This window comes from Mytilus galloprovincialis, chromosome 1 (genome assembly GCF_965363235.1).
Source record: "Mytilus galloprovincialis chromosome 1, xbMytGall1.hap1.1, whole genome shotgun sequence".
Taxonomy (NCBI): domain Eukaryota; kingdom Metazoa; phylum Mollusca; class Bivalvia; order Mytilida; family Mytilidae; genus Mytilus; species Mytilus galloprovincialis.
The window spans coordinates 40126581-40270759 of NC_134838.1; the positions used below are offsets into that span (position 1 = coordinate 40126581).

The 144179-nt window shown below is 32.5% G+C and overlaps 3 protein-coding genes and 2 long non-coding RNA genes across 9 annotated transcripts; 2 read left to right on the forward strand and 3 right to left on the reverse strand.

Annotated features, from left to right (window-relative positions):
* Window positions 1-9104: 9104 nt before the first annotated feature.
* Window positions 9105-13767, reverse strand: LOC143077612 (uncharacterized). Its single transcript, XR_012978953.1, has 4 exons — window positions 13641-13767; window positions 11752-11813; window positions 10708-10777; window positions 9105-9500 (listed from the first exon to the last, which is right to left on the reverse strand). It is a non-coding gene; the product is annotated as an uncharacterized LOC143077612 (long non-coding RNA).
* Window positions 13768-23755: 9988 nt separating this feature from the next.
* On the reverse strand, window positions 23756-58043 carry LOC143074271 (tryptophan--tRNA ligase, cytoplasmic-like). 3 transcript variants are annotated; one of them, XM_076249815.1, is made up of 10 exons: window positions 57887-58010; window positions 36310-36442; window positions 30879-31011; window positions 30071-30179; window positions 29396-29515; window positions 28464-28646; window positions 27098-27311; window positions 26367-26540; window positions 25649-25789; window positions 23756-24301 (listed from the first exon to the last, which is right to left on the reverse strand). In XM_076249815.1, exons 3-10 carry the CDS (start codon window positions 31006-31008, stop codon window positions 24143-24145), a joined length of 1230 nt encoding a protein of 409 aa, XP_076105930.1. In that variant the 5' UTR covers window positions 31009-31011; window positions 36310-36442; window positions 57887-58010; the 3' UTR covers window positions 23756-24142. The 3 variants fall into 3 exon arrangements, with proteins under 3 accessions (XP_076105930.1, XP_076105926.1, XP_076105935.1); XM_076249811.1 differs by lacking the exon at window positions 36310-36442 and having other exon boundaries at window positions 57887-58043; XM_076249820.1 differs by lacking the exons at window positions 36310-36442; window positions 57887-58010 and adding an exon at window positions 56313-56366.
* A 31-nt stretch (window positions 58044-58074) lies between these two features.
* LOC143074299 (tryptophan 2,3-dioxygenase-like) lies at window positions 58075-77129 on the forward strand. Of its 3 annotated transcripts, none has more exons than XM_076249827.1 (13): window positions 58075-58211; window positions 58379-58473; window positions 61253-61343; window positions 65864-65934; window positions 66168-66233; window positions 66758-66819; window positions 67423-67498; window positions 68137-68250; window positions 71378-71458; window positions 71680-71719; window positions 73580-73732; window positions 74908-74998; window positions 75712-77129. In XM_076249827.1, the coding sequence occupies exons 2-13, from the start codon at window positions 58414-58416 to the stop codon at window positions 75794-75796; spliced, it is 990 nt and encodes a 329-aa protein (XP_076105942.1). In that variant the 5' UTR covers window positions 58075-58211; window positions 58379-58413; the 3' UTR covers window positions 75797-77129. The 3 variants fall into 3 exon arrangements, with proteins under 3 accessions (XP_076105942.1, XP_076105939.1, XP_076105944.1); XM_076249824.1 differs by lacking the exon at window positions 66758-66819 and adding an exon at window positions 66946-67007; XM_076249829.1 differs by lacking the exon at window positions 66758-66819 and adding an exon at window positions 66946-67007 and having other exon boundaries at window positions 58151-58218.
* A 7154-nt stretch (window positions 77130-84283) lies between these two features.
* Window positions 84284-88962, reverse strand: LOC143074329 (uncharacterized). Its single transcript, XM_076249837.1, has 2 exons — window positions 86214-88962; window positions 84284-85669 (listed from the first exon to the last, which is right to left on the reverse strand). The coding sequence occupies exons 1-2, from the start codon at window positions 88635-88637 to the stop codon at window positions 85202-85204; spliced, it is 2892 nt and encodes a 963-aa protein (XP_076105952.1). The 5' UTR covers window positions 88638-88962; the 3' UTR covers window positions 84284-85201.
* Window positions 88963-121993: 33031 nt separating this feature from the next.
* Window positions 121994-128789, forward strand: LOC143074343 (uncharacterized). The gene is made up of 3 exons (XR_012977812.1): window positions 121994-123139; window positions 126787-126880; window positions 128194-128789. It is a non-coding gene; the product is annotated as an uncharacterized LOC143074343 (long non-coding RNA).
* Window positions 128790-144179: the final 15390 nt, after the last annotated feature.

Here is a 144179-nt window from a genome sequence, read left to right on the forward strand (position 1 = left end):
CTGCAACACGCAAAATCTCGGCAACAGAAAAATTGAGGAAAAAGCTATTATCCCCCCTTACCGTTGATTGCGATAACCGGATATCCGATATAGAATCACTAATGAGGACTAGCGGATGTATATACCTGAAACATTTTTTTCACGCAACCATCTTGAATAAAAAGAAATATTGAATATGCATATAAGAGACAGCATCATAAAAGAAACAAATAAAGGAACTTTGGGGTTAACATTAGTCATTAAAATAGACAGGTGTCTTTACAATCGGCGTTTTACGTTTCCGCAAATTGGCATTACTTTTCCGCGAAAAAAAGATGACGTTTCCGGAAAAAAAAGTTTACGTTTCCGCAAATAAATATCTTACTTTTCCGGAAAAAAAGTCACTATTCCGGAAAAAATAAATTATTACTTTTCCGCAAATAATTCAGGAATACCTATTGTTCGAAAGCAAAGCTATAATAAAAAAGTGAAAGTCCATCTTCTCCTTTTCATATTTCCTAACGGGTGCTTTTACAGTTAGAGTTCTCATCTTTATGTAAGGTGTTGTCTTCAGTTTCAATAAAACATCGACAACGACAAATGTGGTAGGATGGCTAGCGTGAAACTGCTCGTTCAGATAGGCACGAAAAGACTCGACACCATTCGTTGTTCTCTTTTCCTCGGGGTCAGGAGGTGATGCCTAAATGGTTGGTGGAAACACAGGCACTTGTCTCAGAAAAAAAATCCTATATACGGTATATAAAATTCCAGCATATAATCGGCAGACCTCATGCATTTATCGTCAGATGGAGCATCGGCAACTAATTCAACAAAGCATTCTTCAATCATGTTAGTTGGCAACTAAGCCAAACCAAAGATCTCTAAATGAAGTTTAACTCACCCTTACTCGAGTCAACTAGTTATATCTAGTAAATTTTAGCTATACTGAGATCAGAACATTTTCTTTATTAAAAAAAAAATTAAAAAATATCATATATGTACATTCAAATCTTTATAATTAACCAGGTAAATTTGCGGAAAAGTAATAAATACAAATTGCGGAAACGTATACTTTAAATTTGCGGAAACGTAGTATTAGGACTTTGAAAAATTAGCGGAAATGCAATACGCCCTTTACAATAGGCATAATTACCGAGATTCTTAAACAATATGTATCTAAACTATCAATGATTGTCATCAACACCAGATCTTCCACCAAATATGAGATAAGACAACCATCAACGAGGTTAATGAATTAGGATAGAAACACGAAAATGTAGTAGGGGTAGTTTTAATGTGCAACTTTTAAACCACGAAAAATGTCGTTGAAACATTAGAAAAGCTAGAAGAGCGTATAAAAAATTCGAAAAAATGAATTTAAAAATAGCGGTTAATTTTGTGTATTTTTCTTCGTTGCCAAAAACATTCTTTGAACAATCGAAATGCCTAAATTTATATTTAAAGATTGCAGTTAATTTTTGTGCATTTTTCTTTATTGATTAAAAAAAATATACTTGAACAAACGAACTGCCAATCGTTTCTTGCATGCAATTAAAAACTTGTTGATTACTTGATGCAGTTCTCGTAAGAATTAAATTACTTGATCAGGCTGTTGCTGTTTCAAATTGTACAATTATGCATAGAAAACTATTTCAGAGAATTGATGTACTACATTAGTGCTAAAAGTTCATGTAGCTGACAACAGTGATTAACGTTTGTGCAGTAAAGAACACAAACGAAAACATTGCAAGTCATATGGTACAGTTTTATTTGTTTAATCATCAAATATATATATATATATATATATATACACATTTAAATTAAAAAGTTCCATCGAATAAAATTAACAAAAAAAAAACGAAAAAAAAAGTAAAATAATATTGAAAATAAGATTTTCTACATTTGATGACAGTTCTTGTCCATTCGTTTTTGACGTGTTTTGTCATTTGATTTTGCCATGTGATTATGGACTTTCCGATTAGATTTTCCTCTGAGTTCAGTATTTTTGTTATTTTACTTTTTAATAGGAAAATACAAGATCATACAATTATTGGAATTTTCTAGAATTTCTAATCTTTAAAATATTAAGATTCTACAAATCAACTCGATCATTTTTAATAATGCATCAAGTAAATTAATGCGTTTAATAATATTGTACTGAAGCTTGCTTCGTGTCTGGCAACCATTACTTTAAATAATGAACGTCATCAATCTTTGACAGAACATATTCAAAGACAGATTAAGATTTGATAAACCATAGCTAGCTATTTTATTGTATCTTCTAGTAATGACGGATCACAGACGTCAGATCTTTCATGTATCTCATCGTGATTTCCAGAACATAGATTTGATATTTAGCGATTACTGACCGCAATGACAAAAGTGAATAAGATAACAACTAATGACGTTACTTCCAGTTCAAAGTTCATACGAACTGTTAGCTGTTGACTATACAAAAGATTTTTTCATTGGTTATTTCACACAACTTGAGTTTCAATGTATATTACACAAATCATAGAAAAAACCATTATCAATTCCTCTTCAATTCTTCTGAAGATTTATTTTCATGGTCCATTGGTCAATGTTTAGTATTCTTGGTTAACCCTCTCACATCTGTCTACACCGACTGTGCCGGAGGGACACATATGTCCATGTTTTAATTTTTGCAAGTTTCTGCTAAGTGCTGAATCTTTTTCATATGAAACACTAAAGATCAAACTTGGTTTAATGTTTCATCAATGGGTCCCAAATGTAACGGTCATTATGGCATGACGTCATTGTTTGACAGTCGGAAAGCAAGCCCTTCAATCGACTGTGGAATCGACCGTTGTTGATAATTCGCCATTCTGAAATTGCGTCAATTTCGCGGAAAAAATATTTTTTCTGTTCCTTACTTGCCATTAGGGTCAGGAATACATTTCTTTCGATCTTTTAAGCATGTGTCTTATTATTAAAGTTTATAATACTTAAATTGGCCGTCTTTTAACAATTACGTATATAAATATAAATTATGCGAAATTGTCTGCCTTTTTTTCTTCTTTTATTCACAGATAAACAAAAGATTACAATACTTTATAAAAAAATAATAAAACGTATCTCTAGACTCACAGTTAAAAAAATCAAGTCTAATATTAAGTTACGTTCTATCACCCCTTAGGAAACCCCACTTGAACCAAATTCCAAAAGTAAGACATCTTTTGACATTGTAGTTTTTGGTCTTACACATCGATGTCAACATGCATATGAACATAATGTACATTATACAGTACATACATTTAGTGTGTTTGTTTGAAAAAAAAAAACCACTCGCGAGTTCAGCTGTGAACTTGATTAATTATTCTCTTTTAAGTCAGTGAAATGTTTGACGTTAACTAAAACAATAAGGTAAGGCAATCTTTATATAGGATCCCGTGCACAACTTTAAGACGACTAAAAAAACTATTTCATTGTTAATATATTTTTTTTGTGTTGAAGGCATCCTGCAAAAGTGAATCAAATGCAAAAGTCTTGTCCTTTGAACTTAAAACAATCCCTTTCAGACTTGCATTTTAATTACTCTTATTCAAAGCATTTTTATGAAGTGTGACTTACTTATGACTTGTGATCTAAAACATAATTGTTGACTGACCACTCAAAAATATGAGACTGAGTCTATCTCGTTCTTATTTATATTCAAGTTCATGATTATAAATCATTCAAATGATTAATTGTTGGTTTAGGTTTTTTTTATAATTTGAGTCCATTCTGGCATTCGTTTACTTATTTAGAACTTGCATGGCATCAATGAGACAACATTTATATATATTTAGTTGTATCATACAAGGATTGCAAACCAAATTCCTTTTATTTAAAACAATGAAGAATTTACATTGAGAATACTTTGATTATAACCTATTTAAAAAAAAAATGTAAATGAAAAAGATAGGACCAGGTATCAGTAATAAAAAGGAATTCCTGTTCGTGACCATTTTAAGCCTGTCTAGATCCAGTATGATATTCATGCATATTTTGGCTACCCCTTGTATTTATGTAGTAGAAATTTATTTCTGTGTTGATATAATTTGTTGACAGCAGTAAAAATATTTAACAAAATATAAATATTAAAGATTACTCTTGAAATAATATAATATGGCACAAAGGGCCTATTTCATTGAGTTCTGCAAAGTGAAAATGTGTTTCTAATTGTTTTACATACGGTCTTAAGTATCAAAATATATTTAGTAAACTATTTTTAATAATATCCACATGTAAATAACAGCATATGGTGTTTAATATATAATATATATAGATATATGATAGTACTACTAAGTTTGTTCATGAAAAGTGTCAACAAAAGGGACGTAACTCGTAAACTACTATCGACAACGCTTCGTCAGAAATATCGTCACATCGAAGTGGCACATTTGCGTATTACAGCGTATTAAGTGGCACAAATTTGACACGGGCCAGTTTATAAAAAGCCTGATCACATATTTTAAATTCAGCATTGGTTTCCCAGAAGTTAAGAAAGAAATTTGAACTGATGTGTTGAAAAAACTTGACGCGACGAGTGACGACCTTTGGTTTGAAGTCTTTCGTGTTCTAATTCAGTACGTTTAATCAAAACAATTTGTATGTGAGAACTTCTAAAAAGTATACACAATTGGCATTTGTAACGTACAGCTTGCTATGATTTCTTTTAATATGATTTTTTGGAGGAAATAGAGTCGTTTCAGTTGACGAAAAAATTACAAAAACAAAATGTCCAAATATGGTAGTTACATGACTTCCATTGTTAATGGGGTCAAACCGGGGTTAGCTATCCGACTGTTGACATCTTACGTCACAGACGTCAAGCTGTCGTGTTTTCCAGCACACGAAATGCAACCTTGAAAATTAACCGACAGCAAGAGGGTTAAGTCATTTTCTTAAAAACTATAAGCAATAGGTCAATTATATGTGGTGTATTGATTCCTATTGAATGATTGTAAGGTGCACATGTATTTCTTATTTGGTTTCTATTACCTTGACTTTGTTTTCTTGGATCATGTTAAGTTTATGCGATAGTTGTAGTAAAGCTTTATATTGAGGACTATCAAGATGATATCAATGGTTAGTAAAGAAGGCGAGACATTTCAGCGTGTGCACTCTTGTTATTCATTCTTCAAAAGTTGCAAAAAAAAAGCACTCTATAATTTTTGAATTTACAGTAATTGAAAGTAGCAATTCCAGCTGATATGTTTGGGTTGTGTTTTTGAATGTGAGGAGAAGGTGATATTGCCAAAATTCTGTACTATAAATAAGTGACCAGAAAATGTTACTGTTGAATATTGTTGAAGACATAGTAAACACACATTATATATATATATATATTAGGAGCTACCCCTTACAACAATACAAAACAATAACAATCATTAGGGTACATTGTATTCATAAACTCGATCGTGAGAATATGGGTCATCCTTTAGCTAGCTCACTTTAATTCCATGTAAAATTGTTATATAAAAGTAAAAAACATGCTATATTCTAAAACATCCTCTAATATATTTACTCCTTATACCTGTACTTAAAATTATTGGGTTTTTTCATACATAAAGATGGACCTTGGTGGGCAATTAATTGCTTCAAGTAGTCATATTAGTGTTATCACTAGCTCGTCAACACTGAGGTTGTGAGTAGAAAATTTGCATGTGGGAGATGAGCTAGACTAATCTTAATTAACCAGTATCGTCAGTTTTCCTACAGAGGGAAGGTAGTTCTCTCTGGGCTCTCTGACCTCCTCCACCAATAAAAACTGACTGCCACAATATAGCACAAAACTGCTGATAGGACACCAATCAATCAATCTGGACCTCATACAATGTAAGTTTTAATGTTAGTGGCTCATAAATGCTTCATTATTTCGTAATTTTTCCTAATGTTAGATGTCTAATGAAATATTAGATATTAAGGTTGTGCAATGGAGTGTGACACATTGATAAAAATAAAATTGTTTTTTTAATTTATTTTATTTACAAAAATAGGTATGTACATATATGCAATATGAATGTCTTTCTATTGTTGCTATTGCTATTTTATATATATTCAATTTGCTGTTTTTTACTGGATATTTCATTATATTCTCGCCACTCAGTGGTCCTGGAACAATGTTTCAGACCTCTTTTGCCATTGCTGCTAAAAACAGACTAGGACATTGTACATTTACAGCGCAAGCTGAGGCCTAGTTTAACAAATGAATTACCCGAGTATATTAACTATATATGTGTTAACATATATGCTCTAAAGATAGTCTTTTGAAAATATGAATTGTGAATGTATCACACAATCAGATTTTATTTTATAAGTTTTCAACATTTTCCTGCAATATCTCTAACAACTGGAGGTATCCACTAAAGATGTTCTTTTGAAAATATGAAGCGTAAATGTATCAAACAATCTGAATATTAATGCTTTTAAGATTCTAGATTGTTATTTTCATCCTTTTTTCGGCCATATCGTTTATGTCTGACGTTTGATGTTTTTGGTTTTGGTGAATTGGGTGGAATAGGAATACATTGTGCGGATGGCATAGGAATATATTGTGTCTTGATATTCGTTCCAGAGAGAATTTTTATAATTTGCCAATCTGAAGAAAGAGTTTCTGTTGGTTGACATTGGTTTCCGTTCGTTATGCAACCTGGAATAAGTTTTTTAACAAATGTTTTCATTGTTGATTTCAATGTACCACCATTTTCTCCTGCATCTTGAATATCATCTATTGTACTACCTGAGCTCGAGCTCTGAATGTCATCTACGGTATTATTTTGAATGACTGCAATATGCTGGTCGTGCAGTTTCTTGAATATGTCTATCACTTTGCTGTCACTCATATTTTCGATGACAGGAAACAGATCATTTTCTTGCACCTGATAAAACCCTATCAGTTCGTTATCACCCAGCTTGTGAAAGATGTCTTCAGTTGGATATTTATCATCCACTGCAATTTTCATCATAGTATGATATTGGTCTAAATTGTTGACCGATTTTTCTCTTTCTGTCTGCTCTCTAACATTCCTGTTTTGTTTTCTTGTGGTATCATTTGAAGCTGTTGTCCTATCGGCATGCTGTTGTGTTGATGTAGACATTTTATTGGAAGCTGTTGTCTCAACAGTCTGCTTTGGTGCTGGTATGGACATTTTATTGAAACCTGTTGTCTCAACAGTCTGCTCTGGTCCCGGTTTGGACATTTTATTGAAAGCTGTTGTCATATTAGTCTGCTTTTGTGCTGGGTCTGATATTTCATTGGAATCTGTTGTCTCATCAGCCTGCTGTTGTGTTGATTTAGACATTTTACTGGAAGCTTTTGTCCCATCAGTCTGCTCTGGTGCTGATCTAGACATTTTATTGGAAGTTGTTGACGCATCAGCCATCTGTTGTGTTGATTTAGACATTTTATTGGAATATGTTGTCTTATCAGTCTGCTCTGGTACTGATCTAGACATTTTATGGGAAGCTTTTGTCTCATCAGTCTGCTCTTGTGCTGATTTAGATATTGTATTGGCGGCTTTTGTCGCAATTGCCTGCTCTTGTGCTGATCTAAACATTTTATTGGCGGCTTTTGTCTCATCTGCCTGCTGTTGTGCTGGTTTAGACATTTTATTGGAAGCTTTTGTCTCATCAACCTCTTGTTGTGTTGATTTATACATTTCATTGAAAGCAGTTGTCTCACCAGTCTGCTCTTGTGTTGGTTTAGATTTTTTTTTGGAAGTTTTTGTCTCATCGGCCTTCTGTGTAGCTGATAAAGGCATTGATTTCACGACTTCCCTTTCACATTTCTTTTCCTTGCTCATCTTTTTTAAAATCAATATGTTTTTTAAATTATCTTGCCAATTATGAATTTGATCTGGTGCTGGGTACCTGTCCGGTCTTTCCATTTCTGTTTGCTTTTTGACATTCCTTTTTTGTGTTCTTGTGGTACAATATTTTTTAGTAACGATTTTGCTTACTTTATCACTTTTGCTTTTTGGTATATAACAATTTTTACCAGATGACTTATGCAGCCTGGAAAATCGGTACTTTCTCTCAGAGATGTGGTAATCTTTACCAGATGCCTTTTGCAACCTAAAACTTTGAAACTTGTTTTCCCATTTTACCCTTCTCAAAGCAAATTCTGAGTTCATATTTAAAGTTCCACCGTTTGCTGTTATAGACTTTGATTGCGTTGGAATAGCTCTACTTTTCTCTTTCTTTTCATTACTGATCTTATTAATAATATATCTCTCTTTCATATTTTGTGTCAATGCATGAATTTGATCTGGTTTTGGGTATCTGTCTGTTTTTTCTCTGTCTGTTTGATTTCCTATATTCATGTTTTGTTTTCTTGTGGTGCAGTATCTTTTATCAACCATTTTGCTTACTTTATCACTTTTACTTTTAGGGATATAGCATTTTTTACCAGATGAAAGATGCAGCCTAGAAAATCGGTACTTTCTATCACTGCTGTAGTTATTTTTACGAGATGCGTTTTGCAGCCTTAAAGTTCGGTACTTACTTTTCCAGTTTACCCTTTTAGAACTTATTTCTGCGCTCATGTCTAAATTTTCATTGGAAGAATTTGTCGCAGCTAGCTGCTGTGTTGCTGGTTTAGACGTTGACTCTGTTGACATATTAACTTTACTTTTATCTTTATTTTCATCCCTGATCTTGTTTACAATTAATGTCTTTTTTATGTTTTGTGGCAATATCTGTAATGGTGGATGCAATTTTGGAGTGCCAGGACGATAAGTGAAAGGGTGTTCTTGCATGCATGTTTTCTCTTTGTCAGGTAATAATGCTGGTAGTTTAAGAGTAGTGTCAGAGCGTTCTTTCGCGTATAGTATGTTCTTGTTTGGTAACAATGGTTGGCGTTTTAGAGACTCGGAGTTCGAATCTTCCACGTATTTCATCTTCTTGTTTGGTAGCAGTAGTGGTAGTTTTACTGGAGTAGAGGACGACTTTACCTCGTATTTTAATATTGAAAACAACACGTTATTAATTTCTTGCGTCCGAAGCGCTTTTCTGGATTTACCTTCATCAGGAACGCTCAAAGCCAAACATTTGAAATCCGAAGATGTATAAGTACCGAAACCGTTGAAGAGCTGTATCTCAAAAAACACCTAAAATAATTTAAGCTACCATTGGATGAAATCAGAAGTTCCTCGTTAAAAAATTGGTAATGTTCGCGTTTGACGTCAAGAATAAATTGTAGAAAAGGATTTGGAATTCTTGAGCGGTTGCTCTTTTCAATTGTTTTGTAAACATTTTTCAGGGTTTTCTGTTTATCAAGAAGAAAGTGTTTCTGTTTCCTTAAGTAATGCAGCTTATCTTTCATAGAAGTTTGTAGATTGTGCATGCATCGCTTCATGACGTGTCTGTCAGCCTTTTTAAAATCGATCCATTGTTCTATTTCTTGTCTAAGCCTATTCTCGGAAAGTTTGTTTGGTTGCATGTTTTGTAGTTTGGTTGAGGTTGTTTGGATTGCTTCCTCTTTTTCTTGAATTAAGCACTTCCAGTTGGCAAACAATCTGAAACAGTTATTTTTGTTCTTAATGTAATTTATAGCGACTCGCTACATGATACTAGTACATTGCGTCATTTTAGCACAGAAATCAGTTGTATAGTAGAACTGGACTCTTATCACAAAACCAGAAAGTAGTGGCTACATTTACTAACCCTTTAAAACATAAAGTATGGCCATTCCTAATTTATGACCCTGAAGGGGTGACAATACGAATACGAATGCAAAACCATGTATAATTTTAAGAGGATAATCTAATATGTTACCCTGTGTAACATGACTTCATGTCGAATTACAATGTAGTATACCATTATTACCAGGCTTTTCCGATTTTCTTATATTTCTATAATTAAGTTATTTGACATCTATCAATATGTACTCTACGGCATTGTTCGTTTGTCTGATTCTTTTGTCTGTATCATTGTCTCTTGCTTAAAGTCATATGAAACCTCAAATTAAAAAAAAAATGATGCATGTGTTTTTATAACTAAATGGATAGTTTTCATTATGAAACTTATGTATATATACTTTTTTTCTGAAGGAAACTCTTTGATTTGTCCACATTTAGATAAAGTTTACTTTTTTTTAATTGCTTACTTCCAGGAAGCAATAAGCCGACATATTTTCCGTATGCAAAGTGACCTCAGCGTGACTCGTCTCGTAAAAATCCGGTGATCGCAATACGCATGGTTCTCTCATTGAAATAATATATTGTCTGATTGTACATGTTATACACGTGCTCAATATCCATGATTCTTTGTTGATTGTTTACTATAAGGAGACAATCCGTAAATTTCAAAACACGATAGCCACCATATTTTCACATCATAACAGACAGAGAGAAAAAAAAATTGACGATTAAACGATATGTTTGCGTAAAAAATGATAAAATCGTGCACAGCAGACCAAGTTTATGATCAATACATGATTTGGTTCAAGAATTGAATAAACATTATTTTTCACCAGTCACTCGTTTCATATGACTAAGTTTTTGTAAATTTCATTAAGTTTGAAATTTCATATCCGGTTTGGGAGGTTTTATTTTGTCGAAGATATACCATTGTCGTAAGGATACGGCAAGGTAATTATTATACGGTATGTTTTGCTGTACTTTATGGTTTTGGGACTTTTTTTTTTTTTTTTTTTACAGAGAATTGAATTTGATATGGTCTCATATTCTATATTTGTACAGAGAAAAACTAGAGAAAACTTACTCATTTCCATTCCTGTCCACATTTTCCACTGTATCATACTCTATCTTGAATTTCTGGCTTCTTGATCCGACTACAAAATACACAAAGATTTGTATTAGTTAATGATGTGGTATTAATGAGTTGGAAATATATGTTAATAAAATGATGAAATAGCACCATAAAGAATACTAGTACTAGTAAATGAAGAAAGAAAAGACATATAGAAGTCAATATACAGGTTAAAATATATCTGTACAATGCCGAGTTAAGAAAAGTTGTTCACTAAAAAGATACACTATTTTAGAACCGTCATCAACACTTTACCGAAAGGACAAAAACATGAAATATAACTGAGCATTGCATATGGCTAGGTTCTAGACATAGCACAGGCATATCAGTGGGGGATTGACAAAAAAAGGGTGGTTGGAACCCTATTCAAAGGCATTGGTCGTCAAACAAAATGGGGTTCCAAACCCCGGACCACTGGAGGTTAAAGAAAGAGGGATGAAACCATGCTGTGCCATACTGTAATACTTGCCGCTGTATTTCGGTATCGATTTTATACATCAACGAATGAAGTGAGATAATACGTTTATCAGAAGTTGCATGTCACTTATGCCTAGAAAATGTGTTTATGATCCTTACATTGTTGCAGACATTTTATTTGGCCGGTTTGTGTGTGTGTGTGTGTGGGGGGGGGGGGGGGGGGTAGAAACTGCACACTGATCGAACCAAAGAGATTATATGTAGAATCTGAACTATACACACGGAACGTCTGGTAAAGCCGCTCCATCAATCATTACCTTATTTCCAAGTTTATATACCTATCTATCGAAAAATTGTGGACCTTTCCCCAGCAAAACAATTCTGACGAAATGAATTTTTGTTACCGTTTTCGGGAAAGTCAGATTTAAACTACTACACCGAAATAAAAAAAAAAAAAAACATAAAAAAGGCATAGGAGTCCCGTTCTAATCAAGCTCTCAATTAAAACAATTAGTCCATCGGGTGAGCAAACAAACCGACGAAGGAATAACGCGCGATGAAGTGGCTCCTTAAACTTACTTCTTTCTGTCGACTTCTTGTGCACAGCCTGCTTTGTATGTGCCATATTTTCGACTTTATCACTGCAAAAGAGAAAAAAAAGTTTTTGTTTTCGTATTTCCTCAGCTTAAAATGGTAAGGAATCATTACTTGAATAAAACCGTATAAAACAATGATGTGTTGTATTATGGAGGTATATATCTGTGGTACTTTATGCTCTTTACAAGAAGATACAAAATATCTCACTCCCGATTGATTTACAGTTAAAATTATTTGATGCATTGGTGGTTCCTATTTTGACATATTCCTCGGAAATATGAGGGTTTGAAAATAAAAATAATACTGAAAAAATTTTATGGTGCATGGAGAACTTGGAAGATTTCCACTTGAACTGCAGATCAACTTAAAAATGGCATGTTTTTGGCACAAGCTTTCAACAAGTGATTAAAATTATCGGATAACCTGTATTTAAGTTACTTTGGTACATCCATGAGCATGAAGGTTATAATTTCAAATGGTTTAACTATGTAAAACCTGTTTTTAATGACTGTGGCTTTTGTGAAATATATAATATTCCGGAGCAAGTTGATTATAATCATATTAAAATTAATGTACGGCAGCGTCTCCAGGACCAGTTTATTAAAAAATGGTTCTCCACTTTAAAGAAGAGTTTTGCTTAGAACCATATATCTGTTAAAATTAAGGCGGGGTCATAGAGTAAATATATGTAAATTAAGGGTACGTAATACAAAGTTTCCCATTGAAACAGGAAGATGGAGAAATGTACCACGAAATGAGAGAATTTGTCCACTTTGTAAAGCTGGTCTTGGGGATGTGTACCACTATATATATATATATATGTACAAATTGTGAAGTTAAATATTTAAGGGGAAAGTTTATACCTCCATATTATTTAGAATATCCAAATGTTAAAAAGGTACTGGGCATGCTTAAATATTGTGATAATAATGTGCTGTCTAAGCTGTCTGTTTTTATTCAAAAGGTAGAAAGGATGCTTGTCTGATTTAAAATTGCAATAAACAAAGATTTATCTCTGAAGATGTATAATTTAAAAATGTATACTGTATGCATCATGAACTATGTATACTGTATGTATTATGAACTATTTATTCTGTAGGTATTATGAACTATGTATACTGTATGTATTATGAACTATGCATACTGTATGTATTATGAACTATGTATACTGTATATATTATGAACTATGTTGTAATTTATATTGTGTATAATATGCTCCTGTTACGCAGTCTTCTGCGGCTGAGTTTTCTTTAATAAACTAAACTATCTAAAGGTATTACATATTGCGTTTATATTTTAGTTTGGGATCAAAAGAGACTGTTTGCTAGACAAATATAGACATGTTATCAAGTTGACCAATAATTCAAGATATAAATACAAGACTATTTTGCTAATTAGTCATTATATTTACCATTATGTTTTCATAAAACTACCGCACAGTTTTATAATGAAGCAAATAACTTGTTTACTTTTGACATCAGTTTTTTAAATAACCGACAATTTGTTTTACTTGTTTCTGGTCAAATCATAAAAAAACTAGTCTCGTCATTATATGTAGACCCAGTAGTAGTAGCATATTTTTTTTTTTATACTATTCTTATTATATTATCTTGCTATCTACATTTTTCACTTTGATTTAGTTGCAGTCAAAGTTTAAAGCGCTGATTTTCTTTTTTCTTTTTCTTTTAACTGGAGGAGCATCCTTTCGGTGCTGTTATTTAATTCGCGTTCTTGTAAGGCTGCATGTGGTTCTACTTACACTATTAATAATAGTAATAAAGTAATATTATGAAACATTAGGTATAGTTCTCTTTTTCTTTAATATACATACATTATTAAAATTAGCATAAATTAATTTAAACTATGCTTACCGATCCTTTTTCATTCTTTCTTCCACAACTTTACGTATACACGGATTGAAATAATCTAATATATGTTTGCTTCTTTTATAATCAATCCTTACTGCGACAGATGAAACTGTGTAGTGAGGAATAGGAGGTGCCGTCACTTTGACAACGTTTCTTCTATTATGACGTCACGCTACCGTGACCTTTACCATACAGGCGCTGACAAATCTTTTATCTTGTTATATATTGCAACGCACACATTTAGGTTTTACGTGTGTCAAGTTAGTATTGTAAATTTTGTGTAGTACTGCAAAAAAGTTTTTATCCGCGGAAAATTCACCTACCAGTAATTTGCAGAAGATATCAAAATCGATTCAGACAATTAGAAAATAGGGAATCCATTCCACGGACCCCCTATTCATCCGCCAATAAAAATTGAACACTCGAAAATCATAAGTCGATTATAACAGACAATACCATGAACAAAAAGAAAAATGATTTAAAAGACAAACAAAAGTTAGCAAACATTACAAAGAATGCTAAAGTAGCAGCCCGAATTCCACAAAAAACAAATTGATGCCGTGGTATGACTGTTATTCTTAATGAATCCGAAAAATAATTTTTGTTGCTGCTTTTTATTATTTATTTTGCATGCTGCATGCCTTGTTTTATTTGCTAATGCATATGTTTTTATATTCGGTGAAAAGCTCATTTAAAGCTTATGTTTTTACTGTTTGTCAATATCCCGAATCAAAATAAAGTTTTACTTACTTAATCCGAAGTTTTGAAAGAAAAGTTCATGTACTGCAAAAAATAATAATACAAAAACATTATTTATTGGTTTGTTTTCCAATCAATTAATTCGTTCTTTCGTTCCTTAAAAAATATACACCTGATTTGTACCACTCATAATCAGCATGCGTCTAATTGGCGAATCTAGAACTTTTCATAAAAGGGGGGGGGGGGGTGGGGTGGGGGGTTAAGGGGGGGGCGCTGACTGACCTAGAAAGGGGGTCCAGTCATGCTTCAGTGATTCCATTTTTTTTACGAAAAGGGGTGGGCCCACCTGGATCCGGCAAATTAATATGCATTCAGGACGAGAACATGCTAATGGAATTGAATATTAACCCTGATTTGTACTAGACCGACACCCATAGCCGGATGTTTAACGTGCTAGTTTACAAAGTAACTGTCCGCAGGACGACATTACTACCACCTTACCCAAACACATTATTTGACTCCGAGCCGAACAGTCTTTGTTCTTACTCCTTAATACCACCTGCTTAGTGGAGAAGCAGTAAATATCAATTATAAAGTCTTTGGTTTGACACGGTCAGGGTTCAAACCAACGGCCTCCTGCATTACACGCTACCACGAGACAATGGAGGCGGTGTTTTAATTGAGAATATATAGTCTAAAGTATTTATTTCAATTCTCCTCTTTTATGTAGTATATATTTTTAAATACTAGTATAACGTGAAAAAGATGAAAAATAAGTGTAAACAGTAGCAGCCCTCTTGGCAATTCAAGAAGTGTGTTATGCATTTCTTGTTTCTGCCTCTCTCTCTTTTCCATCCACTAGTTTAGAAACAAAAATATTGCATATGTTTGCACCCCCCACCCCCAACACAAAACACATTTAAGTCTACTCCTGCGCCACTGTCCGTACCTCCTTTAATTTATGATTATAACAAAATTAGGAAATATTAGGAATGAAGGTTTTAAAGTAACGGGAGCTAGATTATGCAAAAGTGTAAAGTTAGTCAAATCGACTTTAAACTAAGTACACGTACACGTTCTTTATTAAAGATTACTAGGTTTGATCATGATTATTTAAGTACGGTTTTGACCCAAAATTTACCTATCATTATTAATATAAGACATTGTGATCAGTCGAAGAACTTTTTTTCAGCAAAGCCTTGTCTAATCAGAGAACACTAAAAACAGAAAAGATTAGATTAAAGGAATTTTAGATGTCCGGCTTAATGAAACGTTGCATTAGATACACGAATAACTAATATCTGTGTTAAAATGAAATTGCATTTAGTCTTCCTACTCACTGGAAATGATTGTCATTTTCAAAGGACGTTTTGTGTTATCGCAGGTCTTCAATTTTTTTATGCATGATTAGGTTGGCATGTTTTCTTATTGTTTGCTAGCTTGCTGCATCTTATTGTTTGCTGGCTTATTGTTCGCTAGCTTGATGGATCTTATTATTGGCTTGCTTATCATCTTTCCCATCGAACTAGAGATAAAGGATACAATAGACACAGTTAAGTCTGCCTCATATCTTGACTTACATCTAGAAAATGACAATGAGGGTCGCTTGAAAACAAACCTTTACGACAAAAGAGATGATTTCAGCTTCTCAACTGTGAACTTTCCATTTCTATGTAGCAACATTCTAGCAGCGCCTGCATACGGAGTAGATATCTCCCACTTGATACGATATTCCAGGGCTTGTATTTCCTATCAATTAAGATTGAATGTTCAATGTACATGATCTCACAGGTGTAAATCCTGTCAGACAGCAATCATTGCGAACAACAAATTTTTTAACCATTGCTTAAAGCATCTACGAAACAAACCTAATGCGACATATGCGCCTTATAATTATTTCATATATAAACAAGTGTGGACACAGATCAGTGTGAATATTATGTATGAATGTTTGACAGTGTTTCATATTGACATAGACTTCTATATATATTAAACTGTGTTTCACAATGACAGCTTTACTGAGCCAAACACTTAACGTTAGCAGTATTGTTTTTCTAATTCTTTGTTTTAATGTTCAAGACTTTCATGGAGACACAAATTGCATTGATTACCAAATGATTATGATAAAATATGTTCTACACCTTTGATTCTGGATACATTTGTAACTAGAAAAGAAACACAAAGTTCAATTCTTCATAATGTGATATTTTATATGAGAGATGGTATTGGAGGACATGCATGCATGTACTATTAGACGTTTTCAACAATTGTCTACACCTACAGTTGAGCACGATTACGACAGGTAATTTGTAATGGGTCGTCTCAAAAATGAAAACTGAAAATAACACTATTGACCACTATTCGATTAATTGCTTGAAATTTATTTGATTAGCAATGATACATCTTTCTACCAAATGGTCCAAGTGACATGGATTTTTTTTAAAATTTAGAATAAAGAAGAGGATTAACTTTACGGAGAAAAAAAGAAGAGGAAAAAAAAAACAGCGATCTCAACTAAAAGGGAATCAAATATGAAGACGAAGCATAATAAAAATATCACATCATTAACTAAAATTTCTTTTGTGTGAAGGCCGTACAAATTACCAACATTTTCAGGACTTGGTTAAGGCGCACAAAACATGCGACGGGATTTTACTAGTATAGAAAAGATTATAAAACCGACAAAGCTTTTTCAAAGAAAAGAGAAACAGAGAAACAATTTCTGACCCGTTGACAACAAAATAAAATATAGCAATGACAGTATAAAATTGAGAATGGAAATGGGGAATGTGCCAAAGAGACAACAGCCCGACCATAGAGCAGACAACAGCAGAAGGTCTTCAATGCAACGAGAAATTCCCGCACCCGGAGGCGTCCTTCAGCTGGCCCCTAAACAAATATATACTAGTTCAGTGATAATGAACGCCATACTAAACTCCAAATTGTACACAAGAAACTAAAAGTTAAAATAATACAAGACTAACAAGGGCCAGAGACTCCTGGCTTGGGACAGGCGCAAAAATGCGGCGGGGTTAAACATGTTTGTGAGATCTCAACCCTCCCCCTAACATATAAAACCAACGAGACTTGATCAACATGGACCCCATTAAACTCCATAATGCATTGCTATGCGATATCCGCTTCTTGTAAGAAACTCTGAGATCATTTTCGAAAACTTGGGAATTGCTCTACTATAAAGGGAACACGGGCAATTATATGGGCAAATCAGTTCGTGAGGACGCCCATAACATAAAATGAGGGATAACCTAAGTCATTGGAATCCCAACCCCTTCTTATCACTGCCCAAAAAGAATTTGCAGTGACAAAGCTCTATAGTTACAAGGATATTGAATTATAAATTATAAATTCAATAGGCAGGTATGCGTATGTACTGCTTAAATGTTGATACATTGGAACGAGAAGTCAATTACATTCCCCCTATTCACGAAGGAAACACATCAACTTTAACTAGGTATCTTGCAGCGACGTAGTCGTTCGTTGATAAAAATGGCGATGTGATATTTTCCTTCAACTTTTGAAATCAATATGTTTTCACCCCTCCCGAAATTGAATATGTACAACGGGAAAGATAAGCTCGTTTGTAAAACACAAACTCGTCATGCGGCATAATCATAAAATGAAGAGAAAGCTGATCATGAAGGGTGCGGAATGATTGCAGTAATTTTAAAATCAATTCTACGTTTTATATCGTGTAAATACATGTACATTGTAATATCAATATTATATAATAGAGAAATACATTTATTTACTTTTTATATATATATATATATATATATATATATATCTTCTGTAGCTATATATAACCGCCAAATCGAATTTATATACGTAATGATAATCAGACGTTTTTGTAATTTGAGACGACCCCTTCATTTTACCTGTAAACTGTAGGTGTCATTAGTCGGTGTCTAGAGTTGTTGAAAAGGTCTATTTGTATGGTTATATTCATGTTTATTTGCGGTGGATCTTCCAAGTTCCATCAACTGACATCGACATGGCTAAAAACTAATAAACAGACGAAAAAAAGCACACAAAGCGTAACAAACACGGAACATCACAAACCCCACTAAAACCGAATTTGATATCAGGTACTCCGTAAGGGTATGCAGATCCTGCTTCACATGTGGAACCCGTTGTGTTGCTCATATAAGTTAAACCTGGTCATAAGTCCAATTTGATAGGTCCCATTCAGGGAAAAGTAACTGGTCCTTATATGGCTACTGATGTAAGGATGTTTATGGGGTTTTGTTGTATTAATCAGTTTTTGTTGAAACAAATCAATGTACACTTTTTATTTTTACAATTCACAAGTGAACTCAGTTTCTACTGTAAATGATGGATAGCCTTTGGTTCCAAATACAGTTTAGTGGCAGTTACAACTCGTTCCTGTTTGATATCTTATCCCACTCCTTTTCTGTTTCATTTTATTTCATGTTTATTTCATAATAAAATTCCATGCTGAAAGCCTTGATATTGTCTTGTTCGTGCTGGTGGGGCATAAGTATCTCTGACATTAAATAATAATGTTTTAACCTTCTAATGATATCTTAATTCTATTTCAATGATGTCTTGAAAATAAAACTCTGAAATGTCGACTGTTTCAATCATAAAAGTGTCATTTTTATATAGAAAGAATTCACTTGTGTTAATGAAAAACAGCTAGATCATGCAATAATTCATAAATCCCACATAAAGTTAATTCAACTATAACATTTTCGAATCAATTTAGAAGAAGAACAAGAAGTTATAAAGTATATTCACGGAAACCATACATTAATATCCTACTGTTCAGGGGGGAAATAAAATAAAAGAATATGCTACACACTGACTTTTTCCAAAAACGTCGATATTCACCACAGTCTATAAGTTATGGACCACGTTACATTATTAATTGCCACCTTAATTACACATTTATTTTACAAACGGGTTTATTTTTCGGGATTGCTTCCTGATGATATTTGTCAGTGTTATGGTTCAAAATTATAACCTTTTCTAATAGAGCTCAAAGCTTGTGAATTCCCATAAAAACAGATTAATTAAATTATTTCCTTAGCGGCGTTTCTTAGAATATTGTTTAGGATTTGCAAAGACTGGTTCCAATTTCGCCTAAGTGACGATATCAACACACTATTGTTTCTGTTGTTTCCCAAACCCTGTGTCTTCGATGTGCAGACGAAGTTTTTTCTACATCTTATAAAGGATTTTGCTGGAAACGGTTCTAAAGACCGACTTGAAATTATGGCGGGTTGTGTTAACTTTTATTTGTAAAAGGTCAATCTAAGACTTAAAAAAAAAATAACAGAAGGGTTGTTCTTTGACTTTAGGATTCGCAAGTTCGGGTTAGACGATTGCTCTGTGGTTTTAAAGTTCTTGTATTCATTTATATAGAGAATTAAGACATATGTTTTTCTTTTTCTTATGCCTCAGTTAAGGTAAAAAGCAAACTTAAGTTAACAAAAGTTTTATTAATAAGCTTCTTTGGGGTGAATTTTGTATACAGTACAATGAACATGTATAAACAGTTGTATAGTGCAGAAGTAGAGACATTTTCATTGTATGACCGAAAGGGGTTGGAAGAAAAGAAAAGACAATTTAGATCACGATAAAGCAAAAAGAGTGAAAAAATACCGAATCCAAACCAAATACAAAACAGACAAAGTCAAACGTTATAAACTAAAGGAACGAGTGAAACACAATTGTCATATTCGTGACTTGGAACTTTCCTGATTTTATAGCTAACTGTAGCTAAGACTCCCACTTGTAATGTAGTAACTATCGGAATAATAGTTTCTTCAACCTGAATGTCATCTTTTATTTCATTCCTACAAACAAATGATTAGAAAATGTTTAATACCCAATATACACTATTTATATAAAAAAAAAAAAACCATTGATCAACGTAATATTTATGAACCTGCCAGTTTCTTCACGAAACTTCTTTCCTAAATAATTAACTTTTTTGTTTTAACAGCAACCAAACATAGAGTTATAAGTAGTACGATGACAACTCATTGTTCTTATCGTCAGGATTTTGTCTTTTATTTACAGTTGTTACATTAAAAATTATAACAAATCTCCTTATTTGTTATTGTTGACACATTGAAAGCATAAGTACAGCATTGTTGTATTAAAAAGAACGACAATCATTTTGTAAAAAAAAAAACTCTATCTGATTCTCCGAATGTGACATCATCAATATGTCAGATTTTTGTTTATTGGATTAAAATTTATTAGTTTGATAAGACCTAAGATACAATCAAAGTTTGTTTTCATGTCTTTATACGCTATAGACTGACTCCATACAGGAGCGTTTCTAGAATGACAAAAAGTAGCTATCATTTTTTTGTAATTTTAGTGGTATTTTTTAAAATTACCATATAAGTGGGAGGTTTGGCTTGCATTAAACCAGGTTCAACTCACCATATTTTCTAAAAATGTCCTGTACTAAGTGATGAATATGACAGTTGTTATAACAAAGTACGTTTTTATGTATGTTGGCGTTTGTTTTTGTTGCAGTTCAGTGTTTCTGTTGTTTCGTTATTTTCCTCTCATAGTTGATGTGTTTCCCTCAGATTTAGTTTGTAACCCAGATTTGTTTTCTCTTAATCTATTTATTTCTTTTAAACAGCAGTAAAGTACTGCTGCTTTTAGCGACAAACCTGTTCGATTCAATTCAAAAATATACCCCCCTAATTTTGTAAAACTATCATTTGCTTGTATTTTAATGCTAAAATAATTATAATTATAAAATATTTAAATGGTGTAATGCCAGTTTATTGTATATATCAGTCTTGGTACTGTTTAACTATCACTTGGATATTTTGAATCGTTCAATTCAAGAAAAAATAGGCTTCTGCAAATGTTTTGCATTTCTCATGTTTTTGGTGTCAGTGTAAGTTCAATGATTAAGTTTATATTGACATTGATAGACCTCCTTACAAAAAAGGCTTTTAAAATCAACTCGCTTTCGGGCTCAGAAATCTCGCATTCCCTTTTTGTTCGAAGATCTTTTAGTATCAATATTATCTTATTGTTGAACTTTTAATATTGCTTATCCTTCAAATTCACGTTTCATTGCATACATCTACGTATTCCTCTCACTGAACAGGTAAAAATATTTGAATATGTTGAAAGTATTCACATATTGAACTTAAAAAAAAGTTAATACAGTTAATCCTGCTTTATATATTGACTTACATCTAGAACCTGCTAGAAGGCAGTACAAATCAAAAACTTTACGACTTAAGAGATTCAATTTCAAAGCAGCATCAGGCAGACATTGCCTGCATATGTAGTACATATCTTCAAGTTGATACGATATTTAAGGGTTTTCGTTTTCTATTTTAGTTGTCTTGGCAGTAGGTTGCTGCTTACGCGTTATGTATGGTACCAAGACTACTAGTACTAACAAAAAGGTTCCTTGTTCGATTCCCGTTTGGGATAAAAATTTCAGGGACTGAATTTTCGGCGCTCCCTTGACACCATTTGCGAGTATGGTCTTGAGGAAACGATGATAGTCCGTCGGAAGGAGACGATAAATGGCTGACCCGTGTTAAGAGAGAGCCATATCTCTTGCACGTTAAAGACACCCTTGTAGATTTCGAAAAAGAGCAGGCTAATGCCGCTACAAGGCAGCACTCGCACCCGCAAAGTGGAAAGGGATTAAGATAAGTTGAAAAAATTGTTTCCCAATCCACTATAATTAAATATATTTAAACTATAACTACTAGTACTGATTTAAGTTTTGTGGTCACCGTCATATATTAATTATTTTTAAAGGAATATCTCGGTCAATTTTTTAAATTGTTATTAAAAATATACTGACAATAATAAGTCTAGGAACTAAGTGTTGATTCTGCCACCAAAAGATACAAAATAAAGCCCAGCATTTGTATAGAATCAAAACAAAATTTATCAATCAATAACAAATTCTAATTATAATTGTATAACAAGAAACAGATTTCTGCTTAATTAGTTTATACAAGTTTTCTGATTTACTTTAGTTCAATCCTTCATTGCTGTGCTTTATGAGGAAACCAATAAAAGAGAATTAACATTTGCATATATCAACGCTACCTTCTTTAAATATATTAAATACTTGTAACGATATCATACGATTGGAAAGTATAATAATGCGTGGTTGGTATTGCAGCTGATAGAATGATAGTTCTTTTGATAATATACTAGTATAGTAAGGCAACAGTTCGAAGTTCATATATCATAAACCTATTACAATAACAAATTACGTTAAAAAAAAACCGTAAGGAAACTCCCACAGGAACAGGCTAGTCGCAAAGACAGGATGTATCTTCCGGCATGCAAATTTCACTCCGAAAACAGGTCTCTAATGAATTGGCTCACAGACATATCTTTTCGGTCAACCAATTTATGAGCGTTATTGTAAAACTTTTGTAGATTGATTTCAGTCGTTTCGTCGCTGAAGTAGTGTTTGCGTGATGTTCAACATCTACAAACGTAAGGTATCAGTTGAGGTACTGTGGTTCATCCTTTTTTTTTTAAATTCATATAAAATGTATATCAAAAATGCACAGACACATTATATGGGTCAGAAATTGACAACTGTCGTCACTGTACTGCAACATGAAAGTGACCACTAGTTTTAAACAATGCAATTGCTGAACAAAGATAACTGAAAGTAATATATCAACACTAAAAAAAAATGTCGGCAATCTGTAATAAGGCTGCTGAGTTGAAATTCCATTAGTAAGGAATTAAAGAAAAGAGAAACGCCTAAAGAGTTATCAAAGGTACCAGGGTATCTGAATCTGAAATCTACAATGTCGTAGGCTTAGTATTGATACCACTACTGATTATGTTATGCTCCGGAATTTAACATTAACTTCCGGATATGTTTTAGGAATCAGTGATGGATCGTGTGTGTATACTTGAGGTACACGATGCCTACTCTGTCTACGCCCTGACCTAACTACGTTTGCAAGTTAGGATGTTACATTCATTTCCCTACAATGCTTATCTTTTTCTATCTTTTTCAATATCGGATATATTTGAAGATCAATACATACATTTTTACATCATCTAAATATGATTGCAGTATAAAGATTTTAGTGAAAAAAGTAACCATCAAGTAACAAACAACAAACATAGATAGAAAAATAGTGACAATCATATGAGTTCCAATCGGAAAATCTTACCAGATATCTTAATTATGCAAGGTTCTAATGTTTAACTTATATTGTCCGATCATATCAATTAAATAAAAAAATCTGGGTAGATTGTGTTATCGGATAAAAGGAATTGTTTCCGTTTGTACCAACATAGTTATCCGATGTAAAGTACAAGTAATATGTACCTCATACGGAGTAAACAGCTGTTCTTAACAAACAAATTTAATAATTGCATACTATGAGAAATAAATTAACTAAGAAAAATGATTTAATTATATAGATTACATATACATCATATACTGCATTCAATTATTGTTTAGCATATAAAGTTCAGAGGAAATAATTATGAAAGCAGTTTATTAAAATCTTAATCTATACCAGAAAAAAGTCAAATATTAGAAAAGAGAGACAACCAGAACAACATTTTACTATACCGATGTAAATTCAAATATGGTATATTTAAATATAATACAACATTCATCTCACCGTTTCAATGTATTAAATGTAGATTGATTAATTTTGGCTGTGGTCTAAACAAATGTCTTTTTATTTTAATAACAATATACAATAATCATATTAACCAGTGTTCTGTTAAAACAAGAGTTCTGTTAATTTGATGAAAATTGATCATTAAATATATGTTTAATAGTCAAATTTCAATTTCCTTGATTTCATGTATTCATTCACTAAGGTATCAGTGACGTCTGCTCGTCTCTTCCTGTGCTCCCCAACAAGCTTTTGCAGAACGGTAATTAATTCCTGTTTCAACTCTCCTGTTAACATCTTACCACTTGAATACCTCTGAAAGAAAATAGAAATAAAATATATAATTGGTACAAATTGACTTTTAAATCTTATGTAACCAATAAATTGTTAGCATAGATGACAAATCAAATTTGTTCAATAAATATACAATATTAGGTCAATGCCAGAACCGAGCCCTTCTCCAGTTTCACAGCCTCATACAAAAAAGTTTATATTTTTTTGACATTGACATAATATTGTTTTTATACTGCAAATCAATACATTGATAGCTATTCAAATTGTAGAAAAAAAGGATCCATGATGAAATTGGTATTGCATAAAATGTAGCTGTGTTACTTTATTTAAGAGATAAACACAACTAGTTGCAGTAGAAAAGTAATGAAGAAATTGGAAGAAGCCAAAAGTCCTCCACGGAAAGCAAAAACGTCCTACTAGTTATCAAAGGTACAAGGCGTTTAATTTAATACGCCAGGGTCGCGTTTCGTCTACATAACACTCATCAGTGACGCTCAGATCAAAATAGTTAGAAAGCTAAACAAATACAAAATGGATGAGCATTGATGACCTAAAATTCCCAAAAAGTTGTGCCAAATACGGCTGAGGTTTTTTACATGGGAAAAGAAAATCTAAGTACGACTTTGTCTTGTAAAGTCTGCCTCCTTTTGTCAAAACTTCAACATTCTCAACTTCTGAATAGAGGACATACAGAACCTGTCACTAAACGGGTATCTTAAATCGTAAAATCAATATCGATGTTTCAGACTTGTGTTATTACACATAATAAAAAGATGTTTGATTATAACCAATATGCTTCATAAAATCAAAAGAGATCAAAAAGAGGTCAATAAAGGGTCTGTATTGATTGACAATAACAATACATAGGTTGTTATAAAAATAACATAATATCTACGCTAGGTATAAATGAACTCCGTAATATTTACATACTATGAAGAGATTATTGGACAAGATTCTTCTCCAGTTGGATGTTAATTTGTACTATGACGCTTATGTGTACATGACATGAGACATATATTCAAAGTAGGATTGAAAATGTAAACCTTGAAAATTAAGAATGTTCATTGTATATATATTTCAAATGCAAAAAACCTTAACTTTGCTTATTTTGACAATGTTCATTCGAATGATATTTGAAACTGTCATCAATAACAATTACGGTACAACTGTTATTGCACCATACACTCATTCCGACAATAACATTCTCTTCGGTGAAGATCGGGGCAAAAATATTTGAAAATCAAACACTTCTTAAAAAACGAACCGCTTATAAATCAGAAAGGACAAAAACTATTGCTTAAAGTATAGTTAAATGGCAACCACCTTGTACTAAAATTTAACGGTAGTAAATTCTGTTATTTTTTTTACCGATTTGATATCTGCCAATTTATCATCATCTTCCATAAAGAATGTCAAATATTGGTAAGACACATCAGTGTCGCAGTCGCCGCCATGCTGTCTATGCTCCTCTTCGGTTGTTTTTCCTCCAGAAAAAGCATATTTGTTGATCTTTGAATAAAAAGAAAAAAAAATGACAAAAAAACAAATTTATTAAAGCATTACATATGTAGTAGTATAAACTGTTAATTTTATAATCCATTCTCATCATATATTCTTCGTTAGCTATAAAAAAAAATTAGATAAAACATAATTTGGATAAACAATAAACATAACGAAGGAAGATATTTTCCTCATTTTAAGCACAATAGGAAAATTTTTAAACTACTAAATTGCAAATGTTTAAATCGTGTCAAAACTGCACTTCCTCGAGTAGTCAACCATACATAGATGAATAAATAAGTATTCTGTAAAACATTAAAACGTAATTATTTAACGTAATAATGATTATATATTTTTTTTATTTATCAAAGTTAACCCCTTAATGCTCTCGATTTTTTTTTTTTAAATCTTTGGTAAATTTTACATTTTATATCAAATTGAGCAAACGATCACATATATCTGGTTAGAATATCTATAAAGTATAATTGGTATGAGCATGTATACAATTTATTTTTAAAGTATAAAAACGATTTTTACAAATAAGAACCAATCTATTGCTGTTGATTTTAAGGAATTACTATTTTACCTTTGCTTTTATTTGTTCATCCGAATCTGTTAGAAATATAGACGAATTTGGATCACTTGCGCTCATTTTACCATGGGCTCCTTGTAATGCAGGGAAGAAAGTTGAATGAAGCAATGCTGGTTTGAGAAGTCCCAGCCTTGGTGCCACATCACGTGTCATGCGGAAATATGGATCCTATGATATAATGTATAAACTAATGTAATAATGTCGTGTAATTACCTTAATTATGAAATTTCTGACAGCGTTTTCATGTGTAGACATATTGAAGATTTGCAATCCACGCTATACATTTGTACATGCTTACAGACATTTCCGATTGTATGTACTTTTAATGAAATAAGTTATGGATAATTTATTTTTCTCCAATGTCTTCTATATAAGATTTATAAAATTTTATAATGCAGATTTGAAAATAACGACATATGATAAACCTTAAAACAAAATCATTTGTCAAATGTTAAAACGATTTAAAAAAATATTCTTATAATTTAACAACTATAATATGAATAGATAAATCACGAATGTTAAAAATAATAATAAGTAAAAGAAAATCAACATTTAATTACTGCGTATGCACTTACAAATAGGTTCTCCATTTTCTGGAGGAATTTGCTTACCAACGGAATATAAATATTTACATTTGTTTTAAACTGAAAAGTCAATATCTAACAACAAGTTATATACCACATTTAAGGAAATAGACTAATAATGCATTACATAAAAAATAATACCTGATCAATTGCACACGGAATAAGACAAGGTACGTCTTTCTTTCCATTGAAGATCTGAGGAAACGCTGAACTGAAACTTGGTGTGGCTTGAATGGCAGGAAAACTAATTTTCCCAATGCTGTCACTATCTGTAAATCCAAAGATTCCCTTCACCTGATTGAACGTGACGAGTTTCTGTATTTTACACATCATTTTATAAAATTCTGTACTTTCTCTACAACAACAACAAAGATTCCAGATTGATTTCAAATTTCAGTTTATATAATGTAAGCATAATATGAATTTCAAGTGAAGCATAAGTTGTTCTTAGACTTATTTTTCAATGACGTTTATCTAAATACCCCTATTTAATTATAATTCCCCCCATTAAAATTCCTTATTTCATTGCTAAACCTTGTATGAAATCGCATTTTTTTTTCGAACAGCAGTATACTTCTGTTACCTTTATATCGACTAAATACATAGTCCGGATAATGTGAGATCTTATGGGTTGTCACACACATCCTATATTAATATATTTATATGATTGTGGACATCGAAATTAAATGAGTTAGAGCGACTGTGAGTGGATTTGAAAAACAACAACAAAAAAAAAAAAAAAACAAATGATATACCATACATATAAAAATGCAATTCATACAAAATGTATTGAAGAGAAAACGAAGTTCAAGCACTCAAATTGAAAAAAAAAAAATTGAAAAAAATCAGTGCTTTCATAAAACTCTGTGTAGATAATGTAGAAGAGACACAATCCCTAAGTTTTTGAAAAATTCAAAGCTTAAAAACAATGCATATTTAAGAGCTATTCTTCATCTCAGAGTAAGATGGAAGTCTTCAAGACGGATCATACTAAAAAGACAACAACTAATAAATGTTTTAGCATAAGTAATTTATATATCTTTCATTCGAGGAATGGCTGTAATATTTCTTCTGTCTATGGAAAAATAAATTTAAAAATGTTGTGAATACTGAATAATCCGCTTCGTGTGTTATTTAAAAGTGTGCACCTTATCATTGAGATAATATCGAATAGGCAGAAAAAACACCATTTGAGTCATTCCCTATAATTGAATTAAATTTTATTCATAAATCATAACTATTGATGACCTCACATTCACATAACAAACTTATGTCTATGAGCCAATATAAAAGAAACCTTTAGCAAATCAGAAGACGTGTTTACATTCAATTCAAATTATTATAATTTGACACAGACAAATGGCAGATGTAGTGCTATATCAACAAACTATGATATATATAAATATGGATTTCACACAATTTTCATTTTTTAGAATTATCAAACACGTGTTCTGTCGAATGCTACAAATTTGCGTTTGTATAAATAAAAAAAGTTAAAGACGATTACGAAATATATTCTACATCGCTGAAGATAAATGTCTTGTCCTTGTCAAAGCCACAAGCAATGATGTCTTTTGCATTCTCATGAGCAAGTTTGTTTGTCTCTTCAATGGTCAGATCTTTCCATAGAAACTTCTCATCATCGGTCATTTGGATCACAAGAGGAACATCGAAGGTGTCTTGAAGCCATCTGTAACAATAATCAGGAAAGGAATCAGAAACCGTGTATTTTGAATTTTAGTATTTTAATTATAAAAAAAATATTAAAAAAAATATAGTTAGTGATATACAAAATGTACATTAATGTATAAAACATAGTTTTATTAAATGAAACATTAGATAATTGACAAATCTGTCTTGTAAACCATGCATTTGCTAACTAATATATACTTATTTAATGTATGGGCAAACACTATGCCTTGACGCTAAGATTACAGTTAAATATGCAGTTATAACATAATCCAACAAAGTTCATATAAAAATCTGTGATTTGGTTATTAATTGCGTTAATAAACAAATAAAGGTCTATGTACACAGTACACATTTTTGCACTCTCTACCGTATAGGTAACATTATTTGAAAATGTTTGAACTGTCCGAAATATATAAGATTGAAACATATTCAGGTAAGAAGTGTCTGATAAATTAATGAATTATTGTTTGTCAAAGCGTTTGAATAATATGATTTTTTAAGTCGTGTTGTGTTCATTAAAAATCTCCACGTAATTATACATACCTAGCTTTCAACTATTTTTTAATGGGTTTGTGAATTGAGTATTGAATTTTATAAAACATTTCGTTTAAAAAGAAACTTTAATATTCCAATGTTTGAAGGAAAACAATCAAATAATACATTGCATTGAAATGAAGAAAAAAAAAACACCAACTAAAGAAAAAAAAACACCAAAAAAAACCCACAAAAAATACAACCCCAATTTACTTTGTGAATATGAACGGAATCAAGTGACCTAGGTGCATAGATTCTGAAGATGGTCCTCTCCCTGTGTACAAATAAAATCCTGTCTTCTTTTCAACAAGGTCAAGTATCTGATGCATATCTCTGTTAAAAAAGAGGATAAGTATTAAAATATTTATAATATAAGACACAACAAGGTATTACTATTTTATGCTAAAAAAGGGACCAAAATCCAAAAGGTTATTTTTACATTTTTGCAGTTTCCATGGTCACAGCGGCCATATGGAACATTCTAACAACAAATGTTGAAACACATTACGGTATAGTTCTTACTAACATCACATGTCTAATAATTCCATAACTGGCATAAACAAAATATGAGGAATATTAAAAATAAGTAAATAGAATAATAATATTTGAACCAACCTCCATTCGTCCTTACACAATTAAGGATTGAGACCCATAACATTAATTTAAACGCCTTTCAATGTCTATCAGACAGTAAAATCATAATAGAGTTAGCTACCATTGTTTAGTTAATTTAATCAATGTGCATTTCAAATCTAGTTTTGTTTCATAAGCACGAACATTTCTTTCCTTGAAAGTTACCTGGCTTAATTTATTACAGGTCTATTAAATATTGTCTGCATGTAATGGCAGTAGTGCTTTTACCAAAAAAGGTATTATTTGATACAGAACCTGTGAGAGAAGAAGATACTCCTTCGCAGGAAGTGATGAGGCGGTTTTCCTGTTAGCTTGACCATCCTGTCTATCAACTCTTTATCTATTTCAGTACTTCCAAACCTTTCTGTGAAAGATATTGTTTATATATATTTAGTTTGTAGAATAAATATGATCAAATTTATTATAATTCATGTCAACACACCAGTGATGACGATTAGGCTGATGATTTCATCGGCAGGCATAAACTCATCATATATACCTGGTGAAAATTTAATTCCCTAGTTACTCTTTCCGTTTACAGCAAGACACATTAGTGACGCTAGAATAAAAAAAAAAAACTACAAATGATTTACGAAGTTAAAGAGCACTGAGAACCCAAAAGTCTGAACGATTTTGTTTAATACGGCTTCGGTAATCGATTTCTTGGGTAGACCATTCTTAGTATTTCGAAAATGTTGTACGTTTGTAAACGTTAAATTTATAATAATGGCCATATCAATGCTAATACATATCAATACAGAATGTACTGGATTGTAGATAACCTCGGATTGAAATCACCACCATCAGTAACATCGAACCAGTGGTTGTAAATAAAGTCATAATATATACCAGGCATACATTTTAAACGTCAAACGCGCATTTCGTCTGCAACAGACACATGATTGATAATCTACTACAAATGTTTAAAAGGCCAAATAAAGTACGAATTCGTAGGGCATTGAGAACCAAAAGATTTTACAGTAGATGCGATTTAAAAAAGCGAAAATCGAGCAATTCGCTATCATTTTGTATAATATTTACAATGGATCCAGATTATACCTACTGATAAGTTTACTATAGTCTACTCCTTTTTCAGAAGAACTAACAACAGTCCACGGATCAACAATGTCTTCATCGTCTTCATTTGTTGACCTTTTAACGTCCTCAGACTCCTTTTCAGCATTTGATGCCATCTACTGCAATTGATCAATACTTCTATTAATAAAAAAATTAAATATATAAATATACTAAATAAATAAATGATTAGGAAAATACGTTGAAGGTATAAAAAGTCATGAAAATTCCGAATGCAATTAGGTTATATCCGGGCACTCTGGTTCTAAACCTTGGTTCCATCTGGGTTTTCTGGTTCTGAACCTTGGTTTTTTGGTTCGAAACCATGGTAACTGGTTCAACATCCGGGTTGTTTGGTTAAGGCAACCCAACTTCTTGGTTCCATCTGGGTTCTATTCTAGATCATTCTAATATTCCAATTGAACATAACAGAAGATAACCGCAAGTCTCCGAATAAAAAGGTAAAGTAGGTCAGAAACGCTAAAATTGTTTTATAACATTAAACATTTTAGCATCGACGGTAAAGGCAGCTATAAGGTATTTATCTTCTCATTTTAATTATTTTTGATAAGGAAACTAGATAAAAATAAAGCATCGTATAGATTTTTAAAATGAACCGAAGTATACAGTACATCGAACATCCTTTTATTTAATTCAGTCGTTCTGTTTTCATTTTTTCCCTTTACTCATCCCTTATTTACGTTAATATTTCTAGAAGTTTTAAAACAACAAAATTAGGACCTGTCGTTCAATTGGCCAACGATATATGCATCTAGCCACTTGACCAGTTGACCACTAACTTGCATATATATTTGATTGCACATTTAAAGTTCGAATGAATTTTATTTAATAGCTGCTTTGTAATTATGTCAGATTTGATAGAAATACGTGTGAAGTATATGTAACAAATCGTTTTGTTCAAAACGGAATGTTAAAGTCATATGAAACGAGTGAGTGGTGAAAAATAATGTTTTTCCAATTCTCGAACCAATGCATGTATATATCACAAACTAAGTCCTCTGTGCACGATTTTATCATTATTTACGCAAATATATCGTATAATCGTCAATTTTTTTCTTTCTCTCTGTCTGTTATGATTTAACAAATATGGCTGCTCATTAAATGCCGTGTTTTGAAGCCGAAGTTTACCGATTGTCACCTTATAGTAAATAAATAACAAAAAGCATGGGTATTGAGCACGTGTTTAACATGTACAATCAGATAATTGTTTATTTTAATGACAGATTCATGCGTATTGCGATCACCGGATCTTTACGAGGAGGATTACGCTCAGGTCACTATGCATACGGAAAATATGTCGGCGAATTGCTTCCTGGAAGCAAGCAATTAAAAATAAGTAAACTTCTTCTAAATGTGGACAAATTAAAGAATTTTCCTCAGAAAAAAGTATATGTACAAAAGTTTTATAATGAAAACTATCCATTTAGTTATAAAAAACAGATGCATATTTTTTTTTTAATTTGAGGTTTCATATGACTTTAAAAGACATATAAAAAGAAAGTGATGATCTGTTTGTCACGGTTGAAAAATAAGTTATAAAATATTTAAAAAATGTATATATTATGTACAATAAATTTGTCAAATTTGATACTACTTGTGTAGCGTGAAAGGCATGCTTATAATCATTATACATGTTATAGGCCCAAAATAATCAAATCAAAATTTAGATTGAATATTATATAATAAAATTGTGTGTGTGTTAATGACGATGCTAGTGGGATGAGTAGCACCAGGACAATAGTTAGAACTTCTGTGTTTGTACAATAGTAAAGGGGTATAAAGAGTTACTCTAGTCCGTTCGTCCCGAACGTCCAAAAAAAAAGGGTTCCGTTCTCTTAATTTTAGTTGCCTCAACAAAATACTACAAAACTTATACACAAAATAAAAAAGAAAATGTGGCATGAGTGCCAATAAGAACTCTCCACAAAAGACTAGATGACACAGAAATTAACAGCTATAAGTCATCCTACGACCTTCAACAGTGAGCAAAGTTCATACCGCATAGTCATCTATAAAAGGCACCGAAATGACAATGTAAAACAATTCAAACGAGAAAAGAAACGGACAAATTTGTGTACAAAAAATGAACAAAAAAATAATATGTAACACTTAAACAAACGAAAATTCATGAATTACAGTCTCCTGACTTGGGACAGGCACATAAAAACAGAATGAGGCGGATTAAACATGCCAGCGGAATCCCCACCCTCCACCTAATGTGGCATGAGTGCCAAAGAAGAACTCTCCACAAGAGACCAGATGACACATACATTAACAACTATATGTCACCATACGGCCTTCAACAATGAGTAAATAGATATAGAAGATTCGGTGATTGCCAATGAGACAACTCTCCATCCAAATAACAATTTATAAAAGTAAAGCAATATACATGTAGGTCAAGGTACGGCCTCCAACGCGGAGCCTTGGGTCACACCGAACCACAAGCTATAAAGGGCCCCAAAATTACTAGTGTAAAACCATTCTAACGGGAAAACCAACAGTCTAATCTATATAAATAACGAGAAACGAGAAACACATTAGATTACATAAACAAACGACAACTAATGTACATCAGATTCCTGACTTAGGACAGGTGCAAACATTTGCAGCGGGATGAAACAATATTATAACATCACAACATAGAAAAACACACGATAAAACGAAAATCAATCGAGAAAAAAACCCCGGACAAATGTATAGGCCCCTGACTTGCGACAGGCACAAGCATACTGAATAAGGCGGGGTTCAACATGTTAGTGGGGTCTCTACCATCTCCTTAACCTGGGACAATGCTTATTTCCACATAAAAATAAATAAATGTGGTAGCGTCACTTTTACCGTTCATAAGTTATCATGTTCCTTTAAAAACATAGAAAATGCTGAATTTTTCGTTTTCGTTCTTTTTAATAAGTTTGACTCAATCAAATGTTATAAACCTTATACGTAGTGCTGAATTACCCCATTACACAGATATATCAAGTTCGATATTGGGTGGTGTTACTGTTCATGAGTTATTAGATATAAGAAGTTGGTACGATTACTAATGATACAAATATCAACACGTAGCATTAAGATAGGAAAAATGCTAAATCTGTTGTTTCTGTTATTTAACTTTAGTTTGCCTCAACCAAATGTTTTGAAACTTATACACAATGCTTATGATCACAAAACAGTCAAAATTTCGTGAATCCTGCATCTATATGTGGAAGTTTACTTGTGGTTTTTTTTCACAAGCAGGGGCATCTGTGGCCGATAGACATATTGTACATTTTTTTTTAGTAAACAGTTTATTTACTTCCTTTGGATTCTACTTCTATTAGAATTAACTTGCATATTTTTTTTAAGGATTGCGGTGCAGTTTGATTACAGACAGTGACCAGCATAAAAAAGTGTTTCACTAGATTAAGCTCTATGTCTAAGTGTACTTTAAAGGTTCTTCGCACTGAGTTCAGTTTATTGATATGCGTATACCTTCTGTGTGATTTTTCAAGATGCTTAAACAGACTATCCATATCTACATGTCCATGAAATGAAATTCAAGGTAAAATAATTGAAACAGTTTGAATTATCTACCACAACTGGCAGCACATGGTGCTACTGAAGCAGTGAATGTTCTCTCTAATTTTTCACGGCAATTAAAAGATTTAGTTTTTATTTGATCAAAACATTCTTCAATTCAAAAATTGAGAATGGAAATGTGAAATGTGCTTCAGAGACAGTAACATGTCAAAAGAGAAAAAAGCAGTGGAAGGTCACCAATGGGTTTTTAACAAAGTGAGAAAATCCCTCGTCCGGCGACAAACTTCAGATGGCCCCTAAACAAAATGTGTACTAGTTCAAACTCCTATACATAAAACCGAACTTACAATTAAAAACATACAAGACTAACAAAAACCAGAGACTCCTGACTTTGTCAAGGTAATCATACCAAGAGGCACACCCAATATGCATAGGTCAAGAGTCAAAAAGGCCTATTATAGCTGACTATGCGGTATGGGCTTTGCTCATTGTTGAAGGCCGTACGGTGACCTATAGTTGTTAATGTCTGTGTCATTTTGGTCTTTTGTGGATAGTTGTCTCATTGGCAATCATACCACATCTTCTTTTTATATATAGACTGGTCAAGAGTTCCATGACAAAAAAAAAAACACAAAGCAGATTTTGAGGAAAGGGTCATCGTGGTACACAAAACTAACAAATATATCTATATATCTATTATAGATTGCCTAACAATGTAATTTTAACACACTATTTAGTATGTAAATATAAGAATGTTTAAAATATTTACTAGTTGGTCTTATATTCATCATTTTGTAAATATTTTAAACATTCTTATATTTACATACAAAATAGTGTGTTAAAATTACATTGTTAGGCAATCTATAATTTTATTTGTGTAATTGAATTAATCTCTGTACTAATTAATCCACACTCCCATAGATGTGTATGTCATGTGCTGCTATTTATAGGCACTTATACATGTTATATATCTATTATATATATAAGAAGATGTGGTATGAGTGCAATCAGACAATTCTCCATATAATTCAAACAAAATATACAAGTTGTACAATGAGGGCAAAGGTCAAGCTAATATGAAGTTTCTCGTGCCACAGGACTCACCATCTTATGACAATACATCTGCAAGCTACATATTCAGATGCAAGGTCAATTTAGAATTATACTTTTAGGTCAGGGTAATATACAAAGGAACCCACTGTATTATGATGACACACCCAAAGTGCATAGGTCATGAGTCAAAAAGTCATAGTCTGGTCAGTAGTTCCATGTAAAAAATACACAAAGCAGTCCTGCACTAAAGTTCATCTCGGTACACGTAACAATGTCTTATGTCATGATGCACTACACATACCAAGTACAGAAAACATGGGTCCGGAACAGAAACAGAAGACATATAACTAAACTCAATGGAACAGTACTTGTATTTCAGGTCACTATATACAAGTGCCTTCAACATAGAAGATAAACTCCCGCAACACTTCAAAGTTAAAACCGTCTTTCACAAAACTTTGAGCAGGATTCTTTACAACGATTATCTTACCACTGTTAATTGAAAATCGGGGCGTGCAGTTATGTCAATAAATCAAAACGGTAAGTTAAGACATTAAAACACATAAAACTAGGGTTTACCATCAATTTCTAACCTTACCATGTGATAACACTATGGTAAACTGATAGAAATACATGATGCAGTCATGAAATTGAATATTTGCAATAGTACGACCAGAACAATACAAGACAGAGTTGGAAACAAATGAAAGTAATTATATATACGAATTTTTAATAACAATGCACAAATAAGGAACCGTAGTTTTCATTCAATTTATTCATTTAAAATGTATGCTCTCGTTAAAAAAATGGAAATTAACACTTACATATTATTATTTAATGTAACAGGTGACATTAACTATGAAATAAAATTGGCCGATACAGTTCAAAATGGCGTCTTTGACGAGTTCTTATTTTTCACAGTTACAGGTAATGACCTTAGAAAATTTCACAATTTTCCTGAAATGAAAAAAAAAAACAAAAACATATGCAGTATTGAATCAGTGCAAAGAGTATTTCTTTTTTAGAAATGAGATAAAACATAAAAAAAACCTCACAAGTAACTATTTAACATAACAACTGATTAAAATTATAATTAAAATATGATACAAATGTAGGAAAATCAAAAGAAAGCACAGTTACAATCAGTTTCTATTATAGTCCGGTGAGCAGTTGCATAATAGTGCTGCTTTCAAGAATTTACATGCTCCTCGACATCCTTTCTTACATCCAGACCACAGTGGATGAGCTCTTGGCATGACATTGAAGCTTCAGTAAGCACAGACCAGAATGGTACCCAAGTACCATCAAGTTTTTGCTAACCAAATAATTCTGGTGATGGCATACTTGAATTTGCAACTAAACAATTGCCCCAAATAACACTACCTTGGTAAGCTGCACGTTTCGTATATTTAATGAAGAAGTGCATCTCGTGTTGGAGGAATATTGTCAATTGCTCTTGTCTTCTGCGTGAATAACTGTTTTCTTAACTCATTCACCATATTAGCTGTACTAGACCGATCATACAAAAGCACAACATATCGTTCTATTACTTTTAACACTTTTAAAATTTCCACTTCATTGGGATTTTCAATAACCTGCAGAAATGCTTGTGACAACTCCTCATATACGGACCATTTGTCCTAAGCTGTACCTTTCCCAGAAAAAGCTGAGACTGTGTCACAACCGATAAATGAATGGGACAGTGGAAAGACTTTCAATTTTAATGGTCCTAGAGCAAGGCACAATCCATGAATTGAAATATATAGGAAGTTCTTTCCAGTGCCAAAACCTATCCACAGCTGTTCAGCCATTTGAATTCCCCTTTTAATGCAGCTGGGAATGAGGACATATCAATTGAAAGTTCTCCTTCAACTAATGGGATATCTGGTTCGCTGAATCTTAGTACAGCTGGTGGAAGATTTGAATAACTCTCTGGTAAAAGAGACACTCTTTTTGACTGGCATTTCAACCTAGGTTCAGATTGGTCAAATGTTTGAACAACGCCTTGAACATCCTCTGAAATATGTTTGAATAAAGATATACATGTACCATGGAATGAATCTTTTAACGAGATACTGCTTGTATTGTGGACAATGTTGTCTACAGCAGATGAAGTAAATACATTTTGAAGTGGATTGGTAGGGCAAACAATACCTCTTGGACGGACATAACGACGACAAGCAACATTGGCCATTGAAGTAGAAATTTCTAACACTCGGTCGTAGGAGACACAGTCCAAGTTTTGAAAGTATCTACTAGATCACGTTTGCTAGTCTTACATGGATCATGATTCCCAAATAAGCACAAACTGGAGGTTCATGATCTTTCATGTGACGGTTGGATAGTTTCTTTGTACAACTATACATCAGAAGATGTGCTATTGTTAATGTCGACTGAGAATATGAACGATCCTGAATGTTGGGTCCAAACTGAATCATGCTGACCAAAGTAAGCAATGACTTGGGTACAGAAGCTTCCTGATATCCCTTTGGGAAGGTTCCTTTAAATTCTGAATTTGATGCGAAAATATTTTTACGAACAAACGTAGCTGCTTTTGATATGTTGACAAACTCATTATCAAAGTCTTCTAAGCAGACTCTCTTCAATGCAAGCCCAATGTCATCTTTGAAAGCAAGAATGTTTACAAGACCGTGTTTGTAAGCATCTAAGTTAGGGAAATTACAATTCTGTGTTTTAGTCGTGTACTATTAACTCGTTAACATGTTATTTTTTCCGTATAAAGTTTACATAGATCTGACAACTTGTTAATACGTATGGTCTCATCGCATGACCTTGTTTCATTTATATAAGAGACTAGTTCTGAAAATGCATACCATGGATTTGCCTTTCCTTCTTAGATTCGACATTATCATTTTTCATTTCAATTCGAGATGCACGATTATATAAGGAAACAAAACATTTAGAGTGGTACTTTGCTTCCTGTGCAATTAGATCACCAGCACTTAACTTTGCAAGTAACAACGTGTCATTTAATTTTACTGCACATTCTCTCACACGTGTATCTTGTCCAAACGTTGAGGACTCATGAAGGGTTTCTTGGCCATTTTCATAACAGAAAAAGCACACAGACGGGTTACTGGTGGACTGAAAGGAAAAGCTATGTCTAGTTTTCTTTTTTTAGATGTGGTTGCTTTATTATCTATTCTCTCATGTGAGGTTGTTTTTTCTGCTCTTTCCAACTTTGTCCTGTTCAGTTTTAAGTTGCAAGATTTGTGCCAACATGCTTTTTGGTCAATGAAAGACTGTGCTATTCCAGATCCCTCATCTAAGTTTTCAATGCACACATTAATGCCTTCAGGCATCAATCGTAATTCATGAAACTTCTTAATATTGTCAGCTAAAGATTGATAACCAGCACCAACATTAAGACGTTTAGAATCAAATGGGCATATACGTTTTTCATCATTAATTCTTGGCATAGGATGCAATTTGCCCAATCAATATTATTTAATTTAGTCGGTTTGTCATATTCTACACTTGATACCCTGAACGTCTTTTCAGTAGCCATGTTGTAAGAAATATGATCGTAAATTAGTTTATATATTCCTTGTGGATAACTTCTGTATGCCAGACGCGTGTTTCGTCTACAAATGACGTATCAGTGACGTTTGAATCGAAAAAGTTAAAAAGACAAACAGAAAGTATGTAATTCAATATTTTATGACCTGAAATCCTGAAAGTTTTGCAAAGCACAAATATTTGTTGATTATAAATAGCTTTCTAGATATACACGATAATTTTTCTGATAATAAGACTTTTGACGGCCATTTTGAATTTGTCGGCCATTAAGGAATTATTTTTGATTGTTCCATATTCAGAAAAGATTAATTAGCATCATAACTAGCAATATGCAAAGTTTTGTGCTTTTATTATCAAATGATCATTTATACCATTTTTTTTGGACTCTGCCTCATGACTGTAGGCGGCCATTTTGAAATTGGCGGCCATTATGGAATTTTTTTTGATTGTTTCATTTTCAGAAAAGATTAATAATCATCACAACTAGCAATATGCAAAGTTTTGTGCTTTTATTTTCAAATCTTAAATTATACTATATTTTATGACTCTCCTTCATGACTGTAGGCGACCATTTTGCAATTGGCGGCCATTATGGAATTTTTTTTGATTGTCCCATATTCAGAAAAAATTAATAATCATCATAACTAGCAATATGCAAAGTTGTGTGCTTTTATTTTCAAATCTTAAATTATACTATATTTTTGGACTCCCCTTCATGACTGTTGGCGGCCATTTTGAAATTGGCGGCCATTGTGGATTTTTTTGTTGATGGCTCCATATCCAAAAATGTTTATAAACATCATAACTAACACTGTGCAAAGTTTCATGCTTTTACCATAAAGTGATCAATTGTCCCAAAATATTGGACTTAGCTGCTGGACTAACTGTATATTTGTATAAACGATCAATCTTGTTATATATAAATATACTAGATAAATAAATGATTTGGAAAAAACATTGAAGGGATAAAAAGTCATGAGCATTCCGAATGCAATGAGGTTATATCCAGGCACTCTTGGTTCCGTCTGGGTTTTCTGGTTCTGAACCTTGGTTCTTTGGTTCGAAACCATGGTAACTGGTTCAACATCCGGGTTGTTTGGTTAAGAACATAACAGAAGATAACCGCAAGTCTCCGAATAAAAAGGTAAAGTAGGTCAAAGACGTTAAAATTATTTTATAACATTACACATTTTAGCATCGACGATAAAGGAAGCTATATATATCTTCTCATTTTAATTATTTTGATAAGGAAACTAGATAAAAATAAAGAATCGTATAGACTTTTAAAACAAACCGAAGTATACAGTACATCGAACATACTTTTATTTAATTCAGTCGTTTTGTTTTGTTATTTTTCCTTTACTCATCTCTTATTTACGTAAATATGTCTAGACAGTGGCGGATCCAGAACTTTTCCTAAGGGAGGCCCGCTCCAGTCATGCTTCAATGATTACCTATATAATCAATCAAAATTTTCCCACGAAAGGGACAAGGCAGCCCCCCCTCCTGGATCCGCCTTTGCTAGAAGTTTTAAAACCACCCAATTAGGACATATTGTTTATATGGCTAACGATATGTGCATCTAGCCACTTGACCAGTTGACGAATTGCATATATATTTGATTGCACATTTATTATCAAGTTCGACAGAATTTAATTTAATGGCTTTTTAATAATGTCAGATTTGAAAGAAATACAATGTACATGTGAAGTATATGTAACAACTCTTTTTGTTCAAAACAGAATGTTAAAAGACATATAAAGGAAAGTGATGATCAATAAGCTGGTGAGCTTTAATTAGTTGGAAAAAAAGTTATAAAATATAATAAAATGTATAATTATGTACAATAATTTGTCAAATTTGATACTCATTCAGTCATAAAATTTGTGAAGGGCATGCATATAATCATTCGGCCAAAAATAAAAAAATCAAAATTAAGATTAATTATTTTTATAATAAAATTATGTGTACATGTGTTAATGACAGTGCTAGTGGGATGTGTATCACCAGCACAATAGTCAGAACTTCTGTGTTGGCGCCATGATTTAGGGGCATAAAGAGTTACACTAGTCCGTCTGTCCCGAACGTCCCATAAAAACGGGTTCCGCTCTCTTAACTTTAGTTTGCCTCAACCAAATACTACAAAACTTATACACACTATATAAAAGAAGCTGGTGCATGAGTGCCAATGAGTACTCTCCACAAGAGACTAGATGACACAGAAATTAACAATTATACAATGTAGCCTAGGTCACCACACGGTCTTCAACAATGAGCAAGGTTCATACCGCAAAGTCAGCTATTAAAGGCCCCGACATGACAATGTAAAACAATTCAAACGAGAAAACAAACGGTAAAATTTATGTACAAAAAATAAACGAAAAACAAAATAAGCACGTGCATATAAAATAAGGCGGGGTTAAACATGTTAGCGGGATCCCAACCCTCCCTCTTATGTGGCATGAGTGCCAATGAGAACTCTCCACAAAAGACCAGATGACACAAACACTATAAGCAACTATAGGTCATATACAGCTTTCAACAATGAGCAAAGTCAATACCGCATAAAGTCAGCAATAAAAGGCACTGAAATGACATTGTAAAACAATATTCAAACGAGAAAATAAACGAACAAATTTATGTACAAAAAATGAACGAAAAACAAGTATGTAACAAATAAAAAACGACATTCATTGAATTACAGGCTCCTGACTTACCAGACACATACATACCGAATAAGGCGGGGTTGAACATGTAAGCGGGATCTCCACCTCAACACAAAATCAAATTTAAAATTTTTAAGTGTCACTTTTACCGTTCAAGAGTTATCATGTCCCTTTAAGGTTCATCATAACAAACGGACAAATATGGCTGTATTTACATGCTAAAAATTACTCTGAGTACAGACTTACCTGTAAAGTTGGAAAAGTTTAAATGCCTAGCATCCACTAGATATATAAAAGTAAAATGCATTTTGTGTTTCAGAAAGATAAAATCTCTTTTGGATTTTGATGCGCATTTTTTTTCCTTCATGCAAAAGGTGTGAAAATTGACTAAGTTGTGGTACAACTATGAGATACTCCCTCAGGTAAAAAACCGGTTTGTATTGTTTTCATTGTCCTTAATTGACATGGACACCAGGTATCTTCACAACTACAGGTGAGTTAAAGAGTTTATCTGAGTCAATGAGTGGACAGTACAGCCCGTAACAGAGAAGTGATCGAATTGATGTTTCTTTACCGTCAAAATTAGCTACGTTATCGACAAACTTAATTGAGTAGTGACCGAACTATTGGTACTTTAACGTTAAAAAGATTGACAATGCTGACAAACTTTCATCTGTCGATAATCAAGTTTAATACCGATAATATTGAAAATAATTCTAATAATATGAAACAAAATACATGATGTATGTCCATGCACCATTTCGATTGAGAGAAAAGTAGTCATTTCTTCAAAGTCAGAAAAGAAAAAAAAAGATTTATGGAAGGACGTCTTGATAGTATTATTTCCTTTACAATTTTACCCAAAACTAAAAGAAATATACTGGTAAACAAGTAAAAAGGTGTTTGATAGGAATGAAGTCCTTTATTTTTTCGGACTACAATGTGTCCTCGTAGTGAACGCACCCGACTACGCGTGTAGTAAAAAGATACTCTTACGTCGGATACCGGGCAGTTTCTTTGTTATATCTGTACTTTATCAAATACATGTACATGTTAATATTTACTTAATATTAAATAGGTAAAAAATATTGCTGAAAGCCTGTTCAGGGTTTCTTTCTTGTGTATGATTATATAATTTTTCACATCCCTGAACTCATTGACGATAATGTAAGGTGCTCTATTAGAAAAAAATGGATTTCTAGTTCGGGTTTGAAAAAGAAATTTCGCCTTTTCTTGAGCCTGTTTTGTACATTTAGTTTAACAGATATGATCCAATGGAAATTTTCACATGGAACCTTCGGTAAATAGGAAAATGATAAGATATGGGGTAATTTACAGAGAGACCACACTCCACCCACAAGGCTTTCAACAAGGGTGGAATTTCACTCCTTCTGAAAAGCTCTAAATCGCCCCAACGTGTACATACGTTTGGTCATCAAGAGATTCTGGTTTCTCTTTTTGTGTGTCATAAACATTCAATTCGGATTTGAATTTAATTTACCGAAACATTTCCGTACATTAAATCTTAGGTCAGAACATTTTAAGGACGCAACAGATCGAAGTACAATTTTAAGTAGTACATAGATTTGCAATAATTCATTAAATAATGTACATGTTCATGAAGTTCTAAATTTTGAATATTGATTTTTTTTTTTTAAACACCATTTTTTTACAATAATAAATCTCAAAATGTCCGTTAACAATGAAAAAGTTTGACCATGAGAAATCACATATCTAAGAAAAGAAGTCGTTTAATTGATTATAAGAAAGTTTCAGTATATCATGTCAAATGTCTTTAATTTGAGAGTTTTCCTTTAGTTACAAATGTAGCTCCATGTCTGATGGTGAAATAAAAATGAATGTCTCAGAAAGTTTAAATGACAGATGAATCGGGCTAAGCTTAGTAACTTACAGTAAAAAGACTACTGTAACATTGACACACTCGTCGAACTCTTTAAAAGAGTTGTGTTTATGACCAGAAATTTATATACAACTTCATTTATAAATTAATCTGAATTTCATAGCGCGTCGTCACAATAATGAAAGTTATAAAAAAAAATCTATAACTCTATAACCAGCAGATCTATACTTCTATAAAGAAAGTATTCTTGTACAAACGGGTATTTATTATAAAATGGTCCTAATAATAGAATAGATAGTTTACCACAGAAATCTTAAACGGAAGTTTCGACAATTTTAAACAGAAGAGATTTGAAAATAAATTTAACTTTAAATAAACACTGAAATAATTTTAATACCTCGAAGGTGAAAAGAATAAACCAACAATCTCAATCTTTAAAAGTGTCTTCATTGCACTAACCGACGAGTTCATGTTTACAGTAGAAACAGTGGATTTGACTCCAATAAATTCATTATCATTGTAGTCGTGAATATTTATCGCTTAGATTAAATTGATAAAAACCAACTGTTTTTACAGCTAAGATCAGTTACATGTAACATGATCTCGTCGATTCGCACGACGAAGCCATTCTTTATGACAGAACGCACATTCTAGATTATGTATTTTTGTTTCCGTCAGTTCGAAAGTATTTAATCATTTCAACTCCTTTGTATTTCATAATATGTGTCATGAACAAAGACATATGTTCGATTGAATAATGGTTTCCTCGTAACAAATGATAGAAATTTCGGAGATCCCATATTTGATCCTTTACCGTTAAAATGCCAATGCCAATGACAGAGGTTGATTATAGAAATTGTTTTACTGTGTTAAAAAAACTTCGATTTAAACAATGAAAACTTACACGTTGGACATGAAATATTTTGTCGATGAAGAAAATTAAATTATATCACTTCTGAAATAAGTTTGTCGATAACGTAACTTATTCTGACGGTAAAGAACCGCGAATTCGATCACTACTCTGTTACGGGCTGTATCAAAGTAATTCAGGTGTTTGTTTATTTTTGAACCTTCTGCAGAAAGGAAAAAAAATGCCCATCAAAAACCAAGAAAGATTTTATCTTTCTTAAACACAAAATGCATTTAACTTTTATATATCTAGTGGATGCTAGGCATTAAAACTTTCCAAACAGCACAGGTAAGTCTGTACACAGAGACATTTTTGAGGTGAAAATACGGCCATATTTGTCCATTAGTTATGATGAACCTTAAGGTTTATGAACCCTTCTGTGGCCATTTTTGTACGAACTTTTCAAACTTCAATTGTATCAAAACTACAGATATAATGTATAATATAGATAGGCCATGTTGTACATATACCAAGGGGAAACTTGATGCAAAGCATTATTATTTACTATGTATTTGCATTTAATAGAAAAAGAGTACTTTGTGGCGAATAAACCAAGATTTTTATAGAAAATCAACAGCCTTTAATACAGAAATTTTTGTTATAAAATTTGAAACATAGATTACTCACTTGCTTTTCTATGATGTGCTAGTGGTTGTTTTTTACAAAAAGTTCTTACTAACCTGTTAATTCCAAAATACCTCGTGCTGAGTCACTAAAGTCAAGCGCACCCTAAAAGGTGTACTTGATTAGGTCCATTTTTTAAATTTGTTTTAACCAATAACTACATTAATAAACTTGTTTTAAGGAAATCAATGCTAGCACTGCATGCAATAATCATATATCTATCAGTCATCAAATTGCCAAGTATGAGAGTACAAGGATAAAGGCTGTGGATTTTCTACAAAATTTTCATATGTTTAGCATTGAATCAACACAAGGGTGCATAATCCTTAAAAACATAAGAAGTGCTGACTTTCGTTTCCTTTCTCATACGCGATTCACATTGCCTCATACAACAGATCTATTAAGTTCGATATTGGGTCCCGATGGCGTCACTGTTCATGAGTTTTTAGATGTAAAAAGTTGAGGTACGAGTACCAATGATACAAATGTCAACCCGGAGCCTTGAGTTAGGAAAACTGCTAAATCTATTGTTTCCTTTCTTTAACTTTAATTTGCCTCAACCAAATGTTTTGAAACTTATTCACAATGCTTATAGTCACAAAACGGTCAAAATTACGCGAATCCTGCATCTATATGTGGAAGTTTACTCATTTTTTTTCACAAGCAGGGGCATCTGTGGTTAATACACATATTCTACATTTATTTCAGCTTATTTACTTCCATTGAATTCTTCTTTAAATAGACTTAACTTGCACATTTTTTTTCAGGATCTCGGTGCAGTTTGGTAACAGACAGTAAAAATTTCAAGTTAAATGTGACCAACTTAACAAAGTGTTTCACTAGATTGAGCTCTCTGTCTAAGTGTACTTTATAGGTTCTTAGCATTGAGTTCAGTTTATAGATATGCGTATACCTTCTGTGTGAATTTTTATGATGTAAAAGCAGACTATCCATACCTACATGTTCATGAAATGAAATCTAAGGTAAAATGATTGAAACATTTGGCATTATCTATCACAACTGGCAGCACACGATGCTACTGAATCAGCAACTTTTTTTACTTGATATTCACGGAAATTAAAGGATTTAGTTTCATCTGAACCAAACATTCTTAAAAATTGAGAATGGAAATGTGGAATGTGTAGAAGAGACAGTAACCATGCCAAAAGAGCAGAAAGCAGTCAAAGGCCACTAATGGGTCCTCATAGCTGACTATGCGGTATGGGCTTTGCTCATTTTTGAAGGCCGTACGGTGATCTACAGTTGTCAATGTCTGTGTCATTTTGGTCTTTTGTGGATAGTTGTCTCATTGGCAATCATACCACATCTTCTTTTTTATATCTTCAACAAAGCGAGAAAATCCCTCGCCCAGAGGCGGGCTTCAGATGGCCCTTAACAAAATGTGTACCAGTTCAAACTCTAAATCATAAAATAAACTTACAATTAAAAACATACAAGACTAACAAAAATCAGAGACTCCTGACTTGACGTCAAGGTATTCATACCAAGAGACACATCCAATATGCAAATGTCAAGAGTCAAAAAGTCATAGTCTGGTAAAAAATTTGAGAAAAGGGTCATCGTGGTACACAAAACTAACAATATATCTATATATCTAAGAAGATGTGGTACGAGTGCCAATCATACAGTTAATTCTCCATTTAATTCAAACAAAATATACAAGTTTTACCTTAAGGGCAAAGGTCAAGCTCACATGAAGTTTCTCGTGCCAATAGACTCATCATTTTATGACAATACATCTGCATGCCACATATTCAGAAGCAAGGTCAATTGAAAATTATATTTTGAGGTGAAGGAAATATACAGAGGAACACACTGCAACATGATGACACACCCAACGTGCATACATGTAGGTCAGGAGTCAAAAAGTCAAAGTCTGATCAAATGTTCCATGTAAAAAAATACACACAGCAGTCTTGCACGAAAGCTCATCATGGTACACGTAGCAATGTCTTATGTCATGATGCACTACACATGCAAAATATAGAAAACCTAGGGCTGAGACAGAAACACAAGACATTTAACTAAACTCAATTGAATGGCACTTGTATTGCAGGTCACTACAATTGCCTTCAACAAAGAATATATACTCTCGCAACAATGCAAAGTTAAACCCGTCTTTCACTAAAGTTTGAGCAGGATTCCTTGCAACGATTATCTTACCACATATAATTGAGAATCGAGTCGTGCAGTTATGTTAATAAATTAAAACGGTAAGATTAGACATTAAAACACTAAAAAATAGGGTTTACCATTAATTTTTAACCCAACCATATGATAGTACTATGGTAAACTTATGGAAACACATGATACAGTCATGAAATTGAATATTTGAAATAGTACGACCAGAACAATACAAGCAGAGTTGTAAACAAAAGAAAGTAATGATACATATCGAATTTTTAATCCCAATGCACAAATTAGGCACCGTAGTTTTCATTCAATTTATTTATCTAAAATGTATGCTTGGGTTAAACAATGGAAATTAACACTGTATATTTATATAAACGATCAATCTTGTAATAAAAAAAAATAAAATAAATGGAAACGCGTGCAAAGAAGACCTATACTTTTGTGGCAGTTTAGTTTGCTTTTGATACTCCCGATAACTGATTAGTCGATCAAATGCAAACCGGACAAATTTTCTACAAATGATTGTTGGTTGTTACATGAAATCATGACCGATTGCCAGTAAAAATACATGTATGGAAAAACTTTTTTTTTGCGTCAGAAGCGATACATATATTTTGTGTAATTTTTACAAAGATTTGATTTAATCTTTTTCCAAATCTGCATTTATCCGTGGAAAGGTTTGAAGAAAAAAGTATCTTGTTAGATTTTGAATTGTTAATCTCAGCTTAGGTTTTTGTAGATTTGTTTCCGGTATATGTCGATATGCGTAAATTACTTTAAAATCATAACAGATTATATCAAATCGTATAGTGGCCGGTTAAGGCTCTTTCGCGTTTTCGCCTTTCTTATTTTATAAGGCGGAAATGCGATCGCGAAGTCGAAAACGCGAAAATTGCGAAGTCGAAAACGCGAAAACGCGAAGTCGAAAAGTCGAAAACGCGGAAAGGCGAAGTCGAAAACGCGAAATTGATTTCGCGTTTTTACGATATACATGTTATGGTAACATAACATTTTAAAATATAATTGTAGACAAGACTACAAAGTATAAGTCATTCAATGATTGTCATATAAATTTCATATCTGTGACGTATTTTAAATATTTCCATGAATTAGACAATTTTTTTACATTCATTGTTAACAATTACTGAACAAATTTAAAAACAGATGCATTTGTATAAAATACCTTTGCATATACAATTTGCCTGAAGTTATAGTTTTAAAATAAATGAAATGTATCATTATTATCGCCATGGTTACTTAAAATACATGATATTTCATTTAATGCTCTTGATGTGAATCTAAAATTCTTAATATTTAAAATAGCTTGTATGAAAAAAGTTTAAAATTTAATACATTGTGGAGATAAGATTTTTGTCAAATAAAACTTGGGACGGTTTCGCAAAGCTATCATAAGACCTGTTATAAGATACTACAATATGTTATGACATGTCTTTTGATCCTCTTAGGACTATACAAGACCTCGCCTCAAAACTGTCGTAGGTTGATCTTAGCAAAGATATCTTAAACCTGTCGCATGTTCTTTTCATTTAAACAAAAAGTAACCTGGATTTACGGAAAGTTTATATAAATGTAGAATGTGTTTCCCATATATTACGAAACGCATTAATTAATATTTCAAATTTTCAGATTAGCAAAATAAATAGAGAAACTGAATCTGGTCAATTAACAAATATATTTTGAAATGTCAAAAATATGATTTCAAGCAAATTGTGTACTCAAAGGCATTTTATACAAAATGAAAATGAAACAAGATCAGATAACTCCGATAATCATTTAGACTTTCCCATAAAATTGACCAATCGGAAACTGAGATATATAAGGAGACGTAACGCATTTATTGCCAATTCTTCAGCGGTTGGCAAAACTATTACGATTGACATACTTTGGTAGGATTGCTACGGATGATTCCGACAACAAATGTAGGCATGTTATACACCTTTGTAAAGATAAATCAATTAAGATTTACGACATAAAAAGTTTTAATGGGGTTGACGGACTAGAAAGCGGCATATAACGGAATATCGTCACCGCCTGACATTTTCCTAAAATGCAAGTTAAGTACCTTGTGTTATCTAAAGGTATATAGGAGAAAAAAAATCTGAGACAAGTGCCTGTGGTTATATTGCTTGCAACCTATTGCAAAAAGTCCCATGTCTTTATCTTTTATACACATGAGATAAAAGCAAGGGTCAAAATCTAGAACGTTAAATTCACCTATGACCTTGAGCTCAATTTCAAGGTCATCAACCAAGGACATCAAATAAAAAAACTCTAGTCGTCTACTTTATATTATCGATGAGTTATATAATAAAATTGAGAATGGAAATGGGGAATGTGTCAAAGAGACAACAACCCGACCATTGAAAAAAAAAAAAAAAAAAAGACAGCAGAAGGTCACCAACAGGTCTTCAATGTAGCGAGAAATTCCCGCACTCAGAGGCGTCCCTCAGCCGGCCCCTAAACAAATATATACCAGTTCAGTGATAATGAACACCATACTAATTTCCAAATTGTACACAAGAAACTAAAATTAAAATAATACAAGACTAACAAAGGCCAGAGGCTCCTGACTTGGGACAGGCGCAAAAATGATGCGGTGAGATCTCAATACAACCAATTTAAGATATAAAAGGGGGAAAACTCCCATTAAATGTTGCGTACCCTTTTAAATAAAATTTGCGTGTTACGACATGTCGCAACTAACAATTGTGTGAAAATATTTTGTCGATATCTTGTATGATTGACCTTGACCTTTGACCTTGACCTCATTTTAATTTTTTTGAACCAAGGGCCTTAAATCAAAAAACCCTATGCCACTATTATTTATGGTTTTTCCAGTTACAAATACATTTCATTTATTTCCATACAAAAGGGGAAATAACTCTCATATGGAGTCTTCGTAAAGCTTCGGTCAAAATAAAACCTAACATCCTGAGGATATAACGAGCAATTTGGAAAAATAAATTTGTCGCTTTCTTTTACGGTTGTGGAGGAGATCTCATAACAAGAAAAACAGTGTTTGGGGAGATAACTCTTACAAAAAAAAATTGTTCAGTTAAACAGGGTCAGTTTCAAAAGCGTATAGACTGTATGATATTATACACAAAAAAAACCTTAGCGACATCTTTCGAAAAAAAAAAATTACACCGCAAGAAAAAAATTACGCGGAAGAAAAAAAAAAATAATCAGAAGAAAACCAATAGGTCTTTCCACGGAAAGGGGGAAAGACCTAATAATAATTAATAGAGTAACTCATTTGGATTAAACCAATTCTAAATAAGGCTCCCCATATATAATATCAACTACATGACTAAAACATAATCAATTTACTAATATACACCTGTAAACAATAGATGTATATAAACAAAATATAATTTCAACAACAAAATCCTTAAAGTCATAAGAAACCTGAAATCAAAAAAAATAATGCCGGCTTCAAAACATGAACTTTAGTTACCTGCCATATTTTCACAACAACACTGACCGATTGAAAAAAAATTGACGATTATAGGAAAAAATGATAAATTCGTGCACAGACGACTAAGTTAATGATGTTCACTGGGGTAAAGCTGATGACCGTAACTGCATTCACGGTCATCCCAAGATGTCGGATGAAAAATTAGGTCAGTTTCTGTATTGTCTGTTAAAGTGTTTCTTTATCATTTTCTTTACAAATCATACATTGAAACGACGTAAATTTATAAAAGAATCACTCGGAAATCATAAATTACTGCCGAGAAATGTGCATGAAATGGGAAATTCGATTTGAAAAAATCGTTAAGATGACCGTTAATCATAATGACAAAATATTTTTAAGATGACCGTAACATATAACAAGGATGACCGTGATTGGTAAAAAGATGACCGTAACTTGTAAAGGATGACCGTAATTTGTAAAGGCTGACTGTTATTTATAAAGGACGACCGGCAATTCTAAGAAATATCCGTACTTGTATTCAAAGATTTTTGTTGAGTTTGTCAATCTAAATAGGGGCTCGGTTAGCGGATATAAATATTTTTCATAAATTTCTTTTTTTATACTATTGGCCGTATTTTGGGTTCATGACAATGATAGTAAATTGCATATTTCTCGTAAACAATGAAATATTTATTGATAACGTCACGTTAAAATTTAATACAAATTGACAGCGATACGACGAAAATTTGAAGAAACATGAATGTGTCCCTAGTACACGGATGCCTCATCTACATTATCATTTTCTATGTTTAGTGGACCGTGAAAACGGGATAGAACTGTAATTTGGCATTATAATTAAAAAGATCATACCATAGGGAAAATTTGTACTAAGTTTCAAGTTGATTTAACCTGAAGCTGGACAAACGGACAAACGCAAAGACCAGAAAAACATAACGTTCATAAATGGAGCATAAAAACATTTATAATGCATATGAATATTCGGTAATCGAGCCCATGTGTATGGTTCAAGAGGAAGCAGATTAAAATCTTAATATGTCTTGATATGTGCAGGCGGAAACCCAGTTGAAATAGAACAAAAGAATCGTAGCTCTTTGTAAGAGAAGGCGATTAATGTTTACTGTAATGTTTACTATAGTAACAAATTTTTTAAAAGTTATTAGAAACAAATATATAAAACGACAATTTTCTTCTCAATTACGAAGTGTTTAATTTTAAAAACACCATTTGCATAAGTTTTCAATTTATCTATAACATAGTAATACAGAACAATAAGACATCAAGTCGACGACATATAAAGTACTATAAATTGGATGTAGAAAATGCTTAACCTCCCTCCGATTTTTTTTTACCACGGACGGAGAACATATCAATCTATTAGTTCAGAAATTTTCGTGTCTGCCCTTCCATTATGTGAATCAAGAAAATATTCTCCAAAAAAAGTAACGATTGTATCGAAAAGAGAAAATCGAGTGCATCTTTTTTTATGTTAGGGCGTGTTTGAGGTATATATTTTGTCTTTAAAACGTACAAAGCAAGAGTATTTGATATCGCTTCAGATTCTATAATTTTTTATATATCAAAGCTACAGGTTGACTTTATAACGTAAAAAATGACAGTACGAAAAGATGAACTATAGGGGTCAAGTGAAATACCTATCTAATGAATCACAAAAACAGAATAGGTGTGTTCGAATAGCTATTTTGTTTCTTCTAAAAGTACTTGACGACAGCCTTTTAATTTGGATAATGAAAATGCAAATCTTCGAAAAAATATTTTTTTTGTGTGTGATAACTAGGGTTTATAATCTTCAACCACTGAAAATTGTTAGTCTGCCCTTCCACGAAACATTTAATCAGAATATTTTTAAAATTTTTAAGAATTTTCGAAAATTCCACCTGACATCCGATTAGACAATAGTTTTTAAGTTGAATCAATGCAGACAAGATCATTAACTGATGCTCATTAGCTAGTAGATACATTTTTCTTTTAAAATACAACTGACATATAAGGATCGTAATGTTGTTATGTGGATACATTTATTGGTTTTCAAGAGCAAAATTGGCAGCGCGTTATCCCTACAATGGCTTCCATTTCTACGATTGTGAAAATGAACTGCCTGACGTAATGGGGAGATAATTTTGACGAAGTAAAATCCTGACTGTATGAATAACATTTCTTTATATATACAAATTGACAACGTTCCCCTTGTGATACGCTATTCGTACAAGACTACTTTAAGGATCTACTTTGCTGGAGCTCACCTTCACTAGTTTAGTCGTATGATATTTTCAAAATATTTTCTGTAATTTTATTTGCACGACAAAATGGAAGACGATATAATATCTATGGGTGTACATGCATGGCATTTTTAAAAATATGTGTTTATTATACGTCATTAAAAGGAATCCCAGAAATAAAAATGTCATTTTATCGCGCTTTTGTTGCATGGTTTCCCATTTGTTCATGTGCATGTCTTGTTGCAAATTCATTTTAAAAATTCAACCCTCTACTGTAAAAAAGATACATATGGTGAACTATGCATTTGAAGCACGTCTTAGTTTCTTCTACTTATAGGATAAAACTCTCATATTAGTACGTTTATACCAACACGATTTACTTTATTGGATACAAAAAGGTAGTTATATGAATACGGATATTTCTTACAAATGACGGCCATCCTTTAAAAGTTACGATCATCATTTACAAATTACGGTCATCTTAAAACCAATTACGGTCAACCTTGTTATGAATCGCTGATTCTGTTACGGTCATCTCGATTGTGATTTACGGTCATCTGAGTGATTTTTTCAAATCGAAATTCCTGTTTCATGCACATTTCTCGGTAGTAATTAGTGATTTCCGTGTGAATCTTTTATAAATTTACATCGTTGAAATGTATGATTTGTAAAGAAAATGATATAGAAACACTTTAACAGACGATACAGATACTGACCTAATTTTTCATCCGACATCTTGGGATGACCGTGCATGCAGTTACGGTCATCGGCTTTACCCCAGTGGATGTTTGTATGCATTGGTTCAAGAATTGGAAGAACACTATTTTTCACCGGTCACTCGTTTCTTATGACTTTAACTTATAAATTTGACACTTTAAAAAGATAATGACTTATTAGAGTACTTGAAACAAGGAATGTTTTAAAGGAATTGTCTAATTTATGAAAATATTTAATGTAAACCACAGATATGAAATTTATATGACAATCATTTGAATGACTTATACTTTAAAGTCTTGTCTCCAATTATATTTAAAATGTTATGTAATAATAATATTTATATCGTAAAAACTCGAAAAGGCGAAATCGCAAAAACGCGAAAAGGCGAAGTCGAAAACGCGAAAACACGAAGTCGAAAACGTTCAATTTCGCGTTTTCGCCCTATAGAATATGAAAGGCGAAATCGCGAAAACACGAAATGGCCTTAACCGGCCACCATAAATCGTGATCACAATTGTATATCATCAGTTCAGACTCTTGTTACGTAGTTCACGTGAATCAATTAGAAATAAACAAATTCTACCACCGATGTGAGTCTTTTATAATTAGTAACTAATAAGAATGCATGATGTTTAGCTTACATTCCATTTTTATTACTAATGTGGTACCCATGCATTTGAAGTGATTTTAAGGATTTGCCTTCACCAGGAACGGTAAAAGCAAATGAGCATCAATTCGATGAGTAAAAAATAATTTATTTCAATGTAAAGGATACATAAGGAAAACGTTTACTTCAAATTTGGGTTCACGAAATGACAGTTGATGACAACCAGATTGAGTTAATAATTTTCTACATAAGGAAATGCATGTACCAAGTCAGGAATATGGCAGTTGTTTTCCATTCCTTTGATGTGTTTGAGCTTTTGATTCTTCCATTTGATAAAGGAGTTATCGTTTTGAATAGTCATTGAACATCGGTATTTTTTATATTTTATCTTTAAAACTTCACGAAAGAACGATAACTAGATTATTTTCTCTGAGACCATTTATATGTTATAAGTATTACAGCAGCACTGACACCTCCAGAAGAAACTGGTACATTATGGTATACGTTTGAAGTCCAATGTACATATAGGACATTTGTCTTTCCTTGTACGAAGGTTGTTGGCGACCAAAACAAAAATGAAAAAAACCAACTAAATTAAGGCGATAATAGGTTATTGATATTCAAAGCTCATAGATTGACGAGGAATACTAATCAAGGTGATATACAAAAAATAAAGTTATCGCATAAACTCATAAAAGAAAAAAAATCCGGGTGTGTCGACAGGCAATATCTCTTTCTCTTCACCAACAATATGTTTGTGAGCCGTCTTTTCAGAATGTTGGCTCACATCGGAGGTGTTCTTTAGCTGGCCCCTAAACAAATATGTATACTAGTTCAAAAATTATGATACGTCTTCGTCCTAGTTCACAAGTTGCAACTTCTCTATGTTATGAGAAAATATTAAAATGATTCAGTGAAAGTTTGTGATCAGTTTTTAGAAATGACGAAATACAATTAATGGTGATCAGCATTTACTTTTTTAAAGAGTACTTTCCGCTTCGGCTTTAATAACATGATTTCGTTGTTCAGTTTATTTTACAATCATGTATTTGATGATTATGAAAAAGTATGAATCATGAACATTTAATTTTTGTCAAGTATCATGTAAATAAACTCATCACAAATACCAGGATTAAAATTTTGTATTTGAATCTGAGGAGCGTTTAGTCTACAAAAAACTCACCAGTGACGCTTGGATTGAAAAAAGTTAAAAAGACCAAATAAAGTACGAAGTTGAAGGACACTAAGGACCAAACATTTCTAAATATTTCCCGAAATACAGCTATAGTTATCTTGAATTAAGATAAAAGGCTTAACTATCTGGTTAATTGTCTAATTATAAAAGATATACTTGTGACCAGCTTATCTGGATAGGCCGGCGTTTTTGACTGTTTGTCCAGGCATAAACCCTATAATAACTATGATTTATCAAGCTGCTTACTAATTGTACTTTTCTCTATTTTTGTGAATATTGAACGATATGAAGTGGAATTGAAAACATTTTCTTTCAAAAATTCGACTAACACATATTTTTTTAACATCATCTATAATGTGTCATAGAAAAACCTTCTAAAGTGTTTTTAAAAAGAAAGAGATAAAGGTGTTCTCAAAACCGATACATCGAAATGAGAAATAATTATTTTTCGGGAATTCGAATATCTTAATTGAAATTCATTTTGTTTATATTTTTGTTAAAAAAGTTTTTTTTTGGTCATTGGTACAGCCCATTTTTGTGCAATTCAGTCAGATATTTGTCGTCAAATTAAATATGTTCCAATTTTGAATTATGAATAGGACAAATACTTGAAGACTCAATTCAAAGACTATTTTATACATATTCGAAATTGTGTTTTCCGTTTGATAATACACAGGGTCGTTACATTAAAGTTTTGAAAATCAAACCAAAAAAATATATGCATTCATCTAGGATTGAAATTCTCATAGAAAAACTATTGGGATTTGAATGACAAGCAGGAGTCGATAAATTAAAGTAAGTTAATTTGACGTAATGGTTAAATATATGAAAGATGAAAACAGTAAAGCTGACCAACCTTACTTAAACCATCTTCTCTAGCGAAGGTTTACGATCCACTTCCCTCCTCTCAACCCTTGGCGGATTGAGATAGAATATCGGAGACACAAGGTAATAATTTTCATTGGTTGCAGTCGAGACTCGCTGCGTCAAATCAAAAAGCGCCTATAACATGATCACGTGTAAATTTAGAAAGTGTATGTAAACAATTACCACGTGCTTATTGTGCAACAAGTCGTTACAACCCTCAGCATACGACTATATCTTGTGACAATTTGAAGGGTTTTAATCAACTAATAGAAGCTCTTGTGTATGTTTTTTGCACAAATAAAATTGAAAATGGAAATGAGAAAATACATAAATGGCAAAGTATATTTTCGTTTCCTGCTTTACCAAGTGTGTAGAATCTAGACCCTTCCGTGCTTTTACCTCCAAATTGAAGAGTTCAAGTGCTACCAGTGGTAAAGAATAATGTATTCGGAATGGGCGTGACTTTAATGTACCGATAGATGGCGCAACATTGTTATCACAAATGTTGGCTTAATCTGCCAAGGGTTGAGATGAGGGAAGTGGATCCTAACCCTTGGCTAGCGAAGTTGTACTTAAACTAGCATAAAAAGAAAATAACAAAAATACACAACTCCAAGGAAAATTCTAAACGGACAGTCCTGAAGAAAATGGATAAATCAAAGGCCCAAACACATCAAACGAATTGATACCAACTGTCATATTCCTGACTTGGTACAGGTATTTTCTTATGTAGAAAATGGTGGATCAAATCTTGATTAAGAACTAGCCGAACGTCTCATTTGTATGACAAAAGTTGACTGAAATGTCATTTTATATGCAAAATTATTTTATTTGCATCTGAGAAAAACTTCAACTAATCATTGGGGATAGAATATTGGTTATAAAATGCTCGAAATATATATCAGGCCCCGATTCTCAATTTTATATGATTTTGTATTTTACTTGATATACACAAACATGCATGATTATCCAGCGAATAACTCTGTACCTTGACGTGAAAATATAAAGTATAAAATATTTTCACAAGACTGTTTGCGATTCTTAAGACATTAAACGAAAAACATCATGAAATGTTATGAACTTATTTAATGAGTTTTTTCGTTTTGTTGTTTCCGTACTTCCCTTTGTTAATTACATATATGAGTATTAATATGATAAAAATTTGGGTGCATGGTGTTAATGGGTAAAAGGATAATAAATTAATAAAATATTAGATTCAAATGTAAATTTAAAACAAAATTGATTTTTTTAAGTTAAATTGGCATTATACGACCAGTTAACTTCGCCAGTATTATTTAAGTGACGTTTTGACGTCAGAAAACATAAGATATACTACACGTAAATCACACCCTAGAAAACTTACAACATTTTGCAATTAAACCAACAATTGAATCTTAAATTAAAAAGAATAACAAAGTATATCTGTAGACAAGACATAAATAATGTTATAATAAATTTAACATACAAAATTTGAGTTAATATCTACCGAATAAAAGTAAATTATTTCACACTACAGTCCACTAAAGCATCTACTAAATACAAAATTCATGTTAGCTGACTTACCAGCGCTTTCTGAACAGGCTTTCAATCTGCAACAAAAACGAATCTGATAAACTACAGTTATTGCTACGCAATAAGATTTTAACTTTCAGAAAACGATTGAACAGGTGACTACTAGGAAAACGATTTAAATATAGAACACTTCTAAAATTGACGAATAGCATATAATATCAAATCGTTTACATACATATATATTGTTGTCCGTCAGGTGACCATATAAAAGAGATAACTGAGCCCAAATTACCAAAAGAACTTCGGCTACGTTCCACACTCTCATACAGCTTGTTTTACATAAACATATGTCCGAAATAAGCGATTGTAGAAAAAGGTACATTGTATGTGCTTTTATGCCACTTATAGCAAATGATAAACCATTTCCTCTGAAGGAAATGCAATTGTTCTTAATGAACCTTATATGAAAAAAAAACTGTCGAAAATTATACAATGATATCAGATATCATAAACAATTGGCACCGTATTTTTTTTCTATTGAAGGCACAGAAGAAGTATCACAAACGATTGCTGGTGGAATGGCGTCTGGTGGACCTTCTGAACCTGAAAAGGCAAAGTCGTATGAAAATTATTTACAAGTAAGCCTTATTTTTTTTCCTTTACAGGGGCACTTACTGTCAAATTCATCTGCATCGATTTGACTCAAATTCTCATTTTAGGTTTATAACAGACTCAGACATCCATTTTATTTTGAGGAAGTCTTTTTTACATCTATATGGCATAACGAAAATATTAAAATTGATAATGTCAGCGTTTACTATAAAAATTGGGAACATCATGGGATATGGACTGTAAATGACCTGTTAGATGAACATGGAAATACATTAATGTATGAAAATTTTGAAATTATGAATATTTTCAAACCCATGTTTCTACAGTTTTATGGACTTATATTAGCATTAAAAAAGTGGCTACAAGACATTGGAATCAACAAAGAAAGAGAAAAAAAAACATTAGGCTATTATACCTTTTATTATTAATATTTTCTTCAAGTCCGAAAAGGGCTCAAAGGACTTGTATACTATTTTAAATAAATGAATTTTACCTACAGATTTTGTAGCAGAAAAAAAATGGGAAGGTTTTCTTAACAAAAATGTAGAAAATTGGAAAAAAAATACACTTGTGTGTTATCAAGGTTTAAAAAAACACTAGTTTATGTTGGTTTCAATATAGAATTATTCATCATATTTAAGGGACAAATGCTTTACTTTTTAAAATGAAGCTTGTTAATTGTATTTTTGTACATTTTGCAAGGAAGAGCCTGAAACTATAGAACATTTACTTTGGGGTTGTCAAATTGTAGCCGACATTTGGCAAAATCTAAATTCATAGATTTTCGATAAGGTTCTTATCGAAATTTCACTTAATTTGAAAATTGTCATTTTTGGCCTCTATGAAAATTATAAACAGAATTTTATTAAAAATAAAGTTATCTTACTGACGAAGAACTTTATTTACAGATGTAAGATGCAAGATATAAAACCTAATATAAAAGGTCTTTAAAATTACATAAAAGAAAACTTGATTTTAGAGAAACATATTTCTTCAAAATACTTAAGTGTGGAAGAACAAAACTTGTACTGGAACCCCTGGGCTAAGGTTATTAACTAAATTTAAACTTGTATGTATATGAGCATTTGAAATTATTTGTACACTGTTATACTATACCATATGTATGCTCATATATTTCTTGCACTCCTATTACTATATTAATGAAAATGTTATTACTATACTTAATTTATAGATTTCTAAGTGTTAGTTCATAGAATGCTTATTATGCTTATTTATTTCATTTGCTTGCTTATTGTGCCACAAGATAAATATATGTTGATACTTGTAAATTCATGAAGAAAAAAAACCTCTTAAAACTCTTAAAATTAAACGTTTTAGTTAGTAGATCAAAGCAATGGAAATGAAATTTTGAAAATACCTTGCATACAATGCATACTTTTATTATTCCGTACCGAAAAATCTACAATTTATATACATTGTAATTAATAAATTATGAATTTTAGTGAAACTTATTTTTGTAAAATCAAACAGTAGTGCAACTGATTTTTTTTGGAGTTGAAAGGCTTTTTAATATTATTTCTATATTGGTTGATTGAAGAATATGAAAGTTAAAAGTAATGAAATTTGTCATTTGAAATAACTAAACAAATGCATTGATTTGAATGATTGCAGTAATTTGAATTACAAACACACAATAAAGACAATAATGAAAAATGTAGTTAAACATAGATAATTTATATTTATATGAAATTCTTTCATGCAAGTTTAGAAACTGGTCAAACTGCTAAACAGTTAGTCATGATTTTCAATAAACTTGCTTTTAATTCATTATTTGATAAAACATTGTCTACTCATTTTTATTTTTGGTATGCAAGCTTCACATTTGAGATGTTAAATTTTAACGTGTCATCTAATCATTCAGAAATTACATTTTAAAAAAAATCGTCAAATTGCTTGTATGAAAAAAACCCAAGTCACAAATGAAGGTGTAAATGTTTAATTTTGTAAACTGTTGCTTGTCTATATGTCGTTTTTTTTTTACCCTGGCGTTTTCAATTTGTCATCGACAAAGTTGTTTGAATACCCTTTTGTTATTTTCCGTCCCTCTAGAATTCATTTTGGTTATACATGTCCTTCGAAACAAAATTTTACAAAAAAGTTAATTTTGCACTATTATACATGTTATATCAATATCGTTTTTTACAGCAATAAACAACTATTCATAAGTTTTGATATTATTGATGTATGTAAAATTGTTGAGATTTTTTGTGAGTAAAGTATCCAAGTATTCAAATTGCAGGTCTCTTCCATTTATTCCATTTGTGGATAAGTTTAATTTCTCTGGTCTTAAACAAATAAATACAGCTACCTACAATGTATGAGTTTATTCTTTCACATTTTCAAATATCTTCAACCATAGGAAACATTTTTTTCTTCTAAAATCAATAAAGTTTTCTGTATTACATCATTTCATTATATATTTTCTAATTTTCGTTGTAGCTGTATTGACATATTTCATAATCTAAATTTTAGCTTGAAAAAGTTTTAGGAGGTGTAAGAATATTAGTGAAGTAAAGAAGATCCGGCTAATGATGATCATCTTTTTTCTAAAATTAATGCAATATTCTCCATCATATCATTCTATATGTCTTTTGATTTTCGGTGTATTTTCATAGCTTGAAAAATTTTAGGTGTAAGAATATTGGGAGAAGTAAACGAAGATCCGGCTCATGATGAGCATTTTTTTTCTCTAAAATGAATAAAGTATTCTGCATCATATCATTCTTTTATGTCTTCTGATTTTCGTTGTAGCTGTATTTACATATTTCGTTATCTAAATTGTAGCTTGAAAAAGTTTTAGGAGGTGTAAGACGATTGAGCGAGGTAAACAATGATCCGGCCCATGACGAACACCTCTTTATTGTCATCCATCAAGGTATGTGTAAATGATAAAACAAAAGCCCTTGAAAATTATCACGAATATTTGAATAATGCATTTGAAAAATCAGTTATCATATAATTGAAATATCATGTCTAACACGGGAAGTGAATAAAGATATAAAATGACATATTTATAGATATATTTTCAAAAAAACCAAACCATATATCATTTAGTTTGAAAAGTCATATCACTGATGTATAACATGTAGTACCTAAACAATAACTTGAAATAAAATTTATTTAGCAACATGAAATTACTTAGAGTTATTTCTATCTTTTGGATACACATTTTTTATATGTTTGAATATCGAATTTATACATGTTATATCTGCAAATGTTTTGTTCAGATGTTGAAATCAGGATTGATAACAACACAATGACACATTTACCCAGGAATATGTGGTCTTTATCAAGCCACGACCAATACATAAATTTCTTGCTTTTACACTAAATGAATTACCTATATTTCTTTTAGTAAATTAACTTTAATTTAATACATTAAAATAAATAGTAACATGTAAGTGTTTTGTTATATTATCTGTAGGTTATTGGTCCTCCGATCTTCGTCTATATTTCGGTACAAGTCAGCTAATTCAAATCTTATATAATCCTCTTTAAATATCTCCGGCGATAATTTGTTTAAAAAAATAGATTCTTAATAGTTTTGGAAAATACGAACAACAAAAAAATATAATCATAAGTTGATAATTTTTTTATTTCCGGGTTATCAAATTGACAACTTTATCAAAGGTTTTAAACTGCATTGCCGATTATAACAAGTTTTTATCGCCTTTTTCATAATAACTGATGACTTAATATATCAATCATAGACGTACAGGAAACAAATGTTCGAATTGTTCCTGTTCATTGTATGTTTTAAAAGATTTGCAGACTTGAAGCCACGTGTGAAAAGTCGATTTAAAAATTTAATTTTTGTGCGTCTATGTCCTGAAAGAATAGGAAGAACATCGAAAAGCTATCTAATGCGTTTAAGAATAAGTGATAAATTTTGCTTCCCATTGACAAAACCTCGTCAATACCTTATCAAAGTCCTCTACAAGCCGTCGAATGCATTCTGGGTAATATATTCAAAAGCGTACACCAAAACGTTGTTAAACAATTGAAATTAAACCAATGACCTAAAGTTATTTTCATTTTGCTATACGAACAATGAGATTACCCATAGTCCTCTAGTTTCTGCAAAGGCGAATTGTACGTTACTGGCTGATAAATTATCAGTTTAAATGAAAACTTGGTAAACATATCTAAAACAAAATTATATTTTCATTCCTTTTCCATTAGGTTTGCTAAACCTTGAAATTTAATTCATGTGTTATAGTTTTATGTTGGTTTATGGTCCTAACTTTTCCAACCAATTTGAAATTCATATTGATGAGAATGAACTTCTAAGATTTTGTAATGTGTGTCCAATGAAGTCCCGTGATGATAATAATTTCCAATTGCCGTATGCATATCACTTGAACACCTACTTCTGAAATTCTATACATTTTAAACAGAAATATTTCTTTTTATATCAAGCAGCAATATATATTTTAATAACATACAACTTGTATCCGTAACATAATAACAAAAAAGTCTTTTTTCCAAGGGAATTAACTGTTCTGCATTGGCTGCTATGTTTTTTTTTGTATGTTCATTAGATTATCTCCAATAAAAAGCTTTTTATTATAAGTTTCAGCAGTTAAGCTATTAAATCTTTCAATATAGTTATTAAAGGTACCAGGATTATAATTTAAAACGCCAGACGCGCGTTTCGTCTTCTTAAGACTCATCAGTGACGCACAGATCAACACATTTGTAAAGCAAAACGAGTACAAAGTTGAAGAGCATTGAGTGCCAAAAAATTCAAAAAAGTTGTGCAAAGTACGACTAAGGTAATCTATTCCTGGGATAAGAAAACCCTTAGTTTTTCGAAAAAATTTGACATCAGAAAATTTATCAACATGACAATGTAAATTGATATTCATGTCAATATATTTTTTTAATCTTCATTGTTCAATGTTGTATTATGTGTTAAGTTTATTTTTCCGGTTTTAATATGAAATAATCAAAATTGCGCAATTGCATTACAAACCATAATCAATAGAGGAAGTAATTGTTCTGCTTTTAAAAAAAACCCGCATCGATTAGGTCCGTTTTTTTATGCGAGTAATTTTTTTAATTATTTGTTTGATATATTTATTTTGATATACAATATAATGGTTGACAAATGATAAGGCAATGTTAAACAATACATTTATTTACGTATCTAAGTTAACTTATGACATTCCACGACTGTTCTTTATAAGTGTTTCCTATGAATTTCTTCAACATTTATACCAAAATCCTTATTTTAATTTATTAACCGTCTTTGTGTGCCCCTTGCACAGAATACCTTCCGAAACAACGCTTCGCCAATTACCTGTAACGCGACATAATGCAGGTAAAATTAAGGTAAAACATTTGAGCTAGTTTATTATCCCCCGTTATTGTACGTAGTAGTAGAATGGAGAATCTAAATTACGAATTATATGTGTAGGTAAACAGTCATTTTTCCAAATGTTATAAATCGGCGAATTTGGTAATGGTTTACAATGTAAAAGAGGACGAACTTTATGATCCTAGCTTTATGAACTTTATGATCCTAGCTTTATGAACTTAATGATCCTAATTTTTATACCTTCGACTGGTATTTCAAAACGATTTTGCGTAAAAATTAAATGCAAAAATAGTATACTGCTGTTCAAAAGTCATAATTCGATTAAGCAAAGTAAAATCCGGGTAGCAAACTAAAACCGAGGAAAACTCATACGAGGAACACAACAGAATAATAAAAAGACTGCACTACAACAAAATCAAACATACATAGAAACCTGATGAAGATAACAACTACGATATTCCTGATTCTGTAGAGACATTTTAAAACAAAATGGTGAGTTGAGCCTGGTTTTATGGTTAACCCAAATTCCCGTTCATATTGCAATGTTTAACGTACCTCTAAAATGACAACACTACGTAACAGGAATACAGTACAAACAATCGCAGAAACACTAACACAGAAAATACAATAATGGATAATAAAATTGTGCATTACATATAGATAATATTCAAGGATGTTCTTGGCCGTGTTTGTCACAACTTTTTGGAACCTTTGGTCCTCAGTGCTTCTTAGCTTTTCACTTGTTTTGGCTTTCAAGTTTTTTTCATCTGGGCGTCGCTGGTTATGCTTGTATGGACGTCTGGCGAATTAAACTTTCTAACTAGGTATTTTTTGTTGGCTATTAATCGTTTGTGTCTCTGTCAAATAGTTTCTCCCATTTATTTGTATTGTAGTCCTGTCATGTTATGTTTTCAAATTAAAGCGGGAGGTTTGGCATGCAATAAAACCAGGTTCAACCCACCAATTATATCTTAAAATGCCCTGTACCAAGTCAGGGAAATGGCCATTGTTATATTATATTTCGTTTCTGTGTGTGTTACATTTTAATGTTGTGTTCCCGTTGTGTCGCAGTTCTCTTATATTTGATGCGTTTCCCTCGGTTTTAATTTTTAGCTCGGATTTTTTTTCTCTATCGATTTATGAATTTTGAACAGCGGTATACTACTGTTGCCTTTATTTACAACATGTAAACCGCACGTCACACGAATTGATTAACGTCTCAAAATGTTGCGTATGTTTTATGACGTTTATTTTATCATAGGAAATATTTTTTTAAATAAAATAGATTTGTTTTATTTATAAACACGAACAAAAATGTCATAATGGGATTAAGTTTTTAATGATGTTATTTTATTATTATCTAACCAGGAATAGACTATTAAAATGGAGCCGTCATCATCAACTTGTACTTATAAAAGGCGGTTTTTTTCATAAATTATTCTGTGGGTCAATTCTTGTAAGATTTTTAATAACCTGGTACTTTAAGAAGCAGAATTTATAATGATATAACCTTACAAGTTCAGATATTGTAACAAATATCAATTTTAACAAATAGTTCATCAGCTATAAAAATCATGTTCTGATCTAGGAGGTGCAAAGTCCTACACCTAATCTCGTTCAGTTAAGTAAGAGCTAAATATTATAATTTCAACAAACCTCAATATGTTATATGTCATACGTGTCTTTTTATGTTGCGTTATTACGCTTATATTTCAGGTTAAGATAAATGTTGCCGCATGTTAAATCGTTTAAACCCGCTGCACTTGTGTGCACCTGTCAGGAACATGTCGTTCGTGGATGTGATTCACTATTTTATATTGATTAGACTGTTGGTTTTTCTGTTTCAATAGTTTTACGCCAGTAATGTTGGGAACCCTTTATAGCTAGCTATTTGATGTGAGCAAAGGCTCCGTGTTGAAGGTCGTACTTTGACCTATAATGGTTTACCTTTACAAATTGGGACTTGAAAAGAGATTTTTCATTAGCACTCATACCACATCTTCTTATATCTATTTATTAATATATCAAGTTGTTAAACATTTCAATGGTTATCCGCTATTATTGTTTATTACAAGCGTTTGAGTTATGGTTCAAGCAGATGCTATTTGATTTGGAATCTATTATAGAAATCTTTGACAGTAAGCCAGTAAGTATATACATTTTCAAAAAATAAATATTCTGTTGAATAATATTTTTAAAGTGAAATTAAAATAGTAAATAATGTAAATCAAAATACTTGTAAGTTTGATTTGCAGTTGAAGTTGAAAAAAGTGTCCATAATCAAAAGGAATCGGTTTAAACACAAGCAAAAAAAAATTAAAATAAATTACATATGTTTGGAAAATGTCTCGCAATAAAATTGTCTTATCTATGTTTCAGGGACGTGATGAGAAGCAAATGTTGACAATTACTCAGAGACTGGAAAGAATTGTTCTCATATGGAAGGTTGTCACTTTTGTCGCAGATTACGATTTATGTGTGGAGCTTATTGCAATCGCCTTGTCTATCATTTCTTTTGTCTATTCGTCCAAAATTTATTTTCGAAAACCTTTTATAGAAAGTACCTATTAGAATAACCTCGTTGGTTAGCATCTTGACAGGAAAGAGTTGTAGTGTATCAGCACTATCGGATCTGTCATCTACCTATTTCGTGTTTAAATATACTTTGAGCAGAATATTTACTACTTTCATTAGGCCAGAATTAGTGGTTCTTACCATTCGGGCGTTAACGTTTTTGTTTTACTCGTAAATGCTTCTCAGTTGATTTGTATCTTTGAAATTAGCATGCAAAAGTAATGGCAGAGTTCGACAGGATAAACAAAATTACAAAAACCGATTTGATTATTCCAGCATTTAGGCTTCAAATATTATTTAAAAATTTGTTTATTTAATATTGTTTTGTAAATTTTACTATCAAGTTTGAGGTATTTACAATGTTGTAATATATAAAAGCATCTATCTTTTTGTAGTTACTGATCGACCAGTTCTTCATAATTGAGACTATACCACCATTGAATTTCTTAGAATTCAGGTACATGATTGTAGTTGTCACTTAGACAAAAAGTAGGACACTTTACAACTAAAACCAGTACATTTTACTATTAAGTTTGAAGTATTTACAATGTTGTAATATATAAAAGCATCTATCTTTTTGTAGTTACTGATCGACCAGTTCTTCATAATTGAGACTATACCACCATTGAATTTCTTAGAATTCAGGTACATGATTGTAGTTGTCACTTAGACAAAAAGTAGGACACTTTACAACTAAAACCAATACTTTGCTTAAAATCGCAAAATATAACGAAACAACAGAAACACTAAAGTGCGACAAAAGAACTTATAAGTTGAGCGCCAAAATGATACCCTTTTCGACTTGAATGTAAAATATCCTTTCTTTGTGTGCAAGTTCTTAAACGTTATAAAAAAAACAACATAAACAATTTTTAAGATTTGAGGCCCAACATTGTACATTTATCGATAAGAAAATTAAAAATCTTTTGAATATGTATAAGTTCTTTAAAGTCAAAAAGAAAAAGAAACGAGAAAGACATCGAATTACTCATCGAATAATATGATCTAATTTACAAATTGTATAATGTTTCATTTATTCTCTATCCATTATTATTTTTAGACATCACCTTGGATCAGCATCTGGGTTTCAGAGCTTGCAATTTAGGCTGCTTGAAAATAAATTTGGAATTCGAGATGTATGTGTACTATAGGATATGTGTTGATTTGTTAATTGACTATAATAAACCAGATTTCATTTTAAATTTGCAGTTGCAAACATATAAATCTGACATCGACACATTATTTGTATTTATGTTGATAGTTAAACAGCTAAAATTCGTTTGTTTTGTACAGTTACGCAACCTGGGTCAATTAGCTCAGATTTAGCATTTGCTTGCACTCGTCGTTCATCGTGGTCCTTTAACTTAAAAAAATCCTCTTTACTAAGTAAATGAACCAAACCACATTTATTCTTTGTGTATTTAAACTCAACAAAATTCGAATGATCCTGAATGGCAAGCAACACGGCCTTCAAGGCCTCTAACAGAACATAGTTTTAAAATATTAGGTGTGCCTGTATATTATCTTGTAATCCATTATTGAAAGAGAAATTCTGACCGGACATTGCTGTCCGAAAGTCAAGATTTACCCATTGACTTTTAAACATACCTGTTAGACAATTCCTAAAAGAAGTAATTGTCCTTTTGAAATATCTAACCAATTAGAACTAAACTTTAATTCAAATAGCAAAATGACCAGCAGTTTTTAATTCATACAAAGAGCATAGTCACACTGTGGCAAATACTAATTTAATATTTCGTGTTGTATTTATAAGGAAGACAGAAAAAAATATGCCAACAAAACCTATATTGACATGCTGGATGCAGAGAGTTCAAAAGATAAACTGAGAGAATCAACAAAAGACAAAACGTTGTTAAGCGTTGTTCAGGTAGAGCAATATTAATTAGTAATTCATATGGAATAAATAATATCTTTTAAACTGCATATTGTCATTTTATATGCAAGTTGTAACGGTAAACTATATCAAGATTACATTTTGTATTTACGCCAGACGCTCATTTCGTCTACAAACGATTCGAAGTGAAGCTCGAATCCAAAACAAGAGTTTAAATGTTTTTATAAAATACACATGTTAAGGCAAATTCGTCTAAAATCAAAGAAACCAAAATGTTCAAATATATCTATAATGATAAAGGATTTTGATAAACAAAAGTAAACCCTGTATTTCAGATACCAGAGATAATTGTCAGTAGACAGAATTTTTACTGCGCACTTGTAAGATTAACCGTTTTTTTCCATGTCAATACTGTACTGATAACCCCATTCACATTCACTTTGTCATAATTTAATTATATAAAACTGTTTACTTAGACCAATCTGTGTTGCAAATTTATATCAATATTTAACCGGATAAATTCAAGGTAAATGACAGGTCCCCATTTAAATTTTGTGCGTCAGAAACTGGTTTGTTCCTGGATTAAAGTTTTGAGATTACGATTTTGATTTGACAAATAAAAAAAGAAAGATCTTCAAGGCATTAAAAAGAAGAACAAACACCATATGTATTACAGAAATCAAAACCACGTGAATTAAATTATTATGTCATTTTCAATGTTTCCGTTAGCAATGTTTATATAAAGATAAAGTTTAAAAAAAAAAAAAAACCGGCGAAGGACTTTTATCAAGTGCAATAGTATGGAACACCGTAATTGTCTTATAGTGTTAATATTTAATGTGTTGTGTCATCCTGTCATTTCTTCCGTATGGTATGTGTACGTTCATTTATGTCCTGACACTTCATCTCTGTATAATGTCAAATTAATTGTTTGCTTGGTCAAACAATTATATGATATATCATTGCTATTCTTTGCATGCAATATGCATTACATTATGTTGTATACACTGCATATTCTGTGAATACCTCTTAACGTTATGATCAACCATTTTTACATTCTTTCACATTTCCTCTACGTTGAAATGTGAAAGCACTTAAAGGTGGTATTCACAGAACATACAGTAGATACAACATAATGTAATACATATTGCACATTAAAAATGATAGCAATGCCATATCACATACTTGTTGGACCAAACAAATAATTAATTTGACATAACACAGAGATGCAGTGTCAGGAAATAAATGAACGTTCATATAACACAAAGAGGAAATGATAGGACGTAAAGGCAAAGCGACAAAACACATTTAATATTTACACTATAAGAGAGTTACGACGTTCCATACAATAGTATTTTGACGAGATTGACATGTGAACAAACTATATTTTTTATTTCCAGAATTGACATTACCCGGATTTATCTTACATTTGAATAAATGCAGCTTATTCTGAAGTTTCAACATGAAAAAATTTTGTGTTCATGTTGCTTATATGTTTTTTTTTGTCTTTTTTTTTTTTTAAACCAATGGATCGAATTATACAAATGCATTCAGGTAAAGCGTTCCTTAAAATAATTCTATCATATACTGATATAGTGGCTTAAAAATGTTTTGGTTTTTAATGATTAAAGTAAACATAGAAAAGCGTTTCACGCTCAAAGGATACATAAAGTCTTATGTGTTGATGAATAATGATAAAAAATATAGGAAAAAGTATGGTAATGTAATTACTGACGCATTCAGACATATTTAATTTTATATACATTTCGCTATTCTTTTTAAGGTCCCGTTTAGATGTTTAGGCTTGGACGTTTCCTTATTTATAAGATTAATCCAGAAACAGCGCTTGCAGCTAAATTTAAAGTAATTAATAAAAAAAAGGTGCCCAATGTCGGGGAAATATGCACCAAATGAACCTGTATCGTTTCATTATCTAGATAGACGAGGAATATTGTTTATGGAATAAAACGAACGTTTTCCGACAAGTATAGAAGCTTTAAGTTTCGGATTTATCGTACGTACAAACTGTGCTTCGTGTTTATTTCCTGACAATTTCTATATATATATAGAGAATTTAAGCTCATAATTTAATAGTGTTTAAAAAGGAGTTCTTTTTGACAAAATGGGCTAACTAGATTTGTATGGATGCATGTGTCTTGTATGCGATCTTTTAGCCTTTTTTTATTCGGGTTAGTTAGCGTTAATGTTATTAGTTTTGTGTCCTCTTAATCTAAAATATGAATAAAACTTTTGTAATTAATTGACATTTTCTACTGCTATGTAGGACACTTATTTTTTCTTCAATGGGCGAGTAAAAACAATTTGTTTAATAATAAAAACCAAAAAAGAGTTTAAAAGGTTATTGAAAATTAATGAAATCGGGATATGACATGGATACTTTATTCATAAATGTAGGCTCAGAAGGTGTTTTTGTCTAGAGTGAGCAATGAAAAAACGTCATTGAATTGGTAGAATACCTTCAATTAAGAATTTCATATAAAATGGTATATTTCATGAACTGTTTTCAGTACAACTTTATGAATAATTTGACACACAAGTGTAGTCATGGATTCACACATTGAAGATTAATAAAACATCAAATATTGTAAATAAATACGACCTAAGAAAATCCAATAAAATGATAAATGATGTAAATTTTTGCTAAACTGTTATGTGACAAAAATTTCTTAAATTAATGCAAAGCTTCAATTTAAAAGATGGTATGATTTCTTCGAAGGTGAAGTACTTTGAGCTGATCTCAAGAATTACAATAAGTCTTTTGAATGGTATGAAAGTAAATTGTGAATTGAAGCATGAATGTTTTATCTCCCTTGGTGTTCATTTTCTACATATTGTTTTGATGTTGGTGAAATTAGTCGAAACATTTGATGTTTGTACGAATATAAATGAAGACAACATAATAATTCTGTTATACGCAGGTGATATTGTTTTTCTCACCATTTGCTGTGAAAAGTACAATGTCGTGCATTTAAGACCAACATATATTGAAGAAGTTTTGTTTCGAATGAGGGGACCTTTCAACAGGAAAACTGGATATTGATTAGGTAAAAATAAATACTGTAGAGCTACGAAAATCATGATTTTGATGTTCTTAATTAATTACAACATATTATATTGTCATTTAATTCTTATTTTTCAGTTATGGCTTGAAGATATGGACGATATTGATTCTGATTTCTGGCAGCGATATAAAAAGGCAGTTGTACAAAGTGGAAACCAGGTAAGTGCAACTGAATCAGTTCGAAATTAACCTTTGCGAAACTTTTGTTGATTATATTCAGTTATAAGTTAAATAAAATAAATATTATCAACCATCCATATCCTTATCAACATTAAGTTTGCATGTCTCTTTTTGGTATGATCTTTTGCTTCACCTTCAGCAGTATACCAGTACTATTCCTTATAATCTTATACTTCGTTATTTTTCTTTTATTGTTGCAGGCTTCATTTGAAGGCGTTGTTGACAAAGACAAGTATGAAAGTAAGATATAAAGATGTATCATTTAAACGTTCGGCCTTTTAATAACCTTTCGCAGTTGATCTAAAGGGTCTTCAAAATGACATACTCATAAGATGGTTTGTGTTTGTCTTTGATCTGTACCTTAAAAATGTTTAAAGATTCAAGTATCTGTGTTAAGCGTTGTTTACATGTGTGAATTATGACAAAATGTATGATTGGTAGGTTTAGAAGTCGATGACGTTATAAATCGCCATAACCTATTAATTTTGAGGAAAACAAATTCATTATATATCATTTTTTGAGGGGTGACCATGTCTTTGTCAGAAACAAATATGGTTTATGGTTGACTTGCTGAGAAGGCCCGATACAAATGATTCTGACAACAAAGTTAGACGTGTCTAGATGAATTTTAGATAACCATTTAGATATCCATTAACGAAATAACACATTTCAGTGGGATAGGTGAACTCGGAATAAAATATATGCAATATGGGTATCTTGTGTTATATGCATTTGATAAAGGTATATAAATAAAAACAAGAATGTGTCCATAGTACACGGATGCCCCACTCCCACTATCATTTTCTATGTTCAGTGGATCGTGAAATTGGGGTCAAAACTTTAATTTGGAATTAAAATTAGAAAGATCATATCATAGGGAACATGTGTACTAAGTTTCAAGTTGATGTAAAAAGTAAAAACACAAAAATACTGAACTCCGAGGAAAATTCAAAAAGGATTAATCAAAACTCAAAAGGCAAAATCAAAAGTCCAAACACATCAAACGAATGGATAACAATTGTCATATTCCTGACTTGGTACAGGCATTTTCTAATGTAGAAAATGGTGGATTGAACCTTGTTTTATAGCTAGCTAAACCTCTCACTTGTATGACAGTCGCATCAAATTCCATTACATTGTCAACGATGCATGAACAAAACAAACATACTCAAAGAGTAAAAATGTCAAAAATAGGGGTACAACATCTTAATATCACTACATAAACAACAAATGTAACAAAGTAGCACAAAAAGGCATACATCAAATTTAACATTCTCATTTTGCTTTTCTTATACGGCTGAATTTATCTATGTAAAGTCTACCCATAAATGAAAGAAGGTTTTCATTACTGGTGTAAAATTGCGCGTTTGAAATTCGCACAGGTAGACATAAAAATAATTTTGTCGTATGACGGCATACATAAATGCAGACTCACGTAAAGTAGATATAACAAAAAACAGACTTACAGTAAAAATAATAAATAAAATAATGGTGTGGTTCAAAGTATGACGGGACACATAAGTACAGTTTCACGTCAAATACGGCTGAATTTATCTATGTAAAGTCTACCCATAAATGATAGAAGGTTTAACTTTAACTTTAACTTCACCAAAAACTACCTTGACCAAAAACTTTAACCTGAACTTTGCACTATCATTTTCTATGTTCAGTGGACCATGAAATTGGGGTCAAAACTATAATTTGGCATTAAAATTAGAAAGATCATATCATGGGGGACATGTGTATTAAGTTTCAAGTTGATTGGACTTCAGCTTCATCAAAAACTACCTCGACCAAAAACTTTAACCGGACGGACGAACGGAGGCACAGACCAGAAAACATAATGCCCCTCTACTATCGTAGGTGGGGCATAAAAACCCAATCTATTAGACAAATGCCTTTGATATTCATGAGTGTATGTTTTCCTTTCGACTCGAGGCGTTTTGTAAATCCTTTCACAAAAACTATTTATATGTCATCAGTGGTAACATTTAAACAGAGATAATTTCTGCGACTGTTTACCGATTTGTGAATTTCAGTGTTGATTTTTACTAAATTTCTCTCTAGTTGAATCAAACAGACACTTTATTTTGTTTGCAGGTGATCGTGAGCACGGAATAAGACGATTGAGTCATAAAGCCTTTAAGGGTGCCTTACGGATTTCTCTGTTGAGAGATAAACCTGGTTATTGTCTGCCGTACAAAGTTCTGAGCCTTATTACAGATGTAGATGGTTTGATCATGAAGTGGAGATGTGAGTTAACGTCTTTTAAAAATACAGTAAAACATTATTCAAATTTATAAATATGAATACGAACTGTGCTCAAAATCAAACGAGAGTTAATTAATGCATTGGCATTGTAGAGGGAACAAACAGAAAACAGGGAGAAGGTTTCAAGTTCCTTGCAAAAAAAGACGCTATTAAGTTAATAAATAAATTATACAAATCATAGTTATAAACGGACAAGACCAACACCAAAGGGAAAACCCAAGATTCACAAGCTCACATCGTTTTTAGAACAGGTGCATCTCGCCATGCATGCATCATCGCTTATACAATTCCAATCATACATATTCACTTATGAGTGTATAGCAAGCAAAACATAAAAAAAAGTAATACTTTAAGATCTTTTATAGAGATTTAGTATTGCATTACAATATTTGAAAAAAAGAATCTATATGTCATTAGTTCGTTCTGAAATCATACCGTTGCTAGACCTTTTTGTGATGCATCTTGATCTGGGGCTGATCTTTAAATTCAAAGCTTCTAAAAAAATCACATAGGAATCAACTACGTACCTTTTCATCTTAATATTGTTACTGTAACCAGAAGTGACAATATTGGCTGTGTAGGCTCACTTTTCCACTCTCTACCGTCGTGTTAAAAAAAACCCCTATTTTTGTTGGTTTTAAGTTCTACCTAATACTAGAGATTGTTCGAAGCTAGTAAGCTGTTACGATCATTTGGGCCAATGTTGATTAGCAATAGGAATAATAAAAAAAAAAAAACAACCCATAAACGATAAATCATCAGTTCAATGGAAGATTTGTTTTACCGAAAATTATTTATATTTCCAATTAAATGTAAAAAATAAAATACATTTTTCACCGCATTTCGCGTGTTTATATTTAATTAACATATTCTAGAGATAAGTAAAGACTATATGCAATGGTCTTTGATTAAGCAAATCCCTAAAAGAAACGGAAAAGGACCCATATTAACAAATTGTCTAGAACATGCATCTCATTCGTTCAAAGTTATAAATTTTTGCAACACTTATTAAATATTGTCAATATATATAATATATTTTTAAAATGTTTATTATTCTTAACAATATGTATTACATGTTGTAATAACTATATTTAAAAAACAACCACGTGACATTCTAAACAATATATATTGCATGTTGTCATAATTATATTTGAAAGATAACCACGTGTTAATGGTGCATCGAATGATAGGAAGCAAAGCCGGAACTGGAGGGTCGTCAGGTTATCAATATTTACAATCAACAGTCAGGTACTTGATTAATATTACATATAAACTCAGGGATGCCTTCAACATAATCAGAATTTACAATAGCGAAAAAGTGTACATTTTCAATAGTTAATGTCAAATATATTACAATACATAAAAGAAACAAATGAAAGCATAACGTATAACAATATCAACAGTATATATATGGCATTAGTATGTTAGCCATAAAAAAGTATGCTCCAGCTTACAAAAATACAAATTCTTCACGCTGTGTTGAAGACCCATTGGTGGCCTTCTGCTCTTTGGTCTTTGACACATTCCCCATTTTTATTTTAATTGTGACTTGGATGGAGTTTCAGAGTTGTCTCATTGGCACTCATACCATATCTTCTTATATCTATTTAGTATGTTTTAAATCAAATATGAATTTTTTTTTATTCAAATTGGTGAACATTAATTTGACAGATAATGACTCTTCAATTCACACATTTCGTTAATTTGTGTCTCTCCAGTGACGCTAGAGGCAAAATACTAGAATAAACCAAATATAATACAAATGTTGTCCATCTTCGTATAAATATTAGCTTGTATTTCAGCACCTTGTTAGTCTTGTATGTCAGTTTTCAATCTAAGTTCATTTATAGGTTTCCGATGGTCCTTTTTATGCTTCCATACTTTTTCTGTCTAAATTAAATATATTTTTTAAGTTGACACTCAATTTAGATTTTACAACTTTATTTACTGTTATTTTTCAGTGACAAGTACAGAATATTCATCGATTTTTTCAACATGTCGACTTTTCTAATCCCTCGCAGGGATTTAGAATCCGTTGAAGAATGACAGTGTGAGAACAGAAACATGAACACATATATTTGAAATACTTTACAGAAACTTATATTTGCTGTATTTATTTTTAAGTTTTTGATTTGTAGAATATTAATTTTGTTTTTCTTTGTGTAGATCATAACTGGACGTTCCGGTTAAAATATTGTATACATACATACCCAAGGTATAGATTTATTTGAGGTGTATTTGGCTAAACTTATTTTTTAAATTGTTGATCCTCAACCCATTTCAAATCTGTACCTTATTTAGCCCTCTTCACTTTTTTCATTTGAGTGTCACTGATGAGCTTTTTACAAGGACAACACACGTGTATGTTGTACAAAATTTTACGTCTTATATCTTTGATAAGATTTTTTTTTATCGTCTTAAAAAAATTATAAAAAAGTAAAGGTAATTGCTGTTGTTTGAAAACGCATAAACTGTTTGATAAATAATGCCATTTTTTTAATAGCAAAACTCAATAGACCACTTTCGAGTTCATCCGTCACCGGCAAAAACTCGTCAATTATGCGCGCCTTTATGACGTCATTTACCAGATAGAGGGGATCGCCTGTATCCCTGCACTATTTACGTTCATCAAGCGTCTTAGTGATCGTCATTGTGCAGGATAAACTAGAAATAATGGTTGTTCTGTAGGTACTTAATGACAATTCCCTAATGACAGCAGTGCTGATTGTCAATTTTGAGAATTTAATTTGGCTGAATAATTCGTACAATATAGAATTATAGTTTTCCAACCACTCGCTCAACATTGAAACGGAAGTGACGACGCCCCTAAACGCACAAATGACGTTCACTAAATAAAGGCAACAGTAGCATACCGCTGTTCAAAACTCATAAATCCAGGGACAAAAAACAAAATCGGGGTAACAAACTAAAACCGAGGGAAACGCATTAAATATAAGAAGAGAACAACGACATAACACCGAAACGTAACACACACAGAAACGGACCAAGCATCAGACAAAACACCACGAGAATAACAAATATAACATGAAAACCAAATACATGAATTAGAGATCTTATTTACTAAAACCAGAGTTTTTGACGGAAATGCATCGAACTCGAAAGTTGTCTATTGTTTAAAAGCTACAAAGAAATATTCTGAACATGTAAAACATAAAGTTGAAGGAACATTTTCTGTTTTCTTCCCTTTCAACAAAATAGATTAATCCTGTTTACAATTGGAAGTAAAACCTGACTAGGTGAGGGATTTCAAACAAATCAAACGTTTATTAAAAGTATATATCATTCTAATATGACGTGCTTCTTTCGCTTTGTGAACAAACCCATTCTATATACAATAAAATTTATTTGCACATGCTTATATTGACTTTTTCAGAATAATGAACTTTATGAAATTATTATGCACATAATATATTTCCTTAACTTTAAAACACTTTTAGACTCTTAAATGGTGCAAATGATGTTACTAATTCATTTAATATGACTGTAATGTGTTGCATTCCGAAATTGACATATTTGACCTAGATACGAAAACCGTTCATGCTGGCTGTTCAAACTCCTCCCTCTGAATTATCACAGTGCCAGTCGTTTGCTTCTTTAAAAACAAAAAAGGGAGGTTAATGAAAGAGCCTACACAAACGTTTTTACAATTTAACATGTTATACTTATCGGACATAGAAATTACCTTAATTGTCTTATTCAGAATCGAAATAATGGTCAAGCTATACTTTATTTATAACATTAGCAACACGACGGGTACCACATGTGTAACAGGATCTGCGTACCCTTCTGGGGCACATGAGATCATCCCTAGTTTTTGGTCGGGTTCGTGTTGCTTATTCTTTAGTTTTCTATCATGTGTCATGTGTTCTATTGTTTGTCTATTTGTCTTCTATCATTTTTAGCCAAGGCGTTGTCAGTTTATTTTCGATTTATGAGTTTGACTGTCCCTCTGGTAATTTTCGTCCCTCTTTTATTGTACTTTAAACATGGATAGGCATTATATTCGTGTAATTTTAGCCTTCACTTTCGCTCGAGCAAAAATAATCACGAATATAATGCCTACCAATGTTGAAACTTCAATAAAGTATAGCTTGCATCAATTATTTCTTAAATCAACTCGTTTTAATACAAATGAACTAATATGTGATCTTTATGATCTTATTTGCGTTAATCAATACATCATAAATGAAATAAAAAGAAATGAATTGAATATTAGGTATACGTCAATGAGACAGCAACTTAAGATGATCAAAAAAGAAGAAACCAGGTCAAAATTCTTTTCATGTAAAGCAAACCGACGCTAGATTAAAACTGACGAGGAAAGGGAAAACCGGGGTCACTGAAAGCTTTATTATTGTGAAGTCAAGGTGGTCGAGTGGTCTAGCGCGTCGGATACAGTGCAGGCGATTTGGTGTCACGATATCTCAGTAGCATTGGTTCGAATCCCGGCGAGGGAAGAACAAAATAATTGCGAAAGCAAATTGACAGGTCTAACATTGTTGGACTGATGTTAAGACGAGTTGTATATATACAATACAATACAATACAATAGTTTTTATTGTCAATCAAGGACGCCCTAAGAGAGCAGAATTACAAACAATTTATTACAATGATTATTATTAATTCCTTAATGATATATAATGACAAACTATAGAATAGAGAAAATAAACACAAAAGTAAAATTAAAACCGCAGATATTTATATATATTCAACATATAAAAATGTTATTAAACTGTTTATGGATACCATTAGTGCCATAAAATTTAAATTTGGTCTATAAATGATTCACTGAGTCAGTAAATTAGCATCATTTACACTTTTTTTTTTATCAAATTATCCCTCTCAGTCCAGAGACTGATTATTAAATTACATAGGTGTTTCAGAACTTCTAGATTCTCACAACCCATTAGCCATATAAACATGTTTTCATTAATACATTTCTTTAGATTAAGATAAGAAATACAAAGTTCTTCAATAAATGTTATTCTATGTTTCTTATTTTTTGCATCGTAGGAGAAAGTGAATCTCATCTTCCAGCTCCTCCTCGCAAAGTTTACAAATACGCTCATGAGCTGGGATGTTTCTGTGCCTCCCTGTTTCAATTGAAAGTTGATGGTCCCCAATTTTTAGTTTTGTTAATGCCTGCCTTTGTTTAGAGTTTAGCAGGTTTAAATAGGGTTCAAAATTTAAATTTGTTTTGAATAAACGAAATGTACGAAGTTTATTTTTTTGGTTATTAACACTTCTTACATCATTAAAAATAAAGTATTAGCTGTAAAAATGAAGATTGGTCAAACATGACAAGTGACGAAACTTGCCACAAAGTAAAAAGTCATGTAATTCATAATGAATTTAGAAGTAAGGGTCTAGATACTCCCTGTTCAGTCTAAGATAGTAAGAGTTTGTACCAGATCTAAGGATTATGGTTGCAGTCAAAATGAGGACGACCCAATGAAGAGATAAATTTTGAAAATGTTACAGAATCTAAGTTATCTGATGATGTAATCAGTATAATTATCCAATGAAAAATAGATGAAGTTAAACCAATATGGGCAGATGTATCCCACATGAGTCCTGAAGTTAAATTTTATTGGTCAAGATTAAATTCTTTAATTCTTGTCAATGGAATCTTATCAGCCGGCAAGCCAGTGACGCAGGAGAGTTCCTCTAGACGTTTTTGATCACGTGATTTAGACGTAAACAAAATGACGTTTCTGAATTGCAAAATCGGGGATGAATTTTCAGTTTTTGCTCTTTATGTGTCGATTCTATGTTGGTATTCAAGCATCATAATGTTTACTTGGAACATTGTTTATCTCCGTTTTAAGCGATTCCGCTCAGAATTCACAATGTGACGTAAAAATGATGTCCTGACAAAAGTTGAATCAGTATTTTCCGGCGTTGACACCCTAGAAAATAGTAATTTATTCCCTTAAATCGTGATATGCTGGTCGTATTCATTTATTTTCAGTAGAAAAATGATTACAGATTGTGTTTATGTTAATAAAAGAAGGATATTTGTTCAGGGATGAAAATGTGTCAGTTATCAGTGCCAGTCCTAAAGTCAGAATTTGACTCGAAGCGGTAGGAATCCCGGTCTTCGTAACACCTCTAGATTTTCCCTAATACTCACGAGAAAAATACGTTTCCCTGATGATGCCCGAAATGAAAGAATATTATTCCTCTTTCTTAAATTTCTTTCAATATAATAACCTTCTATGGTGTTTTGTTACATATTTGGCACTGAACAGTTACTCAAAATTTAATTGGGACAACTGTTGGTATTTATTTTTCCTTTTTAAGCAAGACATTAGGACACAACCAATTTTGAAAGTTATAAGAATATTATAATTTTTATGATTTCCATATTTTTAGTACAGGTACACAAATGTTTTGTTTATTGTTTATTTGTTCTTTTATCAAATTCACTATCAGTTTCAACTTTACCCAGGCTAAGAATTTGTACTCATGCATATTGATTTTCCCACTCTCTGATATTCAAGTTCTGGGTTTTTGTGTTGTCATGTTGTATATATTACTTTTGTGTGTGTGTGGTGGGAGAGGGGGGGGGGGGGGCTGTGAAATTAATCTGTCATTTGAATATTGTTTTTTTTTCTATGCTTGAATGTACAGCAATATTTGGTTAGTAAATAGAATTAATTTTATGAAGATCTAGGAAATATCTTCTCAGGAACAACCTTTTTTATTGAGGTTCTTTCCAGCAGTTCACATTCTTTTCTGTGTCTCAGCCAAAATCAACCATTAAGTAGACTTAAGAGCAAATAATAGTAGGCAGTACCTTTAGAGCTACCATGTAAATAATTACTCATAAAGCATGTCAGATTTTACAAACAACATTGACATTAACTATCTTGAATGTCATATAATATACTAGTCAACCAATAAAAACAGAAGCCAGTGAGTCTCTTGAAATCCAGTTTTGTACTGTCTAGTTATAGGCATCAATTGAATAATGTCTTGTATTATGATAAGATTTGCAAGAATTTGGTCTGTTATAGCTCATCATATGGTATGGGTTTTGCTTATTGTTGAAGGCAGTTCAGTGACCTTCCTTTTTTACTTTCTCATCCTTTGGTCTCTGGTGGACTTTTTTTTCAATGGCAACCATACCACATTCACCTATATCTATAATAATGATTGAAATGGTAAAAAGTTCTTCTTATTATAGACCAAAAATTTTTTTCTTCACAATTCCTTTAATTTCACCAAAACAGACTTAATTACCAGAAATATTTTTTTTATGGAACAAAAGTATTTCTAGGATACACAAACTTTGGTTTATGATTAAAATATATCAAATACAGCAATAGTTCACATCCATTAATGAGCAGGTTACAATTGATTTTTCCAATCTTAAGATATAGAAGCAGAAAAAAGCAGCCAATACATTTTTAAACCAATTTCAAAGTCTTAATATCTACCAGGTTGCTGAGATTAACTTCAATTGTCGTATAAAGTTGGTGTGTACTCATTTTCTAACAACTGCTGGATATTTCTTAAATATGCATGTATGTATTGATGAATACACAAAAAGAAAACAAGAATGAGAATATATGATGAACAATTTATTGAACTACAAGAAAATTGTAAATTGAAACACATGGTACTGTACACATCTTATACAACTTGCCACATTTCAGAAGATCACCTAAAAAGAGCCAAATATCTGTTGGACCAAATAAGAGGTTTATTATTTTTCAAATAAAACACAAAAAAAAAGTTATGTTTGTCCTGTCTTAGTAATCTGGTCACAAATACATGTACATGATGTATGAAAAGAAGATTATTACATCAATAAATAATGAACTGGTAATATTCACAAAAAAAGACTGAATGACCAGCATTCACAGTAGGTACTAAAGGTGCAATACCAACTTTCCCAAGACGGTAAAAAATGACCAGCATTCACAAACAGAGGTACTAAAGGTGCAATACCAACTTTCCCAAGACGATATAGAATGACCAGCATTCAAAAATAAGACAACACAAAATATTACCTGTATCATTAAAACATGAAATAAGATACCAAAGAATGACATGTAATAAGCACATCTTTCTAGGTAAACACATGTTTGTGTTAACTATACTAAACATTCAATCTTTAAAAACTTCTCTCCTTTGAACTCTCCTAAGAATATCTTGTAATGTATTAAATTTTAAAAAAATTTAGCACATTTAAACCTCTTCAGATTTTTATTAATTTAATTTTGTCTCTCATCAGAAGAAAATTATGATTTTCCAAGAATTTAAAATTTATTTTTTTAAAGTGGCAAATTACATAAACATTTAGAGAAAAATACTATGCAAGATATCATATATCTTATTTTTGATTAAAATGTTCATTCACTATCCATGGAAAGTCATTCAAAGACAGCAAACCAATATCTCTATATTCCAATTCACTTACCTAAAATAAAAAAGATAAAAGAACATTTTATAACTTTTTGCAAGGCAAGTATCAATATGCCCCTCTTATTATCATGTCATGCAGACAAATATAAGAAACTGCTTTGCTTTCATAACTTTTTCATTTTTAATCCAACAACACCATCAGTTTTTTTTATTCAGATTAGCTTGATAAAAGTACAAGTTACAAGTTGTAAAACCTAGTAACTGATATACATATTTATAAACATACAATGATATTCAATTACAAGAAATTACAATTCAATCCTTATCAATAAAAAAATAATATATATTTACAAGGCCTTATTCTTTTAACAAGTAAGAAAACTCTCAGATCTTTAGTCCATTCAAATCATATAATAAGTAAATGTGTACTTCTAATCAATATTGTTAAAAGTTTCTAGTCAAATTATTGGTGAAATTGCATTAATCTCTGTACTGATTAACAAGATTAAGTCCACATTCAAATATATTTGAATGTTATATGTTGCTATTAATAGGCAATTGTATAATTAACATTGATGATATACTTTGCCGTGAAATTAAGCGATAACATATTTTGCTGTATTTTCAAACTCATGTATCTGCCCTTTCCATTTTTATATAATATACATACCTTTATTATCTGTACATCCAACATAAAATTTTCTCTCTTTGATAAAGATTTCAATAAATCAAGCACCTAAATACCTGAAATGCACAAAAAAGATGAGGTTCAAAAGTAGAATTAACAGAAAGTGAACAGGGGAACTTGCAAATTAAGTGATAGGAATTTGAAAACAAAAAAATTGTTAAACAAGACCAAAATGACTAATGAATATTAATAAAATAAAAAAATATCAGTGAATATTATCAATTTTACATGAAAGTTATATACAAAAATGTACAAAAAACATAACTCTTTAATCCTAAACATTTATACACCACAAAGTTATCATATTATTTCATACAAATGCAGTTTATATAACTGAATCAAATAATACTGACAATCAAGATTTCAAGACGTGCACATTGTTTATCAAATTTTGGTTCAAGGCTTCTCCATTGAAACATTCTTTCAAAATAGAATTGTTATTTTCAGTAAAAGCAGAGGTTGGGTATAGATTATTATGACAGAAAGCCAACAATGCAAATTTCCAGAACATCAAAAACTAAATATGCAGAACATTAAAAGAATACCTATTACAATATTTCAAGCTTGATTCCACTTTTCATCTGAAAGCACTGTGTCTGTGATAAACTGAACCGATTTGCCATTAAAAACATTCATGAAAGTATTTTTGTCTGAAAAGGAATAAAAATTAAATCTCTTCAGTACTGAAGAGCCAATAATCATCTGTTTGATCAAGTTGCTCTACTAATCCATCTAATTCAGGTTGTTAAACTTCAACTGGATCTTCAAACTCTTCTGTGTCATCTGAAATGACATCATCAAGGTCAATAGACATATCAAGTACTTGATCTCCACTATCTGGAACATTAAAACAGTCTAAACATTTACAACCTGGACCACAAAAACCATCACAGTTTTCATTTTGTGCCTTTCTACATTTACACCTATTTGTTTTGCATCCAGTCTTACATCCACACCCTTTAGTATACCATTCTACAGTTTTCTCGACTTTCTGTAAATTTAAAACAGTGTCCCAAACAATTCCTAATCTATTATCAGTGATTTGCCATCCACATTTTGACAAATCAGATAGTGCATGGGTATTGCTGGTGCTCTGACTCCAATAATCAAACACCCAGCAACAGCGCATCCAGTGTAGTTTGTGGGCTTCATGGTTTGGCATCATTTCCACTTCAGTGACCACTCTTTCCCACAGCTTTTCTCTGATAGCTGAAATAAAACATATATGTTTTTCATGTAAGTCCCCCTCTAAAATAGAATCAAATAATGATTTAGGGATAGAATAAGGCTGAAATGCAGCACGATGTTTACTAAAATAAACAGAACATATCAACCAGTATAATGAAAAAGGCCATTATGACCATGAACATCTGAAAAGCTTCCATTTCCTACAATGAAAGAGGCATGCTTTCTAAATACATAAAAAAATGTCTTCTTACCACAACCTCTGAAATATGACACACAATCACATCCACTATAGATAAAAAGTAACTGCATACATATCAAAACACTGTCAATTCCCTGCAAAAGCGAATCATTTAAAGTAATACACTTTACAAGTTTGTCCATGGAAAGAAATGAATTGTTGTATGGTGAATCTCTCAACTGCACATATACATTTTTATTTAAATCAGATACAAGTGGCAAACCTATAAAAAATACATCAGTATCAGGGCTGTAGATTATGACTTGATCTGCTGTTGTTACTGATGCATGTAACCATACTCTAGTGTCTGCCTCTTCATGATTGCCAGATGCCAAGTCATAATCTACCACCTGACCCTTTAATATGGAAATTGCTCTGTCTTTTCTGTCATCGTCAAATCCTCCAGCTGTAACAAAACAACATTGGTTAGTAGAGAAATAAGTCAATGAAAGAGATAAAAAATATTCAGGCCTAAAAAAAAAATATTTGTGTTTCCGGTAACATCCTTTTCAAAAAAAGGGTAGGTAGGTATTTTTTTTTTTTTTTTTTTTTTTTTTTTTTTTTTTTGGGGGGGGGGGGTGCGATCGTCAATACGGATAAGCCCTAGTTGTCATAAGTGAATCAAGGTTAATCAAAGAACTATGATCTTTTACAATGACTATGTTTTATATACAATATATAGAAACAAGGAATGTAGACAGAGGGATGGACATATAGGGTTATTATACTATATAACCCTAAACAGATGACTATTGAAATTGGTGTCAGAACATTTAGAGACAAGACAATATAGACATGTGAAGCTGTTATTTCTGAAGAACAGAGAACATCTGTCAGACCTTCTGTCCAGAGATTAACTATTAAAAGAAAACAAAATACATTTTTGTAGATTTTAAAAAATAAAGAAACATTCTTAACAACACTTGTCATCTATGTAACAGTTTCATTTCCTGTTGCCATAAGGTCTCTGTACAATAGCAGTTAGTCCACGATTTTCACAATTTTCACAAATGGGTAGGACAGTTTTGTATTTTTTTCGAAGTTCAGCACTAACTTCAGCACCCTCACTGGCACAAAAGCAACAAATATCTGGCTGTCCTAACCCACTTCCATAATATGACAATTCAACAGCCACTGCACATGTAAGGCCTGGTCTGAAAAATACGTTTTTCAAGACTGACTGGTTAGGGTCAGCCAGTTCTGCCCCACACGAATAATCATATTCAGATATGTTCAGAGCTATAAGGGTTTGATGTCTCTCAGTAAGTCTTGTTTTTGAGTAATAAACTCTGGATTTTAAGCATTCAACACATTTCACAACACCACGTGCATTCTGGGAGGTAAAAATCGACGCATGATAAGTGTCTTCTGTGCATGTGGTTACTTCCTGAGTATCATCTGCATCATCATCCTGCAAAATAAAATAAATATTTTATTTTTAAAATATCAGAACATAGGGAATCTATTTATTACAAAGTTCGCCTTGTTTGCCAAGATATAAGTAAAGTGAATAAGTACCCGTTTTAAAAGTGCATATAGTTACTCAGAGTCAGATATAAACCTTTACCGGGTCAATAAACCATTAAATGTAGGTTACGACTGTCATGATGACATATTAAATTCAAACTTGATGTTGACAGACCTGTATGAAAGTTTAAATGACCCTAGTACATAAAGTTGTTGAGATATGGAAAGGTAGGACATACACATTAAAACATAGGCAAAGTCTGAATGTAAACCAAGTCACTTTATATAGGAAGATATACAAAAATAGGAGATGTGGTGTAATTGTCAATGAGACAACTCTTCACAAGAGACCAATGGACACAGAAATTAACAATTATAGGTCACCGTATAGAGTCAACACAGAAGTGTCAATAGAATAAAAGGACAATCAATGGACAAAATACAAGCCTTGCAATTACCTTTCAGTGTCAGAGAAAAGTTTTACTTACTTGTGTCTGGTCGTTTATCTCTGCCTCCACACTTCTTTTAGCCTTTTTTGTCTTAGAGGGAGCTTTATTCACAACCTTAAAGGTTGGTCTGTCACTCTCACTGGTATCTGTACCATTGACTTCTTCATAGGGTTTTAAATGTTCTTTATAATTACACAAAACTGGATCTGGCAGCCAATATAGAGCTTCATCAGATAAAATGGAAGGAATGCAACATACAGGGTTCTGACATTTCCTTATTTGAAACAGGTACTGTCTTTCACGACAATGGTTTTCTTTCCAAGTTTGGTAGGACTGAACTTTATCAGTATGGGTTTTAACAAGCTTTTTTAAGTCTAATTCAGGAAATAGTTCTCGCAAGTGTCGCTGGAGTGTATCAATCTCAATATCAGTCATTGGATCTGAAACTGCAACTGGTTGGTCCTTCAGTTTCAACCTTGAAAATCTATTTCGAATCAAAGACTGCACTGGTTCCACTGATTCCTTATAGGCTCCTTTAAGCTCTGGCTTTTTTTCTGCTTCAGTTCTTATGTCTGCCATACTTCCACATCTTTTCAGTAGTTTTTCAGTTGCATCATCAGAGCGTTCTCGTCCTAAAGCACAATTTTGCAGTCCTAAGTTGAGCAAGGACATAATTCGTTCTGCTGGATTTCGCCAACTATGGCCTGGTGCACAGCGTGCAAGGATAAGCATGTCTAGGTTGAGTTCTTTAAAGATACATATCGCTGCACATTGTACACTTTGGATTGTGTTTCTATGATCTACGCCTCCATCGGTGTATTGCATTATGATGTTCGGGTTTTCTTTGTCGGACATGGTCTTCACTAAAGATGAAGCATGACGGAATGGATTTGATGCCTGAAATATCGAGTCATTCACTGTCACCAGGACATCACCTCTAACAAATGATTCTTGAACAGTCCTAGGAATGGATGCATTTAATGTCACAGATGGAGTAAGAGAAACTTTGTTCATATCATGATCACCAGCAACAAGGGTTGTGTTAGTTGGGGCTATTGTGACTCTACCTCTTACACCTGAGCTTATTGCAAATCCAGGCTCTCCAACCTTGACCTTAGCTTTATCATCGCAAAAAAACAAGTAAATGTTTACATTCTCAGCTTTCAGATCTATAGCCCTCTGCTTAAAGTACTTCAAGAGGGCATTACAGTAGTGCTGCTCAGGATGGCTAAGCCGTAATTGTCTTCTTTGAATTTTATACTGGACGTCAATTTTTGAGGTGAAATTCCATGCTGTGCGTGCAAAAGGGTTTCTTGGCGCAAATTGTAACCTAACAAGACTTTTAGAAGGTATTTGTGTATTCTCGGGACATTTGTCTTTTGTTCTTTCCATCAAATCATTGAGTGATATCCATTCTGATAGGTGGGCATTTCCCTGTCTTCTCTCGTCAGCGGCAGTTACTTCCTCAACAATTTGTGACATATTGGTGAAAAAAACATCAAATGTGCCATTTGGACGGCCATTATTGAGTTTACGCAAGTCTGCAACCAAGCCTTTTTCACCCAAAAAAATAAGGCGTAGTCTTTCTTGTGTATCTTGATGGTTTGCTTGAGAGGCATCAAGGGTAAGTTCTTTGTAAATAAAACTGACAATCATACGTGATATGTGAGCAATATTCTCGAGTTTCTCCTTGAAAGCTCTTTTCTGTGCTCGTGTATGATATTCTTTAAATTTTTCTTGGTTTTGAAGAACTGATCGAGCTGCATCTATCAGTTTTTGAGGCTCTGATCGATTATCTTCAACCTGAGTAAAACCCACAGTTGTGATGATAGAACTGCCTGGACAAAATCTGAAGATATCAACTGGAAAGGTTAATTGAAGTTCTTCAAGAAATCTATGCCGCTGCATATTATTTTGAAATCTACTAACTACATGGACATTCTCATCAAAGAGCAGCATGGTACCAATTTCTTTTGATAGCAAGTCATCATTCAAGAGATTATACTTTTCTTTCATTCCAAAAGATACTTTCTGTCGATGTTCAACTGTAGTAAATTTACCAACAGTGCGAACAGGGTGGTCCGTCTCATTATTTCTTGTGACTACTTCCAGCTGTTCATGCAAGTGGTTTTTGTAAACGTCAAGACAGTTTGCAAGACTTTTAATATCCTCATGTGCCTTACACCATGCAGGAGTACTTTTCATAACAGGCTTCATTAATACTGAGTACAATGCTTGACTGTGGCTTTCAAGTTGATCTGCTGACAAACTAGGTGTCTTCATTTTTTTTCTTTTTGTATCGTTGATGTCTTTATACTGTTCATAGCATAAAGGGAATGAAGTAACATTACTCTTATGTCTGGATGCTGCGTTGATGGTGTCGATGTGATTTGTAACATACCACAAGGCATTGCACAGTACCTGGAAAAGAAGATTTAATAAAGATGTAAAACATGAAAGCATAATTCAGCGGTTTATATCAAAGATTATGCTGTACGGTTTTGAACTGTTTATTTCAGCTTTTTCGACAGATTTATGCCTCTCAGGTTTTTGTGACAAATATAATATCAGAAGGGTTTCATATTAAAATTGGAAGTTACTCTTTCATATAAAATTGAAAACAGAAAATAGTGAAATATATCTTGACTAGTTCAAATAAGTATTATACTATGTATATGCTTTTTATACCAGCACATTCAACAGTATTCAATTTTAGACAGTTTAAATTTGCTCTTTTATATCCCTAGACAAGGTGTGATTATTAAATGTCAGTGCTACAATTTGACAATGTTCCTTAAAGACAAAGTTTAAAATTTGCAAATATATCCTACAATATATGTATATACAGTACATGCAGTATATGAGAGAGTATTAAACCAACACCAAATATGCAAGAAGTATATTTACAGAATACACTTTTTTTAATACATTGCTATACATATTAATAAGTATTTGATAAGTATATACACACCATAGCCCTTTTTTAGAAACTGTATTAGTACAGAAGCATTAGTAAAAGCAGTGAATCTTTTTGAAAAGTTTAGTATCAGATTTCATAGACGGAAAAAGATTACAACAGATGAGATGAAAAACAATCTGTTTCTTAACAATGAAAACAGTTTCTAAACAGGAAAGACTTTTAATAAAAAGGGTTATATAGAGAAGGAGCTTGTGAAATCTACATATTAATGCAGCAGATGTTACATCATAAATAAATGAATACAATACCTCAAACTGAAAAAATATAAATTAAGGCACTCATTTCAATATTTCAACTCAAACTATTAAAGAAATAAATTCAACTCTTCAGTACAGTTATTTTTCTTGAGTAAATGTTCCTAGTTCTATTCTGACAATTTAATAGTGGAATAGTTAAACTAAAAAAAAACAAACAATGAACATGTTTTTTCAAAAAAATATGAATTATATTTTGTTTTAAATTAATATTAAATTGTACCAGCTTTCAAATGTAATTTTGTTTTCTCTACATATAAAAGTACATTCTAAATTTTATACACTTGATTTATAAAATAAATACCTTCCTCCTTTATAACACTTTTGGGAAAATCAAGTTTTTTACTTTTGAAGTCGCTCACTAAGGAATTATAGAGCACATCTTTTTGGTTCAAGGAATCCTTTTTTCCAGAGCTGAAAAATACCAGTTTGAAAGATACATATATAATTTTCGACAGTATATATATTCATAATGATTTTATTTCTAAAGAGCAATAGCAAGTTTATGTTTATCTCTTAAAATATAAATTTTATTCTCGGTTGTTTTATATGTTCAATTTTATTAGACGCCACGAAACCAAGTGTTTATTTTCCAATACACGGTCAAGGCGTAGGAATCCAATAGTAGATGAAATACATTATTAAAGTTCTATCAATGTTGACAATACGATGTGCATAAATGCATAATAATTTGGCTGCATAGAATTATATTAAAGTAGTATTAAATACTGTTTTTTCAGATGTATATTAAAACGGGGGCAATGTGCTCACAAACTTAAATTTCAAAACATGGTCTGGACGTTTATGACAGGCCCCCTTTTATATCGGAAATCTGGATTCAACACGGTTTACTCAAATTTCTGACATTCTGTATTTTTGACTTTAATATTAATATATAATTCAGGACAATTCACAAAAAAACACTTGGAACTTCATTTGATTTAGACATGTGCATATATTGCAGTTTGTAGTCTTAGAGTCAATATTGGCTTAAATTACCGAGAAACAGTAGCACTATAAAACATAATTTTGCTATGTCAGACGGTATGATGAGAAAATACTGGAGACCTGAGGTGTGCGTTTAGGTCTTGGGCATCCACGGGTGCAGATCTTGGTGTTAGTAGCAAATATTCAAACAAAGACTTTGGGAACAGAAGGGGAGAAGGGTTCCATGTGAACAGCAGTTGAACATGGGTCAGTCTAGTCCAAATAATTATGATGTCTGGCAAGGCTATTTTATTTTTTTTCCGTAGGAAGGCGTCCCTGAAAAAAAATAAAATAGCCTTGCCACACGTCATAATTATTTGGACTAGGGTCAGTCTGAGTCGGTCTTAAGATATAGGAAAACTCAGTTCCGGAGCGAGGCTAATTAATTATACCTACTGACTTTAATTAACTTTAAGCCTGTGTTGTATCGAAAGGGAATTGGGTTAATATTCCGAAACCTGGCATAAAACTTAAATAATATTTAAGTTTTATGCCAGGTTTGGGAATATTAAAAAAAGTCCTGTCCCTGCATGGTGCAGACAGTGAAATACTATAAACCCTTTTAACTGTTTTGTTTTTATTAAAAGTAGTGTGGTTGGTCAGTTCCCCTTTATATTGCCTAGCAGAAACATACCACAGCTACCAAAGAAATCTTTCATTTTCAACCTACCTTCAAGTTTTCTCCTGCACAAATAATTGCCTTCCACCTGCCATTAGGATTTGGAAGGCATTGATAGTTTTCTTTGTAGCGTCGCTAGCTGCCTGATTCAATACATTAATGGCCTGGTCAATTTCACTTTCAGTGCATTGGTAATGTAAATGCATCGTTATATCTTTGACGTCGCCGACTGTCATGTTTTGTGTAACTTGATAAACGTCTCTGCCACCGTTCAAAATGCATTCGATTTGTATTTCAGCTGTCTTTGAAGACTCCCCGTGTTCTTCTTCAAATACTTCCATCAAAGTCCATCTATGCTCTAAACATTTCAGTAGGTTTTTAGCCTCCTGGTGCTGACATTTCGCAAATTTGATTGCAAATACTGAACTCGCACTGGAGTTCGCCATAGCGTTCTTCGTGTGATAATGGGTCTCTACACCGGAGAGCGATTTAAATACAATAAAATGCAAATCGGCGACGGAAAACGCCGAAATTCCGGATTTTTTAAATTTTTTTTTTACGACGCCATAAAAAAGTTAGGGTCGGTCGGGTTACCGGAAACACATTTTTTTTTAGGCCTGACAGACAAAAAGTTAACCAAAAGTCGCTTTTGATGCCGAACTGCAATAAAATTTCTCCAGTTTGATAGCAATGGTGTGTCAGAGGAAATACATGTACGTACCACTGGTTCCTGTACAACTGTATTCCTTCGCGTTCTTTCAATGTCTTTTGGGCTCACACCATTCCTATTTGGATCATCAAACAGTAAATGAACCTCATTTGCTGTATATTGATTATAATACTTTATAATCCATCTATTAAAAAGAAAATCACCATAATCACCAAAGGTCTGGTGTGAGGCAAGTGGACTGGTATTAATTATATACATACCATCAATAATGACAGTAGTTTTACTTGATACTGGAGCCTTAGGAACCTGTAATAAAAAAGCATCAGAATAAATATTTTTAAAGACATTAGCTGCAGTGGCTTTTTGACCCTTTTCTGGAATTCCTTCTGCATCGCACAAAGCACGAGATAACTGTAAAAATTGGTCTAAATCTTTGACTGCAGTACCACTATGCTTTGAAAAAGCAATTTGTTTCCTTAAACAAGAAATCACTGTATTTTGATCTTTAATTTCTTTCTTTTGCTTGTGAATAGTTATTTTAATAGGGGCAAAAGTTTTTAAATTTCTTCTTTTTCTAGACGGAGGCTTTGCTGCTGTTTCATAAGTCCTTAATAAAAAGCATTTCAAATAGTTAGCCATGTCTTCCTCACCATACTTTCTGTAATTTATCAAACTGTCAGTTTGTTCATGATCAGTTTTAGTTCTAGTAAAAATATGGTGTAAATGTTCATTACAGTTTATGTTAAACAGAGATGATGTTTCTAAATTGGACATGTATTAACAAACTGTTTTTTCTGCATTTTTAACATAAGACATTGCACCTTCTCTCTGATATAAACCTTCTTCTCTTTCAAGTTGTAATTCTGATTTAAGGTTGTGCAATGTCTTTGCTCTGTAAGGTAAATAAAAAGTGAGGTTGGCTAAAGAAGACTGGCTGAAAGAGTTAAGGTAGATGGGGTGTCTAAATTATAATCCATAGAATTTTTTAATAATTTGCCAAAATGTAGTTTATATTATGCTTTTTAAAAAAAAGTAATAAAAAGAATGGGTCACCGGGCTTAATGTCATGCTACACGGTGTTCAAAATTGATAAATTTTGTATAGATTATGCATGGAAAACCCCATTTTCTGCAATAAAGCATAAACTACACCATAGAATTTTGTGATAACATATGAGAAGATAGCTTTAATAATATGCTTTCAGTTAAGAAAAAGAAAAATGGGGTCACCGGACCCCTTTTTTTGCTACATAACAAAATAGAGAAATTCCTAACACATTCTATTGTAAAAGTACCTTAATCTGAATTATCTGCCCTTGCATTTGAGTTGCCCCCCCCCCTTATGTGGCAAAGTTGGAAAAATTTTGATCAAACAAAATTTTTCTGTTTTTTTGTAAAATACAACCATGAATATGATAAAACATGCAATTTTCTATACAGAAGTGGAAGTTCTTACACATGAATTACCTACTACTCGAAAAATTTGCACATTCTATTAAAGATCTAGACCTTGTTATCTGGTATTTCCAAATCCAAGATGGAGGAAGACACCCTATCTACCTTAAGAGCATTTTTTGACTTTAAATTAATCTCCATTTCATGTGCTTCATCTAATGCTACAGAGTACAAATGTTTACCTGAAATTGAAACTGAGAAGCAGCCATCTGTAAAATGTTGAATAACAGGTTCTGGAAAGGTGTGGAGATCAGCAAGATGATATGGTATTAGTCTCTGATAATTTTGCCTATCAAAAGCATGAAATAGACAAGTAATTTTTTTCAGCGAAACATTGCGCAAGTGCCAGTTTCTACTACGTATGGAGAAAAAAAACCCAAGATAAGCCATAAAATCCAAATGTACAAAATTGTCCCAAAAGGCAAAGGTTTGGTTGACTGAGGAGTTCTCATGACGCCAAGTTTTATATTCTTCTAATAAATCATCTGTAAAAAAAGTAAAAATCTCCTTTTTTTTCACATACCTTCTCCCAGACATCAGTTTTACAAACCTCATCTTCTTCTTCATCTAATGACATATCTGAAATAATATTTAGTATTAAATCTGAAATTTGAATATCATAAGGTGATTCACATGATTTGTATTCAAAAAAGGATTTCACCTGATGTCTCATAACTGCTTTCCAAGCTTGTATAAAAAACCTATGAGTTACAGCAAACTTGCTACACTCAGTTAAAACTTTTAACGTAGCTCCATGATGATGTTTAGTAGCAAGTTGCCTTAATCCTGCATCAAAATAAATCTTTACAAATATGGGAAGGACATTTTTTAAAATATGCCAATCCCCAGGGTAGGCAAGTACCCAATCCATTTGTTCCCCATATTCAGATTTCAGTTTGATCAAATGATCATAACTCTTTCCATCACCTACAACAATAACATAATTTGTTAACTGACCAACTTGAAATTTATCATATAAAATATTCAAAACCTTTAATACTGTATCTTTGCTATCTGCTGTTTCGTCTAATATGGCCACTGATGAATTCAACTGGAATAGAGAAAAAGGTTTTAATACCTAGTAAAACAATATTTTCTTTTTTGAAGAAGTTTTTTGAAAACCCATACTTTGTAACACTTCTATAAAATTCATCCCATTCTGAAATCTCTGCAGATGTTTCTTTTAAATCTGATGGTGACATGTCAGAAAACTTATTCTGCTTTTTTACTTGTGGTAATCCAAATTTGTCTTCTGGATTAACAAGTTTCTGAATAATTCCTTTTTCCAGTTTACGGTCTCTGGAATTGGGAACTTCAGATATGTCATGTTCGATGCTGGTCTGATTAACATGATTAAGATTAGAAATCAGATTGGAGTCATCAAACATATTAATTTTTTGACTGGGCTTTGGAACCACAGTCTGTATTGTTGTTCCACTTCTATCTTTTCCAGCACATACTACAAAGTAAGCCTGGTTTTTATCAAGATTGTCAAATGAGGCTACAATAAAACTGTCTGAAAAAATATACCTCTGGTTTTTTTCTAACTCTCTACACCTGTTAGTGATGTACCTTCTAAGAGAGTCCTTAGAGATACCAGCCCCTAATCTAGCATTTATAGAAAGAAATGTACTTGATGAATTAGAAAACTTATCAGCTATGTCTGTACATAATAAATGCAAAGGTTGCACACACTGAGAATTCTGTAAATGAAAAATATAACTCAAAATGTACAAACGTGGCATCATTCTGAAAATATTAAAAAGAGGTTCAGAATAATGCAAATTCCAATTAAACTGTGACTTCTTCAGTACTTTCTCTTCATTATCTGTAGAACAAATTCTAAAAATAAAATTCCATAATATAGGGGGGGGATTTTCAAGATTTCATCTTTACAATTAAAATTGTCTATGTCAGGAAGTCCGTTCATCTTGATTTTATCTGAAACATATATTTTAACATAATTTTTTAAGATTTTTACAGCATCTTCTAGACTTTGCTCTTGTTTGTTTTTTCTATTTTCCTCTGATACAGTAGAAGCCAATTTTTCTGCTTGGATAATGCTTTCTTTTTTTAATCTTTTATTATCTTCAATGCATTTACAATTTTCAACAACAAGTGCGTGTAAACAACCAAATATATCAGTACCATTCCTGTAAATCATTCTCCCTAAATTTTTCTTTTTTGGCACATAATATGATAGGGCTCTGCCAAGGCACGACTTCAACATGGTAAATAACCACTGTGGACGATGAAAAACCTTCTGCTCAACACATAAGCCTAATTTGTTTGCATTTTTATGTAAAATACATTTGTACTGTTCAAATAAATTTGGTAAAAGCAAGGCTTTTTCTTCTACAAAGGAATTTATTACAGATTCTAGGACAGACCTGAAAGAAAATAAATCTATATTTTCTGTTGTAACCTTTTCAGTGTCTATAATTGTAAAAATTTCCAAACAACTGAATAAGTATTCAGTCGTTTTAGACAACTGGTCCTCTGCAGCATCTGATCTAGAAAAGGAATTAAAATTATTGTAACAATAAGGACAACAAATTAAATTTTCCAGATGCATATCAAAGTTAAAGTAACGAGTAAATAGCTCCCGTTTATCCTCACTGACAGTTTTAAATGAACCAGTGTTCTTTCCAGAAAATTTGTCACATACTATACATTGTACAACAGTTAGGTTAATACATTTGTTCAATTTATTATAATGGGAATGACAAAGATGAGAAAAAAAAAGGTATCACTGGTACTGTATTCTTGAAACTCTGTTTGGATAGAAACTGAAAAAGCTTTCTCAAAAACTGGAACATTGATTTCAGTATAATGGTGAATATCTGAACTAGAACACCCTTCAGCCTCTGCAAAATTGGACAAAAAACACTTATCAGTCTCAGTACATATTTTTTAAATGGGGAAACCTCAGGTTCAGTGTGGGAATCATTCTGTACTCTGGAAAAAGCTTTTTTCAACTTACCCTCACATTTTCTGCATATGCAGTCTAAATCAGAAAGTTTATAACTTGAAGAAACAAAATGAGTAAAATCTGGCAAGTCACTCGCTTTCTGAATTAAATGAATATATCTATTTGATATATGATCATTATTATAATAGGCACATGGTCCTGGTCTTCTCTCTGGGTGCGGTTTACTACAACTGCTACGCCCAGACATGGTTATGGGTAAAAAAGATAGTCATCAAAACATAAATGCAACAAAAAAAAAAACCAGATGAACAAATAAAAAGTATTCTTAACTGTAAATAGGATCATTAGTCAGCAGAACCTGTGCCACTCTAGTAATATAGAAAGTCAAAAATACATCAGATAATCTGTACATCGTGCATTCATGTGTTAAAAATGAGCAAATCACTGAATTGAAAAAATATGAGTGAGGAGCTGGTCTGAAATACTGAAAATTCACATTAACTTTTTAACAAGTTCGTCCCCTCAGCCTCGGGTTTGTGGGGTAACCTCGCTAATAAATGGGTATGGGAATGTTTTTTGTTGTCTTAAAACATCTAAAAATAATAATATATTATATATTTATCTTTAAGTGAACTGTATCTGTAAGGAAATCTATAAAAACGGTGTTATAAATGGTTCAAAACGGGTGCAATAATGGAAAATATCTGTAATCTTGAAACTGCTTTCTGAAGGTGAAATTGCGGAAGCTGGGGATGAATGCTGGGTAGTTTTGAGGTTTCCCTGATGCATTTATATATAATTCATTTATTTTTAGCATCTACCATTTGATTGGTTTAGGGGGATGCAAGTGTGCCAGTTAAATTTAGGTTGGGTTTTTACCCGCCATAAATTTAGACACAGAAGTCAAAGGAAAATTGACTCGAGAAAACGACTTGAATTTCAATATTTTCCAAAACAAATAACATTTTAGCTGTGCAGTCAGGTTTCTGTGACATTTATCTTTAAAAAAACACGTACAAACAGGCACGATGACAAGGTAGTAACGTGTTATCGTCGTATTACCGACTGTTGCCGCTAGCGAGAGATTTGTTTTGTTTTCGATACTGCGCCACCTATAAGAAAATTCCCGATTATCTCCACTTAGCCCGCGAATTTTGACATCCAATGATCTGAATGATCGATTCGATCCGTTGCTTCCCGGCTGTATATAGAAAATGGGAAAGCTATAATGGAAAAAATTATGATCTACATATTGTTATTCCAATTAATTTTAAAAGGTTCGTATTGAACCAAGTACATAACACAGTGACCGGTGGTCATCTTGGTGTAAGTAAGACTTTATCAAAAATTAAACAGAGATATTTTTGGTATAAAATGAGACAGGATGTTAAATTTTGGTGTACCAAATGTGATATTTGTGCTTCTAAGAAAGCGCCTTGTAAAAAACCTAAGGCCCCAAATGAAGCAGTATATTGTGGGTGCTCCTTGGGAAAGAATGGCTATTGACATTCTAGGACCTTTACCAATAAGTGTCAATAATAATCGCTATCTGATGGTAGTTCAGGATTATTTTTCAAAATGGACAGAAGCTATACCAATTCCAGACACTGAAGCAGTGACAGTGGCTAACAAATTTTTGGAAAGAATAGTAACCATTTTTGGGGTTCCTCTTTCCATCCACTCAGACTAAGGGTATAATTTTGAATCTAATGTGTTTAAAGAGATGTGTATTATTTTGGGTATCAATAAAACCCGTGCAACACCATTCCGACCAAAATCGGATGGTATGGTTGAAAAATCAAATTCAACCATTGAGACGATGTTATCTGCATTTGTAAGCAAAAACCAGAGAGATTGGGACGAATATATTTATTTATTAATGTTGGCCTATAGGTCATCAGAACATGAGAGTTTGGGTACATCTCCATGTTCCATGTTATTTGGAAGAGAAGTTAATCTTCAAGTAGATTTAGTTCTGTGTAGACCAGAGACTGAAAGTCACCTTTATATTTAAAAACTGTTTATACATATGAATTATCCCAAAAGTTGGAGGTTATTCATAAATTTGCCAGAAATAAGTTAAAACTGTCAAGCGACAGGATGAAAAGAAATTATGATGTTGGAACTAAGATGCAAACATTTGATGCAGGAGATCCAGTATGGTTGCACAATCCTCGTCGTGTAAAAGGATTGTGTCCAAATAAATTTAACGGTACCAATTTTCTTGCACCAGATGCGCATTTCGACAATTCATGTCTCTTCGGTGATGCTCGTGGCCAAAATATTTGAAATCCAAAGCTTATATAAAAGATGAAGAGCTATAATCCAAAAGGTCCAAAAAGTATAGCCAAATCCGTGCAAGGAATCAGAGCTTTGCATGAGGGAGATACATTCCTTAATTTATAATAATTTCAATCATTTTGTAACAGCAAATTTTAATTACACAAAACATCCGTATTTTCATGCCAGTACCGAAGTACTTGACAAAGAAACAGAGGACAGTGCTGGGGAGATTGTATACAAAGTTACAAAATAATTTGGAAGGCCCATATATTGTTGTAAATAAACTTAATGATGTAATATATAGAATACAGAAGGGACCAAAAACCAAACCTAAGGTGGTGCACCAAGATCGGTTGAAGCCCTATCTAGGGGAAAATTCCAATTTGTATTAATTAGAGTTATTAGGGCAAGTAAAACCCTTAAATTCCAGATATCTATCCAGTATACAGTATAGTACAGTTTTAAATTTATTTATTTTATGAAAAAATATAAAATCGCAATAGCAAGCTTTTAAAGGAAATGTTCCTTTTTATAATTGCAGGTCAGTGTATACTTGTGGTATCTGCAGTGATTTTACCTTTGATCAGTCTGTCATCTGCAAGAGGCACATGACTGAGTAGCACAGCGGGTTTGGCTGGAGATGTGAGGAATGTAGAGTCCTGGTGAGTCGCCGAGCAGCTCACAAGAAGTGTGAGGGGATTTTGAAACTTATTAACAGATCTACCATGACTTCCACCAAGGAGGAAGAAGATCAGTTCCTTCAGTTCCAAAGACAGAGGGAAGATAAGATGATCACAGAGAAGGTTGATAAGGAAGAAAAGTAGGAATTACAGAAAGACAGCAAAAAGAGGTCACACAGAGGAAGAAGCAGGACCAAGGGACAAAGAAACAGAGGACAGTGCTGGGCAGATTGTATAATGAAGAAAATATGGTATTTGGAAATGTAGGAGAGAAAAAGAAGGAGATTAAGAAGGGTCAGGAGAAGAGAACCCCAGAGGAAGAAAAGGAGAGAAAGGAAGTAGAGAAGGAGAGTAAGAAGGGAAAGAAAATGAGAAGGAGAAGAAGGAGAGGATAAATAAGAAAGTAGAGGAAGGAGTCCGTAAAAAAACAGAAGGAGGTACTTTCAAATTTAATGAAAGATATTGATCTTCAGTGGGAAGTATGGAGGAACATGAGGAGGAAGTTTCACTATGTGATCCGGAAGAGAATTCTTTTTTTGATGATATTGTGGGTTTCACTTCGGCAGTGGAACCTATTTCTCCTCTGCCGAGTGATCCCTGCAACACCAGTCCTGATCCTGTCATGCCATCTATAGACGTCCCTGTTACAGCCATCCCTAGTATTGATGCCCCCATTGTGGAACCACCGTCATTGGAAATACCACTCATCTCCACTAGTCTTTGTCTTCCTTTATCAACCCAGCCTTGTCAAACATGTTCCCAAACCCAGGAAATCCTATCTCCGTCAGATCTACGATAAACAGCCGCTATATATACCCCTACCCCAGTAAAGAAGTTGAAGCTAGAGCAGATGAACAAGAGCCAACAATCTCGTTTCTTCATAAATGTAGGTGGGACTAGGTTTGAAACTTCTGCTATTGTTATCCAGTCCTGCCCAGGTTCTCTTTTATCAGAGATGATAAAGGAAGACTCCATTGTGAAGCCATATTTATTTGATGGACGCCACACATATTTTTTAGACAGAGATGCCAAACATTTTCACCTCATCCTTACTTATTTGAGGAACCAGGCCAGGATCCATTCAGATATGCTGCCTAGAGATGTACGCAGTTCGCGGGAGTTACAGGTGTAGTGCAACTACTATGAGTTGCGACACCTGGAACTTGCTGTACAGAAGAAAATATTGGATTTACAGCAGTTAAGCTTGCTTTAAGAATGAACATTGGGGTGGATTTTACTAGTACAATTTCTTTCATATTATTATGTGAAAAACATTGGGGGTGGATATTATGATAAATACATGTGTGTTATTTTAATATTTCTATTATGCATGATGATATTAGGTATTCCTAATACAGTTACAGTATTACCTTAGAAAAGCCCTATGATGTCTTTATGACTGAGAAGTAATTTATCCTTTTTTTTTCTCAGGTTTTACTGTCCAGTATTGGCTTATTTATTCACATATGGTAGAATGTTTTGTTAATTATGGATTTTATATTCATTAATAGTGCTATTTGATATGTCATTATTTGACATAATTTGTTGTTGAACTTTCATTACCCATTTACTGGTATGCATGGTATGTGAATAGACAAGTTAGAGTGTATAGAATGATTTTGGTATTATAAGATAGTGTTGTCTTATTGGATTTTGTGTTTAAATTTTGAGCCAACCAACCAATTTAATTTAATAAATGTATAGATAGTTTCTGTGCATTTGAGGACAAACGCCTAGTGGTTAGGGGGCTGTGTTACGATTTACTGATCGTATCATTAAATTAATAGTACTCGTGTTCTCCATATTCTATAGTAGTAATTTTACGAGTCAGCTGTCTTTGTTTACGTTTTCGCATCGCTATTTTTACGATGGAATGTCACCTCGTACATAATATTCACGGGTGGTTGGCAGGTATTTGTTTTATAAATGATGAGGTAATGTGTTTACCTTATTTGCTTACTTATTTTCTTAATGTAATAACTTGTGTTTTAGCCGTAATCATCTAAATCCCAGCAGTGCCATAGTTTATTTACCAGAGAAGCCATATTTATTTGTGTATTGGCGGTCTAATACACGAGATTGCCTGTGAACATAACAAGCGTTTTGATTGGTCGATCTATTGACCGGAAAATTATAAATAGAAAGTTGACAAAACGAACTTTAGAATTATTCTCGTCGTCTGCAAGAGCAGTCACATTTCTCGTAGCAATATATATATTTAGTAAACCTGAACCACAGTCAACCATTAGTATGGTACGCAGGTTTTAATTGTTTTAAGAAAAACTTAAACCTTCTAGCACATGGCTATTGTTTGTCTTGAAAAAGTCAACCTTCAACCTACAGGAAAGTCCCGTCAACCATCGTTCCACTGAGTCAACCTTCTATCGATACAATAACATAAAAGAGGTTTTTCTGGAAACCTACTTTCGATTTAGGAAATAAGATATATGAATATTTTATTTTATAAACCAACCCTTTTAAGTATTTCATACTTTTGGAAATAGAAGGTTGAAATGTTCAACCTTCTATAAAATCAACCTACGGAAACAGTCAACCCTATGGAAATTTGAGGTCAACCTTCCTGACCTATATTAGGCTATAAATAGAGACGATTATGGCAAATTGTATATTAATATAAATGTATGTTTTTATGATCAATTGTACATATTTGATTATATAGATATTATATAAAATACCTATGAAATGTTACCTGACTTAGTTATTATTTCAACCATATACCAACTGAAAGGATCAATGCAAATTATGTTCGATCGAGCCTCCTTATTCAATTAAACTTACTACTTGGTTTAAGGGGAGACATTGTTACAGTAGTGAGCCAGGGTTGAATAGGGCCAAGGAGTGGCAAGGGCAAGCCATCGCCACCACTTCGCCGTTGGCTAGGGTTGCACCACCCAACCCACCAAGTTATGTAACATCAAGGACACAGGGTAAGAAATCCATCTCAGACACCCAGGCCAGTTCCAGACCACGTCCTACTCCCTATAGGCTGGCAGCCACTGTGGTTAGGGAGCCCTCACCCACACCAGTAGAGGTAGCCAACAATGTCTCTGGGGACACATCCCTTAATCCGTCCTTAGCATCTGATGTTGAGGATGGAGAGGTCTTGGACCAAGTAAGCATTGGAATTGGCCCCCAAGAGACACTGGACGTCCCAAGTATTCCTCTGCCTTCAATTAGGGTTGAGGAACCTATACCACAGTAACCAGCTGTCACCTCCAGGCCCACACGGGATAGGGCAGATGCTGCTCCAGCTACTGAGCCTGCCCGCCGTAAGATCTGGGATCACCTGGCAAGTCAGAGGGTGACTGATGTGAAGTTGGCTGCTTGGAGTGATGTTCAAGCTGGCACGAGATTCATGACCAGTTAGGCAACCCTGAAGATGGAACCCAGCTCTCTGCTGTCGGAAATGGTCCAAGAAGGTTCCCGTGTGGTCAGATACATATATGACCTAAGGGCAGAGACAGATAACTTCCAACCCCAGGGTCTCCACGACCACATCAACAGGCTGATTACCATATTGATAGAGTCTAAATATGATGTCAATTTGTAGACAAATAAAATTGCGGTACAGTACCATCTATATGATCAACTTGTGATATTACTAAAACCCTAGACTAAGAAAACCCCGGAAGAAGATGAGAGAAGATGAAAGAAGATTTGGAACAAGTGAACATTTTGGACGTATTCGGTTTCTTTTATTCATGTGTTAAATTTAACTTCATGTAGAAAAAAAATATGCAAAAAGTTTATAGTTTAATATTTTTTTTTATAGAGAAATAGTAGATATTTTAAAATAACAATGGTGTATTTCATCACATGGAAATCCTTTTTACGAAATTTTCAATTTAAATTGCAAATCTTTGAGCAATCCTGACACCCCTAGGTGTGTTCTGCGACAAGAAAAACCTTAAAATATGCATTATGTGAAGTAAAAATACTGTGCATAAGACCCCGGAGGATACTTAGACCATCATCTTTGCGCCAATCTGCACGTTTTCCCGGAGATCGCAAACCGAATGTAAATCGACGTCAGCGTCCTCGTGACGTCATTCTTCTCAGTTCACTTTCTTGAGACACGTTAACTTTAGTCGCTTAGATTTTAACTTGAATTATTTCTTATAATGTCACAGCAACATATTTGTTCAGATATAGCTATGGTACGTTTGCGTGATAGTTTATCATTATAATTTACATATGCCTTTTTTAGGTATTTTTATTGTGTTTTTCTATTAAAGAAATCATTCTTTTACTTTATTTACACCGGGAGCCACGTGTATATACCAGGTGCATTAGTATAAATTTAATAGCTTCCGTGAATTATTGATCCTTTTATAGAGAAAAGTAATGAATATAAATTACGTTTTATATTTAGATGATTTTACCAATCAACTGATTCGTTAACTTTATTTAATCCGTTTATAGCGGTAGTCAAATTTAGCGGTGCTTTCAAGTTTTGATTTGGCGCACCACATCTATTTTCGGTGTCTGCACCGTAGAAGGCAAAATTTATATACATTGCTGAGGCAATGCACCTTGATTAGAAATGACCATTTATTACTTAATTGTAAACCTTGGTACAACAGCGCCTCGTTTTTATCGTATTGTCACAGGAACTTTGGGTGTAACCCCAAACTTGGTGCAACCGCATCTCATTTATATACCGTAACCTGAACCTAAGGTGCAATTGAACCTCAGATGCCTATGCACCTCACCTGAAATATATCAAGTTATCAATCTCATAAGTTTTATGTATCCTCTTGGGACTCCTTCTGTTTAGATAATAATTATATAAGTTTCTAGTATAATTAAGTACTATTGTCAAACTGCATAAATTAATGTTGTGTCTCAATACCGAAATAAACAGGGTAAGAACTTTTATTAGTTTTATGTCTCTGTAAAGCCTAAACAGTTGAAGTTATAGTAGCAGATTGAACCCTTTAGAAGTATATATTTAATATATATACACCTTGATACATTTTGTATGTCTTCGTCTCATAAGTGCTCAATGCTGACTGGAGATTCACGCCTGTGGTGGCGAAGCAACATAAGTTCCGAAACACTGTGCTTGTTGTATTCTTGTACTTGTCTTAATAAATTATTTTTGGTTTGTTTTTTTTTTTTTTTTTTTTTATAACATTGTGTCTTAATCATATTGAATCATTTGTAATCATTTGTATGTAATTAATGTTGATTGTTCTGCTCCTTGTGGGCGCTTTGATTAGCAATAAAATATATTTGAATTTGTAAAAAACACCTTAAATTAATAGCCAAATTTATCTAAAGTCAACTTTGCCCGAGGGAGTTGAAACCTTAGTTTCTTAATTATTTATAAATTTATAAACGGACAATTTAAGAAAGGTTTGTTAAATCATGTCAGTACCGAAGTACTGACGTGTGAGCTGATGATACCCTCGGGGACTGATAATCCACCAGCAGAGGTATCGACCAAGTGATGTGAAAAAATGGAAACAACACGTTTAATAATTTCATTCGTCCGAAGCGCTTTTCTGGATTTGCCTTCATCAGGAACGCTCAAAGCCAAACATTTGAAATCCGAAAATTATAAGTACCGAAACCGTTGAAGAGCTATATGTAAAAATTACCTAAAACAAATTCATCTAAAGTCAACTTTGCCTGAGGGAGTTGAAACCTTTTTTCTTAATAATTTCAAATTAATAAACGACAATTTTACTAAAGTTTGTTAAATCATTTCAGTACCGAAGTACTGACTACTGAGCTGATGATACCCTCGGGGACTAAAATTTGGGAATTGCCCCATTTGTTGTGACGCAGAGCAGACGAAACTGTTACCAAAACTGAATGAGAGCGACTGTGGATGAGGGGACGTTTAAGATTTGAGATAGTAAGTTAATATGCCCTGAGACCATTAATAATCTTAAAAGGGTTGAAATAGGGTCTTATTTAGTCTTGTGCAATATTTTTTTACTTGCAATTAAATTTTGAATTTAATTGAATGATATGTTTCAATTGACCCCTCCCTATAATAAGTTAATAAAATACTCAAACACAGTATCAACGAGTCAATTTTCTCTCATTTAATACAGATCCTCCAACTACCAATGCGACGTTGCCAGCCAGGATGTCTATGAGTCAGCAGCATTACTGGTTAGTGACAGTCCACAAAGTCCGTCTCTGCTGACTGGAAATGACACAATCCTGACACTGGTTTTTTTTGACATGCTGTTGTTAACAAATTGTCCAGAACCGAGCACCTGTTCTCCACATGATGCCCCTGAGATAAACAGTTGTTCCAGAACAAACAAATAGGACAGAGAAGCAGAAGTAAGTTAAAAATAATAAAAAAAAGAAGATGTGGTATGATTGCCAATGAGACAACTCTCCACAAGAGACCAACATGAAACTATTTTGTTTGGTGTTGGTTGTTTTTTTTGGAAAAGGGGGGGGGGGGGGGATTTCTGTCTCCTCACAGAAACATTTATCAGGTAGATCCATAATTATGCAGACTACGTTAGGCACACTATTTGTTGACGTTTCAAAGTTTATAAGCCTGATCAAATTCTACCTGAAGCAGATAAGAGGTGGATGGGCAAATCTTAAAAAATATTTTGATCAATAAATGTTTTAAGCATAAACATTCAGCAATTCACTCGATCCATCGTATTTAAAAGTGAAACGGTAAAAAACATAGATTCGACAGATCCAGTAAAAAAGTATATGACAAAATTGAGCCGTCTTTCTTTTTCCATCGATTTTCAAATTAGCTGAAAACCAGCCATGTTTATGGTCAAGGACGATTGTAGATGTCAAGAAAAAGGACGCACACAATGCATTTTGTAAACATAAAATAGTGTTTTAAATTACATAAAATTGAGAATGGAAATGGGGAATGTGTCAAAGAGACAACAACCCGTCCAAATAAAAAAACAACAGCAGAGGGTCATCAACAGGTCTTCAATGTAGCGAGAAATTCCCGCACCCGGAGGCGTCCTTCAGCTGGCCCCTAAACAAATATATACTAGTCCAGTGATAATGAACGCCATACTAATTTCCAAATTGTACACAAGAAACTAAAATTAAAATGATACAAGACTAACAAAGGCCAGAGGCTCCTGACTTGGGACAGGCGCAAAAATGCGGCGGGGTTAAACATGTTTGTGAGATCTCAACCCTCCCCCTATACCTCTAACCAATGTAGTAAAGTAAACGCATAACAATACGCACATTAAAATTCAGTTCAAGAGAAATCCGAGTCTGATGTCAGAAGATGTAACCAAAGAAAATAAACAAAATGACAATAATACATAAATAACAACAGACTACTAGCAGTTAACTGACATGCCAGCTCCAGACTTCAACTAAACTGACTGAAAGATTATGATTTCATCATATGAACATCAGGCACAATCCTTCCCGTTAGGGGTTTAGTATCATACCATCATAACATATATGAGAAGAACATTACCCGTGTCATGCCAACAACTGTTTTTAGAATAAATGTGTTTAGCTCCGATGCAAAGACCTTATCAGTGACTCAATATTAACGCCAAAATATGCAATCTTTAATGACTTGACAACAGTATCGTAATTATATCCCTTCTTAATAAGTCTATTCAAAGGTTTTGTAAGTTTCTGAGGTGAATACTGACACCTTTGTGCTTTATAAAGAATATTACCATAAAAAATTGGATGTGAAATACCTGAACGTATTAGAAGTCTGCATGTTGAGCTATATTTACGAATGATGTCTTTATACCGATGATAAAATTTAGTAAATGTTTTGAGTACATTTGAATGCATTTGAATGCATGGTCACAAATGGCTTGTACGTTGATGCTGACGAACCACTTTCTGTTAACAAATGCCGGTTCATCAATGCTAGGCCCAGTTATCCGTATGTGGGTCCCATCAATGCATCTAACCACATTTGAAAAACCAGCCTTTCCATAAAACCCAGCCCTTATATTACGTTCTTCTGGTTATCTGGCCACGATATGAATTCATCCTTCCTGGCAACTAATGATTTCGTCGCACGGTCAATCAACCGAGACACAGATTTGTCAAATTCCATTGTGTCCCCAACAACTTACAAGTGTGATCCATTGTCATAAAACCTCAAGGCAATCATAACCTGTTGCTCCACTGAAAGGACTGTCTCCTTATTTGGCCCACGCTCCAGATCCCCTATCAATAAATCCGACAAGTACTCAATGGTCTCTCTGTCAAATCTAAACCTCTGCCTAAGCTCCTCATCAGAAAATTTCCTTTCAAGAGGTTCAAAACCGAGAAAATGTCGCTCTCTTCTTACAACAGGTTGTTGAAACAAAACATTGACATCCATCTTAGATCGAGGTTAATCAACTGATTAAAATTTAATCAACCTCAACGAGGTCAATTAAATAGAACGACACTTTGACAATTTTAAACGACGCCTTAAACTTAACGACAAGTTGAACAACATGAGAATGGACTTGTTAAATTTAACGCAGTGATTAGTAAAATTTAACGACAAATTGAACAACAGACCCCAGGTATGTTGGAATCGGCAGTTTAGTTAGTTCTCATTATTGATGCTTTTAAACTTTTATAATCTTTAGAAATAAGGAAAGTATGAAAGAATTTGAATGACGATGAAGCAAATAAATTATATAGGAAAGTTTCAATAAAACATAACTGTCAGGTCAATAATCGAGCGGGGTGTTTAATTTAACTTTAAAAAAAATATCCCTGCAGATAGTTATCAAAGGTACTAGGATTATAATTAAGTACGCCAGACGCGCGTTTCGTCTACACAAGACTCATCAGTGACGGTCATATCAAAATATTTATAAAGCCAAACAAGTACGAAGTTGAAGAGCATTGAGGATCCAAAATTCCAAAAAGTTGTCAAATACGGCTAAGGTAATTTTTTCCTGGGATAAGAAAATCCTTAGTTTTTCGAAAAATTTAAAGTTTTGTAAACAGGAAATTTATAAAAATGACCACATAATTGATATTCATGTCAACACCGAAGTGCTGACTACTGGGCTGGTGATGTTCTCTTATTTTTTTGCAGCCTAATGGGTATTTAGATTTGTTTGAACATCTTGAATGTCATCAATTTGGAAGATGAAGCCTTTTATAGATGTTGCATTGCTGGATGATGTAACTATATGATGCAGCCATAAAAGTTGTTGTTGAAGAAGAAATGCCATTAAAAGAGAACTTGTCAATAGCCTTTAAGAACGGTGATATTTACATCTGCGTCATCTTAGTTAGAAAAAATTAAAAACAAGAATGACCCTTTTTTTTTTAAAACGTATTGATGTTACTTTAGGTTATTTTGTAGTTTTTAGGCATATCAATGCAAATTTTAGTGAAGTAGGGCCCTATTTAAGGAATATGGTATTTCATAAGACATGTTAAAGAACCCCTCTAAGTTGGAAGGTATTTTCACTTTGCCAATGGTTTAATTATAGAGTTGCGAAAACTCAAGACTCCGACACAATTCCACTTTTAAAGATTTTTCTGTTTGGATTTAATTAATGTAGATTATTGTCCTGATGGTGTCGTTTTTTAGGAAACATATGAAAAGTTTTTGTAAAAGGTAGTTCTATCAAAAAAAAAAAAAACAGTTAAAAAGATCAAGACATGAAAATGAATATTGTATATGTACTCCCCGAAAAACTATATATAATGCTACAGTGAAAAATAAAGGTGAACCCCTTCAACAAAGGCGTCCTCGTTTGAACACTGTAGATGGAGATAAATGTATATTTAAAAAGATACAAAATCTTGAAAACAAACTGAAAATTGCTAGGCAAGCTAGAATGAATGAAATTCAAAATTGACCGACTGAAAGAAGAGTTTTGTGAGACTAAATAAAGAATATGCTACATGCTGCATAAAAACGTCAAAGTTTTTTTTATAAGAAACAAAATAAAAATCGGAAGCGTATGCAGAAGAAAATACAGATACTTCAGGCATAGAATAGCAAACACATTTTAGAAATGTTTTTTTTTTAACGTAAAACTGAAGTTAGAAAGAGCAGACAAATTCTTAAACAAACTTGATCCTTTTTGAAACATTGCCGCGACAAATACAGCTAAAGTCACTCAAAATTCAACACAAAAATCATGCGACAAGGAAAATATGGAGGTATATTTACTTAGAGATAAAGTTTCATATTTAGAGTAAGTAAGTAAGTAAGTAAGTAAGTAAGAAGTAAGTAAGTAAGTAAGTAAGTAAGTAAGTAAGTAAGTAAGTAAGTAAGTAAGTATTATTATAGTGACATGTGTAGTATATATAATATTACATAATAAGAATACAATAGTTAAATAAATTTACACCCGGCCCGTTGAACCTATAAGTCACTTTAAACCTAATGTTCAAATTTGCATTACGCAATGTGATTGTTACTTATAAAGAAGTTCCTTTCTTTTACAGAAAAATGAATTTAAATATTTAGCAGTTTGTCTTTGATGAAGTGAAAGAGTAAGAAGAACTTTCAAGATAAAAAAAACGGTCACTAACTTCACGAAGGTTAATACACAGAGGTATAAAAACGTAGAAAATGTCATACAAACAGTGCTAGAAAAACTCGGAGAATTAAAAGAAGATAGACTTCCCTTTGCAGAAATTATGATGGTTGAAGCTAAGGCATAAGCTCAAATCCAAGCTGCAAAAGCTATGTTAAATAGTAAATTTTAATACGTTGCATACAGATGCAGAGTTTGATTGAAATTCACAATTTTCGAAATAAATGAAGCTAATTCCTGAGTTCTAAGACATTTCCAGAATTTGCATGATTAATGTTTGCTGATATTTCACGGGCAAGTGACTGGTTGCTATAAAAAATATTTTTTTTTTTTAAATCACCTCCATCAATAATATGAAGGACTTGTTTTCAAGAACCTATAAAATAATTCGTCATCCTACTCATTACCATCTTCACAAATAATACATGATGGTATTGATGTATAGATTCTGTGTACTGACGTTGTTTATCATCTTCTTAATAACGTGTTATATTGTTCTTTTATTTGTCTTTGTTCTATTAAATTTATATAACTTTTACTGTTAGGTCGGTTTTCTGTGATATCCATTTGAAGTGGCTCGGTACTTATACATCCCGTCAATGTGTTTGAATTATCCTTCATTTTTGCTGGTGTTTGTTCACGTGTGACTTTTTTGCGTTTCTTCGGTACATATGGCGTTGCTCTGTACTTTTAACGGGATGTCTTTCTTTGAGCAATCCTGACACCCCGAGGTGTGTTCTACGACAAGAAAAACCTTAAAATATGCATTAAACACTGTGCGGGACAAATTTGCCATTCCGGTATCGGCAAATCTGACTTTGTCGGTTTACAAGATATCCAAAAAAAAATTTGCCCAGTGATAGATTATTGAAAAATTAAAAAAATGCCATATGTCCCAACTTGTTACTGTTGTCACTCTTGTCACTGCAGCTGATTAAAAGTACATTTCCCATGGGAAATTTGATAATTCCCATGGGAATATTAGAATTTCCCATGGGAACATTGGAAGTTCCCATGGGAAAAATTACTTTGAAGTTTAGAGTTCCCATAGGAACTTTAAAGTTCCCATGGGAAAAGATGAATACAAAAAGTTCCCATGGGAATTAATTCTTCCCATGGGAACAAATTTTCTTCCCATGGGAACAATTTTTCTTCCCATGGGAACAATATTTCTTCCCATGGGAACAAATCTTCTTCCCATGGGACAAATTTTTCTTCCCATGGGAACAATTTTTTTTCACATAGGAACAATTTTTCTTCCCATGGGAACATACTATATTACAACATGTACAATACAAACATTATTTTCCATTTGAATTTTTTTCTTCAGAAAAATTACAATTTGTTGCAAATACTGGATATATGAGAATAAAAGAGAATATACTTCTGCCTTAGCTGGATGGAAAGCTGTAGGGGATAACACATTTTTGGAACCTTGTAAAACATCTCAGAAAAGCAGATTTGTCTCCGGGACAAGTTTGCAATTCCGCTGAGTGCAAAAGTTGTTCACCTTAATTTTTGGAGTTAAGTCAAAATGAAGTTGATAACTTGGTTGGTATTGGTTCCCTGATATTTGTCCTAAAATTGTTTGGCTCTAGCACCACTGTTGAAAAAGTTATGCCCCTTTTTTCAACAATTTCCTTAGAGGAATAGTTGTTTTCCTCAAGGGAAATCAAATTTCCCTAAAGGAAAAAGATTTTTCCTCAAAGGGAAATTGTTTTTTCAAGGGAAAAAGATTTCCTTCAAGACAACAAATTTCCTCTAATGAAATCATTGTTCTTCAAATTTCCTCTAAAGAAATTTCTGAACATCAAATTTCCCTTATTTGTTCTTGTTAAACATTTCTTCGCTATACCATGTATACAAACAGTATGAATATAATTATTACAAGACTGTATAGTTGATGCAAATGATATTCAAAACTTTCATAAATGTTTGACTCAACATTTTAATGACATTGAAAATTGATAAAGTCTGACTGTTTAGATCTAGGTATTGTTCATACTTTTTATAAAATTTAACTATGATTTATAACAAAAATTTGTAGCAAATGATTCTGTTTTCTTTGTAATTCATGTAATTGTTTCAATGCAATACATTAATAAGCAACCAATTTGAATGTCATACCATTTGTGGTGTTCTAAAGAATTTGTTTATATATTTGCAGATTAAATAATAAAATATACACTTTTCGTGTTATTTTAAATTAAAATTTTCTTCTGTTTCAGCTTGTGTACAGTTTTCAATCCACTACGTAAGAATTCAGTGAATACATTATTCCATTCACTTAACATTTTCCTTCAATTCTAAGAGAAAACATTTTTGCAAATTGTTCTTCAATGATCTTCTTCCGTATATTTGATATGAGGGAGCGATGTAAATGAGTGGATAAAACTGGTGTTCCTTTTTTAGCTCACCTGGCCCGAAGGGCCAAGTGAGCTATTCCCATCACTTTGCGTCCGGCGTCCGTCGTCGTCGTCCGTCGTCCGTCGTCGTCGTCCGTCGTCCGTCGTCGTCCGTCGTCCGTCGTCGTTAACTTTTACAAAAATCTTCTCCTCTGAAACTACTGGGCCAAATTTAACCAAACTTGACCAAAATCATCATTGGGGTATCTAGTTTAAAAATGTGTGGCGTGACCCGGTCAACCAACCAAGATGGCCGCCACGGCTAAAAATAGAACATAGGGGTAAAATGCAGTTTTTGGCTTATAACTCAAAAACCAAAGCATTTAGAGCAAATCTGACATGGGGTAAATATGTTTATCAGGTCAAGATCTATCTGCCCTGAAATTTTCAGATGAATCGGTCAACCCGTTGTTGGGTTGCTGCCCCTGAATTGGTCATTTTGAGGAAATTTTGCTGTTTTTGGTTATTATCTTGAATATTATTATAGATAGAGATAAGCTGTAAACAGCAATAATGTTTGGCAAAGTTAGATTTACAAGTAAGTCAACATGACCGAAATGGTCAGTTGACCCCTTTAGGAGTTATTGCCCTTTATAGTCAATTTTTAACCATTTTTCATAAATCTAAGTAATCTTTTACAAAAATCTTCTCCTCTGAAACTACTGGGCCAAATTAATCCAAACTTGGCCACAATCATCTTTGGGGTATCTAGTTTAAAAAATGTGTGGCGTGACCCGGTCAACCAACCAAGATGGCCGCCACGGCTAAAAATAGAACATAGGGGTAAAATGCAGTTTTTGGCTTATAACTCAAAAACCAAAGCATTTAGAGCAAATCTGATGTGGGGTAAAAATGTTTATCAGGTCAAGATCTATCTGCCCTGAAATTTTCAGATGAATCGGTCAACCTGTTGTTGGGTTGCTGCCCCTGAATTGGTAATTTTGAGGAAATTTTGCCGTTTTTGGTTATTATCTTGAATATTATTATAGATAGAGATAAACTGTAAACAGCAATAATGTTCAGCAAAGTAAGATTTACAAATAAGTCAACATGACGGAAATGGTCAGTTGACCCCTTTAGGAGTTATTGCCCTTTATAGTCAATTTTTAACCATTTTTCGTAAATCTTAGTTATCTTTTACAAAAATCTTCTCCTCTGAAACTACTGGGCCAAATTAATTCAAACTTGGCCACAATCATCTTTGAGGTACCTTGTTTGAAAAATGTGTCCGATGACCTGGCCATCCAACCAAGATGGCCACCACGGCTAAAAATAGAACAGGGGTAAAATGTAGTTTTTTGCTTACAACTCTGAAACCAAATCATTTAGAGGAAATCTGACAAGGAGTTTAATTGTTAATCAAGTCAATATATATCTGCCCTGAAATATTCAAATGAATTGGACAACCTGTTGTTGGGTTGCTGCCCTCCAATTGGTAATTTTTAAAGAAATTTTGCTGTTTTTGGTTATTATCTTGAATACTATTATAGATAGCGATAAACTGTAAACAGCGATAATGTTCATCAAAGTAAGATCTACAAATAAGTCCACATGACCTAAATGGTCAATTGACCCCTTAAGGAGTTATTGCCCTTTATAGTCAATTTTTAACAATTTTCATTAATTTGGTAAATTTATGTAAATTTTTACCAAATATTTGTCTCTGTTACTAATGGGCAAAGTTCATTTATAGATATAATTGTAAGAAGCAAGAATGTTCAGTAAAGTAAGAACTTCAAACACATCACCATCACCAAAATACAATTTTGTCATGAATCCATTTGTGTCCTTTGTTAAATATGCACATAGACCAAGGTGAGCGACACAGGCTCTTTAGAGCCTCTAGTTCAACAACAAAATAGTAATTGTTCTGCATTCTCCTTTCTTTCGAATAATATATATAATATGTTGTTGCTTTTATGCAATAGTGTTTTTGTGTATCTATGATAGAACTCCATTTTGTTTATTGGCATTATCATGTGATAATGATGAAATTTCCTGTTTCTTTTTTGCAGGAAAGCACACATTCCAGTTCAAATTAATCCAATTATGCAATTTGTAAATAAATTTCAACTTTAAGTTTCCTCTTCAGTAATGACCTATTGATCGTGAAAACCAAGATGTCTGATCACCTATAAATACACAAAATAAACAAATAAAATGTTATAAATGGAGAGAGAAACAGCAATAAATGTTTTTCATATGTAGCTTTCTTTATTAAAATTCATTAAGTAAACTTGAACCTTGCGAAAAATAATTAGCTGTGATGTAGACTAGAAAGTATAAAACGCAAAATAAAGTAGTCGCGAAAAATTAGTTGATTTACATTAGTCCAGTCTGTGTTTGCAGGAAATTTACATCATAGGTTGCCATATTCCTATTGTGCCTGTCCAAAGTTCAGAGCCTGTAGTTTTTGTAAGTTTAGTCTGACACTAAAATTTAGTGGTTGTTGTTGTTGTTGTTTCATACCGGTTATATTTATTTTTTGTAATTTATTTTGTAATAAACTAGGCAATTAGTTTTACAGTTTGGACATGTTGGATTGTTTCAATTTTTCATCTTTGGGTCTTTTATAGCTGCCTACTTTGACTATAGGGTATGGATTTTCTCATTATTGAAGGTCGTCACAGGCCTACAATTGCTTTCTTAAAGCCATGATAGTTTTCATATTTAATATACCACATCTTTTAATTTTTATAGTAATCATGATTATCATCTTTCAAGTTCAACAACTTTAAAAAAATAAATAAAAGTGGCCTTACCATTTAGGTTTAGTTTGCTTCTGCAAATTTTAAATTGCCTATCATTTCTGCTGTTTATAATTTCTCTGTATCTTCTATAGTTCTTGTCCTATACATAAAAGAGTAAAAGTTATTATTGAATGGCATCTTGCATCAATATTTTTTTTTGCTGTTTAATGTACATGATGTATATTAATGTGTGTTTAATAAGAAGAGTGCACATGCTGAAATGTCTCGCCTTCTTTTACTAATCATTGATAATATGTTGATAGTCCTAAGTATAAAGCTTTATCACAACTGTCACATAAACTTAACATTAACCAAGATAAATAAATAAAGACTAATGAACCATGAGAATGAGGTCAGGCCTAAATTAAAATATTGTTTGTTTGCCCTTTTCCGACCCTATTTTTTGAAACAAGGTAGGTAGGTAGGTAAAATATTTTATTTTTCTTTCCCATAAAATAACTTGGCTCGGTACATTTTTTGTCATGGGTAGGCAGGTAGGTATAATATTTTATTTTATAGATACAATATCTGAATGATATCATTTTTGTCTGTATTTGCTCTTGTTTTAAGAATGATCGATTTTACTAATCTTTACTTTTATTAAAGTTTCTGAATAGTCCCAGGAAGTTATGAAAAAAAATTATCATGTATAATGTGAAGTTAATTTATATGCACTTCTATTTGTTTTTAAATATCAAAATATAGGGCTCGAGCATATTTTCAACAATTATATGCCTGGAACTTTTAAAGAGTTTTAACTTGCACTGATATTCTGTACTACGTACATGTACCTTGTACGCTTAACTTGACCGAAAGATTTATTAATATCATATATATCTCCCTAGCATGGTTTGTGAAACAGCTTTACTATGTGCAATCTATTAGGGGGTAGGACCTTTATCGGGACTTCGGGATTGGGTGTTTTTAAGCTCAGGATTTCAGGATTTCCAGGAATTGTTTTTTTTTTTAAATTTTTGGGATGCAGAATTTAAATTTATTTAAATTCGGGAGCTCAGGATTTCATGTTTTAAAGCCCGGGATTTCAGGATCCGGACCCTCCAACCCCTATCTATAGTATGTGTCATTCCGACATTCTACCAATTTTATCAAAATTTGAACTGAAATTATCAGAGATGATATCTGTGAAATAAAAAAAAAATATTTGACTAGAATATAAAGCCACTGCCCAGCAGTGCATTTCCCACCATCGTCATCATGCAACCAGTTAAAAGAGCTAAAACTAAGCATTTATCTTACTTTATTTACAACCCTAGAGACTGAGTGTGTCCGGGTGTTATAAAAAAAAAAGCTAAAAGACTTGAAACTCAAATGTCACATATTTTACATCGCATTTATAAATGGTCTGCAAGGAAAACTTGGCGATTTTACTGCCAATTATTCTCCAATTTACAGGACTTCGGTTCATTTCAGATATAAATAAAATGTCAAAGCTGGTAATAGGCAGCAATAACATAATCATCCGGATATACGAATCACTAAACGTCATCCTTATACATATTATATAGGATACAACATCCGTTAACAAAATATTTTGTACACACGTTGATAATTTTGTATTGGACAAACTTTTTTGAATGAACCCTGCTCTTCAAGTATAAAGGGCAACATTGGTTATACTTTCAACATCGACTTCAATCAAAAGCTTTGAATCTCTAAATGCAAGTATTCATGCCAAACGCTGACGTGATACCAAATGGACTTAACCTTATACGGGGAAGATAAAACCTGTGGATTCCGGTAAAAAAGTTTTGAGCAGGAAATACAAATATAAGATTTTCGGGAGGAACAAAAAATAATTAAAACAAAATATTGCTGGTAAATACAAATAAAAGATTTTCAGTCGGAACGAATTTATAGAGTCGGTCGGTAAAGGGCAAACAAATAATATTTTAATTTAAGCCTCAATGTCAGATGAACCATGCCAGGCAGACATATACAGCTAACAAGGCTTCAATGCAACAATTATAGTTGACCTATTACTTATAGTTTAAGAAAAATAGACCAAATCACAAAAACACTGATCAATGAACCGTGAAAATGAGATCAAGGTCAAATAAAACCTGTGCCACTGACATATAGATCATAAAATATTTCTATACACCAAATACAGTTGACCTATGGCTTATAGTATTTAATAGATAAAGACCAAAACTCAAAAACTTAATTTTGACCACTGAACCATGAAAATGAGGTCAAGGTCAGATGACATCATCCCACTAGACATGTTCACCTTACAATCATTTCATACAACAAATATAGTAGACCTATTGCATAAAGTATGAGAAAAACAGACCAAAACACAAAAACTTAACTATAACCACTGAACCATGAAAATTGTCATAAATAGCATAGACACCTCTTAGTTTTGAGAACAACATGCGTTAATTGTGCAAGTATAATCATTGATAAATCATGCACAAGATTGACTTTTTTTAAAAAGCCTATATATTGAAATTTTCTGAAAATATTGCATGCATTTATTAATATGACCAATTTCAAGAAATGCGCAAAGATGTGAGATGATTTATATAATTGTAATTTCAGGAATTTACAGTAAAGGCTTTCATCCCCACTGCATTTTGCACTTTTCCCACGTCAGGAGCCAGATTATGGCCTTTGTGACCTTTGTATGATTTTTATTTTAGTTTCTTTTTTAATATCAAAGAGTTTAATATGACGTCCATTATCACTCAACTAGTATACATTAATGGCAAGCTAAAGCATGCCTCACAGGCAGGGATCCAGGAGGGTCTGAGGGTTGGACATGTTGGAACCCCCCTTTCTACATTGTTCTTTATTGGACGATCAATGCATTTGAATTTTAAAATTAACACCATTCGAACGTAAATATATTTCAAAATTAAGATGCTGCAATGTAAAATCCCAGTAGAGCTGGGAAGATGGTATAAGTCATTCCAAAAGAAGAAAGGACATGCAATCTGTGTTTAACTGCAATTGGCAATGAATTCCATTATTTATTTGAATGCAATTCTTTATTAGTTAAAAAATATCAGAAATCAGCATATTCCAGAGTACTATGTGAAATATCAGAATTAAGCAAAAATGAAAGGACTAACTGTCATTGACAAATATTAACTTATTATTTAAAAATGTGTCTATATTCATTTCAAAGTTAACTAAAATATTATAATGTTAAAATATTATAATATAAAGTAATTTTCCATATATTTTATTTCTAAGTTGTTTTATTTTTTTTTTAATTGTATGTGATTGTATTTTGTAATTTACCTCTTGTTTCACATGTCAATGTGACAGAGTGTTTTTCAAATAAAGCATATTGTATTGTATTGTATTGAATGGGGACATGTAGTTGGACCCCCCCCCCCCCCATTTGTCTTTGGTTAGGAACCCCTTCTCGGGTTGTGGGATTTTCTCGTTGCATTGAAGACCCATTGGTGCCCTTTGGCTGCTATCTGCTCTTTGGTCTTTTGATACATTCCCCATTTACATTTCGATTTTATATTCAGTTCTATTATAGATGTTAGACTTCTTGTTGATTTGGTTTCACATTTCGGCTTCGTCAGAGGAAAGCGTTCCAGATATAAAATAGCCTTGCAAGACGTAATAATCAGTGGCGGATCCAGGGGGTGGTCCCACGGCGCACCGGACCACCCCCATGACGAACCTCATTTTTTTTTAAAGTGTCTATTTTTTCAATAACTAGCTAATTAATAAATTAACACTTAAGATTAATCCTTTCATCGCACTAATTGGTTATGAATTACCTGGATACCTGGAGGTGTCACAATGATAGAATACGGATCAATGCGTTTCACCTGTATACATGTAATTAAATTGTCAAAACAGCTCGTCAATATGAAGATTAGTTGATTGTTGGTTGCTTAACGTCCAGTGGCAAATATTTCATGCATATTCAGGACGAGAACAAGTTCACAAAAAAATACAATAGGTAGGTGGATACGATAGAGGCCATCTGGGATGATGGTCGGGGGAATTTGGACTGCCACTGGAAAATGAGGGTATATTGGATAGGGACATAAATTTTGCCTTGCAACAGGCCACCTACAAAAACGATCAACTTACAAGTAATGTAGGGGAAGGAAACTAGCTAAAAAGACCAAAAATAAGCCACAACTAATGGGGTCTCATTTGGGGGTTCTGTTCACGGATCTCGCTTTATAGTTACTATTTATTTTTTTTAGATTCCCGCATCCCGCTTACACTATGTAAGTAAACAATTCTAATATTTTTGTAATTTCCTATGTCCCGCTAAACTTCATTTCCAGTTTTCACGGCACAATATTTTGACTATTAGTGACACTAACACTGTGGTATTTTCACGTGGGTATTTTACCAATAAGGCCATATATTTCGGTGTGTAGAAATACCGCAAAGGAATTCTTAAAGGCGCTGACTAAGAAGAAAGTTTTTGCATTAAGGACACTAAAACGATGTTTTAAGATCACAGAGAATATGGATATATAGGAGGATATGATTAAATACCTCATATCTGTAAAGTTAGGTATCAATAGATATTGTAATTTTGAAGTTAAATGACTTTTTAATCAACGCGTGCCACTCGGCACGTGACCAACGGCTTATTGCAAATTCAATAATCATCATGTTCAATCAACCTAATCCAATACACAATTGTCTTTTTATCGTTACTTATTGATTAATTAATGGTTGTTGTTGAATAAACTTAACGGTTTAGCGTGGTAAATTTTCAAGTTTATGAAAGAAAAATTAAAAAAAAATGAATTTTGTGTTTTAAAACTTTGCCTTTGTTATATTTTGTTTTTAAGGAAATTGCTATGCAAGCTTTTTTTTTAAATTAAAGAACCCTATTTTGAGATACAAATTGAGACAAAAATGCTTTTGAGATTTCGTTTCCTTGTTAACAACACAAGAGTTTACATATATTATCATTATACCTTGAATGAGTGACCTATGCATGAGAGTATGTGGTGTCCGTGGGGTTCTTCAAAATCCGATTACAGAAGTAATGTAGAAAAACTCCAAGAGGTAAAATTATATTACGTTTTAAAAAGAGACTATAAATCATAACTGTCTCCTATGAACAATAACTTTAAAACTGATGTCAATGCTTTTTTTTAACAATTCATCTTTATTTCAACAATTGAAGATGAATACCATTTTATTTTATAATGTAATAAGCATCGTGATGTAAGAAATATAATTCACAATGTGCAGGCGCGAATCTAGAGCTTAAAGCGGAGGTTTGGGGGAGGGGGTACGTGATAAATGTTTAGAATACTAGAGAAGTTTTCTTGTTATATAAAACCATATGTTTTTCAATAAATGGCAAACTTTTTGTTCATCCGGCATATGGTTACTCTAAATAAACTTTTGATTAGTTTAATTATTTGATTACAGATCGTATCTACCCGTTTTGCAATTGCTGTATCACCCTAAATGAGGCTAATAAAGATATGTATAATAAAATATAGAGGTAGCAGTCTTGGATTGTCTTAATTAAATCCTTTGATCCTCTAATTATCAAGTTACCCTCTGGCCAATGTAATTATGACTTGTGTATATTTAAAGAAGTTACTTATATATCTTTATTCTCATAAAGCAAATGCATTACATCGGTACAGAGATAACAAATACAACAATAAATATTTACAATATGTACAAAACAAGCGAGAGACGTTACAAAAGTTACAAGCCAGGAGTACAAGCACGGGCCGACAAACACAAGTATTTATATTTTCTATAAAAAAAACAAAGCTTCTTCAGAACTGGTTTTCTTGTACTTGACATAACTTCAGAGAATTTAACTGTATTTTGCCGTTTTGTAAAATATGCAGTTAAAAACTCTTTTCGTTTTTGATTGAAAAATTTGCATTCAAATATAAAATGATATTCGTCACCTATAAATTTTGTCGATTGTTACATAGACTGCAAAAGCGGTTTTCTCTGATTACGTTTTGCCATCTTCCTGTTTCAATCGGCAACTTAGTATTAGTCGTTTGAAATCGACAAAAAACAAAAGCGTCTTTGAAGTCCAAAATATTAAAATATTCTTCAATTTCAAGTTTTTTTTTTTAAATTTTTATAGTTTATACCTTTTGACGAATTTTGAATGAGGGAATTCCAGTTCTGAATATATTGATATAGCAATCTCTGCTTTATGACAGTTTTTAACCATTCTTTATTAACAAAATTTTGTGACTCCCATATGTTTGAGAAACCACAATCTTGAAAGATTTTTTGTATAAAAAAGATCCATTTTATCTGGTTATTATGTAGCGACAACGTGTCACCCTATTCAATATATATATATATATATAGTAAAGATAACATTAAAAAATATTTTAAGATTTTCAAGCGGTGTGGTTGGGTGTCATGTTGACAGGGGGGGGGGGGGGGGGGTTCACCTTAATTATGATTAAAACATGTTTTTTGTACTGCCTCTAATCAACAGAAACTAAAATCTCATTAAAAATGAAAAATCAGAATATATTTTAATATAAAATTTGTAGAACAGAAGTTAAGTATCCCATAAAACATAATGAATCATTATACATGCAGAGACCAAAGCAGCAAAGATATAGTCAATAGAATCTATTTGCATTTGCCTATGTTCTATCCTTATAAAACCTTGCTGTGAGGCATGGTCCCTGACATCAGAAAAATGAATGAAGTATTGGCAACTGGACGTTAAGCAACCAAATATAAATCCTCACTTTTCCGTGAAGTGTTCACAATTATTTGTCTTTTTAAAATTAAAAGGATTAAAAATTCCCAAACTGAAAAGAGTTGAAAATACTTTATTACTTTAGAAGTAAAAAATATAACAGACAGAATAAATACGGCAGAAACAAACAAATGGGAAAAAAATAAAGAACAATTTGAAATACCATATATACATGTTTAAACAGTTTACCAACAGATTATGAACGGGTCAAGGTTGAGCGAACGTGAATTTCTACCTATTACACTAAAAAGGTGACAATCAATTTTTTGAGGCACGTGTCGAATACACATTAGATAACTTTCTAATTAAAAAAGGTATAATTGTAAAATTTAAAATAATGAATTTTTACAAAGTCTATTTTTATATGCCATGTCCTTTGTAACAGTTGTATCATTCCATCAGGTCCTTAGTGCACATTTTTGTTCTTAGTGCACTAAGGATGTCCTTTGCGGTATTACTACGGACCCCATATATTTAAAGCTGTTCAAAATACTGTACATTATAGGTACGTGTATCAGATTAAACAATAATTGTCATATATATAAAAAGAATAAGTAATCTGGTATGAAATATGTCCACTGGAACGACCGTGCAAGTGCTATATATATATTATAGCCAGTCAAGGTCGTTAAAAACTTCCATTTGTTGTTGTCCACTGAAAATAAGCTCTTGAATACACGAATCCCCGTTTTATTAATGCCAAATTTATTTGTTAGTATTTCTTATTCTTTTTCTTATGATTTTATCATATTTTTTGTGTGAAATTTTCTGTGTGGTTGAACATGAAATTGCCTCCGATGCTACAAAGAAAATTTGTTTAATGTCAAATGTTGCAATATATGCTAAGTATTACACGTGGACAGGATGTTCCCCAAAAAATAAGTTATACACACCCCGAGGGTACACGCTAGTGTCATATGGAAAATTACTGGGTCACCTGTAAGATGGTAATCAGCCATGCAACTAATCAGGTTACTTAACTGACCATGTCACTTCAATTTAAAGTTTATCGGTAGATCAAAATGATAAATTCGTTTTAATTAAACATTTCAGATCTAAAGGATTTATCATTATAATGAAGTGAAATAATTAAACCATATCGTATTATTTTCAAAAGATTATTTATTTTCATATTTTTTTTTTTATCTATGCCGGGAAAGAATTGAAAACTGTATTTATAATTTTTAAATTTATTTTATAAAAAATCCGTGTAGGTCTCATGAAATGGAACCCACGCATTCCTACTTAAGATTTATAAAGGAGTAGGTTCAGTAAGACCCCTTTTCGGCCCCAAAATATAGCAGTTTTACTAAATTGTATAGTACTAGAACCGAACACCTGTTTTGGGATATATATACATATAGTTAATTTACCGTAAATAACTGCGAGAAAATGAATAATACACAAGTTGATAATTGTCTCTTCTCTGCTTATTAACTTGCATGCAATATTTTCTCTGATTTACTTGTGAGATCACCGACACTAATAATAATTACCTAAAAAAATAGGTGCTCCTTACTGGGAAGATCATATCGGATCCTATCAATTTATTGGTTCCATTCCCCCAATTAAATGAGTCTACACGTCTCCTTAGAAAAAATGCCTTGCAATGCGTCTGAACTACTAAGTACTTCCATATAATTTCGAAAACAGATAATAATCTATTTCACTGGATGAGATTGGGCTGACGGATTTTTAAATGGAAATGTATTAATTTTTATTTATAGCACAAGTTTTACAAGGCAAGATTATTCACCCTTTTCGCCCTACAAATCAAATGGTTGCCTCCTTACACCTACACGAGCTAAAACATATACATATGAACATTTGATATCATTTATTTTGTGTGACAACTCTTCACCAATGACCTGAGTGAAAGGTTGACATGGGCAGATCCAGAAATTTCCATTTTTTTAATTATTTTTTTTTGGGGGGGGGGGAGGGCAGAGGGGGATGCTTGCTCCAGTCATGCTTCAGTGATTCCCTATATAATCAACAAAATATTTCACACCAAAAAGGGGGGGGGCGGGGCTTTCTCCTTAATAAGAAATCTCTGTTTTCAGGCATAGGCTATGAAAACGGCTAATGAGTTTTCAGATGCTTTACATTAAAATACATCATGTACATACATGTGACATACACAATTATATATAAATGTAGAATCAAATCTTGATAAATGTATGTAGTTGAAATTGTTAGCTTTAAACATTAAAAAAATGAACTCCCAAAGTTTAAACACAATTAAGAATGACCATGTACATGATGTAGTCTGTAATGTATGCCATTGCCATGAAGCTAGATCATTGTAGGTAAACTGTCATCTATTTCCTTAAATCTTTGTCACCAGTCACCCCAAGTTTGATTTAAATTAGGGAGCTACCATTTGATTTTTATGGGGGGCTAGGATGAAATTTGAAAAAAATAGGCAGAACAGGAGTTTTGACAGTCAGGGGACTTACTGAAATAGGTGATTTTTAAATCACTTATTCGAGTAGCAAAATTGTGGTTTTGTCACAAATTGAAATTTTGTATTTTTTTCCAAATTTTAAACACATCTGGTTTAAATAATATCTTTTAATTAGTAAAATTAAAAAAAAATAAACTTTTTGCTTCTTTTAAGTAGAAAGGTTTCTGCCTTTGATGCTATCATTTAGCTGAAAATTCTATTTTAGTTGAAAAAATGCTATAATAATGGCTTTACATAATGAACTGATACTTTCTTCAAAGATTTTTCCCAGCAGTGGGAGTATTTTTCCTGTGAAGTTCAAGGTTTCATCTTTCAGATTATGTAATAAAATTCTACTGTTGGGATAAAAATCTCACTGTTCGGGGGTGTTGAAATTAGTAGGGATAATTAAAAGAATGATACTTAAAGAAGTGATTTTTGGGAAGGAAATTGAGGTCTGATACTTAAACAAGTGATTTTTATGTCATTATCCTAGATTCAGTACAAGGTCATCACCTGAAATGACCTGGTCATCCTAGACAACACAGATGTTGGTTCTGATAAGTTTAGAAACATAATTAGTCCCTGGATCATTAGTATTCTATATTTAAAGCTACAATAAAATTAAATCACTTCTTCTAGTGATTAATTTGTACTACTTAAATAGGTGATTATTTATTAAAGAAAGACAACTCTAACTTCCAACCTTTATGGAAATAATGTTACTAAAATCAGTGATTTAGAAAATCACTCATTTAAGTAAGTCCCCTGACTGTTTGAGAAAAAAAAGGCAGGATGAGACACTAGCAAAAAAGTCAGGACGACAATTTAGGTAAAAAAAGTCAGGATAAACTAAAAAAAAAAAAAAGGCAGGAACGAACAGAGTGAAAAATAAAAAGGCAGGACAGAGATTACAGCTAAAAAAAAAGGCAGGATAAAATTTTTCATCCTAGCCCCCCCCCCATAAAAATCAAATGGTAGCTCCCTTAGTCAAGTATATATCTACTCTATTAGGTCTCTAGTTTGGATAGTGTATATAACTTGCAAATTAAAATCATACACCTTCCAAATTTCTTTCTTTAAAATATTATGGATGAAATAGCAAGTAAAGAATGAATTAAATTGGATGAAATGTGTCAATTTTTTTGGTAAAGTAGTATGTCTGAAGTTGTCAAACTTAATGATAGACCCTTCAGGGGCGGATCCCGTCATTTTAAAAAGGGGTTTACTAACCCAGGACAAAAAGGGGGGGGGGGGGGGGTAATTACATGTCCCCATTCAAATGCATTGATAGTCCAAAAAAGGGGGGTCTTTGACACATTCCCCATTCCCATTCTTAATTTTATCATGTAGTCGTCGTAGTCCGAAGACACTTGGTTTTCGCATAATTACTTTTAGTATAAGTTAACAGAAATCTATGAAACTCAAACACAGGGTTTGTGACCAGAGTTTTTGTCCAGAGTTTAGAAATTACATGAATTAGGGGCCAAAAGGGGCCAATATTAAACTTTGTTTGATTTTATAGAAAATTGAATTATTGGGGTTCTTTGATATATATATTCCAAATCTAACTGTGTATTAAGCTTCCTAGTTTTTTGGTCCTGTTTAAATTGGTCTATCTTAAGGTTCAAAGGGTCCAAAATTAAACTTATTTTGATTTTAATAATATTTAAATTCTTGGTGTTCTTTAATCATGTTAATATGCTGAATCTGAATATTTACTTAGATTTTTAGTATGGGCCCAAATTTCAAGTTGGTCCAAATTGGGGTCCAATATTTTACTTTGTTTGATTTCCAAAAAATTGAATATATGGGGTTCTTTGATATGCTGAATCTAACCATTCATTTAGATTTTTGATATTTTGGCCCGTTAACAAATTGGTCCACATTGAGATCTAAAGGGTCCAAAATTGAACTTTATTTGATTTCATCAAATAATGAATTATTTGGGTTCTTTGATCATGTTGATATGCTGCATCTAACCATGTATTAAGATTTTGAATATTGGACCATTTTAGAGGTTAATTGTCAATTTAAAATTTTTAAGTACTTGGACCACATTCATTCAATGTCAGAAACCTATGCTGCATCAACTATTGAATCACAATCCAAATTTACAATTCAGAGTTGTATCCATAAAATTGAGAATGGAAATGGGGAATTTGTCAAAGAGACAACAATCCGACCAAATAAAAAAACAACAGCAGAAGGTCACCAACAGGTCTTCAATGTAGCAAGAAATTCCCGCACCCGGAAGCGTCCTTCAGCTGGCCCCTAAACAAATATATACTAGTTCAGTGATAATGAACGCCATACTAATTTCCAAAGTGTACACAAGAAACTAAAATTAAAATAAAACAAGACTTACAAAGGCCAGAGGCTCCTAACTTGGGCCAGGCGCAAAATGCGGCGGGGTTAAACATGTTTGTGAGATCTCCCCCTCCCCCTATACCTCTAACCAATGGAGAAAAGTTTGAATTGAATGTTGTGTCCATACTTGCTCCAACTGTTCAGGGTTTAAAGTGTACGTTTGTATCAAGCTGAGCCATGCATAGCATTCTTATTGGTTATTTATATATTAATTTGAAATTTTGACGAGTGAGACACATACAGATTATACAGTGTAAACAATATTTCAGAGTTTAAGGTAGTCAAGCAAAACAAATCATAGAAGAATAGTTGAATCATGTTTTTGTTATCCAATGAAAAATTAGTACGAACACCAAGAAAAAGTATGGGAATGTTTGTTTTTTAAACTATTGACCAGGGTGAAAGTCTTTGAAAGTCATGACTGACAAAAAGTTTGTGAAATGAAATAGCACAAATATTCCATTCTTATTAAATATTATTGTATATAAAGAAAATACTGATGTTTAATAATAGTTTTTACCCTTTTTATGTTTTATAGGACAAGAAATATAGAAAAATAATGAAAAATATAAACAGTTTCAATAGAAATGAGCGACAAAACAAGATAAACAGAATACAACAAGGCCTAAATGGTAAGACCACTTCTATATACTGTAAATTCAGAAATTATTGCTTGCCTTTATTATTGTGATTTTTCAGGGAATGGACAACTTATTGTGATTACAAAAAAAATCTGCATCAATTATATATCATGTATATACATGATATATATATGTTTCTGTTATCAAAATATGATTTCTTATTTTTGCTATACTCACCCAGTCACATTAATCGCATTACTAAAAACCTCTGGATAATTTCTGAATTACAGTAATAAACATGATAAAAGTAATTGCCTTTGAATGATGACTCTTATAAAAATAAGAAGATGTGGTATGGTAAATGAGTGACTTATCCACCAGAGTTCAAAGAAGTGGATGCAAGAAATTAAAGGCCAATGATGGGCTGGCCTTCAATAATGAGACAACACTTCCTTTATACATGTTATAGGTCAGCCAATAAAGATCCCAACATGAAAAGATTTAAACAATCCAATTTAGTTCAACATGTTCAAAAACAATAACAATTAATAAAAAAATATCATGTCTGTGAGCACTCAACCTCTTACCTGACCATAATATAGGACAGTGGTTCAAATAACACAGCATATGAACATTCTATAACAACTTTTGCAAGTGGCTAAACTTTAAATATCACTGCAAGGCACTAAACAACGAATATTAAATCTTGGACACAAAGCACTGAAATAAGAGAACTCATATAAAGCATGACAAGTAAGAATATCAAATGAAAGTTTCTCAAATGTTAAAGTCATATGAAATGAGTGAGTGATGAAAAATAAAGTTTGTCCAACTTTTGAACCAATGCATGTATACATCATAAACTTAGTCCTCTGTGCACGATTTTATCATTATTTTCACAAGTATATCATATAAATCGTCAATTTTTTTTTCTCTCTGTTTGTTATGATTTAACAAATAATGCTGCTCATTAAATGCCGTGTTTTGAAGCTGAGTTTAACCGATTGCCACCTTATAGTAAACAAATCACAAAAAGCATGGGTATTGAGCACGTGTTTAACATGTATAATCAGCTATTTGTTTATTTCAATGACAGATCCTTGCATATTGTGGTCACCAGATTTTTACGAGGAGGGTTACGCTCGGGTCACTATGTATATGGAAAATATGTATCGGCGAATTGCTTCCTGGAAGCAAGCAATTAAAAATAAGTAAAAAAACATAATTATTATACATATTTTTTTTTAATTTGAGGTTTCTTATGACTTTAATTAAAACATGATAAAATAAGCCTATTTATATTGCTGTTTTTTTCTCCATTTATCATGTTTATAACTTTTTATTTTTATTTTGTGTATTTATAGGTCAGATATCTTGGTTTTTATGATCATCGTCAGGTCCTGCAAGTCTATACTGAAGAGGAAACTTATTTGTTAATACTTTTCTACATAATGTGCTAATTGGATTAATTAATGTGTGTTTTTCTGGAAAAAGAAATAGAAAAAATTCTACAAAATTGCTATAAACAAAATGGAGTACTATCAAAGATGCACAAGGACACAATGGTGTAAAATGTAACAACCTACATATTCACTGATGGATTATGGAGAAATTAAGAAAAAAAATAGTGTCTTTGTCATGTTTGTTGTCGAAATAAACACATGCGTTATCCATTTATGTACATAATATTATGTACATGGCTCTCCATCATATCAAATATACAGAGAAGATGTTTGAAGAACAAGTTGCCAAAATTTATTCAACCAATTGAAGGAAGATGTCTTGTGAATGGAATTATTTATGCACTGAACTGTTATGTAGGGGGTAGAATAATTATACACAACAGCTGAAACAGAAGACAAGTTAATTTGACATGAAAAGTGTTTATTTTATATAATCTTTTGTATCAACATGATCAATAATTCAGTCTAGGAGAAAATATATTTATACTGTTTGTCAATGTTTGTACTGTTATGAAATTTTTATAGAGGAAAAACATTTCCTTAAGGGAAATTTGATGTTCAGAAATTTCCTTAGAGGAAATTTGAAGAACAATGATTTCCTTAGAGGAAATTTCCTCAAAGGAAAATTTGAAGCGGCAAATTTCCTCAAAAGAAAAAGAATTTCCTCAAAGGAAATAATTATGCAGCAAATTCCCTAAGGGAAATCTTTTTCCCTTGAGGAAAACTCTTTTTCCTCTGAGGAAATTGTTGAAAAAAGGGGCATTACTTTTTCAACAGTGGTGCTAGAGCCAAACATTTTTAGGACAAATATCAGAGAACCTTAGATATATTATTGCTGTATGTTTATGCTTATGAAATTAGATATATTATTGCTGCATGTTTATACTTTTGACCTTAGATACATTATTGCTGTATGTTGATTGTCACTTGCTTATGACCTTAGATATATTATTGCTGCATGTTTTTTTTTAAATGCTTATGACCTTAGATACATTATTGCTGTATGTTGATTGTCACTTGCTTATGACCTTAGATATATTATTGCTGCATGTTTATGCTTATGACCTTAGATATACTATTGCTGTATGTTGATTGTCTTTTGCTTATGACCTTAGATATACAATGTATTATATTGCTGCATGTTTATGCTTATGACCTTAGATATATTATTGCTGTATGTTTTATTGTCACTTGCTTATGACCTTAGATATGTTATTCATGTTATTTGTGCAGGTTTATTGACACTTGCTTGAGTTATTTTATTGCTGTTTGTTTAATTTTCTGTTTTTGTTTTACACATTTTACTTGATGGTGTTATCTCAGTGAAAGATGAAATATTAAAACACAAGTGCCTTATTTGTTTTGTCTTTTTGAAAATGATATTCTCAAATGTATATAACTTAAATTAAGAAGTGTTGAAATTAAGTAAGGATATGGTATGTGATTGCCAATGAGACAACTAAAAACCAGAGATAAAGGTATTTTCAGCCAGTGACTGAACAGCCGTCAACAATGAGCAAGACCTATCTACATTTAAATGTCTGCATGAAAAAAACACAAAAACATTCAAATGGATAAACATAAGACACTGTGTGCAATGGTGTGAAAGCTATATATGCAAAACTATATACTGAAAATTCAGAAATTATTGCTAGCAATTGTAAGTGCGATTTTTCTCAATTTCATCATTTTTTTGTGTGCAAAATTTAGAATAATCCTGTTTAGTTCATAAAAAATTTCAATATGCAAGTGTATATTATTGTGATTATAACCCTGTCACTATTTTCACAATAATAAAAACAGCAATAATTTCTGAATTTATAGTAGTTAAATTTTTGACACGTAGTGATTTACTTTCAATTAAGCATGCCAAGACAAAAATCGTAGAACACACAATTATATATTTCTACAATTAAGATTCAAAGAAATACTTGTACCCATAATAACTTAGTCCGTTTTGTGAAATTGCTTCACTCATGCAATTAGAGGATTTTTTTTATGTTTTCTTTTTAGTTATATCACTTCCCATGTGAACAATTATTGTTCCCATGGGAAAACATATTGTTCCCAAGGGAAAAATTATTGTTCCCAAGGGAAAAATTATTGTTCCCATGGGAAAAATTATTGTTCCCATGGGAAAAAATATTGTTCCCATGGGAAAAGTATTTTCCCATGGGAAGAAAAGGAGTTCCCTTGGGAAGAAAAGTTCCCTTGGGAAATTTAGAACTTCCCATGGGAACAAACAATTTACTTATGTTCCCATGGGAACTTTAAAGTTCCTATGGGAACTCTAAACTTCCCATGGGAAAAGTAATTTTTCCCATGGGAACTTTCAATGTTCCCATGGGAAATTCTAATATTCCCATGGGAATTATCAAATTTCCCATGGGAAATGTACTTTTAATCAGCTGCAGTGACAAGAGTGACAACAGTGACAAGTTGGGACATATGGCATTTTTTTAATTTTTCAATAATCTATCACTGGACAAAATTTTTTTTTGATATCTTGTAAACCGACAAAGTCAGATTTGCCGATACCGGAATGGCAAATTTGTCCCGCACAGTGTTATTATCTGACTTTTATATACCTATATGGAGTTATTTTCTATCAGAACGACATGTCATTCTTTTTCAGAATCAACCCGGACGATACCATGTTTCAATGAAATATGCTCAAAGGTATAAAATAATGACGTGTGGGAGGTCATTATTTTCCTTGATAAAAATGCAATCTATAATTTACTTCAAAATTTTATTCGTCTGACAGTTTTTTTGTTGCCATATGTGGATTCTGGATAATTTTAATAAATCTCAGTCTTTTTCTGAAATAAGTTCTAACAAAACTTTTGATTTTTCAACCTGGATACCACCATTCCCCATGTGAAATTCTTTGAACCGACAAATAAACTAATCATAGATCGATACCACGATTAAAATTTTATATTTACGTCAGACGCGCGTTTCGTCTACAAACGACTCGTCAGTGACGCTCGAATCAAAAAATGTTTGAAAGGCCAAATAAAGTACGAAGTTTAAGGGCATTATTGAGGACCGAAAGTTTCTAAAAGGTTTGCTAAAACGGGCTAATTAAGTAATCTTTTCATGAGGTAAAAAAGCCTTAGTTTTTCAAAAATTCAAAGTTTTGTTAACAGTTAATTTATAATTATGAACAAAATATTGTCAATAATAAAATTATTTATATTTCTAACATGACGTCCTTCAAACGCTTTGAGTACACACCCGTGGTAAAATATGAATATATTGCCAGTGCTGTTCCGATTGTACTCCCACGTCATATGCTTTTTTATGAATGAGATACCCGACGTTATAGAACAATGACGTTAGAATGTAAGCATTTTACGGGAAAATACACGCTTGTGAATCCGAAAATCATCACAAGGAAACATACACAAATGATGCTAAAATGTGGCAAAAGCCCTTTATTGTACATCATATAAGACATATAAATAAATTATCATTCAAATTCATCCAAAACTGTATAAATACATTATTTTAAATAGTTTAAGCATCTCACTAATGCAGTTTGCTCCGTTCTTTTACGCTAGTTTATTAGTGCGTTTATTTATGGGAACGGCAAATATTTGCCTACACCTAGAGCGCTTCAACCCAAAAGAATTGCCGTATGTGTCCTATCAGAATCGAAATAATTCATGGGGGCTTGAATATATCTAGATTTTACCACGGGTTGTCCCTTTATGCCGATATTTTACCCCTCGCTATCGCTCAGGGGTAAAATATTTGTCATAAAGGGCCAACCCGTGGTAAAATCACGATATATTCAAGCCCCCATGAATTATTTCTTAAGTATTCCCGTGTGACGTTTACATTCTGACGTCATGCACGCGATTCTACTAGAGAAAATTGGGGAAAGTAAAATCACAAAAATACTGAACTCCGAGAGGAAAATCTAATCGGAAAGTCCATAATCACATGGCAAAATCAAATGAAAAACACATTAAAAACGATTGAATCTGATGTTATAGCCCTAAACCTCTCAATTGTATGAATTGTTGACTCTTTCTGAATCTCTGCCACCACTTATCATCGAGTCCTTTGCTCTTGTCAATTTGTGTTACATTTTCTTTTCTCCTCAAAATTGCTGTGGCAAATTTTTTCAAGTCTGTTAGTGAGTTGTCTCCCTTTGTCTGTCATTATACGTGATGTACTTAATAAGGGAAACATGTTCTTCCATTATGATGGACACTTTCCTTACGGGTCCTGTTGTGCATCCTCTTAGGCGGCCTTTACTGTGATCATACGATGTTGTTTTTGGATACCATAGATTCTTGCTGAGACGGATAAACTTTTACTCTATTCATAGCCCTAACTACAGCTAGCAAAAAGTAAAATCACAAAAATACTGAACTTAGAGGAAGATCAATTGGGAAAGTCCATAATCACATGGCAAAATCAAATAACAAAACGCATCAAAAACGAATGGACAAAAACTGTCATATAAATAAAGGCAACAGTAGTATACCGCTGTTCAAAACTCATAAATCCATGGACAAAAAACAAAATCGGGGTAACAAACCAAAACCGAGCGAAACGCATTAAATATAAGAGGAGAACAACGACACAACATCGAAACGCAACACACACAGAAACAGACCAATCATCAGACAAAACACCACGAGAATAACAAATGTAACATGAAAACCAAATACATGAAAACCAAATACATGAATTTGGGATATTCCTGACTTGGTACAGGCATTTTCAAATGTAGAAATTTGTTTGGTCTTTTTTTCTTGGACATCCACAAAAATTAAGGGAACATTAATTTTGCATTTCATACCTTTTAAGACTGTAAGTAGTGTTACCAATACAGGTCTTATATCATGATATCAAAGAAACATAAAAAGGCTATTGACAAAGCATATTAACAAAAATGAAAGACGGGAATACGAAAATGTTTTACAATAGCACAACAAGATGTATAAGTACATAGCCACGTCATATGTATTAAAAACAAATCAAAAAGGCATATAGACAAAGCACATTATGAAAAATGGGTGGAACATGTCACAGGTATCGTAAATTTTATTGAAAATGCTTCATTCTTTTATCTTAAATATAACTCATCTTTTAAACAATTTTTAAATATCCAAAAACATATATTTTTTGTTTCAGAGAAATGTCTATGGCATATACTTTTGTGGTTAACGTTTTCTTTAATTTTTTTTATGTCGAAGATATATATCACCTCAGAGGTAGTATTTCTGAAACTGTCCAAACAATTTCAATTCCATACTTGGTCTTAATGTTCTTTAAAGAATTCACTTGTGAACCCTGGTTAAAAGTGTAATAAGTTCCACTGGTCTTAAAAACCACATTGCAAAACATTATGCACAGAACGGTATACTTGTGGGCAGTACCAGCAACGGTTCCATTCCAAGACGGTATTAAGGTCTCATTTTTTTCTCCGTGCTGATGTAGCATGTGTAGGTACCTCAATTTACCGAGAATTTACGAGTTAATTGAGTTTATCTGTCGGTCAACAACAAAACTAATTTTTTGTATTCGTAGATGTTAAACCGTTGAGATATTTAATTTGAAGTAGAGTTCATTGTAATTCTAGAAAACCCTAAGATACCAAGTATATGAAAAACAAGACCTTGCATTCTTGTGTAAATTATGATAGATACGTTTAATGGTAAACACTGAACATGATCTTACTTCAACTTCTTTTTTACAAGAAGGGAAAAATGAATGTAGCAAGTGCCCAAATAAGTATTGCTACAATAAAGATCTCCAATATGATGTGAGAGCTGTTCATTATGGGTCCAAAATTTCTCCTAGACATTTAAAATCAAACTAATAATCTATATTTCTTACATATTACCAACGTTAAATAGTTATCAAAAGTACCAGGATTATAATTTTATACGCCAGACGCGCGTTTCGTCTACATAAGACTAATCAGTGACGCTCAGATCAAAATAGTTAAAAAGCCAAACAAATACAAAGTTGAAGAGCATTGAGGACCCAAAATTCCTAAAAGTTGTGCCAAATACTGCTAAGGTAATCTACTCCTGTGGTAAGAAAATCCTTAGTTTTTCGAAAAATTCAAAAGTTTTGTAAACAGAAAATTTATAAAAATTTATAAAAATGACCATATAATTGATATTCATGTCAACACCGAAGTGCTGACTACTGGGCTGGTGATACCCTCGGGGACGAAACGTCCACCAGCAGTGGCATCGACCCAGTGGTGTAAATAGTTATCAAAAGTACCAGGATTATAATTTTATACGCCAAACGCGCGTTTCGTCTACATAAGACTCATCAGTGACGCTCAGATCAAAATAGTTAAAAATCCAAACAAATACAAAGTTGAAGAGCATTGAGGACCCAAAATTCCCAAAAGTTGTGCCAAATACTGCTAAGGTAATCTACTCCTGGGGTAAGAAAATCCTTAGTTTTTCGAAAAATTCAAAAGTTTTGTAAACAGAAAATTTATAAAAATGACCATATAATTGATATTCATGTCAACACCGAAGTGCTGACTACTGGGCTGGTGATACCCTCGAGGACGAAACGTCCACCATCAGTGGCATCGACCCAGTGGTGTAAATAGTTATTAAAGTGCGAGGTTTGGCATGCCTCAAAACCAGGTTCAACCCACAATTTTTTCCTTTAAAAATGTCCTGTACCAAGTCAGGAATATGGCCATTGTTTTATTATTGTTCGTTTCGGTGTGTGTTACATTTTAACTTTGCGTCGTTTGTTTTCTCTTATTTTTGAGTGTAATTTCACATTGCGATAAGACGTGTCACGGTACTTGTCTATCCCATATTCATGTATTTGGTTTTGATGTTATATTTGTTATTCTCGTGGGATTTTGTCTGATGCTTGTTCCGTTTCTGTGTGTGTTACATTTTAGTGTTGTGTCGTTCTTCTCTTATATTTAATGCGTTTCCCTCGGTTTAAGTTTGTTACCCCGATTTTGTTTTTGTCCATGGATTTATGAGTTGAACAGCGGTATACTACTGTTACCTTTATTTAAAGTCGTTTAGTCTCTGTTGTTCAACAATATTTAACGTGTCGCTTTATTGATCACCGGGTAAAAATTTAATCACATGACTAATCAAGTGGCTGAAGTTGAAGGAAGCAAACTGAAAAGGCTCGAGAAGACATACTATACAGTGGCAGAAGAGGACTTACTGAGGAAACTCATCACTTGCATCTTCGCTATCCAAGAGTTACGATCCACTACCGCTATCCTCACCCTTGGCGGATTGAGATAAAATTTCGGAGACACAAGGTAAGGATTTGTATTGGTTACAGTAGAAACTCGCTACATCCAATCAAAAAGCGCCTATAACATGATCACGTGTAAATGTTGAAAGTGTTTGTAAACAATTGCCACGTGTTTATTGTGTAACAAGTCTTTACATCACTAAGCATACGACTATATTTAGTGACACTTGAATGTTTTTAATCAACTAATAGAAGTTCATGTGTATGTTACATGCATATTAAAATGCATGAATGTTGACGTATATTTTCGTGTGCGGCTTTACCAAGTGTATAGAATGTAGACGCTACCGTGTTTTTATCTCCAAATTGAAGAGTTCAAGTGCAACCATTGGTCAAGAATAATGTATTCGGAATGGGCGTGACTTTAATCTTCCAATAGATGGCGCAACATTGATATCACAAATGATAGCTCAATCTGCCAAGGATGAAGAGAGCGGGAGTGGATCGTAACCCTTGGCTAGCGAAGATAATCAACTTGTAAAACACTCAAACATTTTAAATAGAAAATTGACCAATACTGTCAACAAGAAATAATAATATAAAAATACCCTTGGAGTACGAAACAAATAGAGAACACACTAAGAGTGGCAGTGGAGAGAGTTATCGACCTGATAAAAGACACTAACCAACTTCAGGGGGATTTAGGATGGACTTAAAACAGAATCGTTCCAGACAAGTAAAGGATGGGTTATTGTTAATCCGGAATAAAGTATATGCATATGTTCCTACAGGAACACAGTTTAAAGGTGAAACACTTTATTTTCTTGAGGATTTATATAGGGGATTATTTAGTCTTCTTCACATTTTTTAAACTTATAATTTAAAGTACATTGTATCTGAATTTAATTGAATGATATGATGTCATTGCCCTCCCCTATCAAATTCCTGTAAAGTTTGATAGAACAAAAAAATAGACAAGGGGTGGGTGGGCACATTTTTAAAAACTATTTTGATGAAGAAAAAAAATATGTAAAGCATAAACATTAACAGTTTAATGTAAATATAGTTCATGATTAATCATATATGAAAGTAAAAAGCAATTTACGGATCCAATAAAAGGTTTACAAGATTGAGTTGTCTTTCTTCCTACGTCAATTTTCAAATTAGCTGAAAACCAACCAATATTGTATAAAAGACGATTGAAGATGTCAAGAAAAAGGACGCTCACATGATGCATATTTTAAACATAAATAAGGTAGAATATAGTGTTTTAAATAACCTTCATGGTCACAAATTGCTTGTATAATGATGTTGTTAAACCCCTATTTGTTCACAAATGCCGGTTCATCAACGATAGGCCCATTAATTCGTATGTGGGTCTCATGAATGCATATAACCACGTTCTAAAATCCAGCCTTTTCGAAAAATCGTGCCCTTATAATTTTCTTCCTCTGGTTATCTGGCCACAATATAAACTGATCCTTTCTTTTTAAACTAATGCCTCCGTCACACGGGCTTTCACCCGAGACACAGTTAATTTGTCGAATCGCATTGTGTCCCCAACACCGGTGGAGTTGAAACTGAGATCAACTTGTTACTGAGATCCAATTGTAATTAAAATTCTGTGTCACATTGACACAATTTTTCTAAGATGTTTTCCTCGGCCCTTAGACACACCTGCATGATGTGGGATCGTACACTAATAAAACAAAATTTTCCTTAACGTCAGATCTTGACCAAGGTTTGGAATCCGTTAAGTCAACCTTTATTATTGTTTTAGTATTTTGTATTTTATTTTAAGTTGCCTTTTTCAAAATTGAAGTTCGTCGTCATTTAGTCTCAATTGTTTTTGTGAAAAGACATGGACTACCTTTAGATTGTCTTTAGATTATGTCCTTTCAAATTGATACACAATATCTAAATCAGAAAAGATAAGAACATCACTTATAAATACTATAAATAGAAAATATCTCTTTTAAGTTTGATTATAAAATTCTCTGCTAGCCTCATAGTTGAAAATTAACTATTTCAATTATACTACGGTAAAATACTTTTTATTGGCTATATCTTGGATTTTAATGAATTTATGTATGCTTTTATAAATTAGTAATATTGAAATATTTCTTATCTATCACAATTAATAAATTTTGAAAACTCCAAAATGCTTTTTAGTCTTTTGTTTTGATAAACATAAAAGAAGGCCTACGGATTTAATTAGTGATGCATGAACTGCTGAAAAGAGCAATCTTGAAAAACACAGAGCTTCCTCTTGAAAAATATATATGATGATCCTTTATCGATGTCCCCTAATAAATTTTTGAAAATAATACTTGAACCCACCGATCTTAAGGTATAATTAGATTATTCCTCTTTTGAAATTTGCAAAAAGTAGCCTTTTTGAATCCCTTTTCTACATAACATTTGGACTATTTCTTTAAAGGAAATTGGGGAATCATATGTCTTGCATGTAAACATATTTGTTAAAAAACTTCATGATACTACCTCAGTACTTAAATTGTTAATTTAAATTTTGTATTTTTTGTATAGAACTATATCAGTTAGCAGTAATTTAAATTGTTCTTAGAAATATTTCTTTGATCATCCTTGTATTCTATAAAAAAAATTATTTTTACCCTATTAGTTCTCTAATAATATATTAATATAGCTATATTCTCATATTTTATCTTGAAATTCTATGGTGTAGTTTTCTTTTTATCACCCAAATTTGGGATTTCCTCCATATTTTTTATAAGATATTTTGAAAATAAAATATGATATAAACTTCATTTTGACAAATTATTAAAAATCTTTGGAATTAAGAACCCCTATTGAATATGTATATACCAATGTGTACAGAACAGCAATATTTTTCCATATTTCAACTTCAAGAGTAATTATTCTTGTAAAATTAGTTTAACTATTGTGGTATTACATTTATAATTTCTGTCTGAGCCAATGATAAATAAATATTGAGGAGATCTTCTGCCATCTTTTCTGCGGCCACAGCAGACCTTTCCAAAACCAACAGTTTTTGTTTTCTATAATCGTCCATTTTTTTTATGACTTTATATAGCAAATTTCATATTGTGGTAGTTATCTGTAATACAAGCATTTACGCTGTACATTTTATAAATAACAAGAGTAAGGTAAATAATAAAAATAACGAGAATGCAAGAAGTTGGTTTGTGTGCATGTGTCCAACATATTTGTGCTAATTAGAACACAGTTTTGTTTACAAAGCGTCATAAGGAATGGTGAAAAATTGTTGACCACCGAAAAGTTTAAGAAAAGGTTCCTGTTTTGCTGTTCAAATTACATATTATGAATTCCTTTTGCTTTATAGTGTTAATTCATGTATTGTAATTATTAAATTGAATTTTTTTATATGATATAAATAAAGGTTAAGTAAGGAATTTCAATATTCCATGAACTCTGCTTGTTTTTGTAAAAAACAAGATAATTAAACCTACATTATTTATTAACATGAATAGTTGGCGAAAAATTTTGAGGGAGTAATTACTGCATAAATGTTTAATAAGTCCTGCTCTGTGTTTGAAACTAGTTTACGTTTTTTCTCAGCAAGTAGAAATAATTCTGCAATGATGGTGAAAAAGGTAATTAATAATAACACTTACTGCTAATTGTGTATTTTCGCTTCCTTCCATTGCCTGAAACAGAAATAAATTATTGTTTATCAAAGAATAATACAGGAATTAAGACCAAAAAAATACTTAATTAACTTAAAACAAGTATATAAAATATAAATATGTGCACAAATGACATTGTTTATAAAATGAAAAGATAATGTCATCCTTTAGACTACTCAATATAATAAGGATGTTCTTATCCCAAGCATAAAAACATAGCCGTATTTGACACAACCTTTTTCAACTTTTGATCTTCAGTGCTGTACAACTTTGTACTTTTTTACACTTTCGATCTTTTATATCTGGGCGTTACTGGTGAGTCTTGTGTGGACGAGGCGCGGTTTTGGCGTATTGAATTTTAAACCTGATGCCTTTTGTTATCTATTAATCATGTGTTTCTTTGTCTAATACGTTCTCCTATTTATTTGTATTGTAGTCCTGTAATATTATGTTGTCATTTCAATGTTATATTTAACATTGCCATTAACGTGCGAGGTTAGGCATGCCTCAAAACCAGGTTCATCCACCATTTTTATCTTTAAAAATGTCCTGTACCAAGTCAGGAAAATGACCATTGTTATATAATAGTCCGTTTCTGTGTGTGTAACATTTTAAAGTTGTGTTTCCGTTGTGTCGTTTGTTTTCTCTTATAATTGAGTGTGAATTCACATTAATATAAGACGTGTCACGGTACTTTTCTATCCCACATTCATGTATTTGGTTTTGATGTTATATTTGTTATTCTCATCGGATTTTGTCTAATCTTTAGTCCGTTTCTGTGTATGTTACATTTTAATATCGTGTCGTTGTTCTCTCAAATTTAAGTTTGTTACCCCAATTTTGTTTTTGTCCATAGATTTACGAGTTTTGAACAGCGGTATACTACTGTTGCCTTTATTTACCATATAAAAAGGCTTTGTGTTGTTTTCTCAACTTTTCTTTTCTTAATGACTAAGTATTTATTTATTAAAAAGGGAATTTACATACAATTCTATGCACCTTGCCACATGATGGCGTTTCGGTTACGCTCAGATCTGGCAGGGAGAAAGGACAGAAGTGCCGACTACTGGGCTGGTGATAGCCATGGGGAATAAAAACTCCACCAGTATCACCGTGTATGATCGTACAGCGGGTATAGGTACTAACCAAGCGGACGTGAGCGATTTTGATCTTACACGGTAACGAAAAATCTTTCTTTTGTTCACATATCAATGTGTACTTCAATCTAAACATAATTGCTGTTTTAAGAAATGATTTGGTCGTAGGTTGATAATTAGAGATGTCTCATTATCTTCCCAAAACAAGAGGGATTACTAAAAGCATATGCAAATACTTGTAAAAGAAGTTGGCCCTCGTCTCATCCTATATATATCTATATTCATTGCAACTCTTTTTCTGATAGGAGGTCAATGTGTGTGTGTGTAATAAGTATAGCTGTTTCAATAATTGGCATTGAAATCTTTCATACATATGTTATTATTCGATATTTTATCCCTAAAGAAGCGTTGTGTACGGTGTTTTGCTGACCACATAAATTCTTATGTACGGTTCATAGTTAAGTTGTTGTACACCGTACACAAAAACTTTATTTATATACTCGTTTATTTCCCAAACAGTTTCAAGGAATGAGTAATCACCGGTAGGTTTATGATTGGTAACTATTACTGTTTCCCTGTATTAGGTTTTTTTCAGATAAAACATGTAAATGTCTCAACAACTTTATCGAAATTGAAAGTGGGTGTTGACTTTCACAACTATTTGCGCATGAACAAGTTAATTGTTCTTATTTGAATATCAAAGTCGTTTTATGAATAGGAAAAAATTCGATGCAAAAATTATTTGGGAGCAGGAATTTCAAAAGTTGAGAAATGTACATTGAATATTGATAAAGCAAAACAAAGATCTTCGTTACCTTGTAAGGTCAAAATCGATCATGCCCGCTTGGTTAGTACCTATATCCGGTGTACTGATGATACACGGTGAGTATGTTATCTTTCAAGAACTGCTGCATTTCTTTTACTAAGTGAGTATTTATTGTTGCACTTTAATGAACAGATAAATCTACTGAAAAAGTAGCCGACGATATACAGACCCATTCTGAAGCAATGCAACATTAAAAAGATCCCTTCAACAAGTAACAGCTATTATTATTGCCATTCTCTATTTTATGTTTTTTATAGTCGATGTTTTTCATACAGGTCAGCGAAATTCTTCAGATCTGTAAACATGGTGTTGCTTTCTTCAAATGCCGTTTTCCAGCAATCAAATATGTACTTCGATGGTTGAATTATTTCCCAATGTGCTATTTCTTTCAAAATCAGCTTGATATTATTTTTCACTTGGTCTTGCCTTACACTAATGTGTTTCTATAATGTCTAAAAGTTCTTAAGATCTACACTAGAATAATCGTCTACAGCTTTTTCAAAAAACTTCTCTATCTAAAACAAATACAATGTGATAAAAATCACTTGTCAAATCTTTCGTATTGTTTCATCGCCTGGAGCAATACATTGTTCCATAAATGTCTTGGCCAATTCAGAAGGCCGATAGCCACTAAACTAATATCCATACATCATAATGCAGGACAAACAGACTACCACTCCATATTACTAAAATCGTGTCTGAAAGAGGGTAGAAAAATACCAGAGGGACAGTCAAACTCATAGATCGAAAATAAACTGACAACGCCACGGCTAAAACATAAAGAGACAAACAGACAATCAAGAGTACACAAGACACAACATAGAAAACTAAAGACTGATCAACACGAGCCCCACCAAAAAACTGGGGGGATCTCAGGTGCTCCGGAATGGTTATCAAATGTGGCACCTGTCGTGTTGCTCATGATATTACAAACCTGGTCAATAGTCTAATTCGGCTGGTCACATTCGTGAAAAGGGCACGAGATTGTAGTTACGACATAAGGAATATATCCGATATCATCTGTGAAACGGATGTTCCATAGCAGTCAACCAACTCGTGATGGCATCCGTAATTTTCCGAAGGAATGATTTCAAGTAAATAATTGTTTCGAATAAGATATATGTTAACACGATATATAACAGAAGATGCACGGTTTAAATTACAAATACAACTTTTCGCACTGTCAACGACAAAATAATTAACCTTTACCTGTGTGACATTGCCACGGAATTAGATAAAGGCTGTGACAATAATTAATGTGGGTCTCTCTCCAGACATGTAACATGATTTGTGTCAATTTATATATTACATGATAATATTCATCAGATATCAGGAATTAAGTCTAAAATAACCATATCTTCAATTAGACTATTTACCGGATTTGTAATCACATAAGCAACACGACGGGTGCCACATGTGGAGCAGGATCTGCTTACCCTTCCGGAGCACCTGAGATCACCCCTAGTTTTTGGTGGGGTTCGTGTTGTTTATTCTTTAGTTTTATATGTTGTGTCATGTGTTCTATTGTTTTTCTGTTTGTCTTTTTCATTTTTAGCCATGGCGTTGTCAGATTGTTTTAGATTTATGAGTTTGACTGTCCCTTTGGTATCTTTCGTCCCTCTTTCAATTGTATTTCTACCAAATCGACACGATATACACAACTCATGTACTACCACCGACAAGATTATTTTACTTTTACCTGTGTGACTTAATTGCTAAAATAATGTCCACAATGGTCAACTATATACTTTTAATATATATATATATTATTGGCTATATGCCCGTAGGGGGGAATTTGAAATAACTTAAGGTTAATAATGGACCTTATCCGGTTGGAAAGACTGTGTTTTGTTCTGCGACGTTTTACAATTGGAGAATAAAGTAATAAATGTCAATTGAGTTATTCCGTTAAAACAGTGTTTGAAAGAAAGAGACGGGGGAAATTTGAGGATCAGTATATAAGACACTGTTTTATAGAAAGAGACGGGGGAAATTTGAGGATCAGTATATAAGACACTGTTTTAAAGAAAGACACGAGAAAATTTCAGGATCAGTATATAAGACACTGTTTTAAAGAAAGACACGGGGAAATTTCAGGATCAGTATATAGGACACTGTTTTAAAGAAAGAGACGGGGAAATTTGAGGTTCAGTATATAAGACACTGTTTTTAAGAAAGAGACGAGGAAGTTTGAGGATCAGTATACAAGACACAGTTTTAAACAAACACACGGGGAATTGGAGGATCAGTATAATAGACACTGTTTTAAAGAAACACACAGAGAAATTTGATGATCAGTATATAAGACACTGTTTTAAAGAAAGAGACGGGGAAATTTAGATGAAACAGAACATCTTTCAATCCAAGAGCTATGGGATTCTAGAACAGAAACCAAATAGAGATTAGAGTACTGAGACTATGTCTTAACCAGGTTTAAACCACCATTTCTTCCTCAAGGTTGCAGCCACGTCCGGTCAAAATGAGGACGTTAAATCCAATGACTCGTGTAAAGAGAGTGCCACGCTCTTTGCTCGTTAAGAACTCTTGGAACAACTCTTTGAGGGGTCCGTAAGTGGACTGTTGCAACGCAAAATTTCTGTCCCTATCCAATATACCCTCATTTTTCTACGGCAGTCACCCAACGTGATGAGAAAAGAAGTATGTAGATTTGACCTTTAATAAATTATTAGAGAGGACAACATTTTTATTAAATTTTATGATCAGAATTCTGTGATTATTTCACGAGGAGAGCCACGTTTTTCACCATCTTTCGGGGTCCTGCAATTTGAGAAAAAAATGATCTCACTTGCCACCCTGACAATTTAACCAGACATGTATAAATGTCTAAGCTGCGATATGAGCCATCATACATATTCAATTACGATATTGACTGAGCAATAGAGGAAAATGTTACCATTACCGCCTATGGAGAATTAATTAAGAATCTTGACCCAAATTGTGAACTTTAATTTCAAAGGTGATGGAGTATTTTAGGGTTCAGTGATCACAATTTAGGATGGTAGCTGCTGAAATCAAGGTCCGTTTCACTCTTTTAGTGATATTTAATTAAAAACAATACAAAATGGCTTCCAA

What these genes read in the sequence shown, in the direction of transcription:
- LOC143074271 (XM_076249811.1), bottom strand. Translation starts at nt 31,008, where the DNA reads ATGGCATCAAATGCTGAAAAGGAGTCTGAGGACGTTAAAAGGTCAACA. An exon ending in AGACTATAGTAAACTTATCA is followed by an intron (nt 30,180 to 30,878) that starts GTAGGTATAATC and finishes TATCTTTCACAG; the next exon opens with AAAGGTTTGGAAGTACTGAA. An exon ending in AGTATCTTCTTCTCTCACAG is followed by an intron (nt 29,516 to 30,070) that starts GTTCTGTATCAA and finishes CTTTTTTAACAG; the next exon opens with AGATATGCATCAGATACTTG.
- LOC143074299 (XM_076249827.1), top strand. Translation starts at nt 58,414, where the DNA reads ATGGCGTCTGGTGGACCTTCTGAACCTGAAAAGGCAAAGTCGTATGAA. An exon ending in CTTTATTGTCATCCATCAAG is followed by an intron (nt 61,344 to 65,863) that starts GTATGTGTAAAT and finishes GTTTATTACAAG; the next exon opens with CGTTTGAGTTATGGTTCAAG. An exon ending in AAATCTTTGACAGTAAGCCA is followed by an intron (nt 65,935 to 66,167) that starts GTAAGTATATAC and finishes TCTATGTTTCAG; the next exon opens with GGACGTGATGAGAAGCAAAT.
- LOC143074329 (XM_076249837.1), bottom strand. Translation starts at nt 88,637, where the DNA reads ATGCTTTCATGTTTTACATCTTTATTAAATCTTCTTTTCCAGGTACTG. An exon ending in AGATAAACGACCAGACACAA is followed by an intron (nt 85,670 to 86,213) that starts GTAAGTAAAACT and finishes TTTATTTTGCAG; the next exon opens with GATGATGATGCAGATGATAC.